This window comes from Boleophthalmus pectinirostris, unplaced genomic scaffold (genome assembly GCF_026225935.1).
Source record: "Boleophthalmus pectinirostris isolate CB_2022bp ecotype Guang Dong unplaced genomic scaffold, ASM2622593v1 HiC_scaffold_20, whole genome shotgun sequence".
Classification (NCBI taxonomy): Eukaryota; Metazoa; Chordata; class Actinopteri; order Gobiiformes; family Gobiidae; genus Boleophthalmus; species Boleophthalmus pectinirostris.
The window spans coordinates 15,522,901-15,667,079 of NW_026571153.1; the positions used below are offsets into that span (position 1 = coordinate 15,522,901).

The following is a 144,179-nucleotide window of genomic DNA, read 5'->3' on the forward strand; positions in this document are numbered from 1 at the left end:
AAAAATCTTTGACTAAATAAAAAATAAAGTTTTTGGGGAGCTGCATTTTTTTCTTTTTGTCAGTTAGGCTTTAATTATTGTTTTCTTTCTCAGTTTCTTCTCCAGCTGAACTAAAAACATTTTTTCTGGTCCGTCACCTGCTTGTCTCCATGGAGATGTTATTGCTTTGTCTGGAATGTTTCATACTATGACATTAAACACATGTATGTAGCATTTATTCAATATTGAGATCCCTTGAGATAGGCAGGTTTAATCTGTACTGTAGAACATTCTGAACAAAGCAATAACATCTCCAAGAAGACAAGCAGACAAGCAGAAACACACCATCCACCAGAAAAGTTACACAATGGACCTTTAAGCCTATTGAGACTTGTTACGATACAGTTCGTTTGGGGTTGGGGGAAGTAACAAAAATAGCCAAGATGGAAAAATTGAATAAATTAAATAATGTTTAATTAATAGGAACGTAAAAGGTAAATTAACAAAAGACTAAAATATACAGAAAATAACCTAAACGAAGAAACAGAACAATGAAATAAACTGAGTTTTGGGCCACAAAAGGGGTCACGCAGGCTTACAAAAAACGAGTGGTTAACAAAGGGAGACACACTAAACTAAAACACAAGTTCCCCAAATTAAACCACATAAGCCCACAAACAGAATCGAGTGACCAAATTAAAAAAGGCACAAAACAGATCTAAACTAAACTACACACATGAACACAAAATGGGGCCGTAACAAGAATATATATGATGACGGTCTGAACAGAAGACACAAAAATGGTGTTGCATCTTCGATTTTTATTCTGCGTTTAGACAAGCATTTTCAGGAGGAAATCTGCGTGCATATAGTGACTCAAAAGTGTGTGAAATTCAATTGGGTATAGTTGTACTTAAAGCAACAAGAGCATCTTCGGACATACACCACCTATTTTCATCAGCTACTCCTTCCACAAAGTTTTCCCACCATCGACTGGTTCTCTCAGGTCTCGACCACAGTCGTCTGACTCGCCTGCGACCAACTGGTGCATCCAGAATTTGACAGAAGTGATTGCAGATCCTTCCCTGTTCACTAATAGTATCTCTGCATATTCTGTACATTTGTTGGGATGCCTCCTGTAAGTTTATTAGAGCTGCCAGAGCAACTTGAAGGTCCGACACATGGAAATAATTCAACATGTTTGTTTCTGTGTACTGTATGTATAAACACACACGTGACTTGAGCAGATCTGACCAGAGTTTTGCATCTTGGGCAGTGAAGACGGAAACCCTACAGCAGGGCGTATTCAACTTTTCCACTCTGGAGGTGGTTTCAGATTTTTGCATTTTTAAGCCCCAAAAAACACCATCACCATCTAAACAAAAGGCACTTCTGATAAAATATTTTATCGTTTTTACCCACAAGCGTTCTCCTGTAAACAGGCCCTGAGACACACAACAGCTGAGGTCCCCATCTTTATTTTTGTAAATGAGTAAATTTAGTTTTTCAGGAAGGATTTGAGAGAGCTGAAAAGAATTAGATTAGATTTAAAAACCTACTTCCTCCTTTTGTAGTGTGAAAAGGTCGTAATGGAACTTTCCTTTTATAATTTGCCACAAAAAATTAACATAGCTTACTTTTCTCTAATATCTACATGCCAATCCTTTATACAAAACATCCAGACAGCTCACGAATTGCTTCATCACGACTTACTTGTCATATTCAAAAATAAGCAGTGACAAAACTGGAACACTTCCCACAAACTTCCCTTTGTCCGAAAAGCTCTTGGTCTCCCTCCTCTTCCTCTTCTTCTTCTGAATAGGGGAAGTGTCTGTCCTTCACACAGTCTGATTTGCTTATAGGACGGGCGTTGGCGTCTAATACTAATCTGAATGACAGCGCTGGATGTTCTTGGCTCACATACAGAGGCTGGATCAGGCCTGGCCCCGTGACCTTCTCCGCAAGAACAAGCAAAAAGTTACAGAGTACAAAGTGTTGGAGGCGGCGGCCATGATGTAGGCTTAGAGAAAGAGAAAGGGCAAGATGGAGGCAGGTTTAGAAGGATCAATAGAGTCTATTCTGTTCTACCGCAAGTGTACAGTAAAGGTTAATTTGAGAACAGCTTTTTAATAAAATTATTAATGGTTGAATATGTTTTTGAGATTTGCACGGGCCACCCACTAATTAAACCCACAGAGAACTATACAACAATAACATGTTCTTTAAATGTTCTATATTATGTAAAATCGAGTCAATATGTCCTTATTGTTTTACCGAGCACATTGAGAGTTTTGCCTTACCAGAAATGCCCATACACCTGTTGTATTTGTGTCTGCTATATAGCTAAAATCTATAACACCCATGGATTGTTGTGTTATAATTGGCACATTTTTAATCATAACATTAATCCAAATGACTTAGTAAAAGAAAACAGGAATTGATGTCTTGAAATTAAGTGATTAAAGATGCACAAATCACTCCAAATACAACTTTGAGTACTGTAATTTCCGGAATATAAGCCGCTACTTTGTTCTCACACTTTGAATCCTGCGGCTTATACAACGATGCAGCTAATATATGAACAGATTCTTTGTTTGGCACATTGTCCATTCATATATACAGTCTATTTTCTGGCAACACAGTGGATGCGCGTACAGCCTGAGTGCAGAAAACACCGCTGTCTGTGCGGTTACACATGGATCTAGGTTTAACATGAAGTTGCAGGATTAGCTAGAGATATTGTCAGTGCACTCAAATAGTTTATCGCCATGTGATAAAATAAGTTATGATGCTAAATGAACATTAGTGAGGGAGATACGTCTTACTCGTATGTGTAAATGACGAGAAGAAACGTCTCAAACTTCAGTAGCCGGACATCCACTCATACCTGATCAATACAACTAACCCTGCCCCCGAGAGAGTCTGAAATCTGCAGAAATCCTTCAAGACACTGACATGATACAGACAGGACAGTGGCTCTTTCTGCAGGAGACATGCAGGAGAGCATGGCGAGAGATGGGGTGATGAGCCAAGGGAGATGCTTGTTAAATTGTGTTTTGAACAGTTATTTTGTGCTTCATGCACACAACCTCCTCATGGAAAACACACGAAGAAATGCAGATGATGCAGCTTTTAAGTTAACGTGATTGACCTGGCTGTTGAAGAAGGAAACAGAGCTGCTGCACGTGAGCTCGGCATCAGTGAGTCAATGGAGATATTTTGGTGACAGCAGCGTGACAAACTCACACAATGCAAAAAAACAACAAAACTTTTCAGAGGCAATAAAAGAAGGCGGCCCGAACATGAAAACGTTTTGACTGCAGCTTATAGACAGGTGTGGCCTATATATGTACTTTTTTTTTTTTTCTTTTAAAATTTAGTTGATGCGGCTTATATTTAGATGCGCTCAATTGTCCAGAAATTACGGTAAATGGTTTAAGGAAACAACCATAACATTTTTACATAATAAAGCCTTAAAAGTCAATTTTGCATGACAGGTCTGCTTTAACGATAAACCCATACTAAGTGGTAACAAAAAAGCATAAGATCAGGGGTTGGTCAGCAGTTCACATCCTTAAGCAACAAGTAGTATCACCAAACTCAGTCTTAGTATTGTCCTTGTGGATCTGTCTGGCCCCTCCCACTGGCGACACAGTTCGTCCAACATAAACAACAGATAATTATGAAATTGGACATTTTCTTGAGGCATAATTACCGCCAGTGAAGTTCGGTTTGAAGCAAATTAGCCTTGCAGGATGTTGAAACAAAGTGTTAAAACAGGGTTAATTGAATTGTAAGCCTTGTCACTGAAGATTACCAAGTTGGAGAAACACCACTTTAATTGCGTTATTACCATGTGGATTAAGGCTTTGGGTATTTTTGTCCGGTAATTATAGGCATATTTAAGTCACAGTGATTTGAGCAGAAAATTTGTGACAATCCAATACGAAGAGAGAGAAGTTTCATATCAAACTGTACAACGCTGGCGGGTAGGATTGGTATTTTCAGACATATGTTGATGAAAGCATGTATGGTGATAATGGGTTAATTAATTTGACAGTAACAGACAGAAGGAGACGCCATTTCTGAATCAGTGGATCAATTATTCCTGCCTTTTTTCATGCTCATTTTAGATACTGTTGCTTTCAGACATTTCAACTTTTCTTGGAAGCCCTGACCTCAGTTATAATATTGTCTGATCCATGTTATAAGGTTGTTTCTTCATCACAAACATACCTGGAGTTGTGTTTTGTTTCATTCACACATGATAAGCATACAAACACTGAACTCTTCTCTCAAACAAAAAACACTCTGTTCCAACTTGTGATGTCATGTGGTAATACGGGAAGCCCTCCATTGTATTTTTAAAACTCTATACACCTTCACTAGAATCATTTGGATAATTTCAGCCCTGGAATTGCGAATCTTTCATGAACAAAATTTTAAAGGTGATTGTTAACTGTTAAAACTACCACTTCATGACATCATAAGGTGGAACAGAGCATTTTGAGCTTTAAAGATAGCAGAGGTGGGAACTTGTGAGTCGTGACTTGGACTCAAGTCAGATTTGAGTCACTATTTTTAGGACTTGACTTGACCTTGACTTGATAAAATGGACTAAGCTCAATAACTTGGGACTTAACTTGGACTTCAGCGCTGTGACTTGAGAAGACTTTCTATTCTGACTGTATTGATTCACACTAAGACCTTGACAAGACATTTAAAAAGGAACAATTACCATTTCTACAACTCTTATATAAATGCTCAGATATAAATATACCATGACCTTTTAAGTACAGTTTAGTTTGAAAGTCGTATAAATGACTAAAACCAAAGCTATATTTGGTACTTTGGTTTAAAGACTTGAAATGACTTGAAGCTCAAAGCAGACGACTTTGACTTGACTTGGACTTATGGGACAGTGACTTGAGACTCAACTTGGACTTGCTTGTCTTTGACTTGGGACTTGAGGTCAGAGACTTGAGACTTGCAAAACAAAAACAAAAAAAGCTTCATCCCAAAGTGTTACTGTGAATGAAACAAAACACAACACCAGGTATATTCTGATGAAGTAACATTTTAACACGACTAAAAGCTCAACTTTGCATAATATAGGACCTTTAAGTGTGAAGGCATCTGGCCTAAAAACAAGTAATGTGAATTTTCTATCAAGCATTCATTCTGTCAATCGTAATGTTGTGGCATTTTATCATCGTGCCCTGAGTACTACAAAAATGTTAGCTTGCTCTATTTTTGTCTTGGAGTTTCATATCTCCCCATTAAAATGTGGTGTCCCTCCTTGCACCGACTGTCCAGGGGAAGCCGGGATGGTAGCACAACGTCGTTAGCCTAATGGACAGGAGCACATGATGGCAGGAATGAGTGATTGCATTAGGATACCATTTGCTCCGGACTGCACAACAACATAAAAGATCTGCACAAACAATAACTGTCTGTGCTGTCCCGGGAGGTGTTTGAGACCAGGGTTCAAACTAAGGACTGAGGGTGGATGGGGGAGGGGCTGTGGTGGTTTAGAGTTGGACCAAGCGCCCACAGACCCACAGGTTGGTGGTTCAAGTCCAGCTCCCAGCAGTGCCGCTGTTGTTATGTCGAATATTGTCAAGTAAATGTGTGAAAGTGGCCTCAAGAAACACAGGCGTAGATTGGCAGCCATACTTTAAAGCAGTGGTCCCCAACCTTTTTTGCGCCACAGACCGGTTTTATGTCTGACAATATTTCGCGGACCGGGGGAGTGAGGCGGCGGCGGCGGCATGGGCAGCGTGTAGGAGGAGGCGGTGTACGAGATAAGACGCGGCATACAGGAGGAGACACGGTCCGCAGGGTATGGTTTAGTCCTGGTTAAATCCTGATTAAGTCCTGGTTTTAGTTCTGGTTTTAGTTCTGGTTTAGTCCTGCTTTGGTCCTGGTCTTGGTTCTGGTTTAGTTCTGGTTTAGTTCTGGTTTAGTCCTGGTTTAGTCCTGTTTTAGTTCTGGTTTAGTCCTGGTTTTAGTTCTGGTTTAGTCCTGGTCTTAGTTCTGGTTTAGTTCTAGTTTAGTCCTGGTTTAGTCCTGGTTTAGTCCTGGTTTTAGTTCTGGTTTAGACCTGGTTTAGACCTGGTTTTAGTCCTGGTTTTAGTCCTGGTTTTTCTGGTTTAGTTCTGGTTTTAGTTCTGGTTTTAGTTCTGGTTTAGTTCTGGTTTAGTCCTGGGTTAGTCCTGGTTTATTCTTGGTTTAGGTCTGGTTTTAGTTCTGGTTTAGTCCTGGTTTAGTTCTGGTTTTAGTTCTGGTTTTAGTTCAGTTCTGGTTTAGTCCTGGGTTAGTCCTGGTTTATTCTTGGTTTAGTTCTGGTTTTAGTTCTGGTTTAGTGCTGGTTTTAGTTCTGGTTTAGTTCTGGTTTAGTCCTGGTTTAGTCCTGGTTTTAGTTCTGGTTTTAGTTCTGGTGTAGAGGAGTGGGAAACACGGGAGGAAGCGTAGTTCATGTAACATACATGAGAAGACATAGTCCACACAACGTATGGGAGGGGGGGTTCCAAATGAACCATGGCCTGGTACGGGTCCACGGCCTGGGGGTTGGGGACGTCTGCTTTAAAGGGCCCATATTATTATAAGATTATTATTATTATTATTATTATTATTATTATTATTATTTTCTGATCTCTGTTATAATGTTGTTTGTTCATCACAAACAGACCTGGAGTTGTGTTTTGTTTCATTCACACATGTTTAACACACAAACCCTGAATATTTAGATTGAGTTCCTCGCTCAAACAAAAAACACTGATGTCATGTGGTAATGTGGACTGTGTTTTTAAACTCCTTGCACCAGAATCATTTGGATAATTTCAGCCCTGGAATTGCCAATCTCTTCTGGAGGAGCTGTTAACTTGAAAACTACCACTACATGACATCGCAAGGTGGAACAGAGCATTTTGAGCTTCAGGAATGTAGTGTGTCCAATCATGTAGGATTACTCAAACGTGTGAATGAAACAAAACACAACTCCAGTATGTTTTTGACATGATTATAATTGGTTTTAAATACTGCTCTCAAAGAACCTTACAAAGTAAATGATGAGATACAGATTGTAAAGAGAGTGCTCTCCGTTTTTTTCTTTACCAGTGCTTCATAATGCTTGAATGGAGCCATTAAGTCCAGATCTGAGCAGAGTAATGGCTTTTAAGTACAACAATGAACATGTATTCATTTAGAGTGTATAAAGCAGTGGAGACAAGCCGCCCTGTGTAGTGTTTTTAATGTTTGAGGAAGCAGAGTAATAGAATGCATTGGGAGTCATGTTTTTTATGTTTAATGTTGAGGTGGAAGTATAAAATCGAATAATTTTCTCTTCCAAATAGTGTGTACTGAAGCAATAGCAAAGCGATGCTAAAGCTAATGTATCAGAAAATAACCTCTCCACTACTTATGAGTCATTTACCATTCAGGTGTTGTGATATTATTATTTGCAACCCTCGCTGCTCCCTTTCCAGCCACAACAGACTGTAAATTAGCTATTTATATGAAGTAAATAAGCACAGAGCCATTTTATTTGTCACTATTTTCAATGGAGTCATTAAATATTGAAGTCATAAAAATTATGCTAATTGTTATTGATGCCGCTCGATGATTGCCAAATAATTAGGCATGATGCGCCACATTTCCAGTTTCCTGATCACGTGGGCTCATTAGTGATGGAGGATTGGGTTCACTCACACTACCTGCAAATGGAAGACAGAGTGTACACAGCTCAAAATAGGCTGCTAATAGTTCTTGTGGATTATTTGTTCAGATGTTAATTACCTTTCATTAAAAAAAAAAAAAAAAAAAAAAAGATACAATAAATACATAATAAATAATTCTGACCTTATTTATGTATTTATTTATATTTAAAAGAATTTACTGTGACATATTCATGATCAGGGAGTTAGTTCGGGTTGCACCGATCCAGCTTTTTCTGATCCCTCATATTGATGTTGATACTTTGGCTTCTAGCATCTACCGATACCTGATATCTGGGACTGAAAGTAATATTTATTTTTCATTAAACACAAATAGTACATGGTTTAATATTATCCAATTGCTTTTGTAACTGTTATTTATCATTTAAAGTCACTGCAGAACAGCTTTGAAAAAAAATACAACTTCAATATTATGTGGTGTTTTGGGCCAACAATGACCAGTAAATTTCTAGATCAAAATGAGGTATCGACTGAACCGATATCCAATCCATTAAAATGTTCAATATCGGTGCCCATATCACCAGTATCGTATCAGTGCATCCCTAGAGTTACCGTATTTTCCGGGCCATTAGACGCGCTCTTAAGCCTCCATCCCCATCAAAAAACGACTGAGCGCCCCACAATCCAGAACACATACACGAATCCACTCGGGTGTCCCAGCACGACTTCAGTAAACTACAAAGCCACACCACCCACAGCGCACGCAAACACACATGGAGCAGACAGCGACTGCACAGCAAAACACACCCGCAGTCGCACTCATCACTCCACGCCGACGAGGAACGGAACGGAGGAACGAACCAAAAAAGCGAGTGCAATGTGCCACTTCTAGACACAACTGAACAACTGAGTCACTGCGAACACGCCAACAATCCAGCGGTCCCAGACAGCACCCTCCCTACACGCCACAACTGAACAAAGCCCAGAGTCACCGTGAACGCCAAACAAAGTCCCACTGACCCATCCAACTGTTGTGTTTCGTTTAAAGTCCGGTGCGGTTTATTTGTGAAAAAAGTTCTAAAATAGACCATTTAATGACAGTGCGTCTTATAATCCAGAGCGTCTAATAGCCTGGAAAATACGGTAGTCAATTTTTTAAATGAGGAATATAAATCCACAGATCCATATGAAAAAAAAAAAAAAGTTTCCTCACTTTTATTCATTTAAATTTTTAAATAAATAAAAAAGGTAAAATTTGTGAAATAAATTAATACACGGATGTCAATTTGCCTTTGTCACATGCTGTCAGGAGTCTTCCCCAGTAATAGTCACGAAAGACACTGTAGAATTGCGAGATAGGTTCAAAGCTTCCAGAAACATCCAAAAGTGAAAGGAATTTAGATACTATGTCTTGAAAGAAAGACCATATGAGACCCAATAGGAACTGGAGCACAAATACCAACAATGCACATCACCTGTAAATAACCAAATCTTTGCCTTTTGGTCTAGCTCCCGACTAATCCATCAACCAAATCTGAACGAACGTGGCTCACACATCATCACTGACACTTAACTCTGGGATTCCTTTAGGTTTCCATTTTGTGTTGTTCTAATTAATACGCCACGTCTCGGGCACACTCGAGGTAATTACCGTTGTTTTTTGCCAGGCAACACACAGCAGATGGTGATTGAGAATAGAGGGATGAGTCGCTCAATCAGCCGCCATTTGTCTGTAGCTATTAATTATTCGGCGAAGAATACAACCAGTCCCCAAAGTTGATAGTTTGAGGGGGAAGAAAGATTTTGGCCTTCTGTTGCTCATTACGTTTAAATGGTGAAAAGTGCTAAAGCTAAAGCGGTGGATAGGGAGAATAGTGTTTTATTAGCGCTGTCATTATTGTTGCCCGTGAGGTGGTAAATGATACAAGCCTCTGCTAAGAAATGTGGTTTTATCCGTGTTTGGGTGTAATGTTTCTCTACTCTTACAATGGCCTTAGATTGGTGAGATACTCCTCATTTACTTGCCTGACCAGACAGTCCATTCTACATTCTGTTTGAATCCAGACGTCTCTGGAATTGAACCACAGAGCATGAAAAACCTCCATTCAAACTTGAGCAGGTCCTAGTCAGGCTAGCGCCACCTAGTGTCTCTGCTCAATTTCATTTCTCTCCAACGACTAGGTCAGGAATCGGAATACACTAGATGGTTTGCAAGAACCCTGGAAGTGCGAGTTCGGGCACTGGCCAGTCAGTGAAGAGCCATATATTCTGTGTTGGTAACATTTCCCGAGATTGAGGATTTAAAGCTGGAACAAAAATTATGTTTGGTGAATTTTATCAAGGGGAAAGACGTTATTTCCCTTCTTCCTTCGGGATTTGGGAAAAGCTTAATATACCAGTTAGCCCTGTCACGACCATATATCACGTTACATATGTCACGACCAAATATCAGTGATTGGTTAAATGAAAAAAGTACCTGCCTACCGTTCGAACGAATGAATTCTAATGCTGTAAGGCCAGACGGTTTCCACAAAGTGAAACCGGCTGATGAGTCAGGCTAAGAAGGTCCAACCACAAACACTAATATGTACTAGGTGTCCCTCAAATGCACTAGACATTTCCTCTTGACAATTCTCGCAACATTAAGAACAAAACAGAAGAACAGTTTCACGCTTTGATTGTTGATTCTGAGGAAAATCTGTGCTCTTTCTCAGTCCTTGATGTTAATTCCTCTCTTTTTTTTACGTGTAAGCACCCATGTTTATTTCTGATTGGTCAATCCGTCCGTCAATCACGCCCTCTGAAATCAGGGAGACAGGATACAGCTCCAGATCAACTTGTCTTTGTAAACTTTTCTCAAAGCGTGTGGTTCAGGTAAATAGTTTACACCATCTCAGGCTTGAAGTCCTAATTTAACCCTGCCTTAACTTGGAATTGGTCACTGTTCAGTCCTGATACACTTGAGGTTGCATTCATACTCACCATATACATATTTGAACTGTATCTGTAACTAAAACCTGGACTAGACCTGGACTACACTAAGTCTACATTAAGATTTAACCGGGACAAGTATCAGTTAAGTTATGACTTGATGCTGGTCTAGACTTACTGAACTTCTGCTGGACATAGTTTAGTTTTATCTTTATCCACCCAAGTTGCAGTTTTGACCTGGTTATGTCAAAACAAAGTCCTGTTAGATCTGATTTAATCCTGGTTAAGACCTAGTGCATTAAGGATAAACAGTGTAGCGAAGTCTCTCTCATTTAGTTAATTAAAGTTAGAAGCCAAACATTTTCTGATATGGTGTGAAAATGACGCCAAGGAAGGTTTTGAAAATTACAAAGAATGTGTTTTGGAGATGTCTGATTGGACGTGATGGGAACACAGGGCGCTTGGGGAGATGTTTGGTTTTTATATGAATCAGTGATACATGACTACTGCAGTACGGCGGCCCTTTGTGACCAATCTGTCCCATTTGTTCATGTACTTTGATGGGGCTAACGTGGTTTCCCTGGAGCCAGTATGTCTCAAAAGTCGCTCTATGCTAAAAAGAATACACTGGGATACATAGAATTTTAAACACTAAAATACGGTGGCCGATGGAAGACAAACGAACTGCAACGGCCCAGCGCGTCTCAGTTAGAGAAAACAGAAACAATGCAAATTCACAAACTCGAACACAAGTTTAAATGAGGTAAAAACAAAGAACGTGGAGCAAATGAAAAAACACACTGCAAGAAACAAAGACAAATGTATCATCATTAAATGCGCTGCAAATATAGAAACGATGAAAACCAAGAAAACACCCACAAACGAAAAACTCTGCATAAAGAGTCACCACAACCTGCAGGGGGCGCTCTTAGTATAACAGCTCAGTGGAGAGACACACCAGATGTAGAGAGAGAAAGAAAACAGCCAACTGACAATAAACTACAGTGGGAAAAATTATTGTTACAACTTATCGACGTGAAGTCTGGCGAGAAATACAATAAAATACATGACACGTGATGTACCAGTGTTGTACAGCGATATTTATATCATTTATAAACACAGAATATGAATATAATCAAATAAAAGCCACATTACCGTAACAAACATTGAGCGGTTACACTGAGAGCGCCCCCTGCAGGTTTGGAGAGCTTCCATTGTTGTGACTCTATGCAGTGATGTTCGTTTGCAGGTGTTTTATTGTTTTTTATCATTTTGTTCTGTGCATCGTTTCTCTATTTGCAGCGCATTTAATGATAATACATTTGTCTTTGTTTCTTGCAGTATGTTTTTGTTCATTTGCACCACGTTCTTTGTACCTCGTTTCAACTTCTGTTTGAGTTTGTGAATTTGCATCGTTTCTGTACTTGAAGCTGTTTTCCCTAACTGAGACGCACTGGGCCGTTGCAGTGCGTTTGGCCCCCGTCGGCCCCCCGTACTAAAATGACATCAAGCGAGATCATTTTTAAGGTACGCTATGTAAGTTTTCTGGTGGAGGGAGATTTGAGATTGAGATTGCTTTGCCTGGAAAGCACCACAGTATGACTATAAACATTTCTCATCAAATCTCAATGGAAACAAGAAGGTGACGTCATCAGATCCATTGGATGATCTATTATTACATAGATTACATGTACTCTCAAAAATACTCGTAATCGAATAAATGTTTGTTTCTATATTAAGCAAAATTGGATCTTGTGAGCTTTAAGTCATGTTATAATGTTGTTCATCAAAAACATACCTGGACTTGTATTTTGTTTCATTCACACATGTTTGAGTCATCCTTTATTATTATAGTCTGTTTACATTTCCAAAGCTGAAAAATACGAGTGGTAGTTTTCAAGTTAACAAGTGTTTTCTGTCTGAGAGAAGAACTCCGCCTAAATATGCAGGCTTGGTGTGTTAAACATGTGTGTGAATGAAACAAAACACAACTCCAGGTATACGTTTTTGATGAGAAAACAACATTATATCATAGATCAGTGTAATAAGGGCCCTTTAATGATACTTAGGGCACAATTCAGGCAAAACATTAAAATTTCTAGAGACAAGCAGGTGGCTGGCCATATTCAGTAATGGCTTGGAAAGTGAGAAGTTGGTTGGACTCATGCTATCTTAAAATCTATCATATCAATAATGACTCCCACCATGACACCAACACAGACACAGAGGGTAAAATGTCTGGTGAGGAAAGAAGAGCTCAGATTACAAACCGTGTGGCTGTGAGAGAAATAAGTAAGTAGTAAAGGTAAAAACACACAGACTACTCACATAATTTGATATTTTTGAAGCGATCGTTAACAGCTCCCTGATTCCCTTTCCCTGTTCGGCAATAATCCTCTTCATTTCGTTTCCTCTGATATTTTTGTGAAGTAATTATTAATCCCCAACTTTAATTATGATGATAGCATCTTAGACATACTGAGATATCACATTGTTTTAAGTCACATGCTTTTATCATACAATGTTGTATCTGAAATAGTCGGTTCATTTCAGGGGAAGAAAGGATGTCATTTAATATGTGCAGTGTGCAAGTCTAATTTACATTACACAAATCGTACTTACTGACGATACCACATAGAGTAACATACATTTTTAAATAACAATGACATAGTTTGAATCACTGGACAGTCAGTGCAAATCTTGCCCCAATTCAGTTATCGCCTCCTGGGAAGATTTTTGGCATGTTAATTCTCAAGTGAATATCAAGTAGTACCTTCCATGCACCATTCTGTCTTGAAATTTTGTTTCACGGGGAGTAGGCACAACTACACTTAAATAGATGTTAGTAACACTGAAAACTAGCTGTAACAATAACACATCCACCACTGTCATGTGCGGAGATGTTGACATGGCACTGAAATATTTTTCAGTAAATGTGGTGCTCGGCTGAGTAAAAAAATCCTCCTCGGTCGTAAATTGGGAGTTGGATTGCTCATGTTCCACCCCACGGGCTTTAATTAAGCAGTCTCAGGTAGTCTAATCTTATTACGGGAGACTTGCTTGTTCCACACTCTAACCTGCTTACATGACACCCAACTGCAGCGGGGCGGTGAGACGCTCCCAAACGAGCTGTCATCATCGCACCGAGCTTCCTCTATTTTCAGAACACCAACCATTTACACATTCGCCTCAACGGTGCCACCAACAAAGGCCATTCTGTGAATGTGAGCAGCAGCTGAAGCACCAGGGCCACTCTCAATATGGCAGTGTTACCAATTACACCTGGAGTGAACCGTGTGCTTGTGCGCAAAGACACCAACTCCAGCCACAAGGGGTCACTAAGAAGTCTAAGTCTAACAATTTATCATTGCTGAATATTCATTATAATAAATAGATAAATAAATAAATACTTTATTGATCCCCAGACTTGGAACTTCAGTGTTAGGGAATGTTTACATTAACTAACACATGCAGTATTTTGAGTGTTAGGGAATGTTTACATGGCAACACATTTTCACAACTGGACTGGCCTCTCTTTTACATGACAAAGCACTATTGGCCCATCAAAACTGCCCTCAGCAAGAGGAAGGAAGCCATTCTGAGCTCCTAAATACTGGACAACCTCAGGGAAGGGAGACAGTGCAGCTCCAGTGTGAACTGTGATTGCAGATTGCAGCTTACTTGCACAGCTTCTTACATTTATATTTGGTAAAACAAAACAAAAACTGTTTATAAAAGAATTAACTTACTTTTACTTTAGAGAGCCCAAGAAGTTGAAAAAGCTACCTCCATGGTGTACACAGGAGGTAAGACTACTTCTACTGTGCAGTGCAATCTGTCAGTGCTGAGCACACCGCCTTTGGATGGACAAGTGAGTGCACTGCAGCTTTTCATGCATAAACACATTCACATCCAGCTTTAACCCTCTCAGGCTCAAATTAATTTTTAGCATCAGGAAAAATCTGATATTTGGGGAAAATTATAATATGGGGTAGTAATATACAATTCTGACTTTTTTATCCTTTGTAAACAAAAAAAGTATTTTGCACTACTGGCAGGCAGTTTGCGTGTAGCCATTCATGCACAGTCTGCATCGCCCACGTTTATCAGCATGGATGGGAGAAAAGGCTCCTGAGTAAAAAAAGCTCATATAATATGGATGTGGAGTAAGTAGGTACTTGGAATTTAGGTGTTGCAAATCTGCAACGCCTGCCTGGAGAGGGTTAATGTAAACATAGCAGAACTGAATTGTTGTATTGCTTTTGAGTACATTCAGTGTCATTATTTTATGGACTGTTTATTTGTGACAAAAAAAATGCTGTTCAAACGTTAAATACACAAAGGCCTATAACAGCTATACCATGGAATTACAATTGCAAATGGAATCATTCTTCCAATGATGTAATCTAAAGCCAAAAAAAAAAAGCACACACTGGCAGCTATAAGGGCATTTTGTGGCTTTGAGCAGCACCGAGACCCCAGCGAGACCCCCAATAATATAGAGCTTTACACAACAGCAGCAGTGGCATCAAACCCCATTATCTTCCAAGGCTACTACTTACTTCCAACTGGAGTCGAGATAGCTGCTTATCTCCTGGTTAATAATAAAAAATAACAGATAAAAATGCCTTCCTCTCGTGATGGAAAGAGAGAGGGGAAGCGGCGGGGGGAGGAGAGAGAGGGAGAAAGAGAGGGAGGGAGGTTCTTGGGACAGTTTCATTCAGTAGAAAGGGCAGCTGTGGGGACCTCCTGGTGTAGTGCAGAAAATGAAAGGCACAGCTCTCTTCTCTGGGGCTAAACAGCAGACTTAATAAAAACCACAATCAGACCCCCAACCTTAAAGTTTAATGCACATTCTCCACATATTTCTCTTTGGGGGAAAAATGGTAGACCCCCTGTGATACTAGATTCCAAATTCCAGTCTTTGTACTCAATAACATATTATTGTAAAGAAATATGGCATGTAATCCTTATTTGATTTTATCCATAGGTTTACAAAGCGATGAAAAAATAGCCATTGACCCAGCATCAATTTGAAAAAAGTACTCAAAATGGTGCCTATAAACATGGAGTTAAAACTGAAAACACATATCTGAGAAGAGTTTTCTAACATACGGCTTTCAGTCATTTAAAATAAACTAGGAAAACAAATTCATTTCAACATTTTGAGCTACAGGCTGTTTCAAAAGTCACATAAAAACATTGTCTTTCGTGTTCGTGAGATGCCTTGAGAATTAATTATCATTTTAAGTAATATTTTGAATACTACGACTTTATACTTAGATTAACGTGAATGCTAGAACAGAGAAAGAAGATGGTTATTATAATAAAGCCCCATTTAATATCAAGCTCGACATCAACTGACTATCCATAGTGCTAATGAAATTGTTCCCCCCAACTTTTTAATTAACTCTCCGGCTCGTGGTGTGGAGTCAAGTTGTGGACACAGACAAAGACGACAATGTGCTCCTTTCCCAGGTGAGATGAATTTCAAACAGGCAAAGTTATTCAGAATAAGGCTTTCTTTATTAGGAGCCCAACTTCAGAGAGAGAGACAGATGTGGGTAGGGCGGGCCAGTGTCATTGTGGTTTGGAGTTTCATATACAAAAGGAAGATGATAGGAACTGGATAGCAATTCAAACATGGGTAATGTTTGAAGAATAAGTTTATGTATTTTGTCTTAATTGGCAAAGAAATAGGTAAAATGTATAGTAGGAGTTGGTAGCTCTGGTTTTGACACTAAAATACTAAAAATATTGTCATCACAGTTACGTCACAAACCAGGAAGACGGTTGGAAAGATGCGATGACAACTTCCGGTGTAGTTCCCAACACTGGGTTCGCCGACCGACTGTGATCAAACCCATTGAAGTAAATGTGATCAGCGGTAAAATGAAGACTGCGACGTATGTGCTGTTTGGAATCATCTTGAACTTGATGCCCTCATCTTTTCTAAAAGCTCGGAGTTGTGTGTCAGTGGGGAAATGATGAAAACTGAGGTATGGTTGTAATTGTTGATTAGCTGAACATAACGGAACGCTTAGATGTAGAAAACTGGGCCATTTTCGCATTTTTCCTAGATTTTGTCAGACTTACTGCCGCAAACAGAGCTCGCCAGAAGTTGTCACATTTTCCTGGTTTGAGACATAAGTGTGAATAGAGCCTATAGGGTGAAGATTTGGTCCATGTTTTGAAATTTGTTAAAGGGGCCATATTACTCTATTTTTTGAAATACGTTATAATGTTGTTTCCTCTTAAAACATACTTGGAGTTGTGTTTTATTTATTTATTTGAGACAGGAACAGCTCACAATTGTTGCATTAACCTTAACAGGAGAGATGCATTGTACATCAGGTTGTAGCATCAGTGCTAATTTCCACCTGTCATCCCTGGGCAGGTTCATTGATTGATTGTATTTAACTGACCTTGGTTATCAACTGTTCTTCCTGCAGAACTATGTAACAGGTTTTGGACTGATGGGGGAAACCCATCCAGACATGGGGAGAAAAATGCAAACTCCACACAGAAAGGCCCAGGCAACCCGGGATCAAACCCAGAACCTTCTTGCTGTGAGGCATGAGTGCTAGCCACTCAGCCACCATGCCATGTTTTGTTGTATTCACATGTTTAACACACAAAACCTGCATATTCAGGCTGAGTTCTTGTCTCAGACATAAAACACTCCTTGTCATGTGGTAATACAGGTAGTGCTCCACTGTGTTTTAAAAGTCCATACAGCTTCACTAGAGAGATGTGGATTTGCAAATCTCTTCTAAGCAAAAGGTAAGTGTTAACTGTTAACTTGAAAACTACCACTAGACAGACTAATAATAAGAGGTTACTCAAACATCTGTAAATGAAACAAAGAGCAACTCCAGTCAGTTTTGCGTAATATAGGACCTTTAAGTTCCGACAGAGACTTGTTTTGGTCCTGGTCTACTCCTGCTCTCGTCCAGATGGCAGACGTATCTGTAGTTGTACAACCTTTTGCATAGTAGCAGCAGTATGAGCAGTTATGGTGGTATTATTATTACTCATATAAGCCTCTAGGGCCATGTCCATTCTATTTCTAATATTCTCACTTTCCTCATCGTAAAGATATACAGTAATTATTATGATGAAATGGCTATTAACGCAGAGCAGGTGTAGTACCATTTTCTGTGAGCATAATGATAGATTTATAGTCAAAAACCTCTTAAGACTGCATTGTTTCTTCCAAGTTTTCAATGTTCCATTTGAAAAACTTCAAGGATCTCTCCTTGATGGTAATCGCTGTGAGCGGTACATCATAACGGCTCAAAGTGCCGGATGATGGGACATTTATCACACTAAAATGCCACATTTTTTCAAACACATTTCCCTTTATTGGCATGGTGAGGCTGATGAGAATTGCACATAAAAAATTAAAATTCACAAGAAAGTCGTACAATAGGTAGAACCACAAAGGCATTGGTAAGGACTTGGCAGAAAAAGGCAACGTGGATAGGACACAGAACATCCAAAAATACACACACACTTCCCTTAAAATCTCACACACACTTGTACACGTAATGTCCTTCCAAAGAAAAACAAAGCAAGACAGTGTCCTCAATAGGTGACATTATCATTAAAAAGTCCGCCACAGTTGAAACCATAAGGTGTAATATATTGCTACTCTAGGCAATTTACAAAGCATTTTTTATTACAATGTTTAAAGCCACATCAATCAATGGGACACGACACCATTACCCAAATGCTATACAGACAACGGAAAGGGAAAAACAATGCCATAAAACACAGGTATTTTTTCACTTCCTTCTTTGAAAAATGTCTCCAATAGTCAAACTCCATAAAAGGAAGTCTGTGATCAGCATAGCTTTCATTATACACAATTTTTTTTCCCTTCCTGTGATGAGAGCTGGTTCTCTCATTACTCGGAACAGGATATTAATTGAACTAGAAACTGCAAGGTTACCTTTTATGTCATATCTGGACTGTGAGTGGAGAGAGAGGGGAAGAAGTGGTGCGGCATGCCTTAGTTGTGTAGGGTTTTCTCCTATAGGCCTATACAACCACCAGCCATAATATTACGACCACCAGCGCAATATTGATCGCCAAATTGAAATGAAGTTGTTGTGTTTTTGCTCAGAATCTGGTTCCAAGTTTAGAGGGACTTGCTTATGGATTTTAGCAGATGTTAAGTCGAATTATTGTTGCTTATTGCTCGAATAAGTTGTCTATTTTCACAAAACAAAAACCCAAAATATGCACAATCCTCCAGCTGGAAATGGGTCCACTGCATTGAAGGATGGGTCAAATGTTGGACAAAGTAGATTCAATGCAATTTCCCCATTTTTCTTGCTTCTAAAACACAAACACAGTGGTCCTGATGTTACGGCTGACTGCTGTATAAAAATGGTAAAAAATTTGCCATTGAGAAAATCAGATATCCCAAGTGGTTCTGGACTAGCCATGCACTACACATCAAATATTTTTCTTAGACACACACACACACACACACGGACGTTTTGCACACGAAGTACCACACTGTAATGCGTGCAATACAATCACGGACATCTTTAAAGGGAAAAGCAGAGGGAGGCCAAGACTTATTGGAATGGAGTCATCTTAGCTACCAGTGACTGGGTAATGGGTCCAAAATCCCCCCCAAAAAATCACAACGATAAGAGCTAAAATACAACTCTGAAAAATAATTTATTGCTTTTTATAGATTTTTTCCTTTCATTTATATTATTATTAATCATCTTGCAATTATTGTGAATATTATTACTATATGTTATTATTTGTACATCAAATACAAGATCATTAAAAAAGTCAGGAAATGAATTGTAAACTTTTTGTTTGGCATTCACATAATCAAAAAAGCGTGAGTGCAGCCATGTCAGTGTTACCAGTGGGACAACTTAATCAAAATCCTGCAAAATTATTCTTATTGCTTCTATGTAGACTTATAGACTGATACATGAGGAGTGACTGGCTGAAATGTTGTGATTGTTTCGGAAAGGCATAGAAGGTCACAAAATTCCCACCAAAAGATATTATTGTACACCCTGTCTAGTGATTGTGAGTTAAATAACAGAAATAATAAATACATTTTATGAGGTACGCCACATCAAATGGAACTCATAAATAGTTTTGATTAAAAAATAAATACATAAATATTTTGGATTAAAATTATTTGGTTGATCAAAAACCTTCCAAAGAATCAAAGTGTATATACTGATTGCTTTCAAATAATTCATAAAAAATGGGGGTCCATTTTTTTTCCCAATCATGAAAAAACTTTAAAAATGCATTTTACACTGGCAAAAACACTGATTGAGGACATTATAAACACATAAAACTATACATGGTTGACTTTTTAACCCCTTTCCCAACAAAATAACTTAAAAAAGGACATTGTTTACTGGCTCTTTCAAACTGAGCAGTCGACGTAGATTTTTTGTTCTTTTTTTACAATCATGTCATGACAAAACATCATGTAGGTGTACAATGTTGTGTAATCACTACAGATCAAACATTCTGAATTAAGAAATTTTTCTCTTTCATTTAAAAAAGGCTGCGTTTTACAGTGCATAGCTGTAACAAATAAAGAATTTTCTTATCTGATATGTACATAAAACAAAAATATTCCTTTTTATAATATTTGTAAATACACAGCTACATTTCAACCTCTTAAAATGTAGACACCCTTGAGAATTTTCTAAACAATTCCCACTTGTTTTGCAATGTAACACCAGATCCACACAGCAGATTTCTAAAATAAAAAGAAATGACAAAACAAAACAAATCTGGCTGAACAAGCTGCTACCCCAAAGGATTGTGGGTATTGTAGTGCTTAGAGAAAAAAAGACAGTTTCTTTTCCTTTTCTTCCATCACAACAGCAGTTGAGTGCATTGAACCTGCATTGAACAGATTCTGAGGGTTCACTGGCTTTCCCACAATGCATTGCTTCTCCTTCTTCATCAGCAGCTTTGTTCATGTAAACTTCATTTGATATATTCATTTTTCACGATATACGTCTATATTTTTTCTTCATATAAACTCTGTGAAATAGAGTGTAAATCTTCTCATAGTCTTGAGAAACAGTGAGGTATCGGAAGTCCCTCTCGCGTCGTGTGACAACGGACGGCGGTTGCCCCTGACGACCGGTTGGTTACCTTCTCAGGCTGCGCTGGGCCTCTCGGAGCAAGCTGTCGAAGTCCAGGGAGTCGTACTTGCTTTTGGTGGAGGCTGGATCAAAGTCGTCTGAATGAGAGTCTACAACAAAAAAGGCAACAAAAACAAACAGGTCAGTGGAGTAAATACTTCTGAGAGGAGCAAGGAATAGACGGTACACGGCAGGGAGTATCTCGCTGTTTCTCAGATATGGGTATTTGGTTGAGCGAGACAAGGCAAGTTTATTTGTTTAGCACAATTTGTATACCAAATAATTGAACTGAATAAGAAACTCACAATGCAAACAAATCAAAACATAAATAAGCCTCATAAAATTAACTTTAAAAGAGTCATTTTAGTCGTATGCACAGCTACAAATAACTGGGAATGTAACAATATCCAAATCTCACGGTACGATATTTATTGCAATATTTTGTGGAGACTAACAAAACTCTTAACTGTTTTTCCTCTTAAAATGCCTCGACAAGACTGAATCCAAAGAACTAAGACTTAAAGTGTTAGAACTGTTATTTCTTCATGTAGTCTGCACTAAAATGGAGCAAAGGATCATGGTCTTTGTAGTTCAATTTGTCTTTTTTTTTTTTAGCAATTGCTGCACCATAACTCTTAATTTAAGCAAAGACACTTGTAATTCGATATATTGTGATGGTCCACAATATTATTGTGAGAAATTTGAGGATACAATATCACGATATTTCGGTTATTGTTACATTCCTACAAATAACTATTTTGAGCCTAGATTTAAACATAGTCAAAGTAGACCAAAGTAGGACCAATTCTTTTTTTTTTGTCCGAGTCTCTGTATTCCCAAGTGTTGTTCCCAGTTTGTCCTCAGAGCATCAGACGTGTCCAGTAAATAAAAAACTAACCTAAACACGCGACTGTATGTGTTCATAATCATGCAACATTCGATTTTCATACCCTCATTTTGTTATTATTTAGCCAAAAGTGAATAGTTACTTAACAAAAACCAAAATTTTTAAATCTTGCAGCGTGTAGGCAGTTATCCACTACAGCAGCAACACAAATACTGAATATCAGATGGAAAAATCAATTCTTGGACCATCCCTAGAAAGGAACTATTGGCTGAAATATAAAACACGAGATCCAAGGATTGTTCTATATGAATTCTATTGAGTTTTGAGTCAGATAAGATGTTTTGGATTTGTATTCCTCGGATTCATTGTACGTTTTTACCGCATAGTTCCACCTTTCTTGTCTCCTGCCATTCTCGAAAGCTTTTGCACATTACTGTAGGTAAAATGTTGTCTCCCCATCTCTCATTCTGCCTATTCTTCTTGATGAACCTGATAATACACAGCGCCTGTCTTATCTCCGCCTACACACAGCTTCACAAATGGGACCCCCAAAGACCCCCGCAGCTTTCTCTCCCAGCTTTGAGGAATTGGGATGTCCGTTCCTGATCTAATGCAATGACCGCCGGCTCTACCGTGTCAGCCCGTGCACCTTGAGGGATGAGAAATTCCAAGGCGTTTCACTTCAAACTAATGGACAGTGTCTCCGAAAACAAAAAAACGGACAAGATGGAGAAGTGTGGCTGAGGAAAGAGTAGACGCTATTAAATTCACTTTCTATCAGAATGAGGGACCAAAATAGCCCAATTCTAACAAAAAGGGTCTTTCAATTCAACTAGACTGATTAGTCAATTCCGGTTTAATGTCTCTCCTCAAGGCTGTAGATTAGTAACTGTTTCTTTGTGTGCCAATTTTTCAGTACTTAAATTGGCTGGTGGCTTAGGGAAGTGCTTCTCAAACTGCGGTGCATGTATTCAAAGTAAATGGTCTGGTTTATTCCTTTCTTGGTTTATTGCTGATTAAAATAAAATTAAAAGAAATAAAAAGTTTTGATGGTAACATTATAGCCACTGCACATGATATTTAAACTCAACTCAGCTAATACTTTTGAACACCTTTTTACACACTTTTATACTGTCGGATTTACAAGTTATCAGGATACTCCAAAAATATTTAGATATTATTTTTTGAGGAAATATATCCATTTATTTATACAGTTATAGTAGATTTAGTACAAGGATAAACATCTGACTTGGTTTGGGTTCAATTTTACTTGATACAAAGTGGTTTAATACTGGTTTAGCTCTGGTTTACAAGTGGTTTAGTTTTGGTATAGGTCTGGTTTAATCCTGGTTTAGACCTGATTTAGTCCTGGTTTAGACCTGGTTTAGTTCTGGTATAGATCTTGTTTAGTCCTGGTTTAGACCTGGTTTAGACTTGGTTTAATCCTGGTTTAGACCTGTTTATAGACTTGGTTTAGTCCTGGTTTAGACCAGGTTTAGACCTGGTTTAGTCCTGGTTTTAGACCTGGTTTAGTCCTCGCTTACACCTGATTTAGTTCTGGTATAGATCTGGTTTAATTCTAGTTTAGACCTGGCTTTGTTCTAGTATAGATTTTGTTTAGTCCTGGTTTAGACCTGGTTTAGTGTTGACATAGATCTGGTTTAGTCCTAATTTAGTCCTTGTATAGCTCTGGTTTAGTAATGGTATAGACCTGATTTAGTTCTGGTATAGGCCTAGGTTTAATACTGGTTTAGACCTGATTTAGTTCTGGCGTAGATCTGGTTTAGTCCTAGGTTAGTCCTTGTATAGATCTGGTTTAGTAATGGTATAGACCTGATTTAGACCTGGTTTAGTTCTGGCATAAATCTGGTTTAGTCATGGTTTAGTCCTTGTATAAATCTGGTTTATCCTGTAAATCCTGTTTAAGTCCGGTGGTAATCTTATCTAGACCTGGTTAGAGCACTGGCTTAACCCTTTGAAAAGCCCTGGTTTAGGTCTGGTAAAGATTTGGTTTAGTAGTGACTCAGAGCTGGTCTGGTTTTACTCTAAATCCTGTTTAAGTCCTGTGGCATTCTTATCTAAACCTGGTTAGAGCGCTGGCTTAAATCTTTGAAAATGTATAGTAAGAGCTTCACTTAGGAAAGATAAGAATGTGCATTATACAGCTCTGACCTCACATATTAGGAGGAAATACATGTCAGACGCAGGAGATGTCAATAAGCTGCCTCCCATGTCACCTATAGATGGACATAATTATCTCTGCTGCCTTTTCCAGTCTCTCTTCTGAGAAAAGAAGTCTATTTTCTGTTGCAACTTGGCTTAGGGCCAGGGAAAAGGAGGAAGCCTTGATTTCATTGATAGCGTGCATTATTTATATAAAAAAACAACTTTTGGCGGTATTTCTGTATGTGGACCATATGGAAACCTTGATAGCTTGTGTGCCTGTCTGTCTGTTTCTGCAAAATAGAGTCGTAAGCCTACAAGCGAGGTTGCATTAGACAATATTACGTGGCTCTTCAGAGTTTCGTATACCTTATAGAATGTAAACAATGAAAATAATGGAAGGAGTACAAGTAGTATTATTATTAGAAGTACTAGTTGTGGTAGCAGTAATAGTGATTTAACATAAGCAAGGCGTCACAAGTCTGCATACTATATACGCTCCTGTCCCAAACTTATTATACACAACTTGCTGATAATGCCCCACATAACCTACTGTATTGAGATTTGGGGTAATACACATAAGACTAATACAAATCCAATCTTTACCTTGCAAAAAAGTCAATAAGAGAAGTCACATTATCAACTTATAATGAATCAACCAATGTGTTATTTATAAAACTCTGAAATTTTACAATGTAGTCGCCACTTTGATAATCATGTTCAGAGTAAACAACTATCTCTTGTCACAATCCTTACAGAATATGTTCAAAATCCGAAACAGCCAATATGAGCTCAGAGGAACTAACCTGATTCATCAGACTTCGTGGAAACCGTCAAACCTTGCAGCAATAGGATTCGTTCGCTCAACGGTAGGGGGGTACTTTTTTCATTTAACCATTCGCTGCTATTTGGTTGTGACACTAATAAAATATTATGAAATTTTGTCCTGTTAAAGGGGTGGAGCTCTGGAACAACTGTACAGAAACCCTAAAATTGTGCACCACTCTCTCCCATTTTATAAAGAAGTGTAAATGTTTAACTCTGGGCAGATACATGAATTATGATACTTTGTTTGTGCTGTAGTACTTTGCTGTACTGTTACTGATTTGTTTGTTTCCTCTTGCTGTATTTATGAATATAAACTGGTGTCAAGATGATGCTCTGATAAAGGAATAAAGAGTAAAGGCAGAATAAGCTCAAGCTTCAGCCTCCACCTTTTCGGTCTGTGTATGTTAAATATGACTGTTTGTGAAATAATGTCAGAATATACCTGTGGCCAAAATAAATCCATCAGTCAAAATCCAACTTGTACATGAAATCTGTCAACATTTGGCATAAACCCTTGGCCAAACTTGAAATGATTCCACCTTAGATTAAATAGTGTAGCATTCAATTAGGAAATAACAATCATTTGAAGATAAAGTCAATCATTAATTCTGAAAGCGAAATTGGCTAAATTATTGTTTTTTTTTTTTCATGCACAATTGTACTGATTTCAATTAAGTATATCACATTTGAAAAAGCAGGTAAGATCTATACAAATCTGACTTTCACCTACTCCTCTTGAATATTTTTTTCTTGTTTTAATTTCCATTTTTATTTATACAAAAAATGCATCCAAAATAAAGATCTCAATCAATCTAAACAAAGCAATTTATGTTTTTACTCCAAATTCCCTGTATCCCATCCTTAACTAATTAACTTCTTCATTACATTACACCTCCACTGGTCTTTTCACGCCACTGTCAGACTGCACCTTGTTCAAACCCCACAACAGCTGGCGCCAGATGGATCCTCACTCGGGACGGGGCGTACGGGGGTAGGCAGGGAGGGGGAGTGCTGTTTTTTTATTGGGACCTAACCTTGTTCCCACCTTTCTCTCCCCTCTTCTTCATCATCCTTTTGTCCTTGTAAAAAATTCACCTCCTCAACCCCTCCTCAGTTCTTAATGCGCTTGTGATCTCCCGACACCCACGCGTTCGGGATATATATACAGCCAACATGAAAACGCATCACAAATTCAAAGGGAAAAGGGGGAGAGGAGCTGCAAACACGCTTTTAAGGATCTAACTCCATGAATGCTTCTCAGAACAACAAAGTAGTAATGTGGGTTTGTGGGGGTTTGTGTGTGTGTGTAAGTAATGTTGTTTTTTCTAGAGAGGCAACTCACATACTCAATGGGGGAAGAGGGTCCCTTTATAGCCATGGTCCTTGATCGACCCCAGTGTCCTTAAATGCCCTAATGCTTGGTGGATATACCCTTTCACTTAAAGAGCCCATAGTGAGCTATTTTCCAATCTATCATAAACTTGTTTCCTCATCAAAAACATATCTGGAGATGTGTTTTGTTTCAGTCACACATGTTTAACTGCGTACTCCTGCATACTACTTGAATCATTTGAATGATTTAAGCCCTGGAATTGTCAATATTTACTTAACTAAAAGGGTGTCTTACTTGACTAATAATAAAGGTGTTTTGACTTAAACAATGAGTGAATGAAACAGTACGTATTTTTTTCATGCTTATTTGAGGTAGAACATTATAACTTTTCCCAAATGGCTTAAACCTCACCACACATTCAATTGCCAGATAAGTTAACAATTTTAAAGCAGCACTATGTAAGATTTTGGTTCATACATACTTTGGGACATGCTCCCAAGTGAAGATGTTTTATGCCATATGTTTGAGTCAGGTTTGTGGATATGCAAGCTCACTCACAGCAAGGATGCATGTTTTTCTATGGTTTTCAATGCAATAAAAACATGAGAAAAAGAAATGCTTTTGGGGTTGGTTTGTTTTTTTGGTTTTTATTCTTTAGCTAAAAAGTTACACAGTTGGGCTTTAAGATGATGACATAAAAATGCAATACCTCCTCTGTTTCCTTAAATTTTGCAGTCTTTCCCTTCTGCATTATTGTGCTGACTCCTTGAAGGCGCACAAATATAAAGCACAGCTGCAGGGGGGCTGATGGGAGGAGGACTACACAATACTACACAACACTACACGACATTACACAACACTACAGCACTTACCCAAGTCGGTGTAATGTGATTTGCCGAACTGCTTCTGTCCGCCAAAGCACAGCTCGAACTGGGGCTCGTGTGACCGGCGTAGGGTGTGTCCCTTCTCCAGGGCAGCGAAGGCATCACAAGTGTAGCGGTACGTGATGAAGCCAAAATTGTCCCTGGTCAAAAATAGACAAAAGCCGTACGTCACAGAGATGCTGCTGTGGGGGCTACAATAAGCGCACAGGAGGGAGGCGTTGACTTTAGCTATTTATGCAAAGGAGAATCAATAAAAGTGTATCTTTGGGGTGTGGAGAAGAGAAGGTTACTAAGGCAGTTTTGTCAACATTAAAGGGGCTTTTAGTGCTATAGTTTTGATGTAAAAATTGCATCAAATGGTCTCGTAAATGCCAACAAGAAAGTATATCCACCCTTAAAAGTGTGTTAACAGTACAGAAGAGTTATCCCAGAAGCAAATAAACAAACTTTTTGGACCTAAATTTAAACCAAATACTCCAAATGTTCTTTGCTAATGAGACTCAATTAAGTGCATTAGAGCCCTGTGGGGAAACACAAATACAATATACAAACATACGCTATTACTTATAGCAATTAGCGTATCAATTTAGCCTGTAAGCTGAAGGCTAAGTAATCTGGGCACATCACCAATTGTACTCTTCATTATATTGCTTATTTGCTTCAGGTCCAACACTTTACGGTAAGTTTAATATCTTTAACTACTACTGCTTGTGTATTAATTAAACATCACAGTGATGCATCAGTAGCCTGATTCATCAACCGGTTTCACTTTGTAGAAAGTGTCTGACCTCACACCATTAGGATTTGTTTGCTTGATAGAAAGCTGGTACTTTTTTAAAATTTAACCAATCACTGCCATTTGGTCACGACGTATGTAATGTGACGTTAATGGGGCTAACTGGTATATTAAGCTTTTCCCAAATCCCACAGGAAGAAGGGCAATAACATCTTTCCCTTTGATAAAATTCACCAAACATTCTCTTTGTTCCGGCTTTAAATCCTTGATCTTGGGAATCGTTGCCAACACAGAATGTATGGCTCTTCGCTGATTGGCTGGTGCCCAAACTCGCACTTGTGGAGTTTTTGCAAACCGTCTAGTGTATTCTGATTCCTGACCTAGTCGCTGGAGAGAAATGAAATTGAGAGGAGGCACTAGGTGGCGCCAGCCTGGCTAATGCATCAGCTTAAGACAAAAAAAAATTGGTAGAGAAAGGCGTACACCCTCACATCTATGCACAAGGCAATTTCACCTCATGTATTCCAGTAATGCCTGCCTCTACACTGCCACAAATAAGACATAAATGTTAACCAAAAAGCTACACCGTCTCAATGACCATTTTCAACCAACCCGCTAAAACGTTTCCTCTGCATGTTCAAGAGCAATAACACATATTTGAGCTGCAGACTTGGGCCTATCCAGAGGGTAGGAATGTTCTACTAAATATTTCTGTCCACTTTGTCTCTCCCGCTCTCTCACACACACATACATACACCTGGTCTCATGGTCTTACCCATCATCCCTCAGGTTCACCGCGCATTCTTCAATTTCACCGAAGACTTCAAAGCGGCGTTTTAGCTCGGTCCTGGTGCAGTCAGAGCTCAACCGGCCCACGTACACCGCCCGCCTCTCGTCCTATTCGTTAACAACAAGAAAAACACCAGATTAGAAGGATGAGCTGGAGTTTGCCTGTCGTTTTTACATGGCACTAATGAATTGGCTGTGATAACCCCGAAGCCTCCACTCCTCAGACCTCCACCACCTTGCTCCTTTCACTTTGTTTTGTTCCTCTCTGATTGCTTCTACTTGTTTTTTTTTTCCTTTGCTTTTGATCTGATAGCGTTGCAGTTTGGAGGTGCTTTCAATCTCTCTTGACGCTACAATTCCTCTTTCTCTCCGCCAAGTCATCAACCGGTGGCGGCACGCAGCGATTTTTATCAAATGATGCCGTGTCGAGTTTAAAACTGTTTTTCATGGAGGCTAAAAATAAAACAGAAGGGTGACTCAGCCGTGGAGCAGAGAGTTAAGCAGTGCGTTTGATTGGAAGAGTTGCGAGAAGTAATTAAAATCTGTAGGCCTAATAAATATACCTAATTCTCAATTAACATAAAAGTTCTCAAGAAAATTGTTGCTTATTAAACGCAAATGTTTACTTTCAGTTCAACTTGACCAAGTTCCCAATGGCCCCTTAAAGTGTGGACAGATATTTTGGTCATGTTTGAATAAATTGGTGAATGCCTAACTAAAACAAATTTTTGTTAAAATGTGATAGAATAACTTTTCATTTTTCATTACAATGAATCAATGAATAGAAATACATAATGTAATTGTACACGTCAGAGGTGGGGACTTGCAAGTGGTGACATGGACTCAAGTCAGACTTGGACAGAGTAAGACTTGACTCTTAAACATGATTCTTCCATTTCAGTGCAGACTACATGACAAAATAACTGTTATTAAGCATTCTCAAATCTGAATTCTTTATATTCTGACTGTAATAATTTGCTCTCTTGTCAAGACATTTAAAAAATACTCAATTATAAATATACCATGACTTTTTAAGTACAATTTAGTTTAAAAGTTAAACTACAAAAATCTAAGCTATATTTGGTACTTTTTTGGTTTAAAGACTTGATGACTTGAAGATCAAAGCAGATGACTTGGACTTGACTTGGACTTATGGGCCAGTGACTCGAGATTTGACTTGGACTTGCCTGTATTTGACTTGGGACTTGACTCGGACTTGAGGTAAAAAAATTGAGACTTATTTGAGACTTGAAAAACAGTGACTCGGTCCCACCTCTGGTACATGTACATGACAGAAGGCATTTCCATATTTAGAAAGGAGCTGATACGAAGAAAGAAATCTTATATTAGTTAGAAAAGACTACAAACTGCTGACTGACCGTTTTAATTAAATTCTTAAAATTATTTATAAGAAGAATCTGTATTTTTGCTTACAAATGTCTTGTTTCTTTCTAATAGCAACAGACTCGGTCACATGAAGTGGTTTGATGTTCAGTTGACAAAACTGTACTCATCATTATGAACAATAGCTTTACTGAACATATTTGAGTACTTTTACCACTACGTAGTAACATTTTGATGCATAGTAATACTTTTACTTTTGTAGATATTAGTTCTTTCACCTCAGGTCTTTGTACTTTTCCACTGCCTTTAATGCTTATACATTCACTTTGGTACAAAAATGCTTGCTGAATTAGTGGTTTACTTGCTGACAGCTGATAAATAGGCGGTCCTTTCTTGACGGCACCCTGAGGGCTACTTGTGTGTGTGTGGGTGAGCGGGAGAATGGGCGAAAAACACACAGAGATATGCAAACAGACAGTTGGAACAAGCATCTTTCACACGGCCGGACTCTCAAACCCGCTCTGACAGCTCGAGCTCCACACACCTTGTAATTGTTTGTGCCTCTATGTCGAAAAGTGTATGCCTGCCAAGCCGAGTTTGCATTACTGCGTCATTTACGGTGCGCTTTATCAACGGGTGGTCGCCGCTGGAAACCTGACTAATGTCATACTGAGACAAAGAGAGGGGAGGTATAGAGGAAATGCCAAATTTGCAGGCTGCATACAGGAAATATTATGAGTTCAAATTTGTTTTTTCCTTGTGTCCTGAGCTGACATTTCAGTTTTCCTTTTGGCTTTTCCATCTTAGGGTTGTCACAGCAAATCCACATAGCATGCAGGAATTTGTACATTAACAAGCATGTTCACGCAAAAATGAAATATCTTGGAATATATCTTCTACTATCACTACATACCTTTGGCTTTTTGCAATTTGCATATTTGATTTAACATGTTTTTACCAGAGCCCCTCCCTGACCCTAAGTTCTTTTTGTCATGGGTAAAGCAATAAACATACATAAACAACGAAGGTCTGTCGCTGTACGGATTGGCCAGAAAAACATTTAAAACAACAGACTGGTATAGTTTGACTTACGATAGCTTTTTGCTTCTGCCGGTCTTTCTGCTCAGCTCGCTCAAACTCTCGCTTCTCATAATCCTGGAGATGTTCCTCCCTCATCAGGCGCTCGTGTTGATACTCCTCATAACTGTCGTACCTGAAAGAAATACCACAGTAGGTTTTTTTTGGCCACAATAAAGCAATAATACAGTCACTCTCATTGTGACTTCATTGAAATAAGGACATGGGAGACGCTTTATGCCAGAAATAAAGTGAAAAGTGTAGTAAGATGTTAAATTTTAACCTTGGTAACAAAGTAGGTAGCCCTGGTAGTAAGAGAAAGTACTTCAGAAAAGGGTTTATTGTCATTGTCAGTGAACTACATTCACAAACTGGAATGTGTGTCTGTAATATAGTGCAACATAAAACAATGAGTACTAATAGTAAAACATATGGACTATGAAGCAATATCAGAAAGAAGGCATGCATAAAATAAGGTATTAGAAATAAAATAAAGTATCAGTGAAGTATAGGATAACTTTTACTTAATTACTCTCTAGATGTTATATTGGTCGCTAAGGGCTGGACATGATTACATATGAAGAATACGTGTTTTCATTATGATAAGAAGTGTACAATAAGCGCAATGGCTGTGGCGGTGATTACGTCGCCCACAGGAGGGGCCCACGGGAGAGCCGGCGAGCAGCGCGGTCGGGAGTCCGGGCTGCAGCTGTCAGCACAACTTCACATGTCATTACTTTCTGCTTAGTTAGGGCTTCATCAAGACAAGGAAAAAGTACAACTTCACTAACCCTCTCCCCTCCCTCTCTCTCCCCTCCCACCCCCCGGACTGGCACTAGACTTGTCCGTTAAGTTTGGACTGATGAGCGTCTCTGGGCTTGTCGGGTGTCATTAGGCATGTGGATGCTAAATCAGCTCAGAGAAGTGTCACTATGTTCCCGTGCCCAGACTCTGCATATGCAATCACTAGAGTCTGGAGAGAGGCACTGAGACTAGACAAGCTAAGAGAATAGAGTTGAGTTTTGTTTCATTCACACATGTTTGAGTTATCTTTTAGACTTAGACAAACTTTATTGCTCCACACGGGAAATGATTTGGACCCAGTAGCTCACACATAACAATTTTATTAGTTTGTCTACATCTCCAAAGCTCAAAATGCTCTGTACCACTTTGTGATGTCAAGTAGTGGTAGTTTTCAAGGCATATTAGTAATTCCATAAGCCTGATTCATCAGCTGATTTCACTTCGTAGAAACCGTCTGTCCTCGCAATGTTAGAATTTGTTCATTTGACCAATGCACTGCTAAAGGGTCTAACTAGTAAATTAAAGCTTTTCTCAAATCCTGTAGGAAGAAGAGTAATAACGTCTTTCCTCTTGATAAAATTCACCAAACATTTTCTTTATTACGGCTTTAAATCCTCGATCTCGGGAATCGTTGCCAACACAGAATGTATGGCTCTTCACTGATTGGCTGGTGCCCGAACTCACACTTCTGGGGTTTTTGCGAACCGTTTAGTGTATTCTGATTCCTGACCTAGTCGCTGGAGAGACATTAAATTGAGTGGAGACACTAGGTAGCGCCGGCCTGGCTACAATTCCATGGCTAAAATCATCCAAATGATTTGGTGTTTACGAGTTTAAAAACATAGTGGAGTACTTCCTGTGTACCACATGACATCAAAAACAGAGATAAGAACTTAACCTAAATACACAGTTTTTTTGTGTGTTAAACATGTGTGAATGAAACAAAACACAACTCCAGGTGTGATTTGATGAGGAAACAACATTATAACAAGATCCAAAAAAAGTGTAAAGTGTAAATTGTGATACTACTTCTTTGGAATGAGAAAAAGTTGCATAAAACAAGAAGCAGAAACCCATGAATGAAAAGACACAGCTGTTCTTCATACTGTTGGGTCATTCTTCCATGATATATCTCTACAAATAACAACACAATAATAGAAAGAGGGACACCTACTTTCAGCAAAATTTAATCAGCAAGAAGCAGTGTTTTGTATTTAATTAGTCTACATTTGGCTACCCTCTCCTGGAAGCATGGGGTCATTTGAGCAGAGCGTTAATGTTAGAAAGCTGTGCCCTCATCTGTGTAATATAGCCTAGCTCAGCAAAGGTTAATAACTGAAAACAAAAATATCTCATAAAAAGTCCTACCTTTGCCTGCGGCTGAGAGGAGAGCGGGACCGAGGGCTTTTGTGAGTCCTGGAACGGAAAGTGCTGGATTCTGTGTTCTGACGAGCCCTGAAGAATACAAAAAAGAATCTACATTTTAAAACATTTTACCTACATCAAAATCACAAGTAAGTACAATACTACTCTAATAATACTCTACATCTTTACTACTACTACTTATTTGTCATTATTGGCACTATTTATTACAATAAGTTCTGCTATTTCTATCTCTACTTCTACAATAAGAGACACTATTATGTTCAGATAGACACATGGATAGTAGATAGAGTGTCAGAACCTCCAGTAAAGTTACATACCGCATCTTTAAGTGTAGTTTCTTTCAACTCCCCTTACACAGAAAGTGGCCTTGATATCACACAGAACTTTTTATACACTTGAGCCATGAGCACCTATGTACCTGTACTATGTAAGTTGCATGAGACCTGGTCAATACTGTGGATGTTAGTGGGCCGACTAGCGAGGCTAACTCTGTACTCCTTACACTTCCTTTGCTCAATTATTGAAGTGCTGAAGAAGGAAGCCTTGAATAATGGAAGGAGAGAAGTTTGGGGGAACGCTCTGAGGCGTGGGGATGGCAGTTTGGATAGATTGAGGATCTTACACTGTAAAACATTCATCACAGAACTGGGATTTTGAGAATTATTTGTGTTAAAAATCTATTTATCTGTACCAGTGAATGAATATAACAACCTTTTTGTAGTGTCATTTTTTAACTCCAATCCCTAAGTACCCCCGTCTGAAGGCTTGTCAGTGATAGAATTGATTTACTGTATAATTTGTGAGCAAGATGTAGAACAAGAGTGCATCTAAAAAGGTTTTCTCCTGCCTGAGTGAAGTCGGCTGACCTTATAAACAAACTGCATTATTTTTTCACTCAAACAAACAAATATTTCTATGAACAGTAATATTCTGTAAGATTCAGCACTGAAGATTAAATGTCTCGAACGAAATGGAGGCGAAGAAACCACCATCCCTACAGTTTGAGGACTAAATTTACTACATAAACTCGAGATGGGCGAAATATTGGTTCCAGCTTCAGTATCACTTGATATTGCAAATATTGGTATCACTCGTCATCTGTCCTCGATACTGATATTCTCCACTGACTTTTTAGCACTACCCCATTCTCTGTGTGCACTTTTTAAACACCAATGAGCCAAAATGAAAATAGAACTGTTTATATCTCAGATTGTTACTATTTTTACAGACGAGAAAAGTTTATTTATTAAGAATATTGGTTATTCCATCCATCCATTTTCGTCCGCTTATCCGGGGCCGGGTCGCGGGGGCAGCAGCCTAAGCAGGGACTCCCAGACTTCCTTCACCCCAGACACGTCCTCCAGCTCCTCCGGGGGGACCCCGAGGTGTTCCCAGGCCAGCAGAGAGACATAGTCCCTCCAGCGTATCCTGGGTCTTCCCCGGGGCCTCCTCCCAGTGGGACATGCCCAGAACACCTCCCGAGGGAGGTGCCCAGGAGGCATCCAGAACAGATGCCCGAGCCACTTCAACTGGCTCCTCTTGACGTGGAGGAGCAGCAGCTCTACTCAGAGCTAGTCCCGTGTGACTGAGCTCCTCACCCTATCTCTAAGGGAGCGCCCAGCCACCCTGCGGAGGAAACTCATTTTGAGCGCTTGTATCTGCGATCTCATCCTTTCGGTCACTATCCAGAGCTCATGACCACCGTTGTGGTGAAGAGGGAGCTGAGTCGAAAGGCGAAGCTTTCGATTTATCGGTCAGTCTTCGTTCTTACTCTCACTTGTGGTCATATTGGTTAGTGGCCTAAAAAAAAATCCAGGTCAGCCCATCCCGAATATGCACATTTTAATTTAACGATTGAGCTAAATTATTTTAATCAGTTAGGAATTATTTGGGGTTGTAGTAGACCTATCATTGTTAGCAGGTTGCTCAGAACAAGCCCACAGAAAATGAGCTCTTGGTTTTGTGTAGTAGGCTGAACTTAAAGTAATCACACAAACATAAACAATTCATAAGTCAACACAAGAGAATCGTACACTGGCAGACACTCACCAAACCGATAACCGGCAAACTAATATTACCCACTTCTCCTCTTCAGACACTAAAAACAACAGAACCCCGCAGCTCTGATCAAAGGGAACCATGGGAAATGTAGTTTCTCACACAGTACTCTGATGATAGCGGTCTCTTTTGAGTGGGGTTTTTCAGACTACATTCCCACAGCCTGGATCTCTCTTTCATCTCTGGGGATGTAAAAGAGGAGGGTTCGCCACTCGGTAAAAAACAACAGCTGCCGCTTAAAACAATAGCCCGGCATCAAACGCAAAGGCAGCGAGTGAGAGAAAGATTTAAACAAAAAGTGGATGTTAGGGACACACTCCACTTCAAGTCCTCTACGGGAGAGAGGCTCTTCTGAAGTACAGCCCCTGGCATCTTTAAAGTACTGTTTGTTTAGTGAGAGTCCATTTTTTATTAGACAGAAATGTTAAAAAAACAGGCTGGGCATCGGTTAGACTAACAGTTATTATGTTAGGGGCAAAGGAGATTTAATACTGCGATATCTTTGTTTTTTTTATATGCAGATTAATGAGTGAACTCAGAGCCAAATGACTTTGTACAGGTATGTGCGTGTAGACTGGCAGAAGGTCAAGCACCATGCCATGTGTCTCCAGGCTTTGTCCAGCAGCTCTGATACTGCTGTTTCCACTCTGAGCACCTGCAGTGAAGGGTAAAGGATGAGGCTGTGTGGGACCTACCAAGAGGAGGGGCGTCTGTCGGGTGAGCTGGAGAGAGAGCGCCTCCGGTGGTGTGAGGAGGAGCTGCGGGAGCCGGAGTGGGATCGGGACCTGGAGCGTGACCCGCTGCTGGTCCAGCAGAAAGGCCTGCTGGGAGACAGGAGCAGGGAGGAGGGCGGGGATACAGAGCCTCGTGAGGGGGAGCAGCTGGATGGAGGGGACGAGGAGGAGGGAGAGCAGGGGGAGCAATCGAACAGGAGGTCCAGAGGAGTGCCCTCCCAGGGGTACAGGAAACGGTTCTCCCGCCCCACATCCAGGTCATCATGGAAGGGCAGGAAGCCTGGGTGCAGGTAGCTGGATCCGGGCAGCCGTGGGGAACTGTCAGAGGCCTCCTCTGGAGATGGAGGAGCTGCAGACTTCACTTCTCTCTCCGGGCTGTAGAGCGCTTGTGTTGGGATACCAAAGTGCTTGTTGAGCTCTGCTCGGATTTCCTGGTCGCGCATGGGTTTCCGGTTGTTGGAAGAGGATTGGTCACACGGGACCTCTTGTGAAGGGTTTTCTGTCTCCTTCATTTGGGCTGCCTCCTTTTTGTGCTGCTCAGCCAAAGACATGGATGAAGCCGACATTGGGGAAGATGAGAATGGCAATGAAGATGGGGGCATAGTTAAGTCCTTACATTCCACATGCCTGTCGTCTGGAGGTGTGACCTCTGCTGTAGTGCTTGGAGCGGTGGCCGTGCTGCCGTCCTTCTTGGCATTTGCTGTTGCCTGGCAGTAGTCGTGGTCACTGTGTCCACGAGACCGCTTGTTGCTAGTGCTACGTTGGTCCTCGGCAGCGCCCCCTGCTGAGTGCAGGGAGAAAGGGAGAGCGCTGGCCGCTTTGCTCAGCTGGGCATACAGCTCAGTCTGTTCGGGACCCTTTCTAGTGGGGCCCCCGCCTGAGGCACCTGGGGCCGGGGCCAAAGCGCCGGGGCCCGCCTCGCTCTGCTTGGCTCTTTTGCACGCCAAGGCTGAGGAGGAACATGAAGACAACTTGGTTTTGAGAGATGCTTTGAAAGGATTCTCTTGACTGACTTTGTGTGGGGGCGTAGTAGGTGGTGTCAGACCTGAAGAGAAAGAGAAAGACACAAAGGTTTGTGAAGAACCATTAATTTAAATGGAGTCATAATCCAAATCTACCCAAATAGCCCTCAACTCCTCCCCTCGTCTATAAATGCAGCGTGCTTTATGGGCACTGGCCATAGAGACATGTCTGATTAAAATATTCACTTTCACCAGGCCTAATCCTGAGCTCAATTTTATTGCAATCTTGACAGATTAATGTAATGCTTGGTGTAACTTAATATGGTGGTGTTGTTATATGGGTGACTTGCCATCCGGTTCCTTTCTGACCTTGGAAAGATCCCCTTTTTAAAAAACACAACATAAAACCAAGCAGAGGACAAACCTAATGCATGGGCACGTGCGATACAGTATCCGCCCCACAATGGACACCTGCCAAGTCATCAGAATAAAACACTATGGCTTTTATCATTCAAAAGAGGTGAGGAGTGCCTGCTGTTTTCAGCACGTTCAATATCAGGGTTTAAATGACATGTCCATCTACTTGCCCCTTGTATAAGAATGGAGAATAGGAAATACAAAATACATTCTTGATTTGAGTGTTGCCACGGAGAAATGTCTTAATTGTGCAAGTTTGGCAAATGGACCATCATTCTTCTGAGACAGTACGTCCTACCCAATCACCCCCTCCCCTCTGCCCCAACCCCTCCTCCTACAGATTTATAACCAGACAGATGGCATTTATATAGGAAATCCTGAGATGAGCCTACTTTATAGCACTGTTAATGCACTCACACAAACGCACCATCGCCATTACTCTCATTCGAGGCAGGGGTCTTGTACATTCCTTCTCTCTTCTCCCTCCTGTCTCTCTACCTGTCTTCCTTCTTTGGCGTTTTGTCTCTCGTCTGTCTCACAAACATGCCCACACAGCCGTACCAGTGCACTCACAGTCTCGAGTCAGCCACTTTGAAACACCTACGCTCTCCTCTGTTCCTTCTTATAATGCACCGCTCTTCCCTCCTTTGCAGGCGAATTGCACCAAATGACAGCTATTAGTATTAAATCCAGTGTTAGTGCCGGGAAGACAGCTTGGCAAAAAGACTGACTGAGTGAGGCGGGTACATAAATATTCTGACTTGCTGTGTTTGGAATGGCAGATCTAGGGGCTTATCATAGTCCTAGTTATTACCGGGAATGTCTATATGTTTCTATGCAAAAGACAGTTTCTAATATACAGTCTGTGGCAATGGGGATTTGCCGATGTGTAAACACCATAGAATATTTTCCCTTACATTATTATTATTATTTTGGTGTAACATTGGATAACTTAAAGCATATTTTCCTTTGGAACTTGCTCAATTTTGTTAAGAGGGACCACGGCACTGTAATATGGTTTTGGATATGGAAGTTTCAATTCAAGAAGTTCTTCTAGTTTGCCTTCTTTGCAGTGTAAAAAACGTAACTGGCAATAGAAAAAAAAAAGTCAATGGGAGGTCTTCTCATTGCACTGTAAACTTAAACAATACTACATCAGGTGATCACACTAATAAGGGTGACAACTAGACAAAATCCAGTTTCACTTCGAATTTCAAATAAAATAAAATCAAATAAAATAGACTGTTGGGCTGCCTTAGTCTTTGTAAATAATGGCTATTATAATGGCAGACATAAGGATATAGATTCGCTTGATTCCAATGAAACGGAAAGCCAGTCAGAAAAGGGAGGGGTCTGCAGCGCAATGAAGCACCATCTGTCCAAAACAATGTACGCGTGGGGTCATAAAGTAGCAGCCATTAGTGACGGGGGTGAAATAAATCAGAATTAGATAAATATGTGCCTCTCAGTCAAACTCGCTCATGATGGATGGTCCACAGATGCCGACACCAATCATGGAGCTGTCAGCGGGCGAACGCCAAAGAAGGAGAGAGGAGAGAAAGGAAGCGAGTGTATCCAAATCATTTCCCCCGTCCAGCTGGAAATTGAGAGTGCAGACCTCGGAGCGAATAACAACTCCGGGCTTAAAGAGTTGATCCGGCGGTAAGCCATGCAAATAGCAACACACACGGACCACCCCAGTGTCATGAGATACAGTAATTAAAGACAACACAGTAGAGCGGGGCAAATCTATTAGCTAGGCAGAGATTAGGCCTGAACACTGAAGTCCCAGGGGATTCACTGCCTGTTGTTGCTTTTTGTTCTTTTGGTTTGGTCAAAGAAATGCACATCCCACAGTTCAAAATAGTGGTATGATTTTGTTAAAAAGAAACTGTGGACCATGAACATGTTGGACAAATTCATTTAGAGCTGACTGACTATTATAATGGTGAAATGTCCAACTCAGAGACAATATGGTAAAAAAAAAAATGTAAAAAAAGAAAAAAAAAAGAAGTTAATCTGTTAAAGGTGTAAGTGTAACTGTTCAGGTGGAGGTTCTACCACCTACTTCTTATTTATTTGCCTAGAATATTCCACACATTGAAATGAACGTTCACTGACTCCACAAAGATAAGCAAATGATGCCACAAAACCAAGTTGCTGGTCAGATCTGTGGAGAGGCAAACCCCTTAACTGTAAAAATGTGTCTTTTATAAGGTACTTTTAAGCAAGAAAACCCATGTGTATTTGAGTAAACGCTGGATAGAGAATGCCGTGCTGTGGAACCTTCCAGGTGAAATTATAACACCTCTGTGGAGAGAGGCAGGTGATGGAACCTCCACCGCAAAAGTTAAACAAACTCTATGGCATGCACAAGCTTTTGTTATCAGGCCAATAAAAAGAGCAAAAATCACATAGTGTTGTTTTAATACGCCTGGCAACAAGACAGGCCCATATCTACAGATGTTATCTTTCAATGAAGCCACTATTACTACACCACCTCATAAAGGTATAAAGTAATAGTGAACTGGCAGTGCTCCATGGAAAGTTTCAAGTAGTTTGAAGGTGAATTGTGGAACAGTGCGCTGGCCTAACCTCCATCTGGTTATAAGTCACTGCACAATAATCGCCATTGTCGTTAAACGTTACTTTTAATCCTCGTAGGACCTCTAACTCACGATCTTTCACCTTCACTTACTGGGATTTATACACACTAAAACGCTTAATATTCAATACAAATTCTCCAACGAATGTCCGGCTGTTTCTGAGGTCTGGCCGCAGGTTAGTTAAACTCAACCATGCACAGTTAATGGGAACGAATATTAACTGCCCGATTGCCCTAGAGCTTTTTAGACTGTTTCTTTTAGGTCTCACCAATCATGACCTTTGCCCTTAGAAGCTTATCTATACATAAGGGTTAAACAGCACTTTGACCAAGGTCAGAGGTTTAATTTAAGACTTCTCCTGGGGTTTGGTGCACACAGCAAAATAGAACTGGGGTAGACAAACAGCCCCCAACATTTAGCTTGGAAAGAAAATATACTGCTAAGACTAGAATTTATATGTTAGTATATATATGCAGCATTAAAGCTACAGTATGTAACATTTCCCTTTGCCTGAAATGTTCAACACTATGGCACTGCACTTATGTATCTCCATGGAGACAAGCAGGTGGCGCCAGCAGTGAGAATGCATGTATTTTAACGGAATCAATCCAAGATATATAGTTTAATGCTAGCCAGATTCATCAGACGGTTTCACTTCGTAGAAACCGTCTGACCTCGCAGCATGAGAATATGTTCGCTTGACGGTCGGCGGGTACTTTTTTCATTTAACCAGTCGCTACTATTTGGTTGTGACATATGTAATGAGCCGTTAACGGGGCTGACTAGTATATTAAGCTTTTCCCAAATCTCGTAGGAAGACGGGCAATAACGTCTTTCCCCTTGATAAAATTCACCAAACATTCTCTTTGTTCCGGCTTTAAATCCTCAGTCTCGGGAATCGTTGCCAACACAGAATCTATGGCTCTTCGCTGATTGGCTGGTGCCCGAACTCGCACTTCTGGAGTTTTACGAACCGTCTAGTGTATTCTGATTCCTGACCTAGTCGCTGGAGAAAAATTTAATTTAGCAGAGGGATGCCAACCTGACTAGTTTAATGCCATAGTGTCGAACATTCCTGGCAATACTGTTTCTGTGGAGACAGGCAAAGTTACATAGTGCACCTTTAAGTAGTGGTAGTGGTGATAGTAGCAGTGATGGCGATGACAGTAGTATAGTGTTTCAGTTTGATGTCAGATGCCCTCCCTTCCCGCAACCAGCTGATTTGTTAGCTCATCTATTTGGATTCATTACAAACTATGATCAAGCCAATAAATACTAATAGGGTTGAAATGATTATGATTACTAATATTATCACTTTAATTAAATCTATATATTATATTGACAGAGCAGCATGCTTACATTGTACTTACACTGAAGTCCCATGTCAGTTGATCAAATTGCATGTACGTCTATAGGGACATGGCCAAGATAGGGAAAACTGAATTATGCAGTAAAACCAATTAAAACAATAACACTGCCAATTCAATTTCTACTGATGCATGGACTAAGCAAGCCGACAGTCAGAGCGCATTAGATCTGATAGGGGAGCGGCATATTAACTCAAAGGGGGCAGAGGTGGGTGAGTGGGAGGGGCTTGCTAATAAACCCGCATGGAGATTGGCTACTCTAATCAATACTGTGGCACATAAAACTCTCCCTTCACCTTGAACTTTGAACTCTGATGAAAGCAGGATTAACCCATTTAAAAGCCAGGAGTGGCAAAACGCAATGACTCATGTGAAAATTTTATATGCTGAGTTAATTACTTTCTTCTTGTAGAGTATATGCTTACCTGGAGTTCCAGCGATCTCCACGCTTAATGTGCGTTCAATGGTTTTGTTCTCAAATGGTGATCCCTTGTGGTCACTGCAAGACAAAAATATGAAATGTATAACTTTCCAATAACGCAGAATGAAAAGTGTTATGCTTTTGTGAGATAAGTAATGGAAATGAGTGTCACAAAAATGCCTCAACTTGGAATCTAGTCTTGGATTCTACTTTTTCCTTTGTTTTTTTTTTTTTTTTTTTCCTGAAATAATGTGGAAAAACTTCTCGCACTTACTTTGGAGACTCTGGGGTCAAAGGAAGTGGCAAGGTGGTTGGTTTGGCTGCAGAACACAAAGGAGCATTGATAATTATTGATCTAGTCATAACACTCACATTCTGCAACAATTAATTTCAAATTGGCTCATTAATAAAGCAATTATCACTACAAAACACCCAACCCATGTTAGAAAAACGTCTACCGAGACTATTTGCTACAAAACTTTAAGATTGACCCCATTCTTAAACAGTAGGTTTTTAGACTGTCCACTCGGTGAGGCAGGATGATGTGATGAGACATGTATCACGGGGCCTAACACACACACCCAGCTTAAATGAAAAAAGCAACAACAAGCAAGACGGAAGATGGAGTTAAGAACAGACAGCGACAATGCCACAGACAAGACAATGACAGTGGGTGAGCCCCTCTCTGGACAGTAAAGTCATAAATGGCATGCACCAAACGCAGAGGAGGGGGAAACAGGAAGAAAGGAGAGTCAGAGAAGCTTGTGCAGTTGCCCGAGGCTCTGGCCGCCTTGTGCTCCAGCAAAAGGGACATGGCTCTAAAGTGCAGCCCGGGCTCCCAGACTAAAGTCCATATCAGCACACTCTGCTCAATCAGCCAAACAGGGTTCAAGGGTCAACTTTATGAATACAAGACATACAGTAGCAAAACAAGGCTCGCCCCATTTCCCACCCCCTCCTTTTTGCTAATTTTAATTTAAAAGACTGCCTCTGGGACTAGCAAAAAGCATTGGCTAGCAGGCTGTTTGTTGTGGGTGCCCTCCGAATGACTGTTAGATTCAAATTAGAATACATGTTAGTCGTGAAGTCAAACTGGGAAGTGGTTAGAGCAGGAGAGGGAGAAGAGAGAGCAGAAATAAGGCCAGTGGGGGGATGCAGTCATGATTACCTAACAATGGGTGGCCCTGGTCGTCGGGGTGCTCGCTGAGTGCCTGCCTGTGTGGGTGCCCTTGCCCTGGTATGAAGCAGGGAGGGACAGGGAACAGTGGGCTGGGCAGGCCCTGTGAGAGCATTGCAGCCACACTGCTGCCCATGACATCATCATAATCAACAACACCATCATCATTATCAGCTTCATCAGGCTCCTCCCCACAGTGCCCCCTGCTGGGCCACCCCAGCTCCAGTCCAAAGCCCATGTTTAGGCCTGAGTCTGTCTCTAGGTCAAAGGTCATAGGGGACAGTAGGGGCCCAGATCCAGGCTCCTCAGCCTCATGGTTCCTAACAGACTTTGTATCATTCTGCTCTTCCTTGTCCATGTGTGGCTCTGTCAGGAAGGGGCTCTCAGACCTGGGGGGTGACTGTTTTTTGAGGGAAGGGGGTATGGGACTAGGGCTGCGTGTGTGTAGCTGGACCTGGTAGTGGGCAGGCTTGTGTTTGGAGGTGAGCAGCTGGCTGAGTAAGGGGTGGCCTGGCTTCTCCTCTCTTTTCTTTATGGTCAGTGTGATGTGTCTGCGTGGTGCTTGTTGGGCACCACTAGTGTTCCTATGGCCTTGCCTGCCAAAGCCCCCACTAGCCTGAGTGGCACCTGCAGCCCCTCGGCAATGCCCACAGCTGTGACTCGCCTCTCTGGGAGGGAGGGAATAAGAATGCATATACCTAATAAAGCTAGCGGCGGCCAGGCGGGCGGCCTCGCCTGGCGGCCTTCCTTCTTCACTGGGCGCCCTGTGCTCCAGTTTGGGACAGACATGGCCACAGCCCTGGGACTTCTGATCATGGTGAGCATGGCACCGCTGCCACTTCCCAGCCCCAACACCAGGCACACTACAATCGCCTGCAGCCCGGCGCTCACCTCGCTGCTGCTGCTGCTGCTGCTGCTGAGACACCGACTTCTTCTTGGACGCTGAACAGGTGGAGGAGCTGGAGGAAAGGGAGGAGAACGAGGAAGTGGACGATGATGAAGGCGAGGAGGAAGAGGAGGAGGCACCTAGACCCAGGACACTCTTGTCTCTGCTACTGCCGGGCCCCCAGGGGCCCCTGGCTTCACTGGCTTTGGTGTGGAGCAGGATGTCATCTGTGGCTGTCAGGTATTTGAGCAGCTCTGTGCAGGGCCGCCTCACGGGCCTGTTCTGTTGGGTCGCACCCCCACGCGCTTTGCCATTCCATGGATTCTCCGTCTGCTCAACAGGAGAGAGACAGAAAATCATTTGATTTGGTTTAAGTGCAGCTGGCAGTAATAGGAATATTAGAGTTTTAAGTGCACACAGACATAAAAGAAGAAAGGGATGGGACTGGGGAGAGGCTAAAAGTGATTCAGACAGCCCAGGCTCAGTGGTTGCCCAACTGTCTGGGAGGCAATGGTGGGAGTGCAGTCCGCCCATCATCTTAATTGCGTGGCCCTTGGAGCTCTGTACGCACACCATGTCCTCCGGGAATCCTCATTCGCTGTGCTCCAGAAACAGATGACTCAAAGGCACAGTATGAAAATAGACCGTGTGTGGAAGGTTGCAGCTCTGCAATGTGCAAACACGCTATATGCAGTCACACAATATCATCACATCCACATGCTCCTCTATATCCACAGGATTTGAGGCACCGGGGAAAGCAGAACAAATAGAGATTTCAGACATTTTTTCTCAAACAAGAGCAAATGATGACACGCTGGAAGCTAAATATGACATCCAACATAGAGCGTGTCATGTCCTGATGCCAAATGCAAAGACATTACCGAAATCACACACCCCATTTATTCACATTCACAAGCATACGATACTTTAACTGACTAGCATTAATCTTAATCAGCCCCACCCCTTCAGAAGGCACAACTCTTTAGAGATCCATCTAATGAGAATTTCAAGTCTGATATTTTGATCTTGTCATCTCAAAGCATCAATCTCACCACACAACTGCCAGGCATATTTTTTTTTCTTTCCTACACATTCCACACTCTACATGGGCGATAAGTGGAAGCACTAATGAGACTACAGTGTCTGTGCAGCGCCTGGAAAAGCCCAACAGCAATCAGCCTGTTTTCATTACGAGCTGGACTCCTGGGAGAACAAACCAGCGCTCTTTTAAAAGCGGCCACCAAGACACAAGGATGAATAAATAAATAGTAGAAAACATGAGGAGTGGAGAGGAGTCAGCGGAGGGCCACGGCGCGTATACCCTCCGCGGCTACATTTGTCACGCTTTGTCCCTACCTTGACGACGGCAGGTGGTGGTCGGATCCGGTGGTTGCTGTTGGCTGCATGGTTGTGTGCCTTGCCACCTGTGTATTGATTATAGCTGAGCTGGGAGTTTGCAGGCGCCAGGAGGAGCTTCTTCAGCTGCGAGCGGACGAGGAACAAGAGAGGAAGAAGAAGAAGAAGAAGGAGAAGCAGAAGCAGAGGGGAAGTGAGGTTATTCGGATGTTCTTTCAATTAGGCTTGTGTAATTCAAATGGTGCCGTGGTGGAGTGGAGCAGGAAATTATAAGAGGAAAGTAATTAGATAATTTCACTGAAGACATTTAACTAAGTACATTTAGTAGTGTCATTCTGTTAGTTGAATGGTGTGAATAAGTAGTGTAAAAAATACCACAACAAATCGAAAACATCATATATATATATATATATATGATCTGAATACTACTTTTATCTGTTTTTGTGCAGTATCATTTGAAGTAAGAAAACCTTTAGTTGTGTACAAAAAGTATTTAATTTATGAGACTGAGCTACATGATAACCCAGGTCACATTTCCCAGTGTTTCTATGTAAACAGCACAAAGCTTCTCTAATGTGTTGGAGTAAACAGTGCTGTCAGTTGGTCTAAAGGTCATATAGAAACAACCAGTATGGAACCAAAAGGCAATGGTATTTTGTAACAGTCACAAGACTCCTGCTTTGTTAAATCATTTGCAACTTCTCCTGTCTCGCTCGCACGCCCTCAACCTACTTTGAATTGTAAAAAAAAATCATTTTCTTTTTTTAAATCTTGTTTGTTATTAATGCTAGATTCTAGTGTCTGTCTCAAGAGAGTTTGAATCAAGGTCCTAAATTAAAGCCAAAACAAAGATGCTAATTCACAGTAGACCTTTTTTTGTTGTTGTTGTTATTTATTTATTTATTTATTTAAGTTTTTTTTTCAGTGCAGAGGGATATGAGAGTAGACATATTTTAACTTTATAAACCAAATTCAAATCGAGACAAATATGGAAGCATGGACTTAAGAAATGATATTACAAAGTTCTATAATAAGTCTTGCACAAAATACAAGTTAGAAAGTACTACCACCAGTATTAACAACAGTACTGCTAATTTTTAGTACTTAATTTGTCTTTCGCTCATTAAAATCTAAAAAAAAAATGCACCTAACACCTATGAAATCATTAAAAAAGTATGCAGAATGTCTAAAGGGACAAATACACGTAGGGCGTAGATTTACATTACAACAAAAGCTGTACAAGATCAGTAAAAAACAATTTGTAGTTAGTTTCACTTTGTACTACAGAACAAACATACTTAGCAAAACCAGAGAGATTTCTATTCTCTTTTATCAAATACTTTAATTATGTCCCAGTTTGATTCCAGCACCCCTGACAGTTACATCCACAGTTGGCCCGGGCACTTGTTACTACACTGAGCTTCTGCCATAGTCACACTGTTATGTAATTAGCACCACATCCAATGCATTTATTCCTCTGTGCTGTTTTCTTTTTTCTTTTTTTTGCCTCGGCGCACAATGTAGGAAATGTGTCCGAGTCGGTTATGACCACACATCAGTGGGAAGAATAGGGCCTTCTGGTGCCAAGGGGTTGTCAAAGTGCCTTATCGGTTGTTCAACACAGACTGGCAGCATGCACCCGGAGCTGCAGAGTCTCCAAAACAACATGAATTTGGATGGAGGGTATAATGATGGCAAAGGGGGAGGAGAGGGGGCGAGGAGAGGAAAGGGAGGGTCGGGTCTTACCAGGGAAGGCTCCTCGGGCTCGGGGGTGTGGGGGGAGCCGCAGGGGGAGGAGGGGCAGCTCTGGTCACTGGCATTGGTCACGTCTCCGTCTGCCAAGGCCTCAAACGAAGGCAATCCGTCCTCATCCACCGGGATACTGTCCAGGGTCTCTGTAAGCACTGCCAGCAAGTTGGCCTCATTTTCCTCATCTATCTTCTTAGGAAGCGGGAATAAGAGGGAGACGCACACAGACAAATGGAGAGAAAGAAGATATAGGACATTTTAGTCAAGGGAAGTTTTTGTTTTGGATGTATTGTTGTCCTTATTGCCTGCAATCTGTTACTCAACTTTCTCCCTATAAACTACAGTACTTATTATGTACATATACTATTATTTTACTCATGAATGATACAATTTTGTTGTTAAAGAAGAACTATTGTGCTTGCGTCTGCTATATAGTTATAATCTATGACACCCGTGGATCATTATCGTATAATATGTCAATTTTAAATCACAATATTCGCCGTAAATCTCATCACAAAAAAGAGCTGCTGTCGATGGATGGCTTTCTTTTTTGCAGAATCCATATGTATATCAATGATTAGGAAAATAAAATTAGAGAACAAATTCAGCACAGAGCAGTGGGCTGATGTAAACGGGAAAAAGTGATTGGCAAAAAGGCTTAAAAATAAGCGATTCAAGATTAGTCCAACTTCCACAAATCACTCAAAATACAAATTTAGGTGAATAAAAGGTGAGGTAAAATATCTAGAACATGATTAAAAGCTTTGAAAATTGTGCATAACAGAATAAAATACAAACATAAATGCATCATCCACTGAAAAAGAACAAAAAGCATTGAATTATTAGCCTGAAATAAGTCAAATAAAAAGGTGCAAAATCAATACAAAAAGATAGATTTGTTGCAGAATGTACCCCCTTTAATAAAGTCGATTCATTTTTGTTGCCGTGGCAGAGCAGTTCAAATTCTGGCAGCTTTCTTTAAAAACTAAATTCTGCTTCTTGGAAAAGTGAGTCAAGCCTGTCACTCATATTTTAAGCACGCAGCTTACTGGACCAAAATAATATCTAGCCCCGAAAAACCCATTACGGAGGCTGACAAGTAGCAAGCATCTGGGGAAGAGAGGAATAGGCTCGGGTGGGCTGCGGTCCACAAACAAACATTGAGTATAGTGCACCTTTTTCACTTGTACATAACCAAAACAAGCTACGTGAAGTCTGTATGGTGCACTATATGTCGCATTTTTCCATGGAAGATCCGTCACCTGCTTGTCTCCATGGTGATGTTTTGGGTTTGCGTGGAATGTTTCATAGTATGGCATTAAATGTATCTAGATAATACAGTCACCCAAGTGTTTTAATACTCAGTAATTATGAATAAAATCTAGGCCTTTTGCATGATACATCTATTAACTTTTGTCAATATTTTCACCCTAATCAATGGTAGAAAGTAAAGTAGTAAAGTACTGTACTTTGGTTAAAAAAAAAAAATAGGTATCTGTTCTACACTTAACTCAGTTTTAAAGTCATTACTTTTTAATTTTACTTCACTACATTTGAGAGCAGGTATCTCTACATTTTTTAACTGAACTGAAAGTAAAAGTATTTTTTATTAATGACCTGCAGAAAAGATTGAAGGGTTTATTTTTATCAACTTCATAAGCTAAGCAAACAAATGAAACTAGGAAAAAAACAAAAAACTATCTACTGTATCCAATTGTCTCTGTTCAACCAAATTCAGCAGAAAATATCTCAAAACATGCTTGAAATACTTTTACTTTTGACTATTTTAAAATTTGTACTTTGGTATTTTTACTTAAGTAGATTTTTTATGTGACAATTTTACTTTGAATAGAGTTTGTTTTTTTTGTTCTGGTGTCTCTTACTATCTGAACTGACTACTTCTTCCACCAATGCTCCTAATGATGTTGGTAGATGAAGCTCGCGCAAACTCCACTCAGTATTTTCAATGTATTTATATATTTATTTTGCAGGGTGTGAGCGAGACAGCTTGTTCGTGCCGCTCAGCTCCACTTTGATGTGCCAGAACAGTTGCTGCAGCTGGCCGCTTAATGGCCGAGATGATGCACCAAATGTGAGGAAAACAGGCACAGAGGAGCTGATAGTAGTACCATCGGGGACTGGAGAAGAACTTACAAAACACAACTTACTATAATGGCTATTTTATATCAAGTGAGTAACATATTTTCTTGGTTAATATCAGTTTAGTCTTTTGGGAGTCTTCCAAAGCATAGCAATTGCAGTTTGATTTTAATTAAGAAGCCTATGTCCAAGTGTAATATTTGATTCTATTGAGCTGAAATAATATATGTTATAATTCCAAGATTTTTTTGTGTTTAAATTGTTATTTAATTTACGACACGACCTACTTGTTGTTATTATTACAAGACCTGCTGCTGCTGCTACTGCTGCTACTACAACTACTACCACTACTACTACTATTGCTGCTACTACTGCTGCTACTACTACTACTACTACTAGCTAGTGCGACTACTATTACTACTACTACTACTACTACTACTGCTACTGCGACTACTATTACTACTACTACTACTATTGCTGCTACTACTGCTGCTACTACTACTACTACTACTACTATGCTGCTACTACTACTACTACTACTACTACTGCTGCTGCTACTACTACTACTTACTACTACTACTGCTACTACTACTGCTGCTACTACTACTACTGCTACTACTACTACTACTGCTGCTACTACTACTACTACTACTGCTACTACTACTACTGTTACTACTACTACTGCTGCTACTACTACTACTGCTGCTACTACTACTACTGCAGCTACTACTACTACTACTACTACTACTACTACTACTACTATTGCTGCTACTACTACTGCTACTACTACTACTGCTGCTGCTACTACTGCTGCTACTACTACTGCTACTACTACTACTACTGCTGCTACTACTACTGCTGCTACTACTACTACTGCTGCTACTACTACTACTACTACTACTACTACTACTACTACTACTACTGTGACTACTATTACTACTACTAGTACTACTGCTGCTACTGCTACTGCTGCTAATACAAAGCCTTCTGCCAAAATTTTACTACCAATACTACTCTGACTATAAGCCTGCTACTACTGAGGGCAAAAATACTTTCCAATATGAAAATGCCTATTTCCAAGTCATAACATGAACAGAGCTTAAGTCCAATAGTAACATCAGATTCACTAGTTGCTATTCACTAGAAGAAAAACCTAAACGTAGTTTCAAGATTCAAGATTTTATTGTCATTGTCAGAGCATCAAACACTGCATAGTTTTAATGTAAAGTGCAACACCATAACCCCACAAATAATGGAAGATACACGTCAATAATAAGATAAACTCGCCATGCCAGTACAAAACGTGTAAAATCTGCAGGACTGTATTTTGTATGTGCAAGTTACAGTAACAACCCAGGAGACTAGAAGCCAGCGGAAAGATAAACAGCCTCATCGCCATGGGACACTGCGTGGCTATCCCAGCAAGAACAAACCCTTCCATGCACACTATTAGATTAGCATTGGCCAGTGTTATGGTAAGGGCTGTCCCAAACTCAAACCACAAGATCCTGTAACCTGAAGCTTAATATATCTCTACAGAAATATATATGATAAACGATATTACTGAAACTACTTAACGCCACTGACTAGTTATAGTTCATTTGTCAAGTCTTAAAATAATATGAATTACAAGCTCTTTGCTTAAATGTATTGTTTTCAGTAGCTTATAAACATAAACTACATATCATAATTCATTTCAGTGCAAACTCTTGAAATTATGTAACACACAGATCTTAACCTGAAGCTATATATCTACAGAAATATATATAACTGATAAATATGACACTATTACATGAAACTGACCCACACCTCAAACCACAAGATCCTGCAACCTGAAGCTTAATATATCTCTACAGAAATATATAATGATAAACGATATTACTGAAACTACTTAACGCCACTGACTAGGGATGTAACAATAACAAAAATATCACGATATCATTTGTCAAAAGTCTTAAAATAATATCGAATTACAAGTCTCTTTGCTTAAATGTATTGTTTTACAGTAGCTTATAAACATAGGGAACTACATATCCCATAATTCATTTCAGTGCAACACAGAGAAATATGTTTTTTACTTGAATTCTTGGGATTATGTAAAAATTCACACCACAATCTTATCAAGGTATTTTAAAAGCAGAAACGTGTCCTATCTACAATTAAAACAGCCTCTCCAAAATATTGCAATAAATATCATACCGTGATAATATCGTACCGAGAGATTTGGATATCTTTTCCTACCACTGACACAAAAGCTATAAGGCAGGATAATACGAGTAAACCATTTCAAAAGGTTTATAATAAGCCTTAGAAGTGACTTATTCAACCCTTTGCAGCTCAAATCGTAGTGTATTACAACTAAGATAACAAGAATTTGCCTAAAATTGCAAAGAAAATATACAGACGATGAATACTAAGCTTGAAAATATATTGTCATGAGTAATTATCACGATAGGCTTAGGTCCTGCTCTTCCAAATCACTGCGTTTACTGTGAATTTGTACCTGTTTCAATGGGGCTTCCTTCCTCCTTTCCCATTTCAAGATAACACCGATATCTGAGCATACAGTCAGGCAAATCATATGTTCATTTAGCCGATTTTCACTACAACGTTATTAAAAATGATTAAGGGGACATATTTCAAGATAAGCCTGCGCAGACTGGGGAGGGTGCTATGGGGAAACCTTGCCGGAAATTGCCCGGTAATGTGGCATGCTGTTTAATTACTTGCCAAATCTACAGTGCCAGGAGCCGGTGTTGCTAAAATGTGTAGCCTTTTCCAGCACCGCAAGTTATTACCTGGGCATTAAGCGGCAGGGTATTAGCTGTTGATACCGCTTTTCTTAGTCTGAATATACAGCCCTGGATGAGAAGCTAGCAGTCGGATCATTTTAGATTATGACCAATAAGTGAGTAATATGCAAGCCATCTGTGTAACCTCGAAGGAATACTGTTAAAGTATTTCCATGGCTGGCAGAGATGGGGAAAATACCATGAAAAAGTACACTGACAGTCAAAAATTATGTAAAATATGCCATTGCAAGGCCTATTACTAGTATTACTACAACAAACTAGTACTAAAAGGCCTACTACTACTGTTACTACTGCTACTACTACAACGAACTAGTACTACAAGGCCTACTACTACTATTACTACTGCTACTACTACAACAAACTAGTACTACAAGCCCTAGTACTACTATTACTACTGCTACTACTACAACAAACTAGTACTACAAGGCCTACTACTACTATTACTACTGCTGCTACTACAACAAACTAGTACTACAAGGCCTAGTACTACTATTACTACTGCTACTACTACAACAAACTAGTACTACAAGGCCTATTACTACTATTACTACTACTGCTACTACTACAACAAACTAGTACTACAAGGCCTACTACTACTATTACTACTGCTACTACTACAACAAACTAGTACTACAAGGCCTACTACTACTATTACTACTGCTACTACTACAACAAACTAGTACTACGAGGCCTACTACTACTATTACTACTGTTACTACTACAACAAACTAGTACTACAAGGCCTACTATCACCATTGTTACTACTACCGGTACTAATACAATTAAAAATACTTTCCAATTATGTGCATGTCTGTTTCCAAGCTGTAACATGAGCCACTTTATATTCATGTGTCAATTTGTGCGATGTAAAATTGTTAGCAAGGAAGGTTTCTAGGATTGGGAATATTCAATGGGAGTCTCCAAAGTAATAATTTCAATCCCATCTGAACAGTTCTAGTATTGGAGTTCCCACCGGTGCAGTGTATGACGGAGGAATAACCCTGGAGGGACTCTCATATTCTCAAAGAGACACTTGTAAAAGTCTAAGTCGTGACCGCTCCCCTCTTCCTCCTCCTCCTCCTCCTCCTCCTCCTCCTCCGCCTCCTGCTTCTGTGGTGGGTCTGTGGAAGTCACTCTAAGGCCAAGTGGGGATTTAGAACTGGGATTCAGAGCAAATGGTAGTGATCTTTTACACAGAGGAGCAGGATGTAAAATGTGTATCCACAAGGGGGTGCTACGCAAGACTGCACTGAAGTTGAAATAAACAAATCGCAACCAAAAACATGTGCTAGTTCTGTTCATCAGCTGCAATTTACTATCTTGCAGTTGTGTAAATTTACTATGCAAATTACTACATGCTAAGATACTGATTTACTTAGGCAATTCCAGAGGATAACTGCAAGCTGTGCATGTTCCCAGAATTCAGTGTACAATTAAATAGTTTCAAAATATCAATCTTATCTCATCTTAATTTTGCATAGCCTACTACTTAATTGAACATTAGTGTTATAACTATATAGAAATTTCAAACTGTACTTCGATACTCACTACTTAAAACTTGATACTAATTATTATACCACGATGGTAATTTGGGCTGGGTATCATTACGAAGTTGCCGATACGATACATATCTCGATACAGTGCACTTTTAATTTATGATATATTTCAAATCGATTCAATACAGTTCAATAAAAATAAAAGCAAAATCATGGCTGTGATACTAAAAGTCTTTGTTAAATCACTTCTTGCACAAAGTTAATATGAAACACAAACATTTTAATCATCAAAACAGTGAAAATGTCAAATGTGTCGCATAAATGAGTTTCCTTCCTCTAAACAAGCAACAAAACTGTAGCACTGTAGCAAAATAATTTAGTAAAATATACAAAAAAAAATACTCTTGACAATATATTGATACAGCAAATGATATCGATACTGTATCATCACATCAGGCAATACGATATATCGATATTTAGATATTTTTGTACACCCCAATGGTAACAGTTAAAAAAACACACCTTTTAGACAACAGAATGTAATTGCCACCACTAAATAAGGAATTCTTTGTGTTACTATGTTTCTGATAAAGCTCAAGATCATTGTAAACTGGCCCAGATTATTTTCAGTATCTTTACTTGTTGAAAATGAGTATCTAGTTTCAATAGTTTTAGTATCAGTTAGTATCCGATTTTCAACTTCTGACAACCCTATGGTACGGAAGAGAAGAAAGTTGCTTAAAACTATTAGCAGATAATGTATCCTTTACTAACTTCTTAAACAAAATGTGAGCATTGTGGGAAAGGCACCTAAAAAGGGCGCATGCCAAAATAACCTGGCGACGTGCTGCCAACTCCATCCATTTGTATTGATTACAACAGCAGCTGCTGAGAGGAACACAGGGCAGAGAGAACAAAGAGAGGGGAGAAAAATTGTCTCAGAGGGAACACTTTCTTGCCCATCCCGCTTAATGGACCTCACCGAATTAAAGAGATCTTAACAATCCTGGGCTAATTGTGGGATCACGATATATTAACCCTGATGCAATTCTAAAGGGTGCCATTTTCAGGCTGTTTTATTCCAAATGCTTCAATTAGCCATAAAACACGCTGGCAAGTACTGGCATGGTCTTTCTCTATTCCTTCTTCCACCAAGCTTCCTGTGTGGGTGAAGAAACAGCCAAGTCCAGTAGTTGATTATTAGGTGAGGCCCTTTTGTTATCAGACTGGCTGTCTTTGAGATTGTCCTTGCCTTTAACTCTTTTATTGAGTTCCACCGCGGCATTGTGTACCCTGAGATACTATTCACACAGCTGATAAGAGGGGGTGAGGTTTTGAACAAACACGCAGCCTGGTACGCGGGGCAAATAGCCAAATTAAATCTGTTAATTACTTCGTGAGGATTCCAAGCTGGCAATCTGTTTGCCAGGGATCACATTTTAACAAGTGGTCTTCTAAGCTTTGTTTACTTATTAAAATTTGTTGCCAGGAAGATATTTGAGATAGCATATTAAAGAGAAAGAAGCAAAATATGTTAGATTGACCACAATATTTTCACAAAATGGTAAAATTAAAAACTACCCTATGTTTTCTCTAGTATGCGGCCAACTTTATTTTCATTTCCAAATTTGCAGTGTAGATTGGATTTAAACGACTTTTGCCTCTTAAATTCTTTTTTAGTACATGTGATTTTAACATCGTGTGAAATGTGTGGTCCTCTGTGTCTTTTATTTATTTATTTTTATTAATTTATTTATTATTTATGTATTTATTGTTTTTATCTATTATTTTTTGTACTGCTTTTATGTATTGATTTTATTATTTTTGTTCATTGATTTTATTATTATTATTATTATTATTTAATTTATTGATTCATATTGAAACATAATTCTGCTGAAGTAAAGTGTTTTACATTGCTCTGTGAAGCACTTTGGAGACTGTTTTGTTTATAAAATCTGCTATACAAATAAAGTTTGGGCTGGATTTAGTTATGATAGAGGGGGGCCATGTGAAGCTTTTTGCCCCTGGCCCCCAAAAGTTCTGTTGCCTGACCTGAAGACTAGTATTTATTTTTAGTTCTTATGATTATATTGTGACCTAAATATTCGTGAATCCTTTTTACATCCATTATGGGCAGTGTTACTAAATTTTATAAGTACAACCGTCATACTGTACTGCATTATTCACATTTCAAAGTGCTGAGATCAAGCCAAAAAGATACAGCAAGCATTCGGTGGACTGCACTGTGCTAATCTAAACTAGATAGGCAGAACATGTGACTGCCACTCACAGATATAATATCAGGCATTTAATGGGTCATCTGGTATTTAAAGTACATTTTATTCACACCACTTCGCTCTTCCTCATCGCCTACAAATAGTAACCAGCTGCTAGTGACACAAAACATCCTCAATAGAGCTAACTCGGAAGGAATGACGGAAAAAAAAAACATCTTTGACACGTTAATTGCTCCATCCAAATGTGTTTTCTTTCTGTCTTTACTCTTAGAATTCATACGGTTGGGGTTAAGTGACTGCAATGACCCCCTAATCGCGGCACAATCAAAATTCAAAAGGCGCTTCCATGGCGAAGAGTATAGCGCCTTCGCACCACCGCAAGAAACGCAGGGGCTGTGGATTCGATAAACAAATAATGTCATTCCGTTATTATCCTCGTCGCCCCCTGATTTTGTCGCAAATAAATCAACGTCAAAATGTGGCGGTTAAGGCATTAGTTGAGAGTGACGCTTCGCCCGGTCATAACGTGGCGACATATGGCGGCAGAGGGGAGAAGAAGGAGAAGAGGAGGAGCAGAGGAGGAGGAGAGGAAGAAAAAAAAGGGGGAGGTAAGGAGACAAATCATGGCGACTGGTCATTTAGTAGGAGCTCACTGAGATGGAGAGAGGGTGATTATGGGACGTACGGAGCGCGGCAACCATACATAATACTGTTAAGTCCCCTGTGTGTGGCGGTCTCTGAAGATGTTCCAAATCATAAAACTAAATGTGAAGACGACATCGTGCTCGTGGTTAAGATTGGCTCCATAAGACACAGCTAAAGTAGTGTTCTAATTCACTACAGGGCTAATAGTGTGTCTTATTATTCAGAGAGCAAATGGTCCGATAGATTTTGGACATGAAACTTCACGCATGTCCTTCTGTTTAGGGATGCACTTATCTTGCTTTTCTCAGTTCCGATACCGAGTCTGATACGATCTGCCAGCACCCGACAGCAACCGATACCAGTGTAGAGACTTAAAAGAGCACTTATTTCCTTATTTCCTTTCCTTCCTTCCACTTATTTATCAAGTTACTACAGAACTGTGTGTGTAAATGAAAACTCAAACTTTCTGGCGAAGCTATGACCACTAGGGATGTAACGTTATCCAAATGTCTCGGTACGATATTATCACGATATCCATCTCACGACACGATATTTATTGTGATATTAAAGGATAATATAATTGTAGATGGGACACTTTGTTGCTTTTAAAATACCTTGACAAGATTTTGGTGTGAATTGTTTCCGTCACAATACCAAGAATTCAAGTAAAAAGCATATAACTTCCTGTTTTCTGCACTGAAATGAATCATGGGATATGTATATGTTTCCGAATGTTCATAAGCTGTTGCAACTATAAAACCATGCATTTAAGCAAAGAAACTTGTGACGATACGATATCACAATATTTCGGTTATTGTTACATCCCTAATGACCAGTAAATAGTCTTATTAAATCAATCCAATCCAATATCCAGTCCAGCAAATTTGTGAGTATCAATATCCAATTTTCGACACTGATATTGGATCGTTGCTTCTCTGCTTTTGTTTAATGGGAATTACTGCAACCTTCCAAAATAATGCTTTGTATGAAAAAAGCATCATGATTTGAATACAACTAGTTACTTGCAGAACTTCCAAAAGTATATTTAAAAAACTTAAAAGTAAAGGGGTAATATCTAACTTTCCTGGTGGAGAATGTTACTGCTTTGTCTTGAATGTTCCACAGTATGGCATTAAACGTATCTTTCTCAGTCAGTCAGATATGTGTCGAGATGAGCCCACTCTCAGTAAGAATGCACGTTTTCAATCTTTTTAGCGTAAATAATGTAACGTTGATAAGTTTCATGGCAAACAAAGCAAGAACAAATCCATAGCAACAAGAAAAGTGACATAGTGCAAGTTGAAGTGCCCGTATATTACTTTTATCTGCGTTGTCATCTACAATACATTGTCCATCCAAACTAAAAAAATCTGAGCACGTAATTGTTATTCATCCCGACACTGCCATTACCTCTGCTTTAAATACAAATGGCAAAGTGCTTTGAATGAAGATGAAGGAGATGTCTGGTACTGTTTGGGATTCTACGTGCGCTTCATATCTGAGAGAAACCCACCCACCCCTGCAGTAAGGCCTGAGACACTACATCTCCGGGGGACCATTTGAGACAGTTAAGAGCGCGATCAGATGAGCAAGCGCGGGAGACGGAGAGAAAGAAAGAGAAAAGGAGGAAAAAATGTTGACATAGGTCGTAGGATCCAAGATGGCTGCCCAGGGGATGTAAGCGGCTCTGTTCAGTGACTGGTAACTCCGCTGTAGCAGGTTCAAAACCCCCTGCCGTACATGTGCTGACATCAGCTGTTTTGTCACATGGTTTCATATACTTTCCCAGGTGCATTATGGGTCAAAAATCACTCACTCACACCTTTTTGCCTCTCTCTAAAGCTGCAAATAAAAGTATGAAGAAATATCTAAAACAACAACAATTCACCTGAAAACCAAAGGAAATTGTTGGTTTCTAAGGTAATATTTTTCACAGATTACAGCTCTTTTTCAGAACTGCTACCAGGCCGACTTGACTTGGTTGAATTTTCATTTATATGGAAAATAAAATATAAGTAAAGTGCGGATTGCTCCTTTGAGAAGATAAAAAACACTTCAAACAAAGCTTGAAAGAAAATAAGAAAGTACTGCAAATAAACCAACTACTGTCAAACAATGAATCTGAACACGGCAGAATCATACAATCCTTCTGCACACTTCACAAAGAACGACTCACAGGTCGACAGAATACTCAGTGGGGGTGATATGGGAATAAAATCGAATTATGATCTCATTCCTGTAGCTACATATGTGCTATTTTTTCTATTGTGATTCACTATTTCTCTCTTCAGAGACAATCAAAATCAAATTGAAATCGTGATCTGGTTCCAAGAAAAACATTATATTATTATTATATTATTATTTTCAATCATATATTTGGAGAGATACATTTGTAATACTATATTTCTATATTTTATTTTTACTTGTACATATACATTTATATAATTAAGCCTTGTGTGACACACTTTGTGAAAACACAGCATTAGGATTATTTGTTCACTCGACAGTAGGAGTTTACTTTTTTAAATTAACAAGTCGCTGCTATTTGGTCGTGATCAATCACTGGAGTCTGGAGAGAGGCACTGAGACTAGACAAGCTAAGAGAATAGAGTTGAGTTTGTTTCATTCACACATGTTTGAGTTATCTTTTAGACTTAGACAAACTTTATTGATCTACACGGGAAATGATTTGGACCCAGTAGCTCATCCAACAATTTTATTAGTTTGTCTACATCTCGAAAGCTCAAAATGCTCTATACCACCTTGTGATGTCAAGGAGTGGTAGTTTTCAAGGAATATTGGCAATTCCATAAGCCTGATTCATCAGCCAGTTTTACTTCGTAGAAACCGTCTGTCTTCGCAGCGTTAGAATTCGTTTGTTTGACAGTCGGTGCGTACTTTTTTCATTTAACCAATTGCTGCTATTTGGTTCTGACGTATGTAATGCGCCAGCTAATGGGACTAACTGGTATATTAATCTTTTCCCAAATCCAGTAGGAAGAAGGGCAATAATGTCTTTCCCCTTGATAAAATTCACCAAACTCTCTTTGTTCTGGCTTTAAATCCTCAATCTCTGGAATTGTTGCCAACACAGAATGTATGGCTCTTCACTGATTGGCTGGTGCCCGGACTCGCACTTCCGGGGTTTTTGCAAACTGTCTAGCCTATTGTGATTCCTAACCTAGTTGCCGCAGAGAAATGAAATTGAGCGGAGCCTATTATTTCACACGAGTCTCTTGCTATTTTGCTACTTATTTTGCATTCATTATGACCATTTATATTGTTGCTCTTTGTTTTATAATATATTGTGATGTGTGAGCGACTGTGTCCAAATCCCCAAATCCAAATTTCCCTTGTGTATCAATAAAGTTTGCTTAAGTCTGTCTCAATAAAGGCTTGCAGCTTTCAGACACTCTCAAACAGCTAACTAAACAATCTCCAACCAGGTAAGCAATCTGACAGAGCCAGTACAAGTGACTCCCTGTTTTGAACTCCTGTTGTTCCCTTACAGCAGCTGACTCTCAAGTATATGTTTTCACTAACGTCACTGCATCACCAGTACAACAATAACAGACCACACACACTTTTGTTTTGGCTACCTCCTTTTCTCCGATCGACTTGGTACGGCAAAACACTGATTGCTGTGATTGCTCCTGCTCGGACTCACCGTGGCGATCACAGCGGGAGGGGGAAGTGAAAAAGAAAAAGGAAAAAAAATCCTCATGTTTGGAATATTCAGCGAGATGGGATGAGGAATGGTGCTTCCCTCTGCCTTTTTCCGCCTAATGGAATGCAAATAGCTGTTTGCTTAAGTCGGCAGCTCTGAATGTGCACCACTAAGCAAGGGGTCTTTGAACACACTGTTACACTGTTGATAATGTGTTGGAGGAACAGAGGGAGGCCAGGGGGAAATCGACTGTTTTTACTTCACACGCTGCTAAACGGACAAAATCACGAGCCCCGGCGAAAATCAACCGCTGAATGTATGAAACAACACATTTAAAATCGCAGTAAATATAAAAAGTATAGCTTTGAAGAAGTAGAAAATGACTGTGATATCATATTTCGTTTTTTTGTTTTGTTTTGTACAATAGGTGGCTCGAGTCCCGCTCTCCAGTTCCCACAGATGAATGCTGTCGTTGTGTCCTTGGGCATGACACTCAACCCACCTCGCCCCCAGGTTCTGCGTGCACTGGTGTATGAATGTGTGTGTGAATGGGTGAGTGGTTCCTTGATGTAAAGTGCTTTGAGTGCCTTGAAGGTGGAAAAGTGCTGCATAAAAATGTGACCATTAACCATTTACCATTTACCATAGCGTGTTATTGCTACTACATCTGCCATTTTAATACTTTTGCTACAAATTCTCCTACTATGTCAACAAAATTCCACTTTACTAATTGAGATTGACAAAACATTGATACCGAGATACTAACTGACAGTAAAAATCTAAACAAGATACAAGATAGTGAAAAAAACATTTACATAAGAGAGGATAACCTTTACTAAAATGTTTTTGATTGATTGAAATTTTAATCTGTATCAAAACTAGTATAAGATTTTGAAGAAACTACAATTCATTTGTGGTGAAAACTGCATCCTATTCATACCTTTTTATTATCATAGTGGTATTAAATCAGAAATATGTATTGGCTTTTTAATGAAATGAGGATAAAATGGTAGTTTTGTGACATTACTACTGGTATTACTACTACTGCTCTTACTGCTACTCAGCCTACTCCATTTGCGTTTAGTTTCAGTCATAATACTGAGGTTTGTGTAATGCCAGTCATGATTTTGTGCAATTAAGGACTTGACATTTACATATATTTGCAAAGAAAGCAGTGATCAGTATTTCGTTTTTTACAATCCTCTGTTGCTCCCACAGACACAGGCTCCTGGACACGAGCAGAAGCAGCGGCAGAAGCCAATGACCTTTCGGGCCCTGCCAAGCCCATCCATGCTCTCCTCCATTTCATTTGTCTCTGTAATGTCTTCCTCGGAAAGCCGCCAACGCTTGGAGAGCCAGGATGGAGTGGACAAGATACAAGGGTGAGCTTAGACAATGCAGGCTTCTCATATCCATGTATTGTGTGCGTCCGAGATAATAAGGTATTGCAATATGTTCGAGAACGATATGGACACTAGGGACAATATCTGGAGATTTGCGGGGATTCTACCCATAAAGATAATCAGACCAGATTTTCACATTAATCTGAAATGTGCTAAAATGAGTAGGGGTGTTATGATACAATACTGGTATTGGACATCAGTGCCGATATTGAAAGTTTTGATGGATTGGATATCGGTTCAGTCCATGTTGGTTAAGTCGATATCCAATTTTATACCACTTTTGCTACAATTCATACTACTTTTCTTGTCAATTGTTACAACTATCTAGAGATGCACTGATACAATACTGGTATTGGATCTCAGTGCTGATAATGAACATTTTTATAGACTGGATATCAGTTCAGCCGATATCGGTTCAATTGATACCCCGTTTTGGTCTATAAATTTGCATAACGATGATTTACTGGACAATGTCGGTCTCAACACCAAAAAGTTGTTCAGTAGTTACGTTAAATGATGAATAATGATTACAAAACTTAGTCTCTGCCGTTGTATTGGTTGATATTGAGTACTGGCAGCCAAAGTATCAGCACTGGTATCGAAACTGGATCAGTGCACCCCTAAAAATAAGCAAATGAAAGTCTTGGTTGACACATATGAGAATGGACTGTACAATTAAGCATCAAAAAAGCAGAATCATCACTATAGACTAGTTTGTTTCAGAAATTATACTGTAAATTTCATGTCTTTTTTGGCGTGTTACTCTTCTTAATAGACAATACACAAACCACTGTACACTTTGTGCCAATCCCAAGCCTGGATAAATGTTGAAAAGTACATCATGAGGGCACTTGACATATTCCTGCCCAGGATTAGATAGCCTTTCTTTGCTACTCAGTCATATTGTAAGAGAACCTTCGTCGAACTGTATGCTAATGGAAATAGCGAGGTAAAAAACGCACTCCATTTTGCTATGACGGCATAAAAAGGTCACCTCTTCAATTTGCACTCTGCAGCGACAGGGAAATACCTGAAAGCAAACGATCTTATCAAGCCTTCACCGGCCTCACCACTCACCTGCTGTACAAAAGCTATTTGCTGATTACTGAATAAACGCATTATCTTTTACCTTGACTTTTCTGCGCATGGATCGGTCCAGGTATACGCTGCCACTACTGCAAAATGTCCGCCACTTACCCGTGTCATGACTTTGCCAGGATGTTATCAAAGATTTTTTTAAAATCTTTTCTACTGTGCATGGCTGGCACGTGGGCCAAATGGACTTCACACACATTTGATTCGCATGTAGTCTTGAATCTAACATTACGAGGATGCACCTGGTAAAGGAACATCAAAGTGCTCCTCTATCTCTCCTGGATGAGAGAAAAATGAAAGCTAAGGAATTCTCTGTAACATCAATATCGAATTCTCTGATCTGCTCCCTCGTGGATTCTTCTCATGTAGCTTTTTGTTAGATTTTTTTACACTTTACATATAGCTGACCACACCTGCTCCAAGACTGTGCAACGCGTGCCAAATGTGTAAAGATCAATGGCCATCGACTACAGGAAAAGCCCAGACACTTGGAAATCTGTACCGGCTTGGCCCATGTAGTCAAACAAATCAACACTAAAGAAAAGAGTGTTGGCTCGCAATTCTACCCAATAATTGGCAAAGGAATTCACTGAGAAATAGACAATTTTGGAGCTTGCAGAGGTCAAAAACTATCACAGCGAAGGAAATTAATTTTAGCACGGCTACACAAACTATTGCAGTAATCGTCAGGTAAGAAATACAGCGTTTGCATTACCCCACTATAAGTCATAATTGATTTTTTGACTAAGCTAGGAGTCCAAATTCACGAATAATGCAAGAAATAAGTGATTTTATTTGGTATGAAAATCTAATTAAAATATAAGATACAGCGATAAAGAATGAAAAAAAACTGCTGCTGTCTTCGTTAAGTGACTTTTCTGGTGGACGCTGTGCTACCCACTACGTGTCTTTGCTTTGCTGGAAAATTTCCACAGTAAGGCATTAAATATAAATCGATTTAGTATTCAAATACATTTTTATTGTTATTGCTATTAGCTGCTATCACTGTTTGAACATGGAAATTTCCAGGGAGTGCAAAGACAATACTCCTCCGTTTAAGATGCACTATGTAACTTTTTTTATGTCTTTTTTTCTGTCATCTACTGAAAATGTTCCAGAGTATGGCATTGAACAGCTAAATTACAAGTGGTTTTAAAGCTCAAAAATACCTAGAAAAACAGGTTGACTTCTTACTGTGAGTGGGGTTGCCTCTCCATAGATCTGACCTATAACTTGTCCTGGTTTGGTCTCCATGAAGATAGAAATGTTTAATACCATACTGTGAACCATTCCAGACAAAGCAATAACATCTCCATGGAGAAAAGAATCAGAAAAGTTACACAATGCACCTTTAAGCGTCATTATTTCACCTGCCTAAAATGAGACCGCAAACACTTTTAAATGAGGTTCCAGTGCATCCTTCAGCTCCCCTGTAGACCCAGGCGGAAATTTACACAGTGCTCCTTTAGGTCTGCTACATATATTATAATGATTTCCCGCTGTCTGAGCAGTATATATTTCCTCACTTTGAATTGAACGACTGAACCAAATTAGGCAACACTGCGCATTCATTTTGCACATCCACTCATCTGTCCCGGCACAAGTAAAGGGAAGTAGCGGTTTTCAGAAGGCGATGAGCAAAGGCCTGTTTCTTCTCCTCTGATTGGTCGGCGAGTGAGTCATCCAGTCACTCCGAGAGCCTCTTGAACTATTTGAGGCCTGTGAAGACTTAAATGCTTCAGGGGGAAGTATAAGCTGAAGCTATAAGCATGCAGTGCACATCACACAGCTTACTCCAAATGGGAAGGCTTGCTCTTCTCTGCTTGGATGACAAAGCTCTCCAAATTACACTCTCAAGTAGTGCTTCACATGTACAGTACATATGCGAAAGGGAGCGTAAATAAATATGCTGCAGGGGTTTTGAGCTAATTTTTTTTTTTTTAAATAAAGGTCCTATATTACAGACATCTGACTCTTGTGAGCTTTAAGCCATATTATAATGTCGTTACTTGCTCAAAAACATGCCCATATTTGAGAAATCCTTTATCATTATTAGTATATCTACACCTCCAAAGCTCGAAATGCTCTGTTCTTCTTTGCAATTTCATGTTCTACTCAGTCTAAATATGCACAATTTGTGTGTTAAACGTGTGAATGAAACAAAACACAACTCCAAGTCTATTTGTAATAAGGAAACAAGATTCTAACACAGATCGGGAATGTTCCACAGTACTGCAAACTTCCTCTGTGAGAACGCCTATATTTGAATAAATGGAAGATAGATAATTTTAATATCACAATAGAAGTTCGTCTGCAATGCAATAACATCCCCATGACACAAACAGATAAAACCTCCACTAGAAAATTTACATAGTGCGCATAACAAAGCTTCTTATCATGGTACCGAACACAAAATCTTCACAGCTCCAATTTCCAAAGCAACAGAACATAGTATTTAACTGGATTACTTTCACACCATGTCTAACTATGAATTCACAATCACTGGGCTGCAGCTCCGGCTCCAGGCTCATCAGGCACTCCGCACACCTACACTCTCCCAGGATCGATGGCTGTTTCCTGGATGGAGGAAGTTGCCTGTGGCCTAGCACTAATCGCGCTTCACTATCACTCATATCTCTCTCTGATTGAAGGCCTTTTCTCTCCTCCACCTCTCTCCTCCTGTCTGTCTGTCTGGGTTCCCCTCCTCCATCTCACCGTAGCAGTATTACTACCTCATCCGTGCTTTTATTTCCAACTTTGATCAGGTCTTTTTTATCTCTATGCAAACATCACATCTTTTTGACCTGAAAGATAAAGAATTCCTCGCGTGTTGCGTTTCAAAGAGCACACTATTAAATAATACAAGGGGGGAGGCAGGTCTTATCACGCCGCCTCGTTGCTATGTGTTACAGTTTGTGGGGTGGATTATTGGCTTAGTATTTTGGCCAGGTTCAAGTGAAACGGCCCTGAAAGGCTCTTAGCAGAGATTACCCCGCTGCTAAAAATAGACATTCTCACCAAATTCACACACACACACATACACACAAATTACAACAAAACAACACTCTGATTAAGATCTGATCAATGCTGGTTCTGTCTCTGGCACTGTTTGCACAATAAATCAAAACTTCATTTGGCCTTGTAGTCTGGATACACGACAACTGACAGTTTTTAATGTATTCAGAAGTGAAATCATAAAGTGGTAATAGAGCACCTTAAATTGCTCTAAAAATACATTACAAGAGACAGAACAATAATGTGTACATGAACCACAAAGTATTCAAGACAATACACTAGCCTAGTACTATTACCACTATAACTCCCACTAGTTTTAACCTACTACCATTACTACTACTACTGCTACCACAACTACCACTACTACTGCTACTACTACCACTACCACTACTACTACTACCACTACTACCACTACTACCACTACTACTACTACTACTACTACTACTACCACTACTATTACCAACTACTACTACCACTATTACTACCACTTCCACTACTACTACCACAATTACTACCAGTACTACTATCACTACTACCTACTACTACTACTACGACTACTACTACTACTACTACTACTACTACCTCCACCACTACCACTACCACTACTATTACTACTACTTCTACTACCACTACTACCACTACTACCACTACTACCACTTCTACCGCTACTAAAACTACTCCTATATTTGTTCCCAAACAACCTTTAACTATACTGCTGCTTCTACTATTGCTACCAAGAATAAATAGTTGCCATAATTTCTTATTTTTATACATTTTAATCCAAATCAACCCAAGTAAACCGCTGCTGCATACATACAAGTGTATCATATAAACAGCCTTTTAGCTGTATGACACAGGGACAGAGTGATGAGAGGGGACAGGGGTTCAGCTGGGTCCATCTGCAGCACAGCCCACTGGGAGCTATGGAAGTGTGATAAAGGGGACAGCAAGTCATTCCAGCAACACCTCAGAGCCAACCAAAACAGAACACAGACTCGCTTTTTGGCCAAGTCCTGCCCTCATCCCTTCTCCTCTGGCTCCTCCTTGTAGCCAACGCTGTCCAAAATACATCTGTTTAGCTGCTGCATCTTCAAGTTAAACCAGAAACAAATGCTTTTCCGTGGGGAGCGGGAGGAAGGGAGAGCCCCCAACAGTGCATCGCCAATCTTGTTGTGAAGTGGATTTGACAGACGCTGTGAGACAACACAACTTGGGACATCTTGAGCGCGCGTCTCATTTGTGCAGGAAGCGCCGCCAGTCTGTTAGAAGGGGCTCGGGTTGAGAATGCACTGACAGAAAAGAGAGGAGGAGGGAGATGAGGGGAAATGTGTGGTGTGGGGTATTCTAATAAGGAGTCACTTGAAGAATATTATTTTATACAGTGCGCTATGGTAATGCGCGCACACGTGTCGCAGACCGAGCTGAAGAACTGGTGCGGGCGTGGAAATGTCAGAATACATTTGCAAAATAAACATTCAGGAGGGAGTAGGAACAGGGACAATAAGGGTGGCTTTTGTATATGTGTATGTGTCGGGAGAAAGGAAAGTGGGCGGGTTTGTGTTCTCTTTGGTCACAGTGTCAACAAACGCTATCTTTGCTACCACAAAAAAATGTTTGGTCTAATCAATATTATTTACTTTGCTTACTAACTAGCTACATTATCTTCTTAAAAGCGAGTAGGGATGTCTAGATGAGTCATTAAAATGAACTGATAAGTATTATTGTTTAGATCACAATGTAATAAAAGGAACCAAATAACAATACTACTAAGAAAGGCAATAAAAGTAGTAACTGTAACCTTTAAGACGCAAAATTCAATCTATTTAAATTTATTACAAGCTCACTCACATACCCTTTTTTCACTACAAACCTTTAAGAGAGCTGTGTTGTCCCATTTTGTGCAGCTATCTTTTCGCACTGAAGTGTTTATGTGTATTCTTTGAGCAGCACATCAGCCAAAATTATCAGCCTGTGATGGAGACCGAAGGCAGAAAATAAAAAAAATTGGTCCAGCTACCTGAAATATTGGTCTATCTCTAGGGTCCACAATCACGAATAATCATCAAATTATAATGTTTCTTCTCATATTAATCGCAACACAAAACATTATATCGTGTGCCCTAGTTTTGAATCTGTCTTGTTTACACTCTTTCCTCTCATCGTGTATGTTTGTGAAATCTCTCAGGCATCTACAAACCACCAGCAAATATCCTTGCTACACCCTCTTCTCCATATACCCTACATTTTTCACGCAAGTCATTTCCTAAGCTCTCTAAAGATGTCCCAATCAATATAATCTGCTTTGCTTACCGAGCATCTGTCCCAAAACGAGCAAAACAAAGACCATAATGCTTTTGAGAGGCCCATTGTCACGTCCTGCTGGAGAGGTGCCTACCCCAACATGGCCGACCACATATGCTCCTCACATGTCACTGTACATCATCCGCTAATGCTTTAAGCCCTGGTATTTTGATTTTACTACCTGCAAAGCCCATAACCTTTTACTTCAAATCCCCCGGCTTTCACTCATCCTGGCACCAGTCCAGACGTTTCCCACTTTTTAGCATGCATCTGTCGTCTATAGAGATGCTATCCTCAATTTTATATGACAGGGTTACACCTTTCTCTGGAATATTGTCTCGTCTAAAAATAGAAACAGTAGAAGGTACGTAGCAGATCTATACAGCTAAAATTACAGTTCTATGTTACAATAACTATACATCTTCTTAATAAAGTATGAGTGAAGACTTTAAGCATTATGCATATGTAGTTTATTAAGAATGTTTCAGGTTTAAAGGTTCTATATTACACAGAACTGACGTTTTGTGAGCTTTTAGTTGTGTTTAGTTGTGTTTAACATTATTACCTTATCAAAAATATATCAAGAGTTAGGGTTGGGCAATAGGGGAAAAAAGAATCACGATCTTCTTCAGTCTTATTAAAAACATAGACATGTAGACTTCATTCATAAAGAGTGGAATGTCAGGATCACTACAGTCTTTAGTTCGTGTTTGACAAATATTTCTGCAGAAATCCACATTTAAAGTTTGGACAGATACATTAAACCTAAATGCATAGACCGAAACACATCAACAGAAACACGTGCGATGTCTGTGCACTAAATTAGGACGTAACTTTCACTCATAAACAGCAAGAAAACAGTCGTTTACTTTCCATAACTTGGGTTATAAAAATGAGAAGCACCAGAGGAGAGAAAGAGGAGAAAAGGTGAGGAGAGGAGCAGGGGGAACGGTCAGACTGACGGCACTGTGCACACAGAGGGAGAGACACACGCAGAGGGAGAGACACACTGAACTTTTCAAATTATGCAGGTTTAAGTCAAAACTTGTGAACACGTGAGGAGACAAAGGGACACGCTGTGGCTCAAGCTGCTTTTTCCTAAACAAGAGAGTGGATCCTCGTCAGCACTATGCACTCTTACTGCCACATGATTGGCTCTTGACCTGTTGGTGAAAATGCACCTGCCTTATCATCAAGATTGACCAAAGTAGAGATCACAATCTATCAATCTTTCCATTTCTGGCACAGCCCTACCCAGAGCTGTGTTTTGCTTTCATTCACACATGTTTAAGTAATCCTTTATTATTAGTCTGTTTATATCTCCAAATTTCAAAATTCTCTGTTCCACCTTGTGATGTCATGCAGTGGTAGTTTTAAACAGCTGCCTTTTATCTTTAGTAAAGCTCAGTACTCTACTCTCTAGAGATTAATATCAACCAAATGATTCTAGTGAAGGTGTGTGCAGTTTAAAAACACAACAGAGCTCTTCCTTACCATGATGACATCACAAGGTGGAACAGAGTGTTTTCTGTTTGAGAGAAGACTAAAACCAAAACACTCCAGGTATGTAATAAGGTGCTAAGTCCAAATTATTTGTCCATGTTTTATTGAAGCTAATTAAGGTATGGTCATTATAAAAGTGTTATCAAAATGACTATTATTGCACAATATTCCTCAAGGAGACGTGATAGCACTTCTCGCGCTGCTACTAGTTAATCTTTTTTATTGATCATAAAAGTGACTGATTAATAGCATACTAATACCTTTGGTTTTGCATACACTAATGCTGCAACATCTACTCCTGAGGTGATCACAAGATGTTCAGAATGTCAAAAAAAAAAACTTCAAGATCAACAAAACTCAAAACATTGCATAAAGAACAGTTGAATATGAACTCAAACAGGATCTAATGAAAACAAACTAATAATAAATAACAAAACTGTAAGCATCAATTTTCCATAACTATCATCTCAACCACTATTCTACCCAGGGGCGGCACCACAGGGGTTTGAGGGGCTCTAACCTCCAGTAGAAAGGCCAATGCACCCCCATAGCTCCCTCAAAGATTTTTGTTTTAGTCTCGACGAATGTACAAAATTAGACTATAATTAAAAAATAATTCCATGTTAGGATTTATAAATCAGTACAGTGGTTAACTACATTTAAAATGATTTAAAGCAGCAAAACAAACTTGGTAGGGGGTGGTTGTGCGCTCACATCCATAAAAGGCTCTAAATTAGCGTGTTAAGTGTGAACCCCCCGATTCTACTGCTGACCAGGACACAGAGGAACCCTTCGTTTGTCTCCTTCTGTCTGTCATCGTAACTACAGTCTCCCTGATCCAGTTTGAGCGGCACAATCAATATCTTCTGCACAGCAACTGCAAAAACTTTTTAATCATTGTACGTGTTGAATGGTGATCTAGAATCCCTCAGCACACTCCAAAACAAAAGCTCAGCAGCACTCCTCTCTCCCACGTGACATTAGAACGCCAGTCCAGTGGTTTAAAAAGACATTCGGTCACGCTTCTGTGCCGTTATCTTTGGCAGTACACTGGGAACTTATTGGGAGTTAGACGCCCCTTAACAACAGTAGCTCAAAATAGCCTGCGGACTTTCACGGTCGGGCCCGTTTTTGAAGAGGTGTCAGGCAGGCTCACCCCGGGCCAGGACCTGTTATTTGGGTGCATGTATTTGAGGAAGGTGTGCGGTTTATGGGGAGCTAAGGCGGAGGGGTACCATTCTTCACATTCGGTGTCAGGAACAGTTTGGACAGTGGCAGGAGACAGAACGAAAGGCCAGCCAGGGGACGCATGGTGAGCCAAGACGCTACTCCAAGTTCTCCCATTTAGAGAACATAACATACTAGAATACACTTCACAATATTATGCAATGATCTAATATTAAAAGGGCTGCTCTTCTGTAATAAAGTATAATCTGCTTTGCCCCAGCACAAACATATTGGAAAAGCAGCTCTTGTTAAAATGATATTGTTGTGTGCTGTTGATTCTAAAGCATTTTTATTATCTGCAAACCAGGAAGTAAGGTTGGTGCGCTAGTTGTGGCAAAACTTCAGTCAGGCCTCTGAAAGTTGTGCAAGTGTGCATAAACTGTGATGATTAATTAGGATGACAGGGATTTTTAAAGAAGATAGAGAATAAGAAAACAAAAGATTACTACGATAAAGAGTCACATTAAAATAGAAGCCTAAAACATCAGTAGTTTTCTTTGTGACATGCAAATCACCTCCACAGCTGACTCACCATAATGAAGAAAACATTTCCAGACTTATTCTCAACTGGGGCATAAAAGAGGGGCCCTGTCCTGACAGCTGCACCCAGCTGTTAGACGTGTTACTCTGGGAAGTGTTACCAACTTGATAATGTGTTCCACAGTGCATTGTAGTGTGAATTATGCATAACAAGGGGCTTTAACATACACTATATATGACCACTGATCTGTAGCAACAACATTAATAAATTAATTAATTTAAAAAAATTATAATAAAATAATAATAATTATATATTTTATTGCATCTCCTAAACTGCAATCTGGTTAATGACATTATTCTAAACAGATTTACATCCAAAATTCTACATTCAAAACTACAAAATCTGAAAAAATGCTGAAATTGTACCAAGTTACACCAAAAGCACCAGGGCATCTGACATAAACCCAACTTGCATGTCAGACAGTGATACGCTCAAATTTACAATATGGCTTAATAGGTTGTTAGAGCGTCTTCTAATCCTGGCCCTGTGATTGGTCGCTTCCCGTTGGTGTGAGCAGGGGCCAATCAAAGGGAGCAGGAAGTCAGCGCTGCATCCTCAGCCCTGTGATCCTCGCGAGCTGCAAACTTTCCCCCTGTCAGATTAAGTGGGATTAGCTCAGTCCTGCCGTATGATGAACCCAACGCCTCATATGGTGACTTGAAACTTTCCGAAGATGGAGAGAAGAAAAAAAGAAAAAAACTCCCTGGTCAGGCAAATGCGTTACGGGCTTTGGAAGTCTTGATTAGAAGCTCGGGTATAATATGGCTTCTTAGTGAATATGCCAACATGTCAGCTTGCTAAACGGCAGTTGCAAACATACCAAAAGATGAAATACTTTATTGAAATTACTGTAAACTTCATGGTTTGCAACAGCAGAGGAAATTCCTATATTTAGCTTGACCTTTGACCTCACCTGTATTAACAAAATGCAGCATAATATTATCAGATTACAAGTCTTACATGAGAGCTAGTAAAAATACAGATAAGTTTTATTGGCTGAAGTATTTACAACATAATAGATTAATAGAGTAGAGATACAAACTTGATTATCCCCTCCTGGTTTGACCATTGCGAACGTCTGAATGCCCGCAAGAAAACAATAATTTCTATATTGAATCCTATCTTCTAATTTATCATGCATCAACAGACTTAGCTGACTTAGATGGAAGAATCTGATCTGAATCTTAATCACATCAAACGATTAAGAAAGCACCCAATTTGAGTCTTTTTTGCCTATACACTGCATGAACTCAATACAATTTGGCCTTGCACCATCCATTGTGTTCCTAAATTAGACCCCGGCTCTCCTCCTCACTCACATGCACACACTCTTATTGGTATTTATATCCATCCCCTGAGCTACTCACTGGGCTGTGAGCCATATCACTCTAAGACGACAGCAGAGCAGTCGCAGCACAAGTACTTAGGCCTATCCTAGTATTGTGTATGTGTGTACTATGGTAGAAAGGGGAGCTAGAAAAGGTGCTGGCTGATCTTGTGGAGGCCAAAAGTGGAAAGAATTTACTCCCTTATCAGCTTCGGAGTCACAAACAGGAGCCAAAAAACATGACAAGACCAGTGGTACAAACACTTTTTCTTTTCTCCCTCCCGAGGCATGGCTAAAGCATCCAATCTCACCTCTTTCTTGTCTATCTCTGCCACTGATAAAGGCCTATAATGAACTGGGGACCGCAACAGAGTCCCAAGACTGATGGTTTTATGGCCCTGGTCGGATCATCGCCCTCTGTGGACTTTCGGTGAGAAAAGGAACGCCACGGTTAGATGGGAAGGAAGCGGATAGGGAGGTAGGGAGAGAAAAAGAAAGCAGGATTCAAAGATTTAAGTTTTACACTGTAACCTTTGAGAGGCGTTTTGCAACATGGTACAGAGTTTACTATTCTGTCTGATGTATGCCGCGTTGCTTGAACCCGAACTGAAATAAATGTTTTGATAAGGGGGCCTAAAGTGGCGGCCAGGATCCAAACAAGGGACAAAGGTCTGCAAGCTCTTATCATTGCACTCTTATCTCCTCTTTTGTACTGAGGGCAATAAAAAGGAAAACTTGTTTGTAAACTGGCACTGGCTGGTATTTAACAATATGATAAATCAAAACATAAAAATTACACATTACACACATAAAGACACACATAAAAATACCAAAAATAAAGTAACATGCAAAGCAACCTTACCTCAAATAGATTGGACGCCTCGTTGCCATACTGCGAGGAAATGATCTCCGATTGGTCACTGTACCATTTGAGGCCACCCAAGAAACTGTCTGCATCTAAGTCACTGACGTCCAGCTCGGACAGGTCAAGTTCAGGGAGGTCAGGGCAGAGGGGCTGGTCTTCACCAACCAAGGCAGCGCACTGGGAAGCACATAAACCATACAAGCTTTTGAGCACATTTCATCAAGACAGGGTTACACAAACATCTTACTAATATCATGAAGACATCATGTATTTTACACTTTAACTGTTCTACCTGAAGAACGTACTGTGCACCCACAACATCTCCCCAACTCAGCGTCATGGTGCATGCCCTAAACGCTATTGCCTGTTGACATTTTCTAATTCACCAGCTACTTTCATGTTATTTAGCCAATGTGTGCCTGTACGAAGCAGCTGCTACCGTTCCCTCCCCTACGCAAATCATCGGCTCCGCTCGGGCTGAAAATGAAGAGCCAGAGTCCCGGAGGCAGAGGCATAACGGGATAACGTGGGAGGTGGCAACAAGTGCAGACAGCTTCAGGTGATAATAATAGACGCTCTTTTGGTGAGACGGGAGCCTTGGGGAAGATTTTGGTCTCAATCAGGCGTTTGGATGTGGCAAATTTGACAGTTTACGCCGCACTTTGGCAACTTTTAAGCCATTATCAAGCACAATTCACACCAGAGCTTTGGTTTTCACAGGCACACGCAGGACAACACGGGATGACAGGATTCATTTGTAACACGCTTTTTATTAGTTCGAGTACAAGCTGTAATAGCGAGACACATATACGACTGATATCCACTGGCAATGTAGCGAGGCATTTGGCTCATTGCGCGTGCAAGGGATGAGAGAGTAGCCGTGCCAAGTAGGCAAAACCGCTCAGACACCGGTGTCACACTTCATCTGTCCGCGGAATGGCATAAGCACGCGAGGCTCAGAGGAGAGGCAAATCCGCGTGAGTACGTCGCGTCTCTGTGTTTTAGTTTCCATTCCACAGAATATATGCCAAAACGCAAGATCAACGTAACGGCGTTAAAGAGTCTAACTGTCTTACACCCAATTATGTCCCCGGACTGCTTGAACTAATGAAATAGCGCCGCCAGACAGATGAGCGAGGCGAACACAGCAGCAGCGGCAGCAAAAGCGCATCTGTGATTTACGCACGCCTGGCACATACAAGCACTTGCTCCGAGAGAATATGAGTGCAGGAGAAACAATGATCTACGACTGCACTTTACAGACAGAATGCAAGAATTACGTTTGCAAAGTCGCACAGCCTCCTCCTCTGCCTTTACAGATGCACCTTACTTTTAATTATTTAAATGACGCTGCGTATTGCAAATGTGCAGTTTGTAAAGCAACACGAAAAGCAAAGTGAGTAGACGAATAAGTATCCTTTTGATGTGCGCCGTGATGGGAAAAGCTTTTACGCACAGGATACAGTGGGGATCGGCAATGGGATGGAGCGTTACGCTCTGCCTTCTGCCGGGGATGATGAACCGTATAAGGCTATACTGCTCCTGTGCACAGCCAAACATTGCTCCGTGCAAAGTGGACAAACGATGCTGCACATCAAAGGGATTGTTATCGTCGTCGTAAGTGGCAAGCCAAATACCTGACTTTGAGACATTTCAGTCATTTTTGGCACCGGTGCGCGTGGAAAGCTCAGAAATCCACTCAAAAACACAGAGAGATCCTATAGGAAGAGATAGTCCCAGCCCGTGCACGAAATATCATAACTACATCTGTAACTGAGAAGAAAAGCCGTCCCCTCCGCTTGTCATATTCCCGTGTTGCGTGTATATCTCCCGCATCCTCAACTCCTCAAATCCAGACGCGCACTAAGCAGCAGCAGCACAGCAGAGCGCAGATATAGCGAACCACTGTGAGGGAGAGTCAGCGCAGTCCAAGGATCCAATACGAAACAGTCCACACAGATACAGAGAAGTCGCTTTTTTTTTCTTACAAAGATGCTCTCACCTCTATTTCTCTCCACACCGAGTCCTGGTTACACCTGTCCCACGCCATCCAGACACTGAATGACGGTCCTTGCAAAAGGGTTAAAAAAGAAGAAAAAAGAAAGAAAAGTAAAAAAGAAATCCACACACGCTTCCCACTCGCTCGCACACAGGCGACTGCTGCCCCTCGCCGAGAATGAACCGAGGGCACCTGTCTTACAACTGCTTTCCATCACATGACAAAGCTATTAAAAGTAGGCAGGGGAGTGACTTGTGCGTGCACTACTCGCCGGTGACGCGCAGGGAGGGGGCGGGGCCTGGTCTGCTCGCATAGTAAAGAGCACACAGTAGAGAGATCCAGTGGAGGGATTTAAAGCGGACAGCGTTTGCCTTTGATATCAGCTGGTTTATCTGCGCGTAAAGGAAAATACACACGAGCTTAAGTGGGCTAAAGGTGTCCACTGCATGCGCCATAAGACCCAATGTAGCCAAAGCTTTTACCAGAGCTAAAAGAGTCCAAAACGCGCGCTCGGCTAGTCGATTATGAGTAGGTTAATAATGCAGATTTATTGTAGTCATGTAAATCGGTTTGGTCAGTTAGCTATTAGGCTAAACGGGACATTGTGGTCAGCGTAATTTGCCTAATGACGGATCTAATGGTTTTAACGATTTCGAAAACGGTGGGGAAAATACTCATTGCTAAGTCCCACAAACTGCGATTTATTTTCTGTCTATAAAGTCCCACACGATCAAGATCATGATATTTAAGCAGCTCAAAGTTTATTCGAAAATGTTTAGCGCGTGCGTAAAACAAAAGAGATTAACAGGCACTTGGCGAGCGCGTGTCATGAATTTGAAAGGGAGTAATGCCGTAAACGTATACAAATGTAAATGCACCGCTGCCCCTCTGTTTAGTGTGGATTTCTTAAAATGTCCCTGTTTGTCGTGGGTTAACTCAGAAGTGAAAGGTTGTGTTGAATATCAAAGAGAAGAAATTAGTTCTTTGTAAAGTTATTTTTTCGTTCATTCAGAGGCAACACAAGGGACAGGTGGCCACAACACCGGTGTATACAGTGTCAACAAAACGTGTATAGGCAACATTAACCCACTAAAATCAAAACACAAGGTTTGTGGACATGATAAATAAAGCTAGCTAGCAACAGAATGGAATGTTGTGTGAGAATTACAGTACCATTTTTAAAGAACAGCAAAGTCATAATAAACAGTGAATACAACACACCTCTGCCAAGGCACTGTCTTATAATGTTGATTTTTAAGTGCTTACACAACCAAAGCACTCGTTTTCTCATTTAGTGCAATGATAAAAGCTTTAATTTGTTTAAAATGGCAAAATTCATTATGCGCTGGCAACCAACATTTATAGAAATGTCTTCAGTGCTTAAATAAGTTCAACCTAATACATTTGTGTGAAATAAAAAGGCAAATACCTACAATTTATTTCCATAATAAACTCACTGACTTACTCTAAGCCAACACTATAGACTTGTAAGTCCATAAAATCCACTTACGCATGCAAGGAACAACTGTCCACTTAAATGACTGAAGCCCAAATGATCTCACTGAACACAAAACGCACAGAAAAACCTGTGAGACTGGTTCAGCAAATACTAGTTATACAGACTGGGTGCATCCATGCCAGTATATGCCCTTTGTGATAGTGAGACATTATGGATATGGGAAAGTAGCCATGCTTAGAGGTATCTCAGGGCATTTGCACTCCTAAAATCCATACATCTGTCATGTTTCCACACGGGCACCTCAAACGGAGCAGGTGGCGTGCTCAGTGACCTCACACAGCCCAGATGGACCAGTCGGCACATGCTGGAGTGTAGGGGCGACAGGGGAGGGACACGGAGCTCAATGGTACCTGGCTACCACTGTAATAAATATAAATAGAGTATGTAGTAAAAATGCATATGTCAAATTGGGTCAAGAGAGGAGCTACATGAAAATGATTACAGAAAACCAAAAACAGGGCATTGCAAGAAACTAAAAACAGAGCAGACCACCATTTTATAATAACTATAAAATTATAATTATCCACAATAAGAAAGCACAGAGACTTGATGAACAAACTGTTTATTAATTAAGAATGATTCAGACTTAATAACTACATAATTAAAGGTCCTATATTATGCAAATTTGACTAGTATAATGTTGTTACCTCATCAAAAACATACCCAGAGGTATGTTTGTTTCCTGCATTATTAGTCTGTCTACATCTCCAAAGTTCAAAATGCTCTGTGCCAGCTTCTGATGTCATGAAGTGGTAAATATAATATGTACTGTACTGTATGTGAACAGCAACCTTTTATCTTTTGTTCAATAGAGCAACTCCTGGGCTGAAATGATCCAAATGATTCTAAGGAAGGTGTATGGAGTTTAAAAACACAGACCAGCACTTCTTGTGTTACCACATTTGAGAGAAGGAACTAAATATGGAGGGTTTGTGTTATAAACATGTGTGAATGAAACTAAATAGAACTCCAGGTGTGGTTTTGATAAGGAAACATTATAACATATACATCAGAAAATGCCTGAATCATTGATAATAAACTTGAGGTCTTAAAGAAGTGCAGTTATTACAAAGTGTTACCAGAATTGACTTTTATTGTTTATGGATAAGAACGTTGTTTGACTTCTATGAATATGATAAGAGCATTTCGAAGAATATGACAAAAGTTCTATTAGGTTGTTAGGAGGGGTCACATCAAGTCCATGCTTCTGAGTATACGCAGTGGTTTCCACTGTACTTTCATTCTGCATAATTAAAACAGAGCTATATTAAAACTGGTACAAAGAATACATGATGTTGGATAATATTGGGGTATGATTGAGAAAACATGTTTTAATTCGCATATAATCCAAATATTCTTAACTGTAGATTTTCATATCCTCCAAAATTTGTAAGCACAATTCTTAAAATAAAAACATTTCTGGTACATTCTGTTATAAAAGCAAGTGAGTCACAGTCAAAAGCCTTATCAGATTGTACTGTTCATGCCAATTAAGACGACACAAGCTAAATATAGACATAATGTTATGATTCCCTTTGCTCAATGGCCTTTGATTCTCTTTTTCTGCAACACTAGCTAGAGGCTGGATATTTATGTATGCACTGTTGGAGATTTGTAGATACAGGCATTATTTCAAAAAGTGGGGGCTCGGCAGCGCAGGTAATCTTTGAAATGCCAGAGCTTTTTGTTTCACTTGCAGAAAGCTGATAATGAATGGCTAAGTATGAGGAGATTGCGACACGAAGGGCAGAATAAAAACAGGTATAATGTAGAGGGGGAGAAGCCATGGCGGCATATCGCTTCATTCTGCTTCATGAGATAGCCCGGGGTCCTGTCTTCACACTGTCCTTGCATTTAAGCGTTCATATATATATATATATATTGTATGTCACTTCTCTGGGGGTTTAAGCTATAGGATGGGGTGTGAAAAGTTGCTTGCACCTTTTTGATGGAGAGCATGTTGACATGTGACAGCCACTTTAGAGGGTTGAGTAAAGCACAAGATTATAAAAGCCAATGAGGAAATGTAAAAATAGAGTAGCTATGACCCTTAAAGGGACAGTCCAGAATTTTGGACAAAGGACTCAATTTCCTAGTGAGCCAGAATGTTGGAGACGTGTGGAGACACTTTTTTAAAAAATTTCATCCAGTCCTTGTATTTGCAGAGATCACTGGTGCTAGGCTAGTGCATGTCAATGGCCATAGTTAGCCTGCCACTAAAAACAGTCTTACCCACTCCACAAAGCACTCGAAGCAAATCTATTATTACACCAGGCTGTCAATGTGAATGTCTGTGTTGATAGAATAACGTTTGAAATAAAACTAACCTTGCATTGCATGAATCGTCGCATGTTGAGGGACTATTTTCTCATATATCAGTCCGCCGCTGCCAAACTTTCTCTCAGTAAGTACAACTCACTGCTGCTGCTCAGGCATAAATCCTTCAAATGCAAGGTTGGTTTTACTTCTGAAATTATTCTATTGACACAGACATTTACATTGATAGTCTGGCGTTATAATAGATTTACTTCAGGTGTTTTGTGGAGTGGGTAAGACTGTTTCTAGTGTCAGGCTAACTATGGCCATTGACATGCACTAGCCTAGCACCAGCGACCTCTGCAAATACATGGACTGGATGAAATATTTTAAAAAAGTGTCTCCACACGTCTTCAACACTCTGCATGACTAGGAAATGAGGTCCAAAATTCTGGACTGTCCCTTCAAACTGGCTACACTCTTCTTAATGTAAATAGAACCAAATATCTTGCCTCACGTCCAATTCTAAAGAATGAAAGCAAATGCACTTTCACCTAATTATATATTGTTTTTCTTTAGTCTGGAATGTTCTACAGTCATCTTTCTCCATGAGGACAAGCAGGTGACGTTCCCAGGCCAAGTCACAAGTAAGATCTATGAAGAGGCAATCCCATGAACGGCAAAAAATCATCTGTTTCAACGTTTTTAAGCAACAAATGTCCCTATATTTGAATAAATGTAGGGTTATACTTTTGGCTTTGTGTGGTAAATTATGCATACCTATTTATGTTAATGATCAGGGAGTTTCAAGGGAATGGGGAAGAGTGGGGAGGGGGGAAAAAAAAATCACAAAAAATAAATAAATCACAGTATCTCATAAGAAAGTGAAAGTAAAATTATCCAAGATCATCATCCTCAGCAGGTAGATTAGATGAATTCAACAGAACTCAATAAAAATGTCTTTGTTTCTGATTTGTATAGCTAATTATCATTACTTTTTTCTTAAATTAGGTACAAGATATGCGCTGATACCAGACAGCCGCTCTCCCTCACACTAAATGTAATTCAACTTTTTTGTACAATGCTTCTGGCATTTTTCAGAAAGCAAAGGGTCTTAATGATTAAAGCATTTCTCCCTGGAGTCATCCAACAAGTGCAGCTCTCCAAAGCCAAAACGGGGCTAATCCACAGATAATTATCTTTGTTTGAATATTCAACCTTAAGTCTCATATTTGCATTTCTGGCCCCGGTTTGAGAATGATACAACATTTCCTTTTAGTGACATCGAAATCATCTTGTTAAAACGGTCCCAGCGAATATAATACCATAAGTTTAATTGTGGCGTATTCTCGGTCTGGCAGTGGCAGTCCAGGCAGTCCATCTACATCCAAGTGGTGTTTTCTTTTCCATAAATTGTGTCAGTATCCCTCGGAGATTGGGCTGCTGTAAAGAGCGTGGGGGTAGATTCATATCACTTTGTTGCATGCCATTGCTCCCAACAGAATCCATCCTAGCATCTGGCCAGTTTAATACAAGATGGACGAATGCAAGGAATTAATTGAGGGCAGAGGTAACGCAGAGTAATGTTCAGGGGACCGTTAATGGTTCATCGTTTATCAAAGTTTAATTTTGTGTAATTTCTGGATTTGGATTTTATTATTTTTTTCTCAGTATCGTCGTGTGTAAATTGTGTCTATATCTATTCAACAGTCCACATAAAATAATCAGTGTATCTTTTGCATAGAGGTGCCTGGATGAAAAGTATACAATTTACGCACAATTCGGAAGTGGTGAAAAGTGATTACAGACTAGAATATGTATTGAAAATAATGGGTTTATATCAATTGTGCATTCAGTGAGAACACTATATAACAATTTTATGTAATTTCACATGAAGGAACAACATCCTACTTAGAATATACTGTGTACTTAATGGTCCGTGTAACTTTTCTGGTGGAGAAAAGTGCATGTTTTGCCTTGAATGCTCCACAGTAGGGCATTGAACTTATCCGTCTCTATCTCCATGGAAACAACAGGCCAAGTTACCATTCAGGTCTCTGGAAAGGAGAGCCCAATCCCAGCACGAATGCATGTTCTGAAGCGATTTTTGAGCAAGAAAAGCAACTGAATTTAATAAATATAAAATAAGATAATTTACTTTAATGCCATACCGTGGACAAAAGGTGAAGTAGTAACATCCAGAGGAATAAACTGGTGAGAAAAGTTACACAGTGTAGCATTAAAGGTGCTTTGTGTAACTTCTCTGGTGGAGGGTCTTTCACTTGGTTATCTCCATGAAGATACTGCTTGGAATGTTCCAAAGTATGACATTTCTAGGGCTGGGTATCATTAAGAAAGTGCCGATACGATACATATCTCGATACATAGACCACGATATGATACAAATCTCAATACAGTGAGCTTTCCATTTGATACGATATATTTTGAATCCATACGGTTCAGTAAAAAATAATGGGTAAATTGTGACTGTGATACTAAAAGTCTTTGTTAAACCACTTGTGAACATGAAACACAAACATTTTAATCATCAAAACAGTGAAAATGTCAAATGTGTCACATAAAAAGTTTCCTTCCACTAAACAAGCAACAAAACTGTAGCACTGCAGCAAAATAATTTAGTAAAATATACCAAAAAATACTCTATATACTATATATCGATACAGCAGCCCACGATATCGATACTGTATCATCATATTAAACAATGCGATCAATATTTCGAGGCATTACATTTATTTATCTCTTCGGGAGGCAACTGTTGACACCACAGGGCCAAGTTACATGTCAGATCTGTGCAGAGGCGAGCCCACGCACAGTAAGAATGTAAGTTTTTAGTGTTAATGAAAACGCATGTTATTGAGTAAATGCAAGATGGATACGTTTAATAAATACCGAGATATACCGAGACAATCAGATGATGGACCCTCCACTAGAAAAGTTACACCTTTAAATGAGCTGTAAACCAAGCTTGTTTCAGTCCATTCAAGTATGTATGTAGTCCGGTATGTAGTCCGCTAGTCCAACATAGTCCATTGTTCAGTCCCTGGTGTAGTGACTGAGGGATTAAGGGCTCATGAGGAGATTCCGATACGGCCATAATGTTTGTTCTTTATTACACCACTGCGGAGGAAGTGGTCATATTTCACCAGTCCCTATTCTTTATACAGGATGTAATGCCATACAAAGGCTGGCGACAGGAAGCGAAAGAGGATACATGGGGCAAATATGAGATTCTGATGCAGTGTCAAATGATGGCAGAGGACCACTTCATATAAATTTGATAAAGCATATGAGATAATAAAGCAGCATTCTTGGCTCCATATATCTGGAGCCTGCCACGGACTGCTGTGCAAGTTGTGCATCACAAGCAGCGAGATAAACAGCATGACACCACAAATTATGCCAGCGCTCAGCCTTTGACATACAGTAAGCCAGTGCTCTTCTCTTTGTGTGTTGCCGCGGTCGCCTTGGCTGTCCAATGTGCCGCGTGTAATCCTTTTCCATCAATGAACTCCACTGTGTCATTTAGCCACTCGCAGGATGGAGGCTGCTTACCCTGCAGAGAGCCCAGCCCGCGTTATTAAGGCAAATGGCACAAAGGGGCTAGGTCCGGTTAGCCCTGGTCGAGCCGTGAATTGGAAATAGCACTGGTCACACGCAGAGGCTGGTAAACAGAAAGCAGAGGCGTGGGGCGCACAATGGGGTGGATCTAGTGTCTGCTATGTTTAGAGTCTAAGAAGGATTCAATTTTGATATAAATAGAAACAAACAACAAAAACATACTTAAAGGGCCCATATTACATTATTTTCTGATCTGTTACAATGTTGTTTCCTCATCAAAAGCATACCAGGAGTTGCATTTTATTTCACTTTCATGTTTAATTCTGCATATTTAGTTCTTCCATCAAAATGAAAAATAGTTCTGTTCCACTTTGTGATGTGTTACAGTTAGTGCTCCACAGAGTTTTTAAACTCCATGCATCTTCCCTAGAATCATTTGGATAACTTGATCCCTGGAATTTCTAATCTCTACTGAATAGTGCACTGAATGGTAGCTGTTAAATTAGGCCCCATCCACACTAATACATATTTGAGTCGTTTTTGTTGCGGATGCAGTGTTTGTCCACAATAATCCGATGGAAAACAGCTCCAGACAGAATGATCTCAGCTCCCACGAATTCATCTGAGTACGGATCTGATCTGGCACCATGTGGATCCTGAAAATGCCAATACGTTGATGTTGGTCTATGTGCCACAAAGTAATTCACCGCCAAAACACTAAGAGGCTAGAATATATGTCCATTAATATATATGGTCTGTGCGTATGACCTGCAGACGTATAATCTCTGAAAAGTTTCACATGAACAATCTCCAACGCAATAGAAGCACAGAACAAACTCACCATTAGCAGAACACCCCTATGTTAAAAAAAAACAACTCATATTCCACTGAGTCGTTTCCTTTACAGAAGCTGAACCGCATCAGCGCACAATAGCGAGCTGTTTTTTGAGCGCTCAGTTTATGGAAATGAGCCATGCGGTTTTAAGTTTCATTTCTGTAAAACGTAAACAAATACGCTCAAAGCTGTGTGGATAGGGAAGGCTTACGGACACAGAAAAGACATGACTGGACTCAAATCGTTTCCGATACGGTGATACGGTGATTCATTTCAGTGTAAATATAACCTTGGAAACAACGGCATCATGACATCACAAGGTGGAACTGAGCATTTTAAGATTTGGAAATGTAGACAGACCAATAATAAAGGGTTCCTCAAACACATGTGAGTGAAACAAAACACAAATCTAGGTATGTTTTTGATGAGCTAACAACATTATAACATGACTAATAGCGAACAAGAGTAAATTCCGTGTAATATTGGACCGTTAATAGAAAATGTCAATTATATAATATCATTTAAAGCAGCATTATGTAAGAGGTTCCACTACCTGGTCGTTATCAAATGTATCTAGTCTTTGAGTTTCATGACATACTGCGGAACATTAGACACAATGCTATAAAATCTTCATGGAGTCAATCGGAACCCATAAGTTGTAAAAAATAAATCAATAAATAAAAGAAATCCTAACCCTAATCCTCTTTAAATTTGATTTCAGCGTGATCAATTCAGTACATGTTTGTAGAGAGACTTGGGTGTTAACCAAGTACTGAACCTAAAATCTTCCTACCTCAACTCCTGCCTATTTGGAACCATTTCTTATTTACTATTGTGCTCTGCTTTAAAGGAACACGGGGAAAAACAGCCATTCTACCCCGAATAATATCACGGTCACACGCCCTAGTCTGTTTAAAATTGACAGCAAGTCATACAAGATGCATGCACAAAGTGGTGGCACGGAGAGGTCGAAGCGTGAACGTGCGTCTGCGAAATGCTTCTGAGGAGAAAACGCCACTAAACACGCGCTCCGGGCTGGGACTTGTGTGAGGAGGCACTTTCTGTTTTGCTTGGGTATACTGCTCTCAAGGAATATTAAAATTTATGGACCGTGAGGGGAGCAAACACGTACACACACATGCATAAACAAGGCTCCTGTGCTTAAAAATGCTTGAAAACACAAAGTTCGAAATTGCTGTTAAATTCCAACAGATGCTCCGTACCCGCCGAAGTAACTGGAGGTGATGCGATGAGAGGAGATGCTATTAAATCTTTTTCTCTACTTGTTGCCGTGCTGAATACCTAGAAAGGCACTTTTTGGAGTTTAACTTACTCAGTCAAAAGCAATGGGCTGTAAAAGAGGAGTAATGTCAGTAATTAGAGGAATTACCACTTTTCTGACACTTGGATAAAATAGTGCTTGCATGTAAATATATGCAACTAAATCAAACTCAAAAACCGGCAGAGGCAATAGTGAAAATGGAAAATACAGTGAGTAAGTTTCATTTTTAGCTGAAGGCAATTCTGGGAGCGTCTTATCTGCAAACTTGATAGAGCTCCAGTGAGTCACAGAGATGCCCAGAGCAAAACAGATGTTGCTTGATTTTTAAAGTAATAGAACAAAAGGAGTTGAATAGTTGACGGGGAAGTCCTCACTATAGCCTCGCTGCTAGTATCCTTTCTCACTCCAGTCAATATGGGCAAGGTATATCTTCCAGCAACATAGAAAAAGTTTGAACCACCAGTCCCTCCAGTTTGTGACCAGTCTCACATCATCGAGCTATGGCAATACGATACACGGACACGTCTTTTTTCAAGTAGTCAGAACACATCCACTTGATTAAAATGAATGAAAAACTATGAAAATAAAATTGCATTTGCTACTTAAAGGTCCTATATTACACAAAATTGACTCTTGTGAGCTTTAAGCCATGTTATAATGTTGTTACCTCATCAAAAACATACCCAACGTTGTGTTTTGTTAACCTTTTTTTATTAAGTCTGTCTACATCTCCAAAGCTCAAAATTCTCTACTCCACCTTGGTAAACGGTCACATTTTTCTATAGCGCTTTTCCACCTTCAAGGCACTCAAAGAGCTTTACAATAAGGAGCCACTCACCCATTCACACACCAGTGTACGCAGACACTGTGGGCAAGGTGGGTTAAGAGTCTTGCCCAAGGACACAACGGCAGCATTCATCAGTGGATCTGACTGCTCAACCTGTGATGTTTTTATGTTGAGAGCGGGATTCAAACTGGCAACCTTCAGATCAGTGGGCGAATGCTCTACCAACTGAGCTACTGTCACCCTTGTGATGTCACGAAGCAGTAGTTTTCAAGTTAACAGCTACTTTTTGCTCCGACATGTTAGTGCCATACGAACTATCTCACAGTCTGAGGACCTCAGGGACCGGCCTCCTGCTGGCACCCACAGTCAGGACTCAGGACTAAACACGGGGAGTCAGCGTTTCAGCTAAAACCTAGAACAGTCTTCCTGAAGATGTGAGACAGGCCTCTACTTTGAAGCTGTTTAAATCCAGGCTCAAAACCGTTCTGTTTAGCTGTGCGTATGACTGAAAGGTTTTCATTCTGCACTCTTCTCTCTCATTTAATGTATGTCTCTTTTTAATTTTATTATGATTATTTATGTTTTGTATTATGATTTTAATGTATTTCTTATTCTGTAAAGCACTTTGAATTACTTTGTGCTATACAAATAAACTTGCCTTGCTGTTTTGTCTTTAGTTCAGTAGAGGTTAGCAATTTTAAGTCTGAAATCATCCAAATAATTCTAATGAAGATGTATGGAGTTTAAAAACACAGTGGAGCAATTCCTGTATTACCACATGTCTCAAGGTAGAACAGTGTTTTTGTTTGAGAGAAGAACTCAGCCGAAATCTGCAGGGTTTGTGTGTTAAACATGAATGAAACAAAACACAACTCCATGTCAGTTTGTGATGAGGACACAACATTATAACATAGATCAGAAAACATTATATAGGCCCTTTAAGTGCACATATGTAGTGTGTAGGTATGTAGGTATATGTTGTATTTAAAGGTCGTATAGCCATCTTCTTTCTAAACTCGTCAGTGAAAAAGTTCTCATTCTTAGTCACTCAGGAGCACAAAATGACACAGAAAAGCATAATTTAACAGCAATTTGGTTTATATTGGCTAAGCGAGCCTATATTAGCGGAGGGCACTGCAGCAATGAGCCATTCCGGGTACATCTTTCTCTGCAAACTGCTCAAGGCTCCAGTGGGTCACCGAGAGGCCCAGAGCTGAACAGATGTTGCTTGATTTTTAAAATAATAGCACGAAGGGGGTTGAATACCTTGACGGTGTAGTCCTTATGTACTCTTAGCACTGGAGGAGCGCCACGGAAAGAACTGGGTCAGATCAAGTGCACTGCGCCTGGTGGAACTCCGCGCTAAAACGGCATCCAGGGAGGTGGTGACACACAGGTAGAAATTTCCAGAGCAGCTATGCAAAATATTTTCTTGCATCATGGAAAGCAGAAATGCGACACCCTTGAGTCCAAACTGCAGTCTAATTATTTTGAGCAATGAAAAAGATGCAGAGGAAAATGCATGCGAGTTGCAATTCTTTCTTGCAGCCAGCATACGGGGTGTATTCCACAAGCATGAAAAAAAATCCTTACAGCACAATAAAACTGATTGTATCATCACCTTTTTTCCCCTTACAGAGTGCGTTTCTACAACTACTTCTCCAACACTCCACCGCCACCTAAAAGAGTAGCATGTTCCGCTGGAGCGTACAATGATGGGGAAAAAGGGAAGCAGGGATAAGAGGGACAGAGGAGAGAAGGCGCAGTCAATACGTTTTTTCTTTTTTTTTCTTTTTTTGCCAAGGCATCCTCGTGAAAAAGAGACAAAAGCGGCAGATGGATGGAGATGGCACTAATGCTGAAAAGGAGCGGGTGACAGTCGGTAACAAAAGGCAAAGAGGGAGTGAGCTGATAGACTTGGACAAAGACAGGGGGCATGAATTAGAGCGAGATATGGAGCGGAGGGGGAAGTCACACGGAAATGCAATATGGAAAAAAAGACAAAATGGCGCCGATTGAGGGACAGGAAGTGGGGTCTCTTCTCTCTTCTTCTCCAAAGCTTTTCATGTTTTTTTCCCTAATTATTACATGATTTAGTGTTGTTCCTGTGGTAATTATATCATAGTTGTACTTCAGTTGGCCGATATATCGAGCCGATATTTAGTTTGGCTTAAGTATGCATGAAAAATGTATACATAAAGCTTTGTTTCAACACTTAAGTCTAAAGAGAGTACTGCAAAAAAAAAAAAAAAAAAACGTGACTACACTGGATTCTAGTAAAAGAAGGTTGTGAATGAGAAATTTGAATTTGATAATTTGGGGAAAATTACCTAAATCGACTCATATTGGTCCAAAAAATCAGCCATCAGATCCTCTAGATTCTAAATCGGCATCAGTATCGGTATTGGTCATGAAAAAAATGCATATAAAATGTTTGTATTAATTCGTTCTACATGATCCTGGTGTTTTTATTTCATTATTTTGTACGTAAATCGATTCTTATTCCTACCTGGCTCAAATCTGCTCACCTCATGAGCTTCATTTGACTGGAGCTGAACACTATGGGTGACGTCACACTCCCATAGTTCACTTCTTTATACATTCTAATGTACAGCCAGGAAGTAAGACTACAAACTTCCATTTAAACACTAGAAAATACATGATGTTAACTATGTTTGAGTGAAATGAAGTGAATGAAATGAGTTTAACCTGCCTGTGCACTTATCAGTCCCCCAACCATCACCATATAACTGTCACTTTTGCTCTATACGGCCATGTCCACTATCTCCACGACCATCTAAACACACAACGGTTAGCACCCCCCCTTCACTCCCAGATCGAGTCATTCCGGTCACGCTCTGAAATCTCGCTGCTTACGATGTATATCTGGCTCACATGTATTCGTTTACAGGAAGAGATGCGTTTTCATACAGGCTGCCAACACAACCTCATTGCCCCCGCTGGTTTGGAAGGGAGTCGCGAAAAAAGCTGTATTCAGTGTAAGGGAATATGTGACGTCAGACGGTTTTGTACAGGAGACATTTGAGGACATCCTGTTTTGTGTGTAAGCGATAAAAATGCTGATTGACGATAGTAGAAATGTTGCCACTACAGTTTTAATTTGACTAGGGTTTGTGTTGTGCTTGAGTAATATCAGATATGTCACCAAACCACCCCAACTCATGTAATACCGCAAGAAACATGGTACTTAATTGGCCTTTTACTTGTCTTTAGAAAAAGAACTTTCAGAGCAATGACAGTTGTATTTGCTGTAGTAATAGTAAGAGTAGCTTGATAGTAGCTGGAGTGGCTGTGATGTTTGTAGTAACAATACTCGTGGTACAGTAGAAGTAGTAGTACTAGTTGTAGTCGTTAATGGTGTAACTCATGATACAATATTGTCACGGTATGAACCTGACAGTACGATATTTATTGCGATATCGTGGGAAAGATCACGATATGGTGGGGAGGCTCACGATTAGGGATGTAACAATATCCAAATCTCTCAGTACGATATTTTGACAATATACATTTCACAGTACGATATTTATTGTGATATTTTGTGGAGGTGAACAAAACTGTTATATGTAATATGCTACTTTTTCCTCCTAAAATGCCTTGACAAGACTGAATCCAAAGAACTAAGACTTAAAAAAACTGTTTGTTTTTTTTTGTAGTCTACACTGAAATGGAGCAAAAGATCATGGTCTATGTAGTTCCCTCTGTCTTTTTCAACACCATCATAACAACTGCACCATAACTCTTAATTTCAGCAAAGAGACTTGTAATTTGATATATTGTGATGGTCCATGATATTATTGTGAGAACTTTGACGATACAATATGACGATATTTTGGTTATTGTCGCATCCCTAGTAGTCGTAGTAGTAGTATAGCAGTAATAGTAATAGTAGCGAAAGATACATTCAAGTTAAGGTACATAGAAGTCTCACGACATGTATACTTTTTCTGTTTAAGGAAAACAAAGTTATTGCTTGCTCGATCCTGTGGTGTATAAAACACATATTTGCTTTCATTTCAAGTGCTAGAAACCAGAGAAGATGAACTGCCCATCCACTATTCAATCCATCTTTACCTTTGCCCTCGCTGTCTCCTTCCTGTCTCCCGTTCTATCCCATAATGCCTTGCTGTGTGTGCTTTCCCTCCGTCCGCTGGGGAACTGTCATGGCGGCCACAATAAACAGGATTAATCAGTGCTGGCGTTGGGCACTTTAGTCCAGATGACGCGCGTAATTAAGGAGTAATTGGCATGTCATCTGTACATGAAAAAATATGACACGCGAGAGCCAGATGTACTAGACAAGAACAACTGCGTCCTCTGTGGCTCCGTGATGTCTTCTTTTCATAGACCCTGGTGGTTCTGTTGCGCGGAAAAACAAAACAGACTTAATTTGAGGTCTGAATTTAGAGATTTAGCACGTCAAGCTGCGCTATTCTTTTTTTGGAGTCACAAAAAGTATAGTCGAATCTCTTCCAGCGATTTCTGTACATGGAGCGACAGTAGCTCAGTTGGTTTGAAGTGTTTGTTCTCTGATCCGAAGGTTGCTTGTTCGAATTCCGTCCTCATTGCGAACGTTGGCAGTTTGATTCCAGCTCCTGTGCTCTTGGGCAAGACACTTAAAGGTCCTATATTATGGTAAACTGACTATTGTGAGCTTTAAAAGGACAGTCTGAAATTTTGGACATCATTTCCTAGTGAGCCAGAGTGTTAGAGATGTGTGGAGACACATTTTTAAATATTCCATCCAGTCCTTGTATTTGCAGAGGTCGCTGGTGCTAGAATAGCAGATGTCAATGGTCATAGTTAGCCTGCCACTAAAAACAGTCTTACTCACTCCACAAAACACCTGAAGCAAATCTATTATTACACCAGACCATGTAAATGTCTGTGTTGCTAGAAACATTTTAAAAGTAAAACCAACCTTATGTCTGAGCAGCAGCAGTGAGTTGTACTTCCTGATAGACAGCTTGGCAGTGGCGGACTGATATATGAGAAAATAGTCCCTCAACATGCGACGATTTATGCGATTCAAGGTCAGTTTTATTTCAAACATTATTCTATCAACACAGACATTCTCAATGACAGTCTGGCGTTATAATATATTTGCTTCTAGTGCTTTGTGGAGTGGGTAAGACTGTTTTTAGCAGCAGGCTAACTATGGCCATTGACATGCACTAGCCTAGCACCAGCGACCTCTGCAAATACAAAGACAGGACGGAATATTTAAAAAAGTGTCTAAACACATCTCCAACACTCTGGCTCACTAGGAAATGAGGCCCTATGTCCAAAATTCCAGACTGTCCCTTTAAGACAATGTTATTACCTTATCAAAAACATTATATAGGAGTTGTGTTTTGTTTCATTCACACATGTTTGAGTAATCCCGTATTAGTAGTCAAGCTCAAAATGCTCTGTTCCACCTTGTGATGTCATGAAGCGATAGTTAACAGCTACCTTTTACCTTTTGTGCAGTAGAGATCAGCAATTCCAGGTCTGAAATCATCCAAATGATTCTAGTGAAGGTGTATGGAGTTTAAAAACACAGTGGAGCACTTCTCGTATTAGCAGATGACAGGTGTTTTCTGTGAGAAAGATTTTTGTGTGTTAAATACGTGAATGAAACAAAACATAACTCGAGATATGTTCGTGATGAGGAAACATTATAACACAGATCATAAACCAGCTTAATGTTTTACTTTTTCAGATGGATATTTTTGCAGTATTTCAATTGAAAACGAGTCACAATTAACTGCAAAGGCCATAAGCACACAGCAACAAACAAAAAATATTAGAATCCTACTTTTAAAACATACTGTATATTGCAAATTTGATCGAAACAACAGAAAAATCACATACTTTCCAACAAAATGGTTCAACTGTGGTTATAATCTACAGTAAACTGACCCTCTGTTACTTCACAACTCCGTACAGGCTAATTCCCTCTCTTGTCCATTTATTTACACGCTAACACACTTGAACACTAATTCGCTAGCTCATTCATTTATTTACATGCTAACCCACTTAGTGCTGCTAGCATTCTGCGACTTACTCATTTATCCACATCCGGGGTGACACAGTATTCATTTATGCATGCGGAAAGTTACTGTTTAATTAAGTACCTCTTTTCACCGCTGCATCCACACAAAGAATAGCTTTACGGGAGCTCAATATATGGCGCAGGAGAGCCTTGAATACAATGGGAGATGGCCAGATGCCCTTTCATGTTTTGGGTCACTCTGGTTGCAACAATAGGTCTGAACTGGCCTTATCTCTCCTTGTAAACGTGAAGAACAGATTTCATGGCTCATGTAGGATGCTTGGCCAGCTTCCCCATTTTTTCCCGTGCACCTCGTATTTCCAGACGTTTTGAAAATGCAAAAGAAACCCAGCGCCGGGCATTTAGGCGATACTTTATCTGAGCTCTCAAGACATGAACCACTTTGTTATTATTTCAAAGATACTTAAATGGGACGCTAGACCATTTTTCAAGGCAATGGCAATTTGGTTTTCTTTAGAGTCACACGCAGGTTAGATATTCTGCCGTGAATTCATTTTGCTCAGGGAATAGAAAAGGCTTTGCATATGATAAATTACACTGAAAATGTGTCTTAAAGGTGCACTGTAGGGACGTAACAATATCCAAATCTCGCGGTACGATATTATCACGATATGCCTTTCACAGTACGATAATTTGGAGGGGTTAACAGAATTGTACATATGCTATTTTTTCCTTTTTAAATACCTTGACCAGTTTTCAGTGTGAATCATTACTGCCATATTTCAACCTTATAAGATTTAAAAGTGCTTAATAACACTTAATTTTAGTATGTACTAAAGTAAATAATGGATCATTGCCTATGCAGTTCCCTCTAAGCTGTGTATCATTCGTTCATTCGTTTTTCAATAAAAAAACAAAAACAAGAAAAAAATTAAAAAACTAATGTTTTCTTCATTATTTGGCTCCAATACCAAACTGAAAAAACAGATAATGATTCGTATTTTCAGTTTTCGATTTTGTGTTTAAATCAATAATGGAAAAAACGGCCGTTTCACGTTTTTGTGACTTAAACTGCGATACCGGACTTTTGAGCCACATATGGACTGAACCAGGACTAAACCATGTCCGAGACCAAACCGGAACCAAACCAGGACTGAGACCGGGATCAGACCAGGACTGAAAATGGTTTAGTCCTGATTCAGTCCTGGTTCAGTCCGTATGCGGTGCAAAAGTCCGGCATTGCAGTTTAAGTTACAGGAGTGGGAAACAGCCAAAAAAAAAAAAAACTGAAAAAATGAATTGTTGTATTTTTTTTCATTTTGGTTTTAGAGACAAATAATGAAGTAAATAGCTGTTTTTTTCATTTTCTTATTTTTGGTTTTATATTGAAAAATTAATGAACGAATGATACACGGACTCCCTCTTTTTTAATACTTTTAAGTGAAAAACCTTGTAATGTGATATATTGTGATGGACCACGATATTATGGTGAGAGTTCTGACGATATGATATCATGATATTTCGGTTATAATATTTCGGTTATTATTACATCCATCCCTAATGCATTGTGTAACTTTTCTGGTGAAGAGGCTGTCAAATGCTATTCCTTTATCTGGAATGTTTCACAGTATGAAATTAAACCTTTCCATCTTCATTGAGAACAAACCAGATCAAGTTAAAGGTCAGATCTATGGAGAGGCAACCCCACTTATCGTCAGAATTGGTATTTTTGAGGAGTAAAACCATCTGTAATTGAATAAATGTAAGATGGAGCTGGAATAGAGCAGAACATTCCAAACAGAGTGGTGACATATCCAGAGAAAAAAACAGATGACAGACCCCCAACCAAAAACGTTACACAGTGCACCTTTAAAGTGCGCTAAAGTTGGCCCACGTTTAAAGCCATGCGTTTTGACTGGTAACCTCAGATAGCTGCTGGCTAATCTGCAGTATGCCCCCGATCGCAACAGAAAGCCTAGAGGCACGCCAGGGGAAGACAGCAGCATGGACAGAACTGTGAACTGCTCTTTGAGAGGAACCACTTCGGTCTCGTTGCGTCGATTTTTACCTTTTTTTTTTTTTTTTTTTCTTCTTTTTTTTTTGATGTTCAGATGACAGGGACCCAAAAAATGTATAGTTTAATGTGTGGGATGAAAAATGTATAAAGTTGTAATATTTGGTTCATCCTGACCATGACAATTTAATTTTAAAAGCATGCAAAAGATGAATCTCTCACACTGAACATCAGATACCACTTTATCCTAACTATACCTTAATTAGCATCAAAGACTTATTTCCTAATGAGCAAAATCAATAGGAATGATTTAGGCTTTAGGGTGCATTTGTGACTTTTCCTGTGGAGGGTCCGTCTCCATGGAGATGTGATTGTTTTGGCTAGAATGTTCCATAGTATGACATTAATCATATCTATCTAACATGTATTCATTATGGGTGTTTCTATTTCTCAAAAATATAATTCTCTCTCAACAGGGTTGCATCTCCACAGATCTGATCTGTAATGTAGCTGATAGTTGTCTCCCTTGAGTTAAGATTGAGTAATCAAGCTTGAACCATCATTAGTTAATTGTGAATTAAGTCTTTTTTAATAGCCTTAAGAAAGTGTTACCAAATCCTAAATCTATTGGTAACAACTACTAAATAAATAAAATATAGAAACATGAAGCCAAATTTTGAAATCAGTTTTTAAAAGCCATTAGTCACTTTGTTGAGAACATCTAGAACAGCCACGCAACTGTTCAACTGTTAGCTGTAATTTTCCACCAAAACCATTTGAAATCTTAAAATCCTTGACTCCATTCCTACACAATCACATTCCTGGGGTTAAAGTTCTCCATTACAGCTTTACGGAAAATTCCACAAAAAACCCTTTCAATTTCCGAATGCGTTGTAGTTACGACCCGCCTCTATCTAAGGTGTCTGTTTAAACAGGCTCAGATAGGGGATATTTAACCTGCCAATTGCTTTATGGTGGTTTCACAGTGGTTTGCATAATTCTCCTCCTTTTATCTCTAGCGTCTGTTTTCATAGCTGTGTGACTCAAGAGTAGAGTATGTTCTGATATGAACTACACACAAGCCAGAGTTGTAAAGGAGTTGCATCAGGGTAGCAACATTTCCATATCACTAGTACAGTACAGAAGGTACACGTTCATAAAGTGATGCAACAAAACAGGTAAACCTATGATTAATCATTATTTCAGGACATCACAGGATTGAATGAAAACAGGTCATTTAAAAAAGATATCAAGTAAGTATAACTGATATGTTGCCAATAATTTAACAAAATAGAGTTACCTGGGTGGGAAAGCTTAGCCTGATTCATCAGCCGGTTTCACTTTGTGGAAACCGTCTGACCTCACAACATTAGGATTTGTTCGCTCAACAGTAGGCGGGTACTTTTTTAAATTTAACCAATCGCTGCTATTTGGTCGTGACGTATGTAATGCGCCAAATCCCATAAGAAGAAGGGCAGTAACGTCTTTCCCATTGATAAAATTCAAAAAAACATTCTCTTTGTTCCAGCTTTAAATCCTTGATCTCAGGAATCATTGCCAACACAGAATGTCTGGCTTCGTTTACATCCATCTCGACCGCTTTGTTTACTGTTGTGCTGTACCACAAAATGGACTCAGACAGATGCTTGAGTTTGACATCATGGTTTCACAGCTCTTCGCTGATTGGCCGGTGCACGGTCTACAACTTCTGGGGTTCTTGCAAATCATTTAGTGTATCCCAATTCCTAACTTAGTCGCTGGAGAGAAATGAAATTGAGCGGAGGAACTAGGTGGCGCCAGCCTGGCTAGGGAAAGTCAACAAAAAAGGCACAAAAGGCTGGGTTAAAAAGGTACTAAAATGAAGTCAAATCAAGACATATCAAACATTAAATTTAAGATTGATTCATATCAGATCATCTAAGTCTAAGCATTTTGTTTTGTTTAATTGTATACCTGACAGATTTGATTGAAACTCTTAAACAAACTGTTATGATGAATATGACCTGTATGAACTGCTCTGTAGGTATATCTCCTCCTATAGCTCCATACTGTGGAAACCAACAAGACTCCACCTCATTGGACAATCCTTCATCCAATATAATTAATGACAGTGCATTTTTAATTACCCATGAGCGCTGGTAGGAGCAACTGCATTGTTTATCGAGCCCACTGATACCCATATTAACAAAGTTAGCTTAATGATAGAGGTATTTTACCTAATAGCATTTTTATTACTCCCGCTAAGAATGAAGCAATTAATTAACAACGGGTGAATTAAGCCTCGCGCCTGTAATGGCCTACCAACACAGGACATCACAAGCAATCGTCAAAATCATTTATAAAGCCATACGTCAGGCAAGGTGGTGACAGCAGGAAAAATGAGGACTACCACTTACGTTTGATTTTTCATTTTAAAATGGAATAAATTATGGACACTGTTTGCACCAAGAGCGTAAACAAAAATGAATAACACTGTAAATTACATATCAGATCTGTGGTGAAGAGACCCTGCTCACGGTAAGAAAAAATTTTACAGTATTTGTTAAAGATTTGTTTGTTAAAAATTTGTTAAAGCAAATATTAAAGCATTTCCGTGGAAGCACAGCAGGTGGAGGACCCTCTTGACCACCACCACCAGAAAAGTTACACAATTCACCTTTAACCATCTTTTTCCTACTATGATCTGATATTGTGTTAAAAGGCTAGTTTTTTTATGCAAGATTTCTGTAAGCAATAGCAGTGAATAGTTCAAATTGATTGCATAGAAACGCCATGTGAACAGAATTGAATGTTGAGAATCATATCAAACAGTGGATTTTAAAGACACATAAAAAGCCTATAATCTTTTAAGCTCACTTTTCAATGCAATCTTCCATTAATACCTGCGTTTTCTTTGTGGGCAGTGAAATGCACAGACAGCAGAACTGATGGAGCCCATTGCTGTGACTTTGAATAGAGAGAAAGGGATGGGTAAGTGCAAAATAGTGCCATTTCTTCAACGCTATAGCTAAACGGACATTCCTCTGCGGTAGATTCCTTTCACATTGAGATGGAATGACTAAAACAGTGGCTGCTGAGAGGTACAATACACACACACACACACGCGCGCGCACAAACACACAAACTTGACAGCAGGCAACAAAGAGACAGAGATTAAAGGACTCGTATTACGCTATTTTCTGATCTCTCTTATAATGTTTCCTCATCACAAACACACCTGGGGTTGTGTTTTGTTTCATTCTCACATGTTAAACACACAAAACCAGCATATTTTGGCTGAGCTCTTCTCTCAAACAGAAAATGCTCTGTTCCACCTTGTGATGTCATGTGGTAAAGGAAGTGCACCATTCTGTTTTTAAATTCCATGCACATTCCCTAGAATAATTTGGATGATTTCTGCCCATCTCTGCTGAACAAAAGGTAAAAGGTAGCTGTTAACTTTAAAGTGACAGTTTGGAATTTTTGGACATTGGCTAACTAGGAAATGCGGTCCTGAGACACATTTTTTAAAATATTCCATTCAGTCCTGGTATTTCTCCACACGTCTCCAACACTCTGGCTCACTATGAAATGAGCCCCTATGTCCAAAATTCCGAACTGTCCCCTTAAAAAAAACTGAATAATGACATCACGAAGTGGAACAAAGTATTTTGAGCTTTGGAGATGTAGACAGACTAATAATAAAAGCTTATTCAGACATGTGTGAATGAAACAAAACACAACTGTAGGTCTGTTTTTGTGGAGGTCATAACATTATAACATGACCTGAAGCTCATAAGAGTCAGAGTTTCGTAATATATAGGACCTTCAAAGCATTGATTCAGTGCACGGGAATAGAACACTAGCATAAATCTAGAAAAAGCTTTTGGGGTTATCTGCATACTGCATTTTGACAGTGTACTCAGTTGCCCTCTTCATATGCAAATCATGCAAATACCAAAGACGGTCATACGCCGTATCCCGTAACATCAGCCCGTTTACTCTCAATTTCCTTTGATAAGCCCGCGCTCTGCCATATGAGCGGGCATGTGTGCAGCAACAACAGGTGCAATGGTGAGTGTATGTCAATGTGGAAAATATCATCAACAGACTCTTTCACATGTTTGTGTTTAGACTGTTAGTAATGTTGTGATAACTTATACTATTTTTGCCATAGCAGTAATACTATCATTTATTTTGTGGTACTTCTTTTTTGGGGGGTAAATAAAAGATATAAAGAATTTGAAAGCATGATAGTGGATTAAATATTTTTGAATCTTTATAAAATGCAGACAGATAAATTGATAACTAGAGCTTCAGGATATGCTTATGGTTAGCTTTCACTCTGCCTTTAAATTGTATGAGATTGTTTTAAAGAAAGACATACTTTACTTTGAGCTTGTACATTTTATATTTAGATTTCCGCTCTTTATCTTCCAAAGGACCATCCTCTTGTAATGACAAAAATAACAAACTTGTTTCTTCCGGGCTTTCTCCTCGTACAACAGCTGCAGGCATCAGGCATACCACATCGTATCACGCCAGTGTTACAAACGTAAGGGGAAAAGTGTGCCTATAGAAACTGTGAATCTGGCAACCCGGAGTCCTCATTAAAAATGCACTAACGCTGAACAGTGCCATTAATCTAAGCGTGGTGTATTTAGCGCGGGTAGCCTTGTGTGGAGTCTATAAAACACGGCAATTAAAGTCGCTACTTTTGGCTTCATCAAGGCCCAGTCGAGCGCAATGAGCCAGAAATGTGAAAGATTCCTCCACAAGTCAAAGCAATATTCAAAATGAGCTACAGTAAACAGGGTGGCAGAGTGGTTAGCCCTCCTGTCACAATACAACGTCTCAATAGCACCCAAAGAGTTGAGCGTCATAACCGGCTGTTACAGTGAATGAGCGCCATTGCTTATTTAACTATGGCTGCCTTCACTCTAGTCCAGGTTTTGTCCTATAGTTTTTCATGACGTGAACTTGGTTTAGTCACGATCTAGTCCAGGTTTAGCTCCGGTTACATTTGTATCCCTTGTGTTTTAACATATGTACTTTTATGACACATATTGCTAGTTATTTTTATAGTATACTGTAACAAATGTAACTTACAGCACGTACAGTTTTGAGTTTTGTATTTATTATTTTTATGCCTTTATGCATCTAAATTGCTCTCAACATACATCAGATTTGTTATTTATCATTATTTTTACTCTCCAGTTATTCTTGAAACACTGGAATTCCTGCATTGTTCTCTTATCTTAACCATTGTGAACTACACTGCTGTGACATTTAAATTTACAAATTTTATGTGGTTATTTTTCATGTAATATAAATAAATGCCCTATAAACAAGTGTATCTCAGAATCCAGCCTTACAGCCCTATAAGCACAGTGGTATAGCAGCATATAACACACGAGGATAACATCATCCTTTCACCTGATATCGGAAAGAAAATCTTTTAATGCACTATATACAGCCGCCCCGATAATGATCTGATGTATCCATTCCTATTTCAAGACACAGGCCAGCTTTTAATAGACTCGAAAACAAGGATATCACGGGAGCAGCATATCTCCCACCTTATATTACACTGACATGAAGGAGGCAGCGTCAATGCAAGAATGTAAACATACAAGCAACACAAGATGTCCAATCCCAGTAACCTAATCTATTAAAGCCCATTTGCTTATTTGTGTTGTAGTTGGTAATATTTGTCATACAAGCCGCCAGATTGACATTTGATAAGCACGTCTGTCATGACATCATTATGTGTGTAGCATGAACATGTGCTCTTTATAGCTAAGGGAAGGGGGGGTCCTGGAGAAGGAGGAGGTGGGGTGGGGGTGCGGTTCAAGGAGAGAAGTGCTAAGATGTGAGCAGTGGAAGCATGCTTTCAACTGCAACCCGAGTAGGTTACAACGTAGGGAGATCACATGAGCTGTCAGGCTTTGATGGTCCTACCAAAGTGGACAGAATAGCTCTCAACGCTCCCACCCACTGCAACAATATAATTCCTTTTGTGGTCTAAAGAAAGAAACTGCATTGATTTTTGACGACGTGTTTTTAAAACTCACATCACAGAAGACGCTGACAATGTGGGCGTTTTTGTTTCATGTGAACAGGCAAAGTATGATATTAACCTGATGAGACACTGACAGTTTACCACAAAATGTCAAAACTGAGTTCTTATCAGTCATCTACCTCCATTTGAAACTAAAACCCAAACTAAACCTGGACTAGCAGGATAAAAGTCTACAAATAGGCTTAAGCCAGGACTAAATAATGACACTCGAAGGGCACCCTAGAGAGATGATAACACATTGTAAACCCAATCAACTGAAAGAATTGTGTGAATTTATATAGTCTATCTATCAACAAAAGGATGCTGAACACAATGGTATCAAACTCTCAAACTTCTGGTTAGTATGCAGATAAGAACTAGCCTGATTCAATGTTCGGTTTCCACAAAGTGAAACCAGCTGACCTCGCAGCATTAGGATTCGTTCGCTCGACGGTAGGCGGGTACTTTTTTTATTTAACCAATCACTGTTGTTTGGTCATGACATATGTAATGCCCCAAATCCTGTAGGACGAAGGGCAATAACATCTTTCCCCTTGATAAAATTCACCAAACATTCTCTTTGTTCCAGCTTTAAACCCTCGATCTCGGGAATCGTTGCCAACACAGAATGCATGGCTTCGTCTACATCCATCTCGACCGCTTTGTTTACTGTTGTGCTGAACCACAAAAGGGACCCAGACAGGCGCTTGAGTTTGACATCATGGCTTCACAGCTCTTCACTGACTGGCCGGTGTGTGATCTACAACCTCCGGGGTTCTTGCAAACCGTCTAGTGTATTCCAATTTCTGACTTAGTCGCTGCAGAGAAATGAAATTGAGTGGAGGCTAGATAAGAACAGTTTCTAAAGAACAGCTTCCCCGTATGAAAAGATCTATTAAAACTGGTGTGCACGTTTTTATTGCAAAAAAACAAAAATATAACCTTTATATTTTATATTTGTTTCCTTTGCCCTTGTAAAAGAAAAAAATAATGCCTGAGTTGCCATACGGCGTGCAGGCATGATCACCACAGTGAACCAAGGAGCAGATGCAGGAAGACAGCCCTCAAAACAAGTACTGGTGTGTGTGTATCCTGTGTGGAAGGCTATGTAAAGCTGTCAGCATTTCCATACCCTAATAATAATTACCCTTTAGCTCACCAACAAGTGAAGCCCAGGCCAAGGATGTGCCCCCCTCACATTATGGTTTTGCATTAGGAGTTTAAACCACTTGCTGTACAAGATAAATCATTTTCTATATGTATGGAAACTACACTCTTGAAGATAAGAAGTCAACTCTGGTCGCTGTTGTTTACAAGACTCCCTTTTATGGATTTTTATTTACAGTGAATCATGACCTTGAATAAGATTAGTGAGTCAATAACATGGACGTTGTGATAAGAACATGCAGCAGAATTGTTTTGTTATAAATGCAAGCTTTGGATAATGGAATGGGATGTGATGCAGCTAAACAGGGACAACGTTAAGTACTGTGTAATTAGTAATACTGATTTTTAATAATGGTCTTACACAAAATGGAGCAGGATAGCCTATGTGCAATAAAGGCAACTTATAGTAAAATCACTCTGAGAAAAAAGTTCAATTACAGCTCTGCAAACTATAATTGTTCATAGAGCACAATATATACATTCTAAACAATAGTCAGTGTAGTGTAAGAATGTCTTGACGTCAAATTTGAGAGTGAGAAGAAACATCATATCATTTATCATATTTTTATTCACAATTATTGACCCCACAACCAATTGACAGTAAAACGTGGAAATGCTTAAATACCTGACTGCTTCCTCAGGTGTTCATTCAAACTTTGTGAATTATAAGGTAAGGTTTCATTAGTTTTTACCTCTGTATGATGACCTGAATAATAAAGATCACCATTAACAATTAACAGATAATGTGGTTGAGCACCTGTATATAAAACAATGTATTTTTCTTCTCTTCGACCGTGCCAAGCTCACACCGACACAACTGTTCCTTCAGGATCTTCACTTGGCCCACTGCAGGGCAAGGCAATTTGGCTCCTGTGTGACTCTACAGTGGCTGCTCTGGGAATGGATTTAGTGATTCTGATCTTTTTTTTGTGCCTATGCTCTTTGTCTCCATTGTGAGGACTGAGGGAAAAAACAAGTTTGACCGAAGCCCAGTCAATTATCTCCCAGGTGTTTGACTGAAGTGATTGTAAGCGATCGCCGCGGTTCCCACGAGCCCTGCCTGAGACCGGCTGGAATTAGTCAGGAACAAAACCCAATTCAGCAGAAGTGAAGAAACAGCAGTTTTGAATAAGCGAGGATGGAGAATGCAGAAGAAAAGGCTCGCTGCCCAAGATAAAGTCGAATCTTGGCTCCTTTTTTGTGCGCCCCGTTCCCCTGTTACACACAGCAGATCATATAGCCTGCTCTGTTAAACAAACTGGAGCTGGGATTGTGTCTGTGCCGCTTCCAATGGCTTATTGTGTGGAGGTTAATTACTGGCATGGCATGAGAAAATTACATTCTCAAAATAAAGTATTATGATTGGCTCCTCGGCTGGCTATTTTAAGTCATTTGTGCTCCTCATATGAGATAGCTGAGAAACCAGATTTACAGACGTGTTCCATATCAAGTAACCCTGTTTCAAGTCCACTGTAACTGCTCGGACTTGCAAATTAGCCGCCTTCGCTCCCAGATCCTAAACACCATTTCCTCACGAAGATTAAGTTATGGCCTGTTCTTCAGCACACACAGTGTTGTAATAACATTTCTATTGATAGCAGTGTCTTTTCACATGTCTCCCTGAGAGAATTCAGTCATGCTGAAAGGCAGAATTTCCGTATAGGGAAGATATTGTGGAGATTGACATTTAGAAATGGAGGGGGAGGGTTGTGGAGGATTTCTCAACCTTCAGTGGTCTGAGTGAATATGTCCATAGTGGACAGGGAGCTAGCACATTCCTAAAGTCAATTCTTAACCACTGTAGAATGGTTAACAGGGTGAAGAGTCTAACTGCAGGCTTTAAGCAGGACTGCTTAGGTTTGCATGACCCTTATGATGGGAGGCTTCAGTTCCCAGGCAATGATTGTGCATTTTCCTCCCTGTTGAAATCTTATTTACTCTCGCCTTCCACATGAGATGGCCACGTCAAGCATGGTTTGTGTCCTGTGCGCTCTCGCTCGGCTGCTCGTGCTCCATGCCAGCTCACACACATCAAGGCTAATAAATATGAAGCTGGGGGAAAGTGCCTTTGCCTGGCAGATCGTGGCTTGAGGTAACGGCTCAACTGGCAACCCAGTCAAACCACGCAACCAAGCTAGTCATCAGAGATTGTAACCAGGATACAGATCTGCACACACCAACAAACTACTAACACCTGCACGCTTTTTTGATCTGTGTCTGTAGAGTTATGTACTGGATTTCCCTCATGAAATGTGCAACTTCTCCATTTATCCGGGCGTAGGACTTGCACAACGGCAAGACTAACCCATGCCAAGATGAATCACTTAACTGATGATTGGGATTATACTCGTCACAATATAATCAGAATTTAAGAATACTAGAATGGTAAAGTCATTTCAAGTCAATCTATCAAGTCAAGTCAATCCAAAATGTGTTTATGACTGTTTCTGTTCGGACTGTTTATGTTATACTGACATTATTTTATTTCATGAACAGTCACATAATACAAATGATTAACAAATGTGAATGTTCTGTATCTGTCTCGATGTGGGACAATAAAATTGATCTCATCTTATCTTATCTTATCTTATCTTATCTTCGCACACAAAAATTTTATGTTGCAACATCCCTGCCAAAACCACAAGATTCAGAAATGCTTTGTGTGGCTCTGTCATACCATTTAAAGGTCCTGTATTACACTAAATTGACTCTTGTGAGCTTTGAGACATGTTATAAGGTTGTTACTTCATCCAAAACATATACCCATGGAACATTTTTTATAACATAGATCAGAAAATAGCGTAATATGTGCCCTTTAAACTGTGTATATCCTATGGTTTTCACAGACACTTGAAACAGCAGCATCCTCCTTCCTCAAACTGAATCAAGGTGGTCTCACACTGAGCAGAGAGAGGAATTTACAGTGAGGGAATCGGGGTGATGAAAGCTCCATATGTCCAGCCCTGGTTAAGAAGACGTGTTCTTAAAGGGGAGGTGTCGTGAGGAGGGAGTACTGTAGCCTGACCTTGGTTTTGAGTGTGACATCCTGCGTGGGGAGGTAAAAAAAAAAAAAAAAAAATCTCTTTATTCCTAATGACCCTCTCGAACGCAAAGAAGTGGCAGCCATCAAGCTCATTTGCAGAGTCACCTCCTGGCCCCGCCGGTGTTGCCCCCTGCTCGCTGCTTCCACACATTAGCCACTTAAATGTCAGATCCGAATAAATGGGGATTCATGTGAGGTCTGCCGCACTGAACTAAAATGGCCAAAAGCAAAACACTAAAATGAGCTAGTGTAAATACTCTAATTTTCTTTCATTTTGGTCTAAACAACTAAATGGAAACACAAAATGGCTGTACAAGTATAACTGGAATGATTATTTAGTGCAGAAGGCTTTCACAATGCACAGTGCTGAATCTGTCAGAGCTTTGTCTATATGCAAATGGACTGAATGAGACCCGCTGTGTTATCTGATAAGACTTAACATTAGCTCGATCTCCAAGTGTGTATCTATAGGATTCCAGTGTCCCATTCTTCTACATGAACACTATAAGGTTGCAGATATTAGGTAAGGATATTTAGTCAATTCTGCATAAAGTAATTTAGATAAGCAAGTAAAGGATTTATGTAAGCAAAAATCATATTAAACTGTGTCACAATTTATAGTTTTTACTCATACCAAGCCGCTATAAATAGTGAGATTTATGTCATAATTTCTCAGATTGAGGAATTGTTTTTGCTGTAGCTCAAAAATAGTGCAATAAAAAGAACAAAAACATTTTCTTGACTGGGCTGTTCCCTATAAGGTCTATTTTGGTCAGTGATTGCCACAACAAGCTTACAAGTGCATTACAACATCAGCCACAACTAGCTGCATTAAAGGGGAACTATGAAACTTTTTTAGTCTATGGAGATGTTATTGCTTTGCCTGGAATGTTCCAAAGTATGACAAAAATGTATTCTAGTGATATGGAGATAAGTAAGCTATAGGTGAGATCTGTGACTAGGCGACTCCACTCACTGTAAGAATTCATGCTTTTCTGAGGTATTTTTGAGTAATTAAATGCTTTTTGAGATTTAATAACTGCACGATAGACGCTATACTGTGAAACATTCCAGTTCAAGTAATAACATCTCTATAAAGACAAGCAGGTGGCGGACCCTCCACCAGAAAAGCTACATAGCATATCTTTAAAGTTACCACAGACTGAATAAAGAAATTGAATAAATATAGGGGCAAACTGGGAGCTGAGTTCCATATTAGGAATAGAAATTTATTTAACAAAATAGTGAAATAAAATCATGCAGAGTGATTTAATATGACAAGGCTCACAGCGGCAGTTATACAGACATTTATATATAATATTTTTCAATGTAACGTTAATTGGAATCAAGTTGATGGAGCCGTAAATGTCCCCATGTTCACATTCCTATTTAGAACACAGTGGGTTAGCTATGACCACTAGGGGTGTAAGAAAAAAATCGATGCAGTGATATATCGCGATACTACATTGCACAATTCTTGAATCGATTCAAAATGTGTCAAAATGTGTTGATTATATTTTACATTTACTGTTCTCATGATTTAAAAATAAATTAATTAATGTGATACAGTTTTGTGCTTGAGAAAGTGTACATGACTATATTATTAGAAGTAATTACTGATAAATCACAATATATTGTTTTTAGTTTTACTATAAGTATATATTGGGATATATATTGTATCGTGAGGCGGTGCTACCATTAGGCAAAAGTAGGCAGCTGCTTAGGGCCCCCAAACCTGGAGGGGCCCCCAACCAATTTGCCCTGAGTGCTACTAATGGCCGAGGCCTCAGAGCAATTAGATTTTCTCTCAATATGACATTAATGAAAGTAGTTTACTTTTAAGCAATAATCAGAAAAAAAAAAAATCATATGTAATGGATGTTAACAAAAATGTAATTGTACCAGCAAAAAAAATAAAACCACTTTCAGTTCTGGTTTTCTAGTAGGCTACATAACTAATAAGACAAGTTTCCAATCCACCATAATTAATAGAGATGTGCATGTCTCAAGAACAATGGGGAAAAACAGACAATAAATTTAAAAACAACAACAAAAAACGGTGCATTATCGTGAGTTGAGTCAAGTTCGCCTAGGGCCCCCAGACTGCTAATTCCACCACTGGTGACATGCATAGCGTGATACATATTGTACCACCGGACTCATGGCAATGCACATTACTAATATATACAATCTACTACAATCTACGAATATGTAGATGGGCACAGAGGTTTCTTTTACAACCCAAGCCTCTGTTGGAAGCCTAATTTCCCATTTGTCTGCAAAGGCCACTTCCATGTGTGGTGTCCCTCTTGTGTGAACCCCTGTTGCCAGCACACAGCCCTGTGATGTGGACACTCACACTCTGGTCCAGCCTCCAGGGGCCGGGGATAAAGAAGCCTTTTCTCTCCCCTCCTCCTGCCTCCTCCTTCTGCTGGCATCCCTCCAAGCACTGCTGTTTTAACAACTGGCTGTCTCAATCACTCTGTCATTTTAACTCCTTCCTTTATTGCCTTTCTTTCCTCTTCTTCCTCCCCAAGTCTGTTCCTCTTTCACCCTGTTGAACGCGGCGTGTTCCTGCTCGCTTTATAGAGTGTCACGCCGGATGATTATCACTATTTAGCAGTTATCGCGCTCTTCCACACCAAGCTCGTTAATTAGCCCTAATAGTCGGCAACTTTTAAGGATGCACTGGTAACAGCCACTTGTAACGCGCATGACATTTGCTTTTATTACCGCTCGTGTTTAAGCTAATCAGAGGCGAGCCAACTGTAGCTGACATGTCCGCGGTTTATCTGGCGGTGAGAACAATGCTGGAGCGAGGGACAATGAGCCAGAGAGCGCGGTGTCAGCGGAGATTATAAACAAATGTCCCTGTAGGAGCGTTCCTGGGGGATGTCAGATCACCATATTGTGGGGCTAATGAGATGGTGACACACTGTACGCAGAGGTGTTGTAAAAGGCCTTCTCCGTGATGCTTGAGCGCTCGCCGGCAGACATCTTGGCAGGGTCAGGTTGAGGTGAGGAGCGTGGAACACAAAAGAAGCAGAAGGCAAGATAAAGAGGAAGTTGCTAAAACAAAGATGAGACTTAGTGAGATAATTATTTCAATGAGGATTAAATGAGTGATTAGTAATCCGAGAGTCTGTAGTGGACGCCTTTATCAAGTGTTCTCGAATTGTGGTACAGGTGTCTGTAAAATACAAATGATACATGTGGGTGCAGTTGTTTTGAAAATGTATTTTAGTCAATGTATTTATTTGTACAGGTATTGTAGCAATCCTGTCCAGATTTTGTTCTTAATAAGGCTACATTCAGACTGCAGCCTGAAGTGACCCAAATCCGATTTTTTGGCCCCTATGTGACCTGTATCTGATCATTTAATGACAGTCTGAACGACACAGAAACGATTTTTTCAAATGCGACCCAGGCCACTTCGATATGTGGTCCTGAAACCGATACATATCTGATCTTTTGACATGTGACTTCAGTCTGAACGGCTAAAGCGCATTCATCTGACCACTGAAGTAAGGCGAAAATTATTAATGAACTCCGTGTCACTGAAGCAAAGCACATCACCACTCACCACTCTTGGCTACATCTCCATATCCACACGTTCCTTTCAACAGACATTGCTGCCACTGCCCCACAAAACACCACGGCCAAAAACCTCGTCCTTCTCCTTCTCAATCTCCTCCTTAAAACAAGTAAGTTGTTCATGTTCTGGCTCCGGTACGAGAGGAACTTTAAAATCTCCAGGTGCTCAATGCTCTCGTCCATGTTTGGACAACTTCCGTAATCAGGGTGAAAAAATGCATAGCACACTCGGATGGCCGATGTCCAAATACTTTTTTATTAAGAAAATAACATTTCGGCAAAAAAAGCCTTCATCAGATATTTTTCTTGTCTTGGACCACAGCACACAAAATGGTTGCCAGCCCAGGTGCCCATATACCCACTCAATGAATGGGAGGTCCCAAAGTGAGGTCATCCAGTGAGTTCAGCCCATTCTACAGCAAGAAACAACAGTTTACATTAAAAAAAAACATTTTATAAAATACAGAAATAGTTTAGGTCTATCACAAAAAACATCTTAAATCAAACTCCACATTCAGTCCATGAGGAGTAAGAGTTTTAAGATGGTGAATCCAGAAGTGCTCTCTTTTTGACAAGAGCATCTCTAGATTACCACCTCTAGGGGGCAGTTCCACATGTTCAATGCCAATATATCTTAAGGAAGAGATAGGATGGTTAAAATCAACAAAATGAGCCGCCACAGGATAGTTCATGTTTTTACATCTGATTGTACTCCTATGCTCTGCAATCCGTGTTTTTAAAGCCCTGCTGGTTTTACCCACATAAGCTTTACCACAGGGGCAGGTGATCATATCAATAACAGACTTGGTATTACAGGATATAATTCCTTTGATTATTATTTCTTTTCCAGTGTGAGGGTGCTTAAAACTGTTGCAGCGATATGTGTAGTTACACTGACTGCACCCACCACAATAGTGTGCTATGCATTTTTTCACCCTAATCTGGCTGCTCCTTGCATTTGCACCTCTGCAGGAATCTTGGTGTGCGTTTTCTGTCTCTTTTGGACAGCTTCCGTAAACACAGAGCACGCTCGCTGCAGGTTGACGTCGTCGTGTCCTCCAGTCCGAATGTGGAACACTTTCGGGCCGTTTAATGTTCACACTGGAGATCACATACAAGTCACATTTAATTGGAAATGTGAAAGACCTCGCAAAAACATTGGATTTCACAAAAAAATCTGAATTGAGCATTAAGACCTGTAGTCTGAACGTAGCCTTAGTCAAGATTTTGTCCTTTAATTAGACTTGGGTCATTTTTTGGTAGTCTCCAAAAACTACAAAATCAACACTAGCTTTACTTGTTCAAAAGGCCCAATATAAATGATAATAGTAAAAATGCTAAGAGGACAACTACGCCTTGTTTCTAGAATTATGATAATGGTAACATCGCTAATGATGTTTGAGTATAAATATAGAGCATGATCTACTGTTCACGAGAAGTTTGAGTCATCTTCCGAGAACGTAAGAATAACCGGGCCTGTTTTTATAGATACACCATTGCAGTTTCTTTCTACAGTGGACATGAGTAAAACAGAATATTTGTTTTAATGTGCTCCTAATTCTATATTTAACTAAAAAGAAAAATAGATTAGTATGGTTAGAAATTGTGAAAATTAAGAGTCCAGAAGTAGTAGAAGCTAGAATTTGAAGTAAAATGAAGCCATAAAAATATATGATTAATGTTTTTGTTTATTCAGTTGTTGTTCTTCTAAGATTTAAATTTGAGGATAATAAATAAACCTCATTATAGGAGCCCATAAAACACATAAACTCTATTGGCCAAGACTAGGGCTTCAGAAGTTGCCGATACGATACATATCTCGATACAGTGCACTTTCAATTCGATACGATATATTTCAAAACGACTTGATACGGTTCTATGAAAAATAAAGGCTAAATTATGGCTGTGACATTAAAAGTCTTTGTTAAACCACTTCTTGTGTAAAGTTCATATGAAACACAAACATTTTAATCATCAAAACAGTGAAAATGTCAAATGTGTTGCATAAAAAAAAACAACTAAACTGTAGTGCTGTAATAAAGTAACTGAGCAAAATCTACCAGAAAATACAATATATCGATACAGCAGCCCATGATATTGATACTGTATCATCACATTAAACAATACGAAAGCCAAGACCATTTAAGAAAAATCTTGATATTCTTGATCACACCTTGAATAAAAATAGATAAGCTGCAATGTTACAGTTGAAATAGCACATTTGTTAACAATAAGAGTGTGTTTCTCCATGTTCTCTTTGTTATATCTGTTTGAGACTTGTTAAATCTTGCACAAACATCTCATCTTTCCCATGTATAAGTCATATGTTCTTTGAAATTTCTATGCTCATTAAAAGCCTCATTTTCTATGGACATCCCAGCCAGTGAAAGCAACTCCAAATATTTGTGCATGGAATCAGCCGCGGCTTACACGGGCAGACAGCACGTTCTCAAATAAATATTGGCGAAAATGTTGGGGAGGGATTTTGTTAATTGATGCTGTCCTCTTCCCCTTTTAATCACATAAGCCCCGGCTGAATCTTAGTTTAATTCTCTGATAGAATGTCTCTTTTTTTCCGGCGACGTTTTTCCATGCCTCGTGCCGAAAGCCGACGGGATTAAGGTCTTCCCAGACGACGCTCCCAACTTGGTCAACCAAACACGTTTTCTTGGGTTCAACTTTACTGGAAATGATACTGTTACTGCTATTAGCAATAAGATATAAGCAGAAAATCATTATTTCTCACCAAACGCAGACTTGATCTTGTGATAAACCTCCATTTATGCAGTGAGGGCAACAAAGCTAGTGCATGTTTATAACCGCTGTTTCCTGTTTATCCATATATGAGCAAAAACACTACTATTAACAGTGTTGGGAAGGTTACTTTTAAAATGTATTCCCCTACAGATTACAGATTACACACACCATAAAGTATCTTGTAACATAATCCATTAATTTACTTAATGAGTAACGTAATCTGAATACTTTGGATTACTTGATTTGCTGTAGAGAAGCAAAGACCAGGATATCGTAACATAAGATGTTTTGTTTTATCTGCTAAAAGAAAATAAAAAGCCCAGACTTTACTCAACCACATTAAAAAATATTATTGATAGAAGAGGAGACACGTTGGCACAGCATGATTTAGTCCTGGTTTAGTCCTGTTAAATCCTGTTAAATCCTGTTTTAGTCCTGTTTTAGTCCTGGTTCAGTCCTGGTTCAGTCCTGTTTTAGTCCTGTTTAAGTCCTGGTTTTAGTCCTGGTTCAGTCCTGGTTGAGTCCTGTTTTAGTCCTATTTTAGTTTTAGTCCTGGTTTAGTCCTGTTTTAATCCTGGTTTCCTGGTTTAGTCCTGGTTTTAGTCCTGGTTTAGTCCTGGTTTTAGTCCTGGTTTAGTCCTGGTTTAGTCCTGGTTCAGTCCTGTTTTAGTCAGGTTTAGTCCTGGTTTTAGTCCTGGTTTAGTCCTGGTTTAGTCCTGGTTCAGTCCTGTTTTAGTCCTGTTATAGTCCTGTTTTAGTCCTGGTTTTAGTGCTGGTTTTAGTCCTGTTTTAGTTCTGGTTTAGTCCTCTTTTAGCCTTGGTTTAGGCCTGTTTTAGTCCTGGTTTAGTCCTGGTTTAGTCCTGGTTCAGTCCTGGTTCATCCCTGTTTTAGTCCTTTATAGTCCTTTTAGTCCTGGTTTTAGTCCTGGTTTAGTCCTGGTTCAGTCCTGTTTTAGTACAGGTTAGTCTGGTTTAGTCCTGGTTTAGTCCTGTTTAGTCCTGGTTCAGTCCTGGTTCATCCCTGTTTTAGTCCTGTTATAGTCCTGGTTTAGTCCTGGTTTAGTCCTGGTTCAGTCCTGTTTTCGTCTTGTTATAGTCCTGTTTTAGTCCTGGTTTTAGTGCTGGTTTTAGTCCTGTTTTAGTTCTGGTTTAGTCCTCTTTTAGCCTTGGTTTAGGCCTGTTTTAGACCTGGTTTAGACCTGGTTTAGGTCTAGTTTAGATCTAGTTTAGACCTGGTTTAGTTTCCGGCAATGAGTGGAATTACCAAAAAAAAAAAAAAAAAAAAAAAGGGGGATATAGCCCAAAATGTGAAAACAGGAAACCAGGAAAATACTGCCGTGTAATCCAATTATTTCAACAAAGTAACTGTAATCCAATTACCTCTCACTGAAACAATAACTGTAACTGAATACAGTTACTCATAATTTGTACTCTGATTACGTAACTCCGGTACATGTAATCTGTTACTCCCCAACAGTGATTATTAATGAAACCGCATTCAAGAAACTGCATTATGGCCATTTATTTCCCATATTTTTCAAACTATACTAGGTACTTCACAAAAAAGCCCCTAAAATATTTCAAATTTTCTAGATTTGAATTTAGCAGTTTTTAATAATATCTACTTGTGATAAAAATACTTGATATTATTGTATGTATTTATTCTGTTAGTTTGTTATTTTAACTAAGTGAATTCCCCCTGATCCTTTCATGTGATCCAATGGCTGGTTTATTTCTGTTTCCTATTCCCATAAGGTCTTAACGTTGAGTTGGTAGAACTGGCAAACTGGCACAGGGAGTAGTGGGGGGAGGGGCTGTCGGAGCTGGTTATTCCGCTCCCGTGGATCTCATCAGGTGAGTCCTGACATGTCCCGTCCTCAGACAAGTCCCACCTGAGCACCATGCAGTGGGGAGAGGGGGGAGAGGAAGGAGAGAAAAAGAGGACAGAAAGAAAAGGGGGAAGGGGGTATGTGAGAGAGGAGAGACTGGGGAGAAAGAGGAGGGGAAAGAAAGAATAAAGACGGGGGTGAGAAAGAGAGAGAAAGGGAAATGAGAAGGGATAGAGACGGGAGAGAGGGAGGGCAGACGGGTGTGTACTCTGGACGTCTGTGTACAAGCGTCTTATCTGGTCACTTTCAGTCTGCGTCCCTGGAGGAGCTGCTCACATTTGGACCGACTGTGCCACAGTTTTTAAGTGGCTAAACTCAACTCTGCTGTTTTATCAAATATGCCTTTTGTTTTGGTTGGCTTTTTGAATGAAAATAGACTGAGATAAGGTCCCAAATCTGTATAGGCACAGATCAATTTCCTGTATTTTTTCCTCAATATTTTCCTCTCTCTTTTATTGCATCTTCATTTAATAATGTTATAACTGCCTTTTTGACTTAAAATAAAGCCATACTACAAATCTAAAAACATGTATTCTATAAACAGCATGTAAATATGATTAGTTTTAAAAAATATTTACTTAAAGGTGGAATGTATACTACTTGAGGTTATTACTTGCCTTGTTCCACAGTATAGCATTAAACTATTCTCCATAATCACCTCTCCACACATCTGACTCATAAATCTTTGTTTCCATGGAGACAGGTGCATAATAATATACTGTGGAACATAAAAAAGCAAAAACATGTCCATCTCCAACAGGCATTTGGTAAATATTCCACCAGAAAAGTTACACAATGCACCTTTAACAGTGAATAAACTGCAGATACTTTAGAAGCATTTAACACAACTTTTCTAAACTGGGCTTGTGAGTAAACATAAGGAGTATTTCGGGTGCCCTCTAAACATTGACAGTGTTTGTGATTCTAAAAGAGGGGTGTAGCAGCATGCGTTAGCTGATTAACTGTTCTACAATTAGCTCGGCGAGCAGGGGGCGGTTGGAAATGTCCATCCCTGTAACGCCACATTGCCGAACTGGTGAGGCGTGAGAGCAGCACAGAACACAGCCCCGATCCTGCTGACAGGGGTGAGTCAACAGCCCCCCGGGACAGAGCAGCATCAGGACTCAGATCCATTTTAGGACTTCAGACATAATGGGCATGTATGGTGACATAGAAAAGGAGATAATATTATTAATACCATAATACTATAATAATGAATTGGATTTAGATAGACTTTCAAGACATCCAGGATGTTTTACAGTGCATTCTTTATTCACTCCACAGTAGGCAGTGGAAAGCTACGACTGTGGCCACATCTGCCCTGGGATAGACTGACAGAAGTAAGGCTGTTAATCTGCACCATTGACCTCTCCGACCTAGCCAGGCTGGTGCCTCTGCTCAGTTTCCTTTCTCTTCAGTGACTAGGTCAGGAATCAGAATACACTAGATGGTTTGCAAAAACCCCGGAAGTGCGAGTTCAGGCACCAGCCAATCAGTGAAGAGCCATACATTCTGTATTGTCAACAATTCCCGAGATCGAGGATTTAAAGCTGGAACAAAGAGAATGTTTGGTGAATTTTATCAAGGGGAAAGACATTATTGCCCTTCTTCCTACGGGATTTGGGAAAGCTTAATATATCAGTTAGCCTCATTAGTGGCACATTACATACGTCATGACCAAATAGCAGCATTTGGTTAAATTAAAAAAGTACCCACCTACCATCGAGCGAATGAATCCTAATGCTGCGAGGTCAGACGGTTTCTACGATGTGAAACCGGCTGATGAATCAAGCTATCTCTGACCACCGCCAATACACACACCATATTCATACTAGACAACAACACTGATGCTTCACTGGGTTCTCATCCACATGTGAACCAGGCTCATCCTTGCTTAATTTCCTAAATCTGATGAGATTGTGCATTGACAAGCAGCTATGGCCAAATGTTAACAAAAAATAAATCACTGTAAATATGTGTATTGGGCATGGGCTGTCCTACTGCACTACCACTGTTACATACTATTTTCATAGTTTCGTAAGATTCCCTTTGATACTTTCTCAGGCTTAGAACTGGCACAATAGACAAAGGATTTGTGGTTCAATCTCAGCATTCTCTTCTCAATTTTACAGGACGGCGCATTTCTGTGTGGCCCAAACAGCTGTGGCTTCTATTAACATGTGTGACAAAGTAGTTTTACATGTTTGAAAAGTTGTAGTTTACTTATTGATATCACTTTTTCCAAGATAATTTAGCTTTTTATTAATGTTTTTCTTTCCAGCACAGTGGTGTCCTGTGAGATGCTGACTCGTGTGGACAGCATGTTCAAGTAGTGTATAGTAAAGCTGAAGATGTAAATGAGTTGTGTGAACATGTGATTGTATTCCAGTGCCTCTAACCATGAACCATGCAGCGTGAGAGCCCTGCAGGCCTCATCATGTGAACAGGCCAGTACGTGCATGTGCGCTCAAAGTTCACATGTACTAGCTTTGGGTCTCTGTTTGTATTTATAACCGCTGCCGTCTGTGCCGTGAGGTTACACTGTTACAGCCCGGAGCTTGACCCTGCCCCTGCCCTTTAGCAAGGCATTCTTTCCCTGTCTCGCACATTCTGACCCTCTCTGCTTAGAATACAGCTGTCCACCTCAAACAAATCTGAATAAGCCAAAACTTTACATGCACATTTTGAAGAATACATTTGGACATTCAATCTGTCATTTTGGGCATGTACTTAATGTACAAGTTACTAATATACATTTTGGACACACATGTGAGGATATGAAAACGCACACTACATATTCAAATTCTGCCTTCATAATAAAAGATGTCATCATACAGTCAAAAAGAATACGTTTTCATACTTATATAAATATACTTATATAAATAATCCAAGCTGAACCCTCTACTTCCATCACTGAATTAAAATATGTTCTGTAAATAATGTGTAAGATTTGTAAGACACTGAGACACAGCGGGTTGAGCATTAGCCCTCAAACCAAAGGGTGAAGGGTGTGAACTTTGCTAAGAGCACATAATGTTGTCATCCTTGACCTATCACCAACATGGCTTAAACCAGTCAGACTTTCTCTCTGTTTGCAATAGTAAAAGAAAACAAGGTAAATATAAAGTGCTCATTTGCAAAAACAAATACAAATACTCTGTTTTGATACCACCTTATACACATATTATAAACTAAGTATAGTTAAAGGGCTCATATTACTCAGCATACCTAGAGTTGTTTCATCCACACACTGCACATTCAGGCTAAGTTCTTCACCTATGATGTCATGTGGTGTTACAGAAAGTGCTCCACTGTATTTTTAAACTCCAGTGTCCTGGAATTGCCAACCTTAGACTTAGACAAACTTTATTGATCCACAAGGGAAATTATTTGGACACAGTAGCTCACAGCCTATTATAATAACAAAGATAAATTGTATAATACATTTAAAATAAGTAGCAGTAATAATATAACCAGGCTGGCACCACCTAGTGCCTCCACTCAATTTTATTTCTCTTCAGTGACTAGGTCAGGAACCAGAATACACTAGACGGTTTACAAAAACCCCGGAAGTTGTAGACTGCTCACCAGCCAATCATCAAGAGCTGTGAAGCCATGACTGGGTCCCTTTTTGTGGTACAGCATAAAAGTAAACAAAGTAATCAAAATGGATTTAGATGAAGCCAGACATTTTGTGCTGGAAACGATTCCTGAGATCGAGGATTTAAAGCTGGAACAAAGAGAAAGTTTAGTGAATTTTATCAAGGGAAAAGACGTTATTGTCCTTCTTCTTATGGGATTTGGGAAAAGCTTAATATATAATTTAGTCCCATTAGTGGCGCATTACATTACATGTCACGACCAAACAGCAGCGATTGGTTAAATTTAAAAAAGTACCCACCTACCATCGAATGAACAAATTCTAATGCTGCTAGGTCAGATGGTTCCTACAAAGTGAAACCGACTGATAAAAAAGATAGATATAATAAAAGACTCCTCAAACATGTGAATGAAACAAAACACAAGTCCAGCTACATTTTTGAGGTGTTAACAACACTATCAATCAATCAACTTTGTGTAATATAAGACCTTTAATAATATAGGGTCTTATCAAAAAAGGATGCAATAATATTTGTATTGCATTAAAAAGATTTGGCTTTTGAGGACACTTCTAGACAACATGTAAACTTTAAGCCTTATTTTTACTCTTACACTGAAGTCCACATTAAATCTGTTCATTATTAGAAAGTGATGATTGATGCCAAACCTTCATACTGTATATATATGGTCTGGAAGAATTCAGAAGAGATAGCTCCATATTTTATAAAATGATGTTGCCCTGGTGTATTGGTGGGCAAACCTGGGTCCATTTCACATTCATTGCCAATCTGCAACAATGTCTGTACACACAACTATCACCAAATATGTATCCCCCATGACTCCACACGCACACAGGCCCTATCATGTGAATACGTGTTATAGTTAGAATAGAAAGGCACGGGGTTGACAAAATGCAGACGCCAACACTACAAGACCTGCGCAAGGGGGGGCCTGGAGAACAGCGGCTGGGGAGGAGAGGGGTGGTTGGTGGTGGGGTCTAAATCTGTGAGAAAATGTCTAATCCCTGGGTTGCTGAAGCTTCGGAAATCCTGGAAATAGATTAGGAGCTCCTCTGGCCTGGGCGCCTTTTAATAAGTCTGCCCGTTTGGCTCCAAAGTCATGGCACAGCACTTGCATAATGTGCCTAGCCGCCACTTCTTGTAATTATCGTTTCCCCTATTTGCAAAATGATTCAATAAACACTGATCCACGTTGCCCCGCGCATACTGACGAGCTTCCGATGGGTCATGGACAAAGGGGGCGTCCATTCTAATCCGAATACAGCAGGGGTCCGCGGGGTGGGCTAATCGAATGAGGAATGACCCTATCGACGCTGAAGATCTTTGGACAGTTTTCCTTGAGCTGGGTGGTCGCTGGACTGAAGAAAGCTTAAATACATTTAGAACGGTCTCCATCAGATAAGAGAAAGTTGCAACGCCAGTCCACAATTTTATCTGCGTTCACACATCGGCAAACTTTGGTCCTTTTTTTCTCCACTCTTCTCTGCCACCGACGTTGCCTTCGATATCTTTTGTGGAAAGCTCAGTCATCTTCATCTATTTGCTCACCGTGGGATTGCATTTACCTCTCCACTGGCAATCCATGCATTTTTCTCCCCAGTGTGAAAGGTATTGCCAATGTTGAAACAAGTATTTAATAGAGATGCACCGATCCAGCCTTTTCAGCTCCGATACTGATTTCGATACTACAGCTTTAAGTATGTGGCAATTAGGGATGGGCATGATTCGTCGACTAATCGATAATTGGTCATTAAGAACTTTGTCGATCACGTTCATTTTTAATCGACAAACCGAATGTAGGTTGCTGTGCGTAGAGTAGCGTAAGGAGACGAGGCTGTGTCTGACGGTGCAAATACTGGAGTTGCGGACTCGCAGTCCCATGTTTTGGCTCTGGCACCTCTTTGGCGGTCACTGTACCACTCAGTGTGTTTACATGCACATCAGTATTCCAGGTATGATTGGGTTTTTTGAGTATCCTGGTTTCGTCATGGTACATGTAGGCAAGGCAAGGCAAGTTTATTTGTATAGCACAATTCGTACACAAAGTAATTCAAAGTGCTTTACAGAATAAGAAATACATTAAAATCATAATAAAAACAAAGCAAAACATAAATAATCATGAAGATTAAAATTAAAAAAGAGAGACATAAATTGGAGAGAAGAGTGCGGAATGAAAACCTTTCAGTTATTTGCACAGTTAAACAGAAATGTTTTGAGCCTGGATTTAAACAGCGTCACAGAAGAGTCTGTCTCACATGTTCAGGAAGACTGTTCCAGGTTTTAGCTGCATGAACCTGAAACGCTGACTCCCCTTGTTTAGTCCTGACTCTGGGCACCAGCAGGAGGCCGGTCCCTGAGGTCCTCAGAGTGCGAGATGGTTCATATGACACTAACATGTCACAGATGTACTTTGGTGCTCGGCCATGGAGAGACTTGTACACAAGCAGAGCTGCTTTAAAGTCTATTCTCTGAGGCACAGGAAAGCCAGTGCAGAGACCTGAGCACAGGACTTATGTGCTCGTACTTCCTAGTTCGAGTAAGGACCCGAGCTGCAGCGTTCTGGATGTTCTGCAGCGTCTCACAGCTCGTTTGGAGAGACCAGTGAGCAGACCATTACAGTAGTCTAACCTACTGGAGACAAATGCATGGATAAGTTTCTCCAAGTCTGCTTTAGACAGTAAACCTTTGATTTTTGCTATGTTTTTTACATGGTAAAAGGCTGCAGATGTTATTGATTTGATGTGGCTGTTAAAGTTCAAGTCTGAGTCCATTATTACCCCTAGATTTCTTGCCTGATTTGAAGGTTTTAGAGAGAGAGACTGGAGGTGACTGCTGACACTGTCCCTTTGTTTCTGTGGACCAAACACTATGACTTCAGTCTTGTCAGAGTTTAGCTGGAGAAAGTTGTTTTGCATCGACACACTGATTTGTTGGATGCAGTGGCAGAGTGAGTCCACTGGTCCATAGTCTCTTGCTGCGAGAGACGTAGATCTGAGTGTCATCTGCATAATTGTGGTAGGACACGTTTTTGCTGCTTATTAACTGGCCTAATGGCAGCATGTAGAGATTGAACAACAGGGGGCCCAGGATTGACCCCTGAGGCACCCCACAGGTCAGGGCCATGTGATCTGAGACACAGTTTCCAATTTCAACAAAATACTTCCTGTCTTCTACATGTATACACTGTATTCCAGTTACTGCAACATAAAGTTGAGTGGGCATGCGTCCAAAAGACAAACACTTTTCAGTATTTTCACCTCAACAGTAACCAAAATAAATAAAGTGACCAACATAAATGAAGTGAGTGAAATAAATAAAGAGCTGCGTTAAACCTGCACATGTCTGATCTCTGAAAACATGAACCATCTCCAATGCTACACACACACAGAACAAACTCACCATCATCATCATCATCATCATCATCATCATCCCTCTGTCACAGAGAGAACACTCATATTCCACTGAGTCATGTATTTTTGTCCAACAGAAGCTGAACCGCATCAGCGCACAAAGAAAGAGATGTTTTTTTCAGGATTACAGTTTATGCATATTATCCATGTGGTTTTAAGTTTAATTTCCATAAAATGTAAACAAATGTGCACAAAGCTGGATTAAACACATTATAATCTCGAACGGGCTGATGTAGCTCTACAGTGGTTATGGTTTATATGTTGTAAAATTTAGTTTATTTATGCAGATTAGTAATAGTAATAATGATGATGATAATTTTAATATAAAAACATTAATGATTAATCAAAAATCAAAATTTTATCGAATGTCCATTCTTAGTGCCAATACACAATATCAATCTATATCAGCACAGAGACTGAAAACATGATTTATTCTCTTTATATAAAAATAAATCTAAACAAAACTGATCCATATATGTTAGGCAGCTGTTGTTTATCTCTCAAGTATCTACAGAACAACTATTTATAGAGTTCAAAACTTTCTGGACCAAATACAACCACTAAATAATCTTATTGCATAGATGTATACATACATCCAACCAGGTTATTGATTGATATTTATGTTTATTTTTTGTATATTTGTTCATTTTGATATTTAACTGTTCTTTGTACTTTTGAGTTGCAGCACAGCACAAATTTCTCATTGTGGGACACATAAAGGTTCTCTTACCTAATCCCATGTAAAAATTATAGCAGGAGTTGACAGTTTGATGTTGACTTCATTTGGCAAAGCACTCCAAACACTTCCTTCACTCTATTGTTATTGTTATTCTACTTCTCTGTTTTGATTGCACCTATCCAGAGCAGACACTGAGTCATTTCTATTTTGCAACTCAAAATAATGACATCACTTTTCTTATTTAGTACAAATTTTTGACTGACATAGAGCAGCCGATGAACTTGATTGTTATTGTGAGATTCCTTTGACATTTGACTGGGTCACTAAGTCTTGTTGAAATAGATTTCTCCAATGCCTTTTTAAACCAACCTTCAAGAGGGCAGGGAGTCAATAAATAACTTCACCTTTGGACGCTCTCTGACTCTGGACACAAGGAGAGGGATTATTTTGGACTTCAAGAACAGGCAGTGCTCAAAACGAAGGCCAGAGAAGTTCACATTTACGACGGAAATGGTGGGAACTGTTTGTAGCATTTATAATCCTTTTACAAGACACTGGATCCTTAAGACACTTGTCACCTTGCAGCCATTCAATCTTGGTTGACGGAACAGCGATCAAGATATCTGACAAGCTGTTAACTCCATTGTACACTCTTAAACACAAGAATACAAATTAATCCTTAAAGGGCCCGACTCTCTGATCTTATAATGCTGTTTACTCATCAAAAAATACCTAGAGGTGTCATGTGGTAATACAGGAAGTGCTCCACTGTGTTTTTAAACTCCATACACCTTCACTAGAATCAGTTGGATGATTTCAGGCCTGGAATTGCCAATCTCTACTGAACAAAAGGTAAAAGCTGGTAGTTGTTTCTTGAATTTCCCTTAGGATTAATAAAGTATCTGTCTGTTAATTCACCGTAATAATGCATGTTTTTCAGAACTGCAAAATAGATGTCTAATGCCATACCACGGAACATCGCAGGTAGATCCAATCATATCTTAGAACCTTCAGAAATTTTATATACTGCACTTTTAATAGAATAGATTGATGACAGGATGTTTGTTGCTCATCTATATAACATACACTACTGGTCAAAAGTTTTAGAACACCACACTTTTTCTAGTTTTTTACTGTTTACCTTTGACCAAAACGTATTCTAAACTTTTGGATTCATGAAAGTGTCCACTTTTGGCACATATAACATCTGAACACACTTGTGGCTCGTTCTTTTTACAGTAGAAATCAAATATTCTTCAGAAAGTTCTTCCCAAGTCTGTTGCAGAAGTTCCTATAAATGTGTGGCACTTGTAGGTTGCTTGGTTTTCACTCTTCTCTCCAGTTCATCCCAAAACAGCTCGATGGGGTTTAAGTCTGGAGACTGTGCTGGACACTCCATGTTTTCAAGCTCACCATCTTGTTCTTTTTTCCTGAGGTAGTTTTGGCAGAGCTTCGACTTGTGTTTTGTTCTTTTATCCTTTTTTTAACCTCTGGCTGTTGAGTTCTTACCTTTGTACCATTTCAAGCTCTTCATTGAACTTGCACGACTTTAACTGCAATAAATAACTGGAAAAATTAGGGTTTTCTAAAACTTTGGACTGGTAGCGTGTCACTAATAACAAGACTACTATGCATTGACGAATACAATATTGAATGATTTTTGATTTGTTTTTTATTTCAAGTTTGCACCAAAATAAAAACAATAATCATACTACATATACACTGTAAGCAACAGAAAAGCACAGGAGTGGAAAGAAGAAAAAACTTATTTGAATCCACCTCTGTTCATGACATAGTTTCAAAAATGATGTGGTTTCTTATCTACACTGATCACGGAACACATATAGTAAAATAAATGTCAAACTACAATCGTACAAACTAATGATAATGATAAAGAAGGCACAAAAGTAAGAAAAGGTAAGGCTAAAGACTAGTTAAATATCTTAACTTGAAAGAGGAGAAGAAGAGAAAGTAGATCTTCTGTATATTTGTAATTTGTCTTGTTAAATCCATGGTTGAGCAGTGGTACAGAAATACAATACTGTGGATAGAGTTCATCCCAAACTATTAACCCAGCTTCCTACAACACGTGTCATCTTCCACCTATTAATTCTCATTTATTGACAGATGTCCAAAGCTTCATCGGACGATACTATACTTTCGTAATGGCTGTGTCAAAATGACTAATATTAGCTTACCGTTAGTTTAATCAATTCAAGTGACTAATTGACCAAGTGGAGGGAGTATTGATGAGTTGCTTTATGATCCTTCAAAAGAACTAAAAGATCTGACGCTGGTATAAATAACTGGCTCCCTTCTGTTTTCCTCTGCTCCTGGCTTTGTGCTGTCTGGGCCTTTTTTTGCCAAAATGAGGGTAATGTGCTATGAAAGGTATCCCAGATTTCACACCTTCTGGGGCCCTGGGAGATGGAGCGACCAGCTGTCCATATTATAGCACCCGTGTTCCTGGCTACCCCCGGCCAGAGAGCCACAGGCAGCCAGGGAGAGACAGGAAGGGAGGGGCCGGCAGAGGAGGGATGAGCAAAATCAACAACCGAAAGGAATTATATTTTAAAAAGCAATGCGTTAAAATATGTAGAACAAAAAAGCAAGCAAAAGTGGAAATAATAAGTAAAAATACAACCGAAGAGTCATAATGGTGCAGACAGATTTACATTAAAGGTCCTATATTACACAAGATTGACTCTTGGGGGCTTTTAACCATGTTGGAATGCTGCTACTTCCTCAAAAAAATACCCAGAGTTGTGTTCTGTTTGGTTCAAACATGCATTATTAGTCTGTCTAGATCCCCAAAGCTCAATTCCAGTTATGTTTTTGATGGGCAGACAATAATGAAGTAGCTCTAAAAAAAGCTTTTGGACATAGGACCTAATTTCCTACTGAGCCAGAGTGTTGGAGACATGTGGAGACACTTTTTAAAGTATTCCATCCAGTCCTTTTTATTTGCAGAGGTCGCTGGTGCTAGGCTAGTACATGTCAATGGCCATAGTTATCCTGCCACTAAAAACAGTCTTACTCACTCCACAAAACACCCAAAGTAAAACTATTATAACGCCAGACTGTCAATGTGAATGTCTGTCTCAATAGAAAAGTTTTAGAAGTAAAACCAACCTTGTGTTTGGAGGATTTATGTCTGAGCAGCAGCAGCAAGTTCCTTCCTTCCTTCCTGATAGAAAGCTTGGTAGCGGCGGACTGATATATGAGAAAATAGTCCCTCAACATGTGACTATTCATGCGATGCAAGGTTAGTTTTATTTCAAACATTATTCTATCGATACATTTACATTGACAGTCTGGTGTAAAAATGGATGTGCTTTAGGTACTTTGTGGAGTAGGTAAGACTGTTTTGAGTGGCAGGCTAACTATGGCCATTGACATGCACTAGCCTAGCACCTGGCTAGTGCATGGAGGGAATACTGGAGGGAATATTTTATAGACTGGAGGGAATATTTTTTTAAAGTGCCTCCACACATCTCCAACACTCTGGCTCACTAGGAAATGAGGTCCTATGTCCAAAATTCAAGACTCTTTCTCTTTGTGGTGGCAGAGTGGTTAGGATCTATGTCCACAATTCACAAATGGGTGATTCCTCCATTTTGTTTTTGATGTTTTATGCCTGTGGGGTAATTACTGGGGAAAAAAAACAAAACAAACTATTGTAACTGTGAAAGAGGGTGGAAGAATGTGGAGAGACATTCACTAATCTGTTGGTGCCTGGAATTGAACTCATGGTAACACAGAGACAAGTATATGTGCGGTACACCACATATTTTGGAATCTTCACATAATTTCTGCCACTATTTAAAGCATGAAAAATAATTTAAATAGGAAATAATTACTTTCTGTTTACGTGGCACTTCTTCATAACTTTACTGCCTTAAAGCTACTTGGATGTAAAGCAAATTGAACCAAGAGCCAGGGATGTTTACAAATTCTATTCTCACCTAACCCCTTATGTAAATCCGACTATTAAACCGAGCAAATCTCTTGGGCAAACATTCGGTGACATATTGTATCCCCCTCTTCCAAAGCTGTTTTAAGTAGAACATATTTTCACTTTATGTGTCAAACTGCTTCTGAAACCAGTCTCCTTCTTTGGCACCTTCATCGGCTCAGGCTGCTAACACCAGGCCAAAATGCTGCCACTGTAACTCCATTGTGCTGTACTGCTCGAGGGCATCATTTTCAATAGACTGGCTCTGTATCGCCATTGAAAGCCGGATCAAAAATGGCCACAGTTTTAGCCATGAAGTCAGAATGTTATTGTAGATCGAATCACAACGGGTCCATTGTATTCACCTCATGTAGTTGTAGTGTTATGTCTGGCAAGAGTATATTGTTTCCAAAGGCCAGTGACAAGACATGAAAGGCAATGAGTTGAAAAGCATGTGATTACAGGGAAAGGTCTCTTAGCTGAGTGTAGGTGTTGTTTAAGGTGAGATAAAGAACTGTGTACAGATGTACGTATTTATTTATTTAAGAATAATATGTAAATAGTTTTTTAATGGTCTTTAGTATTACGCTATTTTCTGATCTCAGTTATATAATGTTGTTTCCTCATTTAAAACATGCCTGCAGTTGTGTTTTGTTTCATTCACACACGTTTAACACACAAACCCTGCATATTTAAGAGTCCTTCTCTCAGACTGAAAACACTGATCCACCTTGTGATGTCATGTGATGATACAGGAAGTTCTCCACCATGTTTTTAAACTCCATACACCTTCACTAGAATAATTTGGATCATTTCAGATCTGGAATTGCTAATCTTCCACTGAACAGAAGGTAAAATGTAGCTGTTAACTTGAAAACTACAGCCTAATGACATCACAAGGTGGAACGGAGTGTTTTGAGTTTTGGACATGTAGACAAACTAATACTAAAAGAACACATATGTTTAAATCTGTTTCCATATGCAATAATGAATGCCTCTACTGGCTATAGCTGCTATCATTTATTATGCAATGCTTTTTAATTATGTTATTTTTTTATATACAGAACAAAACTCCAGCAATATTCAGTGGCTATCTAAAATATCTAAAAGCTATCTTTAATTTAATTGATTTTATTTAGTTATGTAGCTAATTTTACAGGGACCATGTACAGGAGCATTAATCAAACAAACATTGAAGTCTTTGTACAAGACTGTAGCTCTTTCTCTGAGCGAATTTTCATCTGTAGTCCCTGAGACAGACAAAACAGAGAATCATAGACCGTATATATGAGTGGACATAGCTAACGCGCTAGCCGTCTCATGCCAAATAGGAAGTGTGTCAGGAGACTCTTCAGGCTCCTTCTGACTCTGGCTCCAATTGACTTACACTGGGATCTTGTGGCCAGTCTCTCTGTATCTGCTGCAGTGAGCCTCGTCATTTTGGTCTTGTTGGTCTTTGTTCTTGGTCTTTGTTCAGATTAACTCGCTCTACATGATCCTTTTTTTTTTTTTTCGCTATTGTGTCTGATCCTTAATTATTTTTTTTTCTCTCTATTTTTTCTGATTTGCCTGGCTTCACATTCGCTCCTATAACCTTTAGCATTGTGAGCCTCATTTGAGCTGCCCTGAATGCTGTGGGTGACGTCACAATCCCTTAGTCCACTTGTTTTATACAGTCTATGCACAGAATACAAACGTAACATACAAATAGTTATAAAACACAATGACATGATATATCTATCCCATTTTCTATCTTGCTCCTTCAGTCCCTCTGTCCCTCTCAGGTATAATTTAGTTGTTAGTTAATGTCGGCACCTCTGCACTGATCTTCTTAATTCAGCATGAAACTTTAAAGATTTTCAAACATGATGCCTCATTCAGTCATTTAAAAAAGCATTTTAATTCAGCTATTTTCAGCAACATCAGTGTACATCATAGTATTTTTATGCACCTAGTTTATTATCAATAGGGTACACCACCTCAGCTTCATAGCATTGCATCCTTTGCCCTTAACACAAATGAGAAGAAGATATCAATATATTATTTAAAAGTTTACTCCATAATACAACATCCTTGCAAACTTGCTGTAATTTGGTTCAATAACTGTCCACCACATAGTCTTAGAATCCACGTAGGCTCAGGAGTTTGCACTTCAAATTAAATGCTCTAAGACTGGGTCAAGTGGCAACCTTTTGAGCATAAATGATCAAACATTCACTTGCTAGCTTCAGAGCGCGCCGGTAATTGAAATGGCGTCGCAAAGGGTCACTGAAGGTAGCCCTAGAACTTCTCACCTGACTGGAGGCCCACTTATTGATTGAAGACTGCTCATTGGACTATATCAGCGAATGACTGACGGTCTTCTAATCCCGCCCATGGGTTTGCCTGGGTGCCTTCATTTTACCCCTCACTGCCTTCCACTGGTGATCGTTTATGCTTCATTTCTGACAACACGTTTTATATGGCACAAGATGAGGGAGAGGATGGAGAGAAGGCCTTATTTGCTTCACTTTAAATCAGGAGGATTAAGTGTGTTAGCGATTGAGAGCGAGAGAGGAAGAGGGAGAGAGAAAAAGAGAGAGAGAGTACAATACCATCCCATTCAAAAGTGGCAGAAAAACCAAGCAAATAAGCTACAGCAATTTATTCCAAAACAACGTGAATCGTGTTCTTTTTGTTCAAATGAGCGTCAGGGTATTCAGGCTGGTAGAATGGGAAAAGACTATAGAACAAACACTGGTAAGAAGACAGGGAAGCAATGCCAACACGCCTAATTATATGCTATTCATGTTCACGCTCATCACTTTGCAGGGGAAACCAGAGCTGATGTAGCCGTTTTGTGGACGCTAGTTAATTGTGTGAGCGACGTCGTGTGCTGCCAGTGCACGCGCGGCTCTCGGAGGCCATCGCAGCGTGGTGAGAGAATGAAATTAAAACTAAGCTCAAGGACTTAACAGGCCAGCAATGTTTTGGAATAGTAATAGCAAATCAAAACTGGTTCTAGCAACTGTCAATTAACAGCAGATGTGACCAGGAATTTGAATGTTTGAGTAGATTGAGGACATGTGCATGATGCCAGAGTCTCGCTAACAAATTACAGAAAGTACAAAGTGCTTAGCATACAAGCAAAAAAAGTTGGAAGTAGTAGCTGGAAAAGTAGTCACTGAGAATGTTACTGACAGTGTTAGGAGAAATACTGAATACCACTTTAAAATGTAATTTGAGTTGATCCCAATGAGTACTCTAGACTAGGGATGGGAATGATTAGATGACTATTCGATAATTGATCATTAAGAATTTCATCAATCACGTTCATGTTTAATCAACAAACCAAATGTAAGTTGTTGTGCGTTTAGTAGCATAAGGAGTTGGAGTTGTGCCTCACAGTCCCATGTCCCAAGCTGAGTGGGCATGTGTCCAGAAGACAAACACTTTTCAGTCTTTTCATCACAGTAGCCAAAATAAATAAAGTGACCAACATAAATAAAGTGAGGAAAATGACTATGAAATAAAGAGCTGCGCTAAACCTGCACATGTCTGATCTCTGAAAACATGAACCATCTCCAACGTGACACACACACAGAACAGACTCATCATCATCAACATCCCTCTGTCACAGAGAGAGCACTCATATTCCACTGAGTCCTGTCCTTTAGTCCAACAGAAGCTGAACTGCAGCAGCGCACAAGGAAACAGCAGTTTTTTTCAGTGCTTATAGTTTATGCAAATGAGCCATGTGTTTTAAGTTTTGTTTCTGTAAAATGTAAACAAATGCGTGCATTAAACACATTATAATGTTAAACGGACTGATGTGGGTCTACAGTGGTCATGGTTTATATGTTGTACAGTTGAGTTTATTTATGCAGATTAGTAATAGTAATAATAATGATGATACTTTTAACATAAAAACTTTAATTATTAATCAAAAATCAATCATTAATTCTCCCGACAATTGATTAAGAAAATTTTGGCGACCGATATGTGGACGTTTTATTGAATCACCTATTGGTCCTAGTGTATTTTCCTATATATACTGTATAATATAATGTCTATATATCACAATGCAAAAGGTTTAGGTGTGTGAAAAACTAACATTACTGGTCCCCTTTCCTTTTTATTCCTTGCAGTCATTAAGTCATTGTGCTCTATAGCTGCTCTGATGGCCTCTTAAACCCCACTGTATTGGCCGCGATAGAGGCCATTCTGATTCTGCAGCCAGACCCAGCAGCCAGACGCCCTGCTGCTCATTCCGGTCACACACGCGGGGCATTTTAAAGGAGTGGTCCGTGCCTTCAGATGAATAAAAAGTGTCTGGTGACTCAGTGAAAAAGTTCAATAACAGTAAAAAGCCAATTTGTGTGATTTTCCTTTTCTTGTGTGCCCTTGTCCTCGTTGCCGTCTGTCCCATATGTCTCACAGTTCTTTCCTGAGGCGAGGTTGGGTCCATGTGAGCTGTGGTCTTTCTCACTCCCCCTGCAGTCTGAAGGGGCACCAGGTCCCGTGTCCCGAGCCAACACTGCCAGAGTCTTTAAGTGGCTTTGAGATGGGAGAAGTGATAGAGGCTAAGCCCTTAATAGCCATTTCTCTGTAATCTTTCCTATGAAAGGCTAAACTATGGGGGTATTGATTTGTTTGAAGAACAAGTGAAAAAATGGCAGAGAAGGGTGAGAAAAATACTCCATCAGGACGGAGCATCTTGAAATGTGACAAAGCTGTGCGGCGGCCAAGCAGATAAGCCCGGGCTGAGAGCATTTGATCGGATAAACGCGCCGTGCTTTGCTCTGAGTGGGCAAAACAAAGACAAACTCATCAAATTGGGACTTGACAACACTTGCAAACAGTGGTGCTCCTTTTGGCCTCCCCTGCACATTTGGTGACCTAACATGGCGTCACATCAAAGGCTTTTAAAGCTGCTTCAGTGTGGGTGGCATTCAGTTAACAGCTACTGTGTGAGCAAGTTGAGAATTCTGTAACACTTTATCATTACTGCACTTTTAGTAACCTTTGTAAAGCATGAAAAAAGTCTTACTTAAAGAACAAATATTTAAGCAAATATTTAAACTGGACACATCTTCACTAGAATCATTTGGATAATTTCAGCCCTGGAATTGCAATCTCTACTGAACTAAAGATTGTGAGTGAAACAAAACACAATTTCAAGTATGTATTTAATCAGGTAACAACATCCTAACATGACTAAAAGCTCATAAGAGTACATTTTGCAGAATATAGAACTTGCGATAAAATATTTGTTATGAATTAAGTCTTTGTTCATGCTTTATTAAGGCTAATTAAGGTATACCTGTTATGAAGTGGCACCAGTGAATTTGTGTTGTAGGACTGTGACGGTGTAATTTCTGTTGCAGATGTTGCAGATAACCACATTGGTATTAGTTACTGTATAGGGATGTAACAATAACCGGAATATCGTGATATCGTATCGTCAATTCTTACAAATTACAAGTCTCTTTCCTTAAATTAAGAGTTATGGTGCTGCAATAGCAATAAAAAGACAGACAGAACTACATAGACCATGATCCTTTGCTCCATTTCAGTGTAGACTACATAAAGAAATAACAGTTCTAAGCACTTTTAAGTCTTAGTTCTTTAGATTAAATCTTGTCAAGGAATTTTAAGAGAAAAAAAGTAGCATATTAACAGTTCTGTTTGCCTCTACAAAATATCGCAATAAATATCATACCGTGAGATGTATATTGTGAAAATATCGTAGCAAGAGATTTGGATATTGTTACATCCCTAATCATGAGCCCCCCCCACCATATCGTGAGTTTTCCCATGATATTGCAATAAATATCGTTCCACCAATATCGCACCAATAAAACACCATACTGATAGACTGACGAATCAATATTACATCCAATCGTTTATCTTTCTTCAGTTGTTTAGAGGTAAACCTCTCTACGATTGTACTCCTGCAAATATTGTTGTCAAAATGTCTATAGTAATACGATTTGATATTTTCTACTAAATTTAAAACGCCTCTTCTGAACCACTTTTTCTCAAGTTGTATTTTAGATTTCCCATCCAGAGTTCTCCTTTCACACGCCAGCACTCATCTCCCTGTAGATTGGGCCCTGTAGGATATGTAAATGGAGCTATTATTAGAAATGGCAGCCACAGAATAGTTCTCTTTGTAGTCCCAAAGAATACATAATTCTGGTGTTTGATGTATTAAAGGGACAGTATGCCACGCACTGCTGCCTGGGTATGGGGAGAGATCATATATAGTGCAAAAAGTGTAAAAAGCAATAAAAGTGTGCATAGTACAGTGGAAAAGTTTTAGATGTAGGGGAAAAAAGAAAAGAGTTAATTTCTTTTTATTAATGAATATGTCAAAATATCGGTTACAAGTTTAATTGATTTATACTGGTTCAGTCCTGGTTTAGTCCTGATTCAGTCCTGGTTCGGGTCCTGGTTCAGTCTTGCTTTAGTCCTGGTTCAGTCTTGCTATAGTTTTGATTCAATTCTGATTCAGTCTTGACTCAGTCCTGGTTCTGTCCTGGTTTAGTCCTGGTTCTGTCCTGGTTTAGTTCTGGTTCAGTCTTGGTTTAGTCCTGGTGCAGTCCTAATTCAGTTTTACATTAGTCCTGGTTCAGATTAGGTTGAGTCCTGGTTTAGTCTTGCTGTAGTTTTGGTTCAGTCCGGATTCAGTCCTAGTACAGTCCTAGTTCGGTTCTGGTTTAGTCCTGGTTCAGTCTTGCTTTAGTCCTGGTTCAAGCTTGGTTTTGTTCTGGTGTGGTCCTAGTTCAGTTTTATATTAGTCCTGGTTCAGATTTGGTTGAGTCCTGGTTCAGTCTTGATTCAGTCCTGGTTTGGTCCTGCTTTAGTCTAAGTTCAGTCTTGCTTTAGTCCTGGTTCAAGCTTGGTTTAGTTTTGGTGTGGTCCTAGTTCAGTTTTACATTATTCCTGGTTCAGATTTGGTTCAGTCTTGGTTCAGTCTTGCTATAATTATGGTTCAATCCCGACTCAGTCCTGGTATAGTCTTGGTTTGGTCCTGGTTTATTCCTGGTTCAGTCTTGCTTTAGTCCTGGTTCAATCTTGCTATAGTTTTGGTTCAGTCCTGATTCAGTCCTGGTACAGTCCTGGTTTAGTCCAAGTTCAGTCTTGCTTTAGTCCTGGTTCAATCTTGCTTTAGTTCTCGTTCGGTCTTGGTTTAGTTCTGGTGCGACCCTAGTTCAGTTTTACATCAGTCCTGATTCAGATTTGGTTCAGACCTGGTGCAGTCCTGATTGAGTCCTGGTTTAGTCCTGGTTTAGTCCTGATTTAGTCATGGTTTAGTCCTGGTTTAGTCCTGATTTAGTCCTGGGTTAGTCCAAGTTCAGTCTTGCTTTAGTCCTGCTTAATTCTTGCTTTAGTTCTGGTTCAGTCTTAGTTTAGTTTTGGTTCACTCCTAGTTCAGTCCTAGACCCATGTACAACCTTTCCGTCCATGGAAGTGGATCTCTCCTTCACGGCGGTTCTCTTCAAGATTTTTCTTTTTCCCTACTCTTTTTTTATTTTAATTTTTTTCTTGCCAAGGCGGAGGGTCTAATCTCTAGGGACGCTCTGAGACAGTTGCTATTTTGCTTGTTTCCTGTGAATTAGTCTTTTTTGACCAATGAGCGTGTTAATGTTAATAATTTCAACTTTGTGAAGCCCTGTGAGGTGGCTGCTGTTGTCATTTTGGGCAATACAAAACCACATTCAATTATATACTATTATATTCTATCACAATAGAAAGAGCACTGACATGAACTCAAATCCAAAACTGTGCATCATGGCAAGTTAGAAACATTTCTTTAATAGATGTGTATGCTGTCAAATTGCTTCTTCCATGCGTAGTCTTATAGTGTAGCCTACTTTACAGTCTTGAAATTATAGCCAAGTTGAATTTCAGACCTACTTTTGCTGATAAAACCACACAATAGCTTAGACCCTCGCACAAACTGTCCATGTGTTCAGAGCAGTTATTCTTAATGTTAGCTCATTTGTAGCCTTGGGCATGGGGGCAGGTGGTCACGACTTATTTTGGGGCTCTGGTTTGATGCTTGGAGTCACCTGGTCCTTCGTCTCTACCGGCTCCTGAGCAAATGCCGGGGTCGGGGCCAAAGCAAACATGCCATGTCGCTCTTCGGCCATAATTAAAACAGCTTCTTTACACAGCGCCAACTAGCTTCCAGGGACCACACCAGATCGGGATGAATTTGTGGGTTTTTCTATTCTCTTCTGAAGAAAAACTAAACAATGCAATACCGAGGTGAGAAGCCAAAACAGGTTACAATTATTTCTATAGCAACAGAGGCCAATTGTTTAATTTTAACAAGTTAATTTGCATTTAATTTGCATTGTGTAACTTTTCTGGTGGAGGGTCCGTCAAATGGTTTTCTCGATGGAGATCTTATTGTTTTGTCTGGAATGTCTCACAGTATGGCAAGTATGACAGACCAAGTTACAGGTCAGATCTGTGGAGAGGCAACCCCGCTCACAGTCAGACTGCCTGTTTTACTAGGTATTTTTGAGCTGTAAAACCACTTGTAATTCAATAAACATAAAGTAAAACTGTTTAATGTTATACTGTGCAACATTCCAGCCAGAGCAGTGACGTATTCATTAAAACAAGCAGATGACGGACCCCCAACCAAAAAATTACAAAGTGCAATTCATTTCAAGTTTATTTATTTATATAGCACATTAAAAACAACTTCATCTGACCAAAGTGCTTCACATGCATACAAGTGCACCTTCAAGTTCATTTTAATTGGTAATTTAGTGCTGCAACTTTCAGCTTTTATCCAGATTGCTATATGCTTGTAATTGAACAATACTTACACAACTAATTTGCCATTTAATTTTCCATAACATCCACCCATCAGCTAGCCAGGCTGGCACCACCAATTTAATTTCTCTCCAGAGACGAGGTCAGGAATCAGAATACACTAGACGGTTTGCAAGAACCCTGGAAGCGGGAGTCTGGGCACCAGTCAATCAGCAAAGCGGTGTGAAGCCATGACGTCAAACTCAAGCGTCTGTCTGGGTCCCTTTTGTGGTACAACACAACAGTAAACAAAGTGGTCGAGATGGATGTGGACGAAGACAGACATTCTGTGTTGGCAACAATTCCCGAGATCGAGGATTTAAAGCCGGAACAAAGAGAATGTTTGATGAATTTTATCAAGGGGGAAGACGTTATTGCCCTTCTTCCTACAGGATTTGGGAAAAGCCCAATATAACAGTTAGCCCCTTAGTAGCGCATTACATATGTCACGACCAAATAGCTGAGATTGGTTAAATTAAAAAAGTACCTGCCTACCATCGAGCGAAGGAATCCTAATACTGCGAGGTCAGCCGGTTTCCACGAAGTGAAACCGGCTGATGAATCAGGCCACCCATCAGCAGTCTAAGCAGGGATTCCCAGACTTCCTTCACCCTGGACACTTCCTCCACCTCCTCCAAGGGGACCCCAAGGTGTTCCCAGACCAGCCGAGAGACATAGTCCCTCCAGCAATTTTCAATAACATTTTACTTATTATACTTTATAGGGTCAACTCCACATGTTCAAGAACTAGAAAACGAAGAAGAAATGTGTAAATTAAACAAAACACAACTACAGGTATGTTTTTGATGAGGAAACAAAATTATAACATAGACCCTTCAGTTCACATTCTTACATACTACCATGACAGAACTATAAATACAGGTTAACAGCCCAGTCCGGCCGATAGCCCTTACGTTCTGGCCTTGTGTCTCTCCCCCAACAGTCATTAACCCTCTTGTTTAGTTTATCCAGCACACACGCAGCTCTTGGCCTCTGACCCCTGGAGGTTACTCATTACTGAGCAGTCTGTTGGTGTGTGTTGGTGTGTGTTGGTGAGCGAGAGCTTGGGTCAGGCTGGGATGGTCCTCCTGTAAGAGCCGGCAGACTGGGACTAGTTGAGTCAATAAGCCAGTGAAGGCCAGTGAGAGAGGGAATTAGCAAGAGGTGAATATTATTTACAAAGGATTGGGACACTGCCAATGTTTACAGGGAGTATTTTGGAAATCACAAAATATAGAAGATGGAGAAGAAAGTCAAGTTTAGGTACATGCACTATGCTAATTGTGATAATTAATTCTAAAATAGTCTGAGCCATGTCAGGTACAAAAAACATAATCACAACTGATGAAGAAATCTTTTGGATTAGACAAGATAGATACTGAAGATAATTTTATGAGTTTTTTAATTCATTAATTTTTTCTGCTGTGATGAAGACTCTAAAATGACAAATGATGCCCTGGGACACTTGTCCAATGGAGTGCTTCCTGTAAATATAGGTCAGTTCTTCTCTATTATTGATTCACTGTTTCATTGTTTGTTTTTTGTGACGGTCAAGGCAAGACATGTTTATTTGTAGAGTGCACAATTCGTACACAGAGTAATTCAAAGCACATTACAAAATAAGAAAGACATTTTTGGTGAAACCTTTATGTGAAATTGGCCTGTACAAAAATACACTGCATTTAATAAGACATCATTTTAAATGATGCTGTTATGGTGTGATATTGAAGCAGGGCCATGTGCAGACTGATGGGTGGTCTGGGCTTTCGGTGCCCCTGTGGTAAAAGTCCACGGCGGGCCTCACAGTTATTGGCTAATCTCGTTGTTTGGCTCTTGCGAACGAACCTTCCACAGACGTCATAGGTGCTGCTTATGCAAACACTATAGTACAGTGCACTCCACGCGCTGCAGGTGGACCGGGCGAATTACGCAATCACACACACCACTCGATGAGAGAGAGGAGGAGAGAGGGTAAGAGAGAGAAAGGAGGAGACATTTGTGCAGTTCAGTTCAATTTTCAATCACTTAAACTAGCTACAAAATGGTACAAGGTGGTGAATGAAAAAGCCAGACTATTTTCAAACTACACTACAAAAGCAACAACGCAATATTGTAACAAGCACAGAGGAAATAAAAGGGAACAAAGAAATAAAAACATTATTTACAGCTATATTTCTCAAATAAAGAGGTGTATAACCTTACATTTCCCCTTCCTCCAAACATCCAAATAACTGCAGGATTTTAAGTCCACATTAGCCCTTCTCTGTTGAAATCCTATAAAAGAAATACATCTTCTGCGTGTCTTAACTGTTGTAAATATGCACCAAAACTCCAAGTGATATTTTATTCTGTGCTGAACACTGTATATATAAGTTTCAGTTTTACATGTAGCACAACACTTGATTTAATAATATTATACATGTGTAAACTTCAAGAAAAAAATAATTATCTGCATGATCAGCCTTATTATTAAAGGTGCGCTGTGTAACTTTTCTGGTAGAGTGTCTGCCATAAGTTTTTCTCTGTGAAGATGTTATTGCTTTGTCTGGAATGTCTCACAGTATGGCCAAGTTACATTCCAAAATAGTTTCTGAGCAATGTTTGGTACAAAAAAACATAATCACAACTAAGAATTCTTTTTGGATCAAGATAAAAATGTTAAATACTGAAGATACTAAAGTTTTTTTAATACATTTATTTTGTTTCTGCAGAGATGAAGACTCTAAAATGACAGAAGATGCCCTGGAACAGTTTGGAATGTCTGTCTGGAATGTTTCACAGTATACCCAAGTTACAGGTCAGATCTGTGGAGAGGCAATCCCCTCACAGTAAGAATGCCTGTTTTTCTACATATTTTTTTTTAGCTAAAAACACCTGTAATTTAAAAAATGTTAGACAGAGTTGTTTAATGTCTTGCTGTGCAACATTCCAGACAAAGCAATTACATACCCATGGAGAAAAGCATTTGACAGACCTTTTACCACAAAAGTTACACAATCCACTCTAACGTTGATTTTTTTCCTGACATATTATAAATGTTATTTTTTATTTATGATGATCAATCAATCAGGACGTGGATAAAAGAGGGGGAAGAGGGATAGGAAGCAAGTGCCATAAACCAGGAGACAGATAAACCCATGCTGATCATGAGAGCAGCTGTTTTGGGCCCATCATTTCTGAATGCAAAGTGACTCACAGCAGTGCACGCTTTCACACACTCCCACGGCTCATGGATTCCCCATTTTAAAGTGTGTGACTCACTCCGCCCCCTGGTACTTGAATGCATAGGCCGGATGGACACTGTAATTGGCTAATACTAAACAAGAGAAACACTTCACATTCCTCTAGACTATACATTCTAGCTTTAATATTATTTTTTATAGTGTTACTGCAAATGACAGCGCAATAGAAATGACAGCTGAGTCTGAGTGTAGTGCTGATAGTGTGCTTCATGACGACTAAGGACACCACAGGGTCAATCCAAGTCAAACATAAAATTGCAAATGATCTTTTGCGAGTTTTCTTAAACCAAAAGCTGCAAAAGGTAAGTGCATTAAACAGAACATAATATTTTATACGTAATGAGTAATATTTGTTAAAAATGAACCCGAGCATTACAGTTATAGCACCAGGACATGACATGATTTCTAGCCCGTGCATTAATATTGAAATTCAGTATATGGCAGTCAAAGGTTCTAGTTTATTAGCTATTTTACAACGTCCTGAAACGTGACCGGCCAATCAGATGAGGCAGCTGTGCTACAGCAGGGGCATCTAAACGCAGCTTCAAAGGGGATGGTTTTGATCATGTGACATAGTGCCTAGGGGCTCATGGGTAGAGTGAAAGTATTACACTGTATATTATTAAAAGAAACACAAATTAACTGAAAGTGCACATGAAAAATACATTGAAATATCAGTAAATTAATAAGAGGATGTATGCAACTTCACATACGTCATTTTTCAATATCTTGCTGTTTTTTGTTAGCCTGATTCATCGGCCAGTTTCACTTCCTAGAGACCGTCTGACCTCACAGCATTCGTTCGCTCAACGGTAGTTGGGTACTTTTTTTAATTTAACCAATCGCTGCAGTTTGGTCGTGACGTATGTAATGCACCACTAACAGGGCAAACTGGTATATTAAGCTTTTCCCAAATCCCGTAGGAAGAACAATAACATCTTTCCGCTTGATAAAATTCACCAAACATTCTCTTTGTTCCGACTTTAAATCCTCGATCTCGGGAATCGCTGCCAACACAGAATGTAAGGCTCTTTGCTGATTGGCTAGGGCACGGTATACAACTTTTTGGGGGTTTTTGCGAACCGTCTAGTGTATTCTGATTCCTGACATAGTCACTGTAGAGAAATTCAATTGAGCAGAGGCACTAGGTGTTGCAAGCCTGGCTAGTTCTTTGTTGCTCTTACTGTGAGTAGGATCAAATTTTCCCATATCACAACCTGTAACTTCATCATGCTTGTTGATACCCATTAACAGAGGTTACATTTAATGCCATACTATGGAACATTCCAGGCAAAACGATCACATGAAAATGCAAAAAGATCCACGTGAAGGAAATGGTAATTGCTTTTGAAAATGGCTATTACTCTCAGAAATTCAGCATTTTTTGGATGAAATTTTTTTGCATCACCAGTCCTTCAAAAGCTGATACATTGTGCACAAACACAATGGTCAAAGAAAATGCCAGAGCTGCACTACTGTTATTTGATGTGTCAGGAATACAGTGACGATTGTGCTAGTGGACCATAAAAAACTGTTTGGACACGCCTTCTCGGAAGGATGAAACTGGACTTTTCTACCCACTTTTGTTATGTGGTGGTGAGCCAGAATGTCAGCGAGCCTAACTGTTGTCCATACAAAGCAAACATAAATACAGGCCTCGAGGTCGGCCCCTGGAAAATGTCACAAAGCGGTCAAAACACGAGTTAAAGCAATAGGAAAGTGGTGGTTATGGCTATTGTAACACCAGCATGGTAGCAGCATTAGCCCAAACAGAGTAGATGAATTACCTAGAAAAGGTTCAGAGCCCCCCTTTTTTGAACACGCTGTGAGATAAACATTATGCTCCTGCAGCCAGCTTCCACCACGCACACACAAACAAGCGAGCAGGTTTTTGACATTTGGGAATTGTTTGTTTTGGTGGATTTCAGGCAGGCAAACCCCACCTGTGGCGATGACTGTGTTTTGGGTCCCGACTTGTCACACTGCGCGAGGCGTCAGGAGAAGTGCCCCGGGCCAAAGCGGCTCCTGTTTAGCCCCGCAGTATGCCCGTTTGTAATTGGCCAAAACGCCAGGCGGCCCGTGGCCATTTTGTCAGTTTGAATAATTGATATGGGCGCAAAATAAGCTAGCACACCGGTCTGCATTTATACATCGGCATTTCCTCTTTTTACAACCTCATGTGCTGGGGGTTCACTTGACACGACGTTCTTAGGATCCCTATGGTTTAAAATTGAGCTAGAGGGATGGTTAGAATTCTATGGTGAGATTTGCTGTTTCACCGTCAGTTTGTAGATTTGTTGACCTGGTTTATGGTTAAAGAGCTCATATTACACTATTTACTGAGCTACTATATGTTATAGGGGTGTAAAGATATACAAGTTTGATGGTACAATATTTATTGCGATATCGTGGGAAAGATCACAATATGGTGGGGAGGCTCACGATTAGGGATGTACAATATCCAAATCTCTCATTACGATATTTTCTCCATATACATCTCACTGTACGATATTTATTTTGATATTTTGTGGAGGCTGCGAACAAAACTGTTAATATGTTACTTTTTTCTCTTAAAAGGCCTTGACAAGACTTAATCCAAAGAACTAAGACTTAAAAGTGTTAGAACTGTTATTTCTTCATGTAGTCTGCACTGAAATGGAGCAAAGGATCATGGTCTATGTAGTTCCCTCTGTCTTTTTTTAGCTATTGCTGCACCATAACTCTTAATTTAAGCAAAGAGACTTGTAATTCGATATACTGTGATGGTCCACGATATTATTGTGAGAACTTTGACGATATGACATCACGATATTTCGGTTATTGTTACATCCCTAGTTATAATGTTGTTTCCTTATCACAAATATAGCTGGACTTGTGTTTTGTTCCATTCACACCTGTTTAACACACAAACCCTGCAAGGCTGAGTTCTTCTTCAAACTGAAAACACTCTGTTCGAATCATTTCATTGATTTTAGCCAATCTCTACTTAGCAAAAGGTAAAACGTGGCGTTAACTTGAAAACTACTGCTTCGTGACATCACAAGAGCATTTTAAGTCTTGAAGCTGTAGACAGACTAGTAATGAAAAGGATTATTCAAACATGTGTAAATGAAACAAAACACAACTCCAGGTATGATTTTGAGTAGATAATATTCTAAGACAGTTTAAAGCTCAAGAGTCCGTTAATATAGTAGGACCGTTAATATTTGTATTAACTGGTCTTATCCACATGAAATACAGATCCAAATTTCAATATCTTCTTTATCACCATAAAAAAACTAAAGTGAAATCATTTTGGCGTAATAGAACCAGAAAGTGGTGCTGATATTCTTAAGGCATGGCTGTTCAAGAAATGAGATTAAGGATACTTTTATATGATGACGGTCTGAACAGAAGACGCACAAATGGCATCGTGTCTTCACTTTTTATTCCGCGTTTAGACGAGAAATCTTGGATTGGGTATGCATGCCAGGCGGCTCGGTGGTGATGCTACATGGTGATGTATGTGACGTAAACACGAACCCGACGTGAGCAGATTTGACCATAGTTTTGCGTCTTGGGCAGTGTAGACGGAAACACTATGGCAGAGCATGTTCAACTTTTCCGCTCTGGAAGGTGGTTTCAGATTTTTGTGTTTTAAGCCCCCAAAAATGCTGTCACCATCTAAACAAAAGGCACTTCCTATAAAATATTTAGTCGTATTTCACGCAAGCCTTCTCGTGTAAACAGGCTCTAATATGGGAAAGATTGTTGATTTTTGTTTGGATATTTCCTTAAAAAACAATGAATCTCCTATAGTTAAATATGTACATGCCCAGTCTGTACCATCATCAAATTGTAGAACACGAACACAACGTAATATGTATTCAGCTTCACTCAGATTAACATCTAAAAACACTGAGCCATGTACCATTAGCTCAACTAATCAATTATAAAACATATAGAAATGAGTGAAGATACTGGCAAATGGAGATTAAAATGGTGAGATAGCGGTCAAATTAACTGGCGCTTGTTAGGGAGGAGAAGATGAGATTCTTGTCAGATGGTTTCTAGCTAATGTGGGTGTCATGTATGTATGCTTAGTATTCATTGTCATCTTTTGAACATCACAAATGGTGAAATATTAAAACAACTTCGCAATTTAGCAAGATCGGGGCCGTCCGCATCTGTCAGTCCAGCACTTTTCATCATCTGACGTGCCCTTTTCAAGCTCAATAAATAGATATTATTTCATTTGCTTTTTTGGCTTTCTTTGTGTCCTAATTAACTTCCCTTTTTTCGCGCCATGTTTTCCAAATGAGTTTTAGTGCTTTCTCTGCCTTGTAATTAGGTAGAGGAACAATGCAGTATATTATTTTGGCCTTGGTTTTATTTCGTAGCAATTTGGAGCCTGAGAGAGAGGAAGCAGAAGAGAGGAGCGGAGGGGGGAGCGTAGCCAGCACCCTTGGACTCCCCGTTGAGAAAACATAAGCTGCGTCACAGGGCTACCAATGTGCTGCCTGGTTTCTAATGCCAGATTAACGGTGGCACAGTATTGTAGTTTGTGCCATGGCATCATCACGGGCGCTGTGTGCGTGTATACAGTCTAATGAAAGTGTCAGGCTCTCTTATGTGCGTCAAATGTGATGGAAGTGGAATCAAAGAGCCTGAATGGGAAGACATGTCTATGCAAATTAGCTGTAATTGTGTGAAAGAAACATGCGGCAGTACGCACACGGAAATGTTCCATGTTTTGTGGAGGGTATTTATAGTTGGGTAGTAAAGGCTGGTTTAATAGATTGGCTGCCATTTGTAACCAGTGTACTGTATGTGTGTTATGGTACTTCAAAAGCAGCGGGAGTAATGAAGACAGAGCCGGTATTCAACCAGGAGGACTCCTTTAATCCCTTCACTTCAGTAATCAACAAAACCATTTCATGTTCCTCCCATACACTGTATAAAGAGGTGGACTAATATGACGTCACCCATAACGTTGGGCTCCAGTGAAATGAAGCTCCCGATGCTTGTGATTATAGAGGCCAATTTGGAGCCAGTTCCATATCCTCCTGGGACCAGAAGAAAAAAAGTGTATTGCAATATTTATTTTTTTGTGATTTTCTATCTATTTGTAGGTCCATCCCTGTGTCTGTTAGCCTGATTCATCAGCCGGTTTCACTTTGTGGAAAATGTCTGACCTCGCAGCATTAGGCGTCCTTCGCTTGACAGTAGGCGGGTACTTTTTTTAAATTTAACCAATCGCTGCTATTTGGTCGTGACGTATGTAATGCGCTGCTAACGGGGCTAACTGGTATATTAAAATTTTCCCAAATTCCATAGGAATAAGGGCAATAACTTCTTTCCCCTTGATAAAATTCACCAAACAATGTCTTTGTTCCAGCTTTAAATCCTCGATCTCGGGAATCGTTGCAAACACAGTATGTATGGCTCTTCACTGATTTGCTGGTGCCCAGACTCACACTTCCAGGGTTGTTGCAAACCATCTAGTGTATTCTGATTCCTGACCTAGTCGCTGGAGAGAAATGAAATGGAACTGAGGCACTAAGTGGGGCCAGCCTGGCTAGATACTCCTGGGACCCAAAGAAAAAAAGTGTATTGTGATTTTCTATCTATTTGGAGGTAAATGAACACCTTACCATTTAAATTTAGTTCATTTTATTTTTATTTATGATTTTGTAACATGTCCTCTGTAATGGACACCAGGGACATTTTGGTGTTAATTCGATGTGACGTTAACAACCTAACAGAAAACACTTTTCTGATGACCAACATCTCTGACAAGCTTCTACAGCAAGGGTCTCCAACCTTTTTTTCTGGTGAGCTACGAGTTTCAGCAGTCACAAAAAATTTAGTATGTATTAGCCTTGTATATTAGTTAGGTGCCTATAAAATATAAACCATTATCCGTTTATTAGTGGACAATGGTAATTAGGGATGGGTATCATTAAGAAGTTGCCAATATGATACACACTTCGATGCATAGGACACGATACGATACATACCTCGATACAGTGCACTTTTGATTTGATACAATATATTTCAAATCGATTCAAAAATAATATCTAAACCATGGCTGTGATACTTCAAGTCTTTGTTAAACCACTTCTTGAGCAAAAGTTCATATGAAACACAAATATTTTAATCATCACAACAATGAAAATTCACATATGTCACATAAATGAGTTTCCTTCCACTGAACAAGCAACAAATCTGTAGCTCTGCAACAAAATAATGTAGTAAATTATACCAAAAAATACAATACAGCAGTCCCTGATATCGATACTGTATAGATATTTTAGCACACCCCTAGTAGTAATAGGCATTTATTTAATAAAATTTTACTTATTCAGCATTATACGTGTATTTCAGAAATCCCTTGGCGAGCTACTGGGAAGGGTGTGGAGTTGTCGGTAGCTCCAGAGCTACAGGTTGGAGACCCATGTTCTACAGTCACCTCAAAATGTTTTTAGACTATCTTTTAATTTCTTCTTTTTTTTTTTATATCATAGTGCAGCCACAAACTAACTCCTATTGATTTTTTTTTTTTAAATCCTGAACATGATAGTGCCCGATAATCCCCCAGCCCTATTTAGGCAGAGAAACCTAGCCCTCCATTAAGAGTCTATCTCAAAACACTTAAAAGAGAGGTTAACTCAATGTCCACTATAAAGGACACAAATGAACGGGCCAGGTCTCGGGAGGATATTAGGAATAGGAATTTATTTACAAACAAAACAGTGAAATAAAAAACAAGGATCATGTAGAGAGGGTTAATACAAACATTTCAAGACCAAAAAGGACAGGGCTCATGGCAACAGTTACAGAGAGACAAGTGACAATATTCCAATGTAAAGTCAGTTGGAGCCAGGGTCAGAAGGAGCTGGGAGCGCTCCCCCATGCTCACTTCCTATTTGGATCGTGGCAGCTAGTGGGTTAGTGGGCCATTTATATATATACAGTCTATGTTTTCTCCCCCTTCAAACATAATTTGAACACATAATTTAGCAACTTTACAATGTTCCAGCTCTAAGTTTATTTTTATTTATTTATTAAGGACAGGTTTAACAGGTTGTGGTGTCACGTCAAAGCACTATACCGCCATTAGTCCTCATTATATCAGAACTAGTTTATGTTACCATTAATAACACGAAGCATAAAAGCCAGACAAAGATGGTTTTTATTAACATATCCATACAGCCTGATTTTACCCTCTCCGGCTCAAACAATCAATCACTCTTATTGCTCTGTGTAATTAGTTTCTTATCTGCTTGCTAATATGCATTTATATGAAACATGTTATGACGACAATACAAAGGGTAAAAGGCATGTATTTGGTAATGCGTTTGACAGGGATCTCGGCATCACATTGTCCTGCCCCGTAGCCCACTCCCCCGCTCCCTGTGCATTGTTTTGGCCCCCAGCGGTTATATGCGTTTAGATTGACTGGTGGTTGGTGGAGTCGGCAGCTCTCGGCGTCGGGGTGGGTGGGGGTGGGGGGTAGATAACACATATACAGACAAGGCCCTGATCACCCGGGCTGCACCTCGCCTAAATATTACACAGCCAGTACCAGGCGCCTTCATACCTGAGAGGGCATGCTCATTTCAGTTGCCTTTTTATATCCCTGTCTCCCGCTATCTCTACTGCTCACTGTGCCTGCCACTCAAATGCTGATTTTTATTAAATATATATTTTTATATATATATTTTCTACCAAAACATTATGCTGTGGCACAAAATAAATAAAAAATAAACACATCCGCAACATTTTTGGTCATGTAGAACAAAGCTGAAGAAAAAAAGTAACTTTATTGATAATAACCAAAACCAGTGAAGTTTAGAGATAGACAAAGCAAAATCTTCAGCTACACAATTGTTGTTATTTTTTAAGAGCTTAAAAGTGCACTGTGTTAGCAGGCTCTCGTCACCTAGTGCCTCTGCTCAATTTCATTTCTCTCCAGCGACTAAGTCAGGAATCAGAATACACTAGACGGTTCGTAAAAACCCAGGAAGTGTGAGTCTGGGCATCAGCCAATCAGCGAAGAGTCAGACATTCTGTGTTGGCAACAATTCCCAAGATCGAGGATTTAAAACTGGAACAAAGAGAATGTTCTGTGAATTTTATCAAGGGAAGACGTTATTGCCCTTCTTCCTACGGGGTTTGGGAAAAGCTAACCCAAACTCCAGTTAGCCCAAATAGCAGCAATTGGTTAAATAAAAAAAATACCCACCTACCGTCGAGCTAACGAATCCTAATGCTGTGAGGTCAGACGGTTTCTACAAAGTGAATCCAGTTGATGAATTGATGAGTCTGACCTGCCTTGGTTGAGATGTTACTAAAAAGTTCCTCAATATTGCATTAAATACGTAAAAATCAACATTATTTATTCAATTACAGATGTATTGTTGACAGCTTGAGAAACGTGTATGTATGTTACTGTGAGCCAGCTTGCCTCTCCACAGATCTGACTTGCCACATGGCCTGGTAGCGCCACTTGAGATGGATAAGGTAAACACAAGACTGAAACATTCTAAGCAAAGCAATAACATCTCCATGAAGACAAACAGGTGGCAGATCCTCCAACAGTAATGTAACACAAAGTATCTCGATTTTTTGCCAGTTTACCTCGTTCCACCTTTTCTGACGAGTTGTAGTCAAGTTTACAGACATTTGCTCTAACTTTTTCAGATTATCTCCCTGTGTGTCTTCATTTCTCCAGGCTCAGGTTCAGAGCAGGAGTCATCCCAGTGATTAGGAAGAGTTTAGAAGAATGGATTCACTGTTCC

At 39.7% G+C, this 144,179-nt stretch overlaps 1 protein-coding gene across 3 annotated transcripts; it reads right to left on the reverse strand.

The window, feature by feature from the left end:
• Positions 1–17,950: 17,950 nt before the first annotated feature.
• ppargc1a (peroxisome proliferator-activated receptor gamma, coactivator 1 alpha) lies at positions 17,951–75,048 on the reverse strand. Of its 3 annotated transcripts, none has more exons than XM_055156669.1 (13): positions 74,899–75,048; positions 72,894–73,073; positions 46,659–46,850; positions 44,913–45,038; positions 43,562–43,886; positions 41,768–41,813; positions 41,498–41,571; positions 35,682–36,765; positions 32,911–32,997; positions 30,754–30,874; positions 28,304–28,425; positions 26,781–26,932; positions 17,951–20,847 (listed from the first exon to the last, which is right to left on the reverse strand). In XM_055156669.1, the coding sequence occupies exons 1-13, from the start codon at positions 74,944–74,946 to the stop codon at positions 20,744–20,746; spliced, it is 2,661 nt and encodes an 886-aa protein (XP_055012644.1). In that variant the 5' UTR covers positions 74,947–75,048; the 3' UTR covers positions 17,951–20,743. The 3 variants fall into 3 exon arrangements, with proteins under 3 accessions (XP_055012644.1, XP_020779512.2, XP_055012643.1); XM_020923853.2 differs by having other exon boundaries at positions 46,659–46,853; XM_055156668.1 differs by having other exon boundaries at positions 42,662–43,886; positions 46,659–46,853.
• Between the last annotated feature and the right edge of the window lie 69,131 nt (positions 75,049–144,179).

Coding starts and splice junctions, on each gene's coding strand:
- ppargc1a (XM_055156668.1), bottom strand. CDS start 74,946: ATGGCGTGGGACAGGTGTAACCAGGACTCGGTGTGGAGAGAAATAGAG. Junction 46,854..72,893: donor AGGCGTCCAATCTATTTGAG/GTAAGGTTGCTT, acceptor CCGCTTCCTAAG/AAGATAGATGAGGAAAATGA. Junction 43,887..44,912: donor CACCACCTGCCGTCGTCAAG/GTAGGGACAAAG, acceptor CCTGTTGAGCAG/ACGGAGAATCCATGGAATGG.